This window comes from Podarcis erhardii (genome assembly GCF_964252035.2).
Source record: "Podarcis erhardii genome assembly, chromosome: 9".
Taxonomy (NCBI): domain Eukaryota; kingdom Metazoa; phylum Chordata; class Lepidosauria; order Squamata; family Lacertidae; genus Podarcis; species Podarcis erhardii.
Window position 1 is genome coordinate 20,864,159 of NC_138512.1, and position 144,179 is coordinate 21,008,337.

Here is a 144,179-nt window from a genome sequence, read left to right on the forward strand (position 1 = left end):
CAAATAGCCATAAGCAGAACATCTTGCAATTGTGCTACCCACCAAGAGACAGGGAAAAACCTCTCAACCATTGCAATTCTTTCTTTCTTTCTTTCTTTCTTTCTTTCTTTCTTTCTTTCTTTCTTTCTTTCTTTTTGTTAAATGCTTTTTATTAACTTATTATTACAGCACATACACAGCACTTAAAAAACAAACTACAAAAGAAAACACAAACTAAATGATAAACATATATCCATAAATCTGCAAGTATCTGCACACGGACTTATGTCACGCAATTGTTAGTTCTTATTCTATTCTAATAGACTTCCTCCTCAACGCGGGTCTGATTTTAAACTTGATAAGCTGTTTCTTTCTCATTTTGACTTTTCTACCCTTCTCCAGATGTTGTATTTGTTTTGTTTTGCAAAAATTATTCAAAGCAAGACCAGGTTTTAATTTGAGGGCACTGTTTTTTTAAAAAAATAATCTCTGTACTTTCCCCACTCTTTTTGAAATTTTTGTTTAGACTATCCCCTAATTGCAACCATCATTTTTGCCAACTCAAGGTAATCAAAAAATCTCTCTTGCCACTCTTTTTTTGTTGGTACTGTTTCACTTTTCCAGTTTTTTGCAATTAGTATTCTTGCTGCGGATGTTGCATAAAGGAATATTCTCTTATTTTCATTTGCAATGTCTGAATCTATTATGCTCAGTAGAAATGCTTCTTTTTTTACAAATGTTTGTTTAAATATTTTTTCAACTCCTCATATACTCAACCATTGCAACTTTCAGTTTTCTGGACGGGAAATTTTCAAGCCTCGGTACCCATCTCAAAAAGGGGAGGAATTTGCTTCATGGTAAGATACAGTGGTATCTGATTAATAAGGCAGACCTGCCCATAAGTACATTTCTTGGGCTTCTCGATGGAGGATAAATATTAAGGCCTCAACCTTGGTAACCAACAGGCTGCATTCAGTTATTTAACAATTGTGCTATCAGACAATGAAAGTGATTTTTTTTTTCAAGTCTTGTACTGTAATAATAATAACAACAGCAATAACAATTTTATTATTTGTACCCGTTCATCTGACTGGGTTGCCCCAGCCCCTCTGAGTGGCTTCCAGCATATACAAAAACTTAATAAAACATTCAACATTAAAAACTTCCTTATTGAAAATATTATGTTTTGCTTCAGGCTCCATTAATTGCCATCCAAGCAGGCAATTAGCAAGCTATTTAAGCCTGGATTCAAAACAATCTTTAATTAATAGTAATGTGCTAATACTTGTGCAAATAAACAAATCCTACAGTCTTGAATTCTCAAAATAAATATATGCCAGCACCTCTCCATTCAAACTAATGATTCACTAAGGTAAGACTATAGGACAATAGTCAGGACAATAGATATCAGGACCTTTTTGGATGTACAGTATGGAGATCTTAAAGCACAGTGCTTTTTGTTTGGTACAATGTTTGGAATCTTAGTAACCCCTAGAATGCAAGTAGTCCATGAATGTAACTAGTCCATGGCATATTCCTTGCTCAAAAGAGAATGTTGAATCCTATCTCTCTAGGGCAGCTTCCCCCAACCTTGTGCCCTTGAGATGCTTTGGGCTACAAATCTAATCAGTCCCATCCAGCATCGCTTAGACAGCAACACTATTCCGAAATGTTGCAGGAGGGGAGTTTTGTGAGTTGTTATTTTTCCCACTACTAATTTTAGAAAAATTATAATTGTGCCATGTTTCATCTACCTTGCTTGCATGGACGGTGGCTGGAGGATTTGGGTGTGTGTAATGATATATCATAGGGACGCGGGTGGCGCTGTGGTCTAAACCACTGAGCCTCTTGGGCTTGCCAATCAGAAGATTGGCGCTTCGAATCTCCATGACGGGGTGAGCTCCCATTGCTCTGTCCTAGCTCCTGCCAACCTAGCAGTTCGAAAGCATCCAAGTGCAAGTAGATAAATAGAAGGTAAGGAAGGTAAACGGCGTTTCCGTGCGCTGCTCTGGTTCGCCAGAAGTGGCTTAGTCATGCTGGACACATGACCCAGAAAAACTGTCTGTGGACAAACCCCAGCTCCCTCGGCCTGTAAAGCGAGATGAGCGCTGCAACCCCAGAGTCGTCTGCTTCTGGACCTAACTGTCAGGAGTCCTTTACCTTTACCTTTTAATGATATATCATAATATTTAAGATATGGAGATGTATATAACTGATGCACACACATTCCAGCACATTCCAGCACAGTATGTCTTACTGAACTCAGTGGGGCTTATTTCTGAGCAGACGTGTATAGGATTGCACTGTCATTATGCAAGCTGTTGGACTTCCAAATAGTGTGTCTTATCTATGTTATTGTCAGAGCTGCCTCTAGGTCCCAGCTCACAGAGGACCAACGCCAGGCTGATATTATGTACAAAAGTCTTTATTGAAGTTTAATTTCCATTTCAAAGCCAGAGCGTGCAGCCCTACGTCTAGACTCTAGATCGGCGAAGTCCCGTCTGAGTCTCCGCCCCTTCCACACCAGTTTAAGATCCTAGCCCTGCTCCACCTCCTGCGCTGCTCTCTTCTCCTCTGGGTCCTCCTGCCCTCTGGGGCATTGCCCTTTCTGGACTCTTCTGACGCTGAGTCGCTTAGCTCCTCCCCCTGCCTCTGGCGTGCTTTAGGACCCGGTTCCCAATCCTCACTCTCTGCTGTCCCGCGCTCCTGTACATTTGAACTTGCTTCTCGCGCCAACCCAGTGACCTTTCTCCTAACCGTTACACTACTTCTATCACTGCTTCCCTCTTCCATGACACTGGCCGGATCTGACCTCCCTTCCGTTGTCCGACTCTCCGAGGGAGGCGTGGTAGACTCTGCCTCGTCTCCTCTCCCTGGTGGGGAAAGCACTGGCCCCGATGCCTGGGACTCTTCCCCCCCACTCTGCTCTGGTGGGGAAGCTGGTCCTGATTTCCAACTACTGCTCTGGGAGTCCCTGCTGCCCCCTTGCTCCTGGGGCGTTCCCCTTGGGACCCCCCTGCCCCTGGCCACTGGCGCTCCCTTCTGTGAATCTTCCGATTCGCTGGAGAGGCTCATGGAATCCCTCGGACCACTGTCCCCTCCTACGCTCCCTTCGGATTCCTCCCCCTCGCTCTCCATCTCCCATCTTCCCTGTGCCTCAGCTCCTGAGCCCCTGACAGTTATATTAGCTGGAAAACCCTTTTTTTAAACATGACACTTGTTTTTTCTGAAATTGAAACTCTGCTTTTAATAAAATGGCTAATATTTTTAAAGCCTAAAGCTTCAACCAATGGGTTTTAAAAATACAGTTTTTTACATGGTATTCAAGGTTCAGTAAAGATTCCATAACTTTCAACCGAAAGGAGAGTCAGAAAAGGTAGCAATGATGCTCCAGAAAAATAATGTTGACAATTCCTGGCTTTCCTAAGAAGGAAATCATTGAGATATGTGGGAAGGTAGCATGAAGGTTGCACTGCGATGTGTACCGAGAGAAGGAAGGGGAAGGAGACTTCAATTCTGTTTAAATGCCACCGTTTTATTAAAATACTCTGCAAAGACCCTGAAATGCCACAACCAATGTATAGCATTCTTCTCTCTGTTTGTAAGCTAGCTACCCACAAGTCAAAAACTGAAGTATCAAGGAGAAGAGATGCACAGCTGGGTCTCTCACTGCTGGAGGGCTAAAGTACACACCTGCCTAGCGAAAGAAAGAAAGAAAGAAAGAAAGAAAGAAAGAAAGAAAGAAAGAAAGAAAGAGAAATTTGTTTGGGTGTAATACACATCAGTACAACCTGTCAAACACAGACTAACTGCCGTGTATATAAAGTAAAGGTAAAGGGACCCCTGGCCATTAGGTCCAGTCGTGACCGACTCTGGGGTTGCGGCACTCATCTCGCTTTATTGGTCGAGGGAGCCAGCATACAGCTTCCGGGTCATGTGGCCAGCATGACTAAGCCACTTCTGGAGAACCAGAGCAAAGCACGGAAAAGCCGTTTACCTTCCCGCCAGAGCGGTACCTATTTATCTACTTGCACTTTGACGTGCTTTCGAACTGCTAGGTTGGCAGGAGCAGGGACCGAGCAACGGGAGCTCACTCCGCCACGGGGATTCGAACCGCCGACCTTCTGATCGGCAAGCCCTAGGCTCTGTGGTTTAACCCACAGCACAGCACCACCTGCGTCCCCTGCCATGTATATAGACTCTTACCAAACATTCAATGAACTTCTTCCCACCCGTTTCTTAGGTGGAGAATCAGGTGGGATTTTTCTTAAGTAGTCCATAGGAATGTGGGGAGAGATCCTCCTACAACAAATCCAGAGGTGATCTCTTCAGGATAGGGTGGGCTGGTGGGGAAAAAAAATGTCAGCAGGAGGCTGACCCTTAGGTCAGGGCTCCTGTCCCTTAAGCAATTGCATAGAACTGGGAATGTCAGCAAGTCTTGCATAACAAGCTATACCTGGCTAACATTTTCTCTTCCACAGAGCCATTAAATGTTCAGGATTCTCTCTTTTTGACCTGGTCACTCACCTTCAGGATCTGACAGCATAAGCTCCTTGACTTGGGCTTCTTACCTCCATTGAGGCCATAGTTTCTATCCATCTCCACCTCATTCCCAACCTAGGTGAGCAGGCACAGCGCCCTCAGAAGTTGCTGAAGGGCAAAGAGAGAGCAAATAAATAATTATATGCTCAAAGCTCAGACGAGGAGGGAAAGTAAAGATAAGCATTTGCTATATTTAAACAGATTACGCCTTCTAAGAAGAATTCCCAGTAGACAGACTCGAGGCACCGAGCTACCAAAGTAATCTCTCATTTCGGCTTAAGGTGGCCGACCTTAAACCACATGCTTCACGTTTGTCCTACTGAAGGTTTTATAAGCTAGGGAGTAATCAACCTAGTGGCCTCTAGGTGGAAGACTACAACTCCCATCGTCCCCAGCCAGCATGGCCAATGGCCAAGGATGACAGGCATTGTCGTCCAAAATGTTTGAAGAGCACTATGTTAGCTGCTGCTGGTCTAAGCAGCCAGAAGACTGCAAGCAAAGGTATGTAAGAATCCTTCTGAACTGCAACATGCACCTGAAAATTTCAAAGCAACCTCCTGTGATCAAACACCAAATTTAAACAGGAGCAGTGTAGGTTTTCAAAGGATGGGTGCCCAGCAGCAAGTATCACACACATACCAAGTGCAACAGCACCCTTAAATAAATATGTGTAAATGCAAATGGAACCATTATACTGTGGTACCTCGGGTTAAGTACTTAATTTGTCCCGGAGGTCCGTTCTTAACCTGAAACTGTTCTTAACCTGAAGACCACTTTAGCTAATGGGGCCTCCTGCTGCTGCTGTGCTGCCGGAGCACAATTTCTGTTCTCATCCTGAAGCAAAGTTCTTAACCCAAGGCACTATTTCTGGGTTAGCGGAGTCTGTAACCTGAAGTGTATATAACCCGAGGTACCACTGTACAGTACACTTATCAGAGATCTGGAATTGGCTAGATTTTTCTGTCAAATGTACACAGTAGCAAAGCTGGGGTCCTTTTTTGAAATGCGCGAAATGGCCTAGAGTCCACTGGTGTCACATGAGAGTAAAACCAAAATCAGTATTCCTTTGAATGGTAGTTGTTAAGTTGTGGGTGAACATATCAGACAACACAGCGATTCTTCAAACAGCTCTTGTTTTATTCACAGGCCAGGACAGAACTGAACTGAAGGGTTCAGTCAGCCTGCTTATATAGAGCTCCAGTACAATGTAACTGTAACAATTTTCTAAAACTATCCAATCACTGAACGTCACTTTCGATCCCTTATTTGCATAACTATCTACAGTATCCCCCTGCTGGCCCAGGGTGAGAACTTCAGTACATAACGGTAGTCAGTATGTTTGAGGGGAGGGGCAAGCAGCAGCAGGTGACAGTTGCCTTCATGCCCCACATATGGGCTTCTCAGAACATCTGATCTTTGGAAACCCCAAATTATTTCTGCGCCAGCTTCCAACTTCCATCCACCCAACTCATCCAGAGGTTTCACATACACTTAACCCCATTCGTACCTTGCCCAAGGCCAGGGCATTCACTTGGCATAGGATGAGATTACTCAAAATCTACCCAGATCACAATATACCAGTTTTAATTCAGCAAACAAGCCAGGCGTATTAACAACCCACAAAGACCACAGATACGCAGTCAGTGAAACAAGCAAAACAAAATTGTTGGTTTTATTTCCAACACTTGACCTAGTAGTTGATGAAATAAGCAGTTTGGTTAAATCCTACCTGCAGAGAATCCATAACAAAAGGCACTAGCTGTCTCAGAAATGTAGAAATAAAATCAATCTACCAAGGTGTAGCATAGATTCCATAGTTTGTGAGCTCCAACTGAAGAAGCCTTTTACATGACTGAGACATTCATAACATCTTGCCTTTGAAACCTGTTCTAGGGGATTCCACACAGAGGTGGAACCAAGGTCAGTCCACCATAGCAACATGTTAGGTGCATAGTTTTAGTTAGCTTTTATTGTTCCCCCTGGTCTTGTAATTTATTATTGTTTTTATGTGATTTATTTAACTTGTATTCTGTACCCTGTCATAGGATTGACTGTGGTGAAGCGCAGGCAATAAACACTCTGAATGCATAGAAACATACCCTCTTGGCCCTTAGGGAAGAGGATGGGAAGGAAGCTTGGGGGCTCTATTTAAACAAAGTCTCATACAGGCTTATACATTTTATGCAATTTCTACAATTTAATAGCTCCCTAACTCTCAGTGACAGTAGCAAACAGATGAGTTGCCTAAAACAGTCCTTCAAGCCTGGTAGTTTATCATGTCAGAAAGTCCTTAAAAAAAAAAATGTTTAGGGGTACTCTCATTTTGACTCAAGAAAATCACCATTTTATAGCTGAAATTGGGAAAAATAAATACAGTAAAGGGACAAAAGTACAAAAATTCACAAAATGTTTAGGGGTATGCGTACCCCTGCGTACCCCCAGGGGAAAAAAGCACTGGTGTCAGATAAACCTAAGAACTACTGATTAAGAATTGTAATTGGTTACTGAAAAAATAAATAAATCTATAGCCATGAGTTTGAGAGGGCTGCTTTTGGGGTGTGTGTGTGTGTGTGTGTGTGTGTGTGTGTGGTATAAATGCTGATCAAACAGGGCATTAAGCTAAATCCTACTGGGCTGTGGGGAATCCATAGCAGAAGGCACTAGCCAAATCAGATATTTTTTAAATAGCTTATTTTCACCTTGACATACATGCTCTGCTTGGGGGGGGGGGTCACCTAGGCAAACATTTAGCTAATTAATTGGTGGGTGCCTACTGATCACTTTAGCATAAAGTGTCCACTGTTTTTCTTCCATTCTATTTGCTGCAACCCTATGCCTACTTACCTGAAAGTAAGTCCTATTTAGTTTCATACTTACTTCATATATATGTGTGTATATGTGTGTTTTACACAAAATGTGACATTATTCAATTCACTTTCAGTATAATAATTCATTACATTTTGACTCCCCATCCTTACATCCATGATGTTCCTGTTGTATTCCTTTATCTGCTTTCATATCTGCTGTTTATTTTCCGTTGTAGTATAACTTATATTACAATCATTTATTTCCTCTCCTTCCCTTGCCTATTATTCAAATCCTGCTCACGATTTCATTGGACTAGTTCTCAAATAGTCCCAAAAGAAACTCCACTCTTCGACAAAGTTTTCACCTTAAAACAAGACTTACTTCTGAGTAGGCACTCATAGGCTTGCGCTGCAAAGAACCTAGAAGTAAATTATCCATGACTCATTTAACATATGGATGTTATATAATTTATTTCTGAAATAGTAATCTATTTAGATTGCTTGCTTGGCTTTTTCTTGAAGGCTCAATGCAGTCTAGCAAAAACTAACTGTTGCAACTAAGTCCCGCTGCAAGAATGGAATACATCACGGAGCCTGAGTCCCAACAAATTCCATGAGACTTGCTCTCAATTACATGTGAATGAGATTAACTCAAGTTCTGCTGATTTCTCTCTGCTATGTGACCAGAGTTTGCTGGAATGTGACACCCAAACAGGTAGGGATTCATAAAACCACCCTGGGTTGGATCCAGATTTTGTCACGGTTAGAATACACCCACTGCAATCAACAGGCATCAAGAGAATCATGATGAACTCTAGATCCACCTCATTAACATTTCCAAATGACCAAGCTATTATAGGATAATTGAAATGCTCTCCAGAACCTTTGAGGGTGCCAGATAAGCCTAATGCAGGCATGGCCAAACTTGGCCCTCCAGATGTTTTGGGACTACAACTCCCAACATTCCTAGCTAACAGGACCAGTGGTCAGGGATGATGGGAAGTGTAATTCCAAAACAGCTGGAGGGCCAAGTTTGGCCATGCCTGGCCTTGTTGTTGTGTTGTCGTTTAGTTGTGTCCGACTCTTCGTGACCCCATGGACCAGAACACGCCAAGCACTCCTGTCTTTCACTGCCTCCTGCAGTTTGGTCAAACTCATACCGGTAGCTTCGAGAACACTGCCCAACCATCTCGTCCTCTGTCGTCCCCTTCTCCTTGTGCCCTCCATCTTTCCCAACATCAGGGTCTTTCCCAAGGAGTCTTCTCTTCTCATGAGGTGGCCAAAGCATTGGAGCCTCAGCTTCAGGATCTGTCCTTCCAGTGAGCACTCAGGGCTGATTTCCTTGAGAATGGATAGGTTTGATCTTCTTGCAGTCCATGGGACTCTCAGGAGTCTCCTCCAGCACCATAATTCAAAAGCATCAATTCTTCGGCGATCAGCCTTCTTTATGGTCCAGCTCTCACTTCCATACATCACTACTTGGAAAATGGGTGCCAATTTAAAAAATGCAGTTGACTATAGGAATAAGTGTGGGTTGGTATATGAATGAGAGAGGCCCTCAAGTTTGCAAGCATCAAGCTATTCTGGCTTTCGTGTCAGGCAAGCCTTTGGAGTTTGTCATGTCTCTACAGATTCCACTGATAGCCGCTTGGGAGGAAGCCGCCTGCTTTAGTTCGCTGGCTGTTAATTAGCAGCACGGAGTGTTCACTTTCTATCAGACGTGACTCCCCAGTGCTTCTTAAATATTGCATGGAGTTTGAAATCATATGGAACTAAAGAGAGAGCAATTATTTCTAAGTCTGCTGGATTTACCTCCCTGCCCCCACTCCACCCCAGGCCTTCCTCATAGTAACAACAAAAACATTTTCAATTGCTTAAGTTGCAGCTTTACGTGCTTTCAGTTCTGTATCTTTGTAGAAGCTGCAAAGAGCTAAAACTGGCATAGGGGAGCCCATCTCTCTATCTGGCCATGATTCCTTCCCAGGCCATCCCCTTCATTGGCCTTCCTCTGCACCATCCTCCAGTGCTTTTGCCTGGATGAGATGCCCCTCGAATTATGGGAATCTCTCTTGTTTGCCTGGGTGGAGAGGTATGCCCAAGTGTGTAGACCTCTTGACTGGAGATGGAGGAGAAATTCAGTTCAGGGAACCATTTGAAGCCAAATCTGTCAAAAACCACATTTTAAAAAAATAATATGTGAGCTGAAAGACAAAATTCACGCTGATCCAAATTTTGCACTGCGGTTCTCTAACCACGTTTTACAAAAATGCATATAATAGGTGACGTTTGTAAATCGCTTTGCAGGTTGCTGATGCTTTTACAATCAAGGAATGTATTGATTTTATGAAATAAAATTAAAGTGAGTAAGTGCGCATAAAAAGAAGATATGCATGAAAACGACATGCAAAAATGCATTATTTTAGGGGGAGGGTGTGTACATTACTCAAAACGGCATATAAAATGTGTTTATTAAAAGATATTCACACTAAAATGTGAAGAATTTTCTTTTTTAAAAAAGAACATGGGGAACTTAATTTTTTATTTATTTTAATTTTAAACCCTTTATTGAAATTCATGGAGATTGGTCAGCATAATGATCAAGGTACATCCGAATTGTTGTAAGTCTTAGAATTTCATCTACTGTCTGACTGGCTGCACCAATCTACCTTTTAAAAAATAAATGGATTCGCATGGCACAAAGAATCACAACCCACCCTGGTCTTTCTGGCCATGCTTTCTATGGTGGAAAGCACATTTACACAGACTGGAGCACTAAGCACGTCCTACAATTCTCAGATTCAATAACTACAAGTGCCGCCCTGATCCGTAGACACGAGCAGCAATCTTGTGTGCATTGCTAGCTTAAATGTAGATGTGCATAGGCAGATGCACATCTTGATTCTCATCCAGACCTCATCGAAATGCCTGGATGCATATGCTGATGTGCACTTGGATCCTGTGCCACATGCTGTCGCCTTTGACTCATTGCCCAGGATGACTGTGGCTGGATCAGAGCCTGGATATCTTGCTATTATCTTGGAAGCAATAGCCATAAGACAGTCCTACAGATGCTAAGTTGAAACTGGGTTCTTGCGCACGCCCTAACACCTTAAAGTATGGGCTGCAAATTAGGAGGTTTGATTTGGAAAGAAAGATATAAAAGTAGGTCCTATGTAGGGGATGGGCAAATCTGTCCCACACTGATGATAGATAGATAGATAGATAGATAGATAGATAGATAGATAGATAATACTTTATTCGGCCATAAGCCCACAAGGTAAAACAAATCAATAAACAAAATAGCATTTTACATTCTAAAATATCAACTAAAATATTTCAACGCATAATCTCCTTCACATTACTTACAATCTCTAGATGTACTGTATTATCTATCTATCTATCTATCTATCTATCTATCTATCTATCTATCTATCTATCTCTCTATCTATCTAAAAAAAAGTAGGTCCTATGTAGGGGATGGGCAAATCTGTCCCACACTGGTTTTCCACTTGGGCATCCTGGTTCATCCCCGTGTGGATTGTTAGGATAATTCCATATGAATATTTTAAAAAACAAACCCTGTACTGTGCACGAGAACAGTTGTGAACACACAAAAACAAAGACTTGGAAGTTGAGGTAAGGCCTACCTCTCTCTTTTCTCTGGTATAAGCAGTGCTGGATTTACGTATAAGCTAAACAAGCTATAGCTTAGGGCCCCACTCTCTTGGGGGCCCCAAAAAAATTTAAAGGAAAAAGAAACACCTGGATGTGCATTTCCAAAATATAAGATAAAAAACAAATAAAATAAAACCTACATACAGCAACAGTATTTTGTGTTGTGTAGGCTCCTATGGTGTAAATAATGGGCCCTGCTGTGGACATAGTGTATTTTGATTTCAGTAAGGCAGGCGTAGACAAACTCAGCCCTCCAGAGGTTTTAGGGCTACAACTCCCATCATCCCTAGCTAACAGGACCAGTGGTGAGGGGTGAGGGGAGTTGTAGTCCCAAAACATCTGGAGGGCCGAGTTTGCTTATGCCTGCAGTAAGGCTTTGACAAAGTCCCCCATGATATTATCGTGAGGAAGCTGCTAAAATGTAGGTTGAATTAGGTGGATTTGTAGCTGGTTGACTGACCGACCCAAAGACTACTCATCAATGGTTCCTCGTCATCCTGGAAAAAAGTGACAAGTTGGGTGCCACAGGGTTTTGTCCTGGGCCCGTTGTTATTTAATGTCTTTATAAATGGCTTGGAAGAAGAAATTGAGGGGGTGCTCATCATATTTGCAGATGACACAAAACTGGGAGGGGTAGGTAATGCCACAGAAGGCAGAATCAGAGTTCAAAATGACCTTAACAGATTGGAGAACTGGGCACAAGCTAACAAAATGAATTTCGATAGGAACAAATGTAAGGTTCTGCACTTAGGCAGGAAGAACAAGATTCAGAAATATAGGATGGGGAAGGGGGCACCTGGTTTCCTAGCGGTACATGTGAAAAGGATCTAGGAATCTTGGTGGACCACAAGCTTAACATGAGTCAATAGTGTGGTGCACTGGCAAAAAAGGCTAATGCAATTCTAGGCTGCATCAACAGAAGTATAGTGTCCAGATTAAGGGAAGTAATAGTACCACTCTATTCTGCCTTAGAGAGGTACCATTACTTCCCTTGGTGCTTCTGTTGGTGCTAGTTTTCTCCTGCTCTGGAGGGTAGGACTCGAACCAATGGCTTCAAGTTGCAAGAAAGGAGATTCCAACTAAATATTTGGAAAGACTTTCTGACAGTAAGAGCTGTTCAGCAGTGGAACAGATTCCCGCGAGAGGTGGTGGACTCTCCTTCCCTGGAGGTTTCTGAACAGAGGTTGGGTGGCCATCTGTCATGGATGCTTGAGCTGAGATTCCTGCATTGCAGGAAGTAGGACTAGATGACCCTTGGGGTCCCTTCCAGCTCTAAGAGTCTACGAAAACACCCCTAAGTCATTATTTTCCTCAATTCTAAATGGAGTTGCTTTGAGGGGAAGTACCGTATTTTTCACTCTATAAGACGCACCAGACCACAAGTTTTTGGAGGAGGAAAACAAGAAAAAAAATATTCTGAATCTCAGAAGCCAGAACAGCAAGAGGGATCACTGCAAAGTGAAAGCAGCAATCCCTCTTGCTGTTCTGGTTTCTGGGATAGCTGCGCAGCCTGCATTCGCTCCATAAGACGCACACACAGTTCCCCTTACCTTTTAGGAGGGAAAAAGTGAGTCTTATAGAGCAAAAAATACAGTATGTAATGCAGAATTTCCTACGAAATGGCAGAATAGTTATGGTTTGTAGCTAATGTGTGTACACCGCTTCCTAAGCCAGCGATGGAAGCACACTGGATGCAGAGTAAACAGGAGTGTGTACGCAGCCTCAGTAACTAGGGATGGAGGGGAAATTCGATTCAGTGTGCATTTAAAGCGAAATCTTTCAAATCCACACTGTCTCAGAGATTATGTGAATTGAAACATACCTACGCTTCGTCATTCACACTTAACTCAATTTTGTAGGGCAGTTCCCCAGCCAATGTTTACAAAAATTCGAATATTAAGGGAAAGGTTGCATAAAAGGAAGCTATTACTGAAAATAACATGTCATAAATGCATCATATTAGGGGAAATTGAGAGACAATGGAGTGCTGTGCTAGAATACGGATAAATTTTCATTAGGGTTTTAATTGGTTTTGTGGGGTTCTTTTGCTGAAAAATGTAGAGAACTGAATTTAAGATTGTAAAGAGAGAGAGACATAAACTGAGAGAACTGGACAGATATTTCTATCCTTACCAGTTCATGGGACAGCAGCAGGAGTCAGTTACAGTGGTACCTCGGGTTAGGTACTTAATTCGTTCTGGAGGTCCATTCTTAACCTAAAATTGTTCTTAACCTGAAGCACCACTTTAGCTAATGGGGCCTCCCGCTGCCGCCGCACCACCGGAGCACGATTTCTGTTCTCATCCTGAAGCAAAGTTCTTAACCTGAAGCACTATTTCTGGGTTAGCAGAGTCTGTAACCTGAAGCGTATGTAACCTGAAGCGTATGTAACCCGAGGTACCACTGTATCATGCTTATGTCGTCAGCTTCCTATAAGCATCTGGTTGTTCAGTATGAGAAACAGGATTCTGGGGGCAGGTGGCTCATTGTCTGACCCAGAAGGGCTTGTCTTCTGTTCTTAAGATCGCAAGTCATCCTTAGATGACACTAGAAGATTTATCAGCTGTAACTATTTATACTGAGTATATTCTGCTTTGACTAGGAAGCAACACGCATACCCCACATTTGGATCTCTCATTCTGGCCCCATTATTAAATTCTCCCTGGAAACACCGGGAGAACAATTTTAAAAGGAGTCCTTTGCAAACCCAGTTCCACAAAGGAGCTTTAAAGGTGGAAAGCATTAAGATCTATGTCTTCAGAAATTTCCCATGTCACATTATACTCCCTGGATCAGATTAAAAAGCATAGGAGTAAGAAGTCATCACTAAGGGAGTTTGTTCTGCTGAAACCTACAAATCCCTAAGGTACTGTAAAAAATTGCAATAGTAATACTATGGGAATGGCTAAGAAACTCAGGCTAGCACAGTGAAGTGCTATTAAGATGAATGTGCTAATGGAGAAGTCTGGTCGCTTAAATAATTTAATTTGCTAAATCAATCTGGATTTAGTTTAGAACTTAGTTACTCATTAAATTTTGCTTTTTCTGCAGCAGTGTTCTTTTCCTTGCAGATATTGGGCTTTAATAACCCTACTTCTATCTTCTTAAAAGGTTTAGACTGTTGTGCACTACTGATATGCTGCAGTAGGTGCTTTTCAATGCTTGCTTTATCTGCAAGATTAAATCAGTTCACTGTGGCTTCACAATTCAGATGGGCAGAGCAAGCCCAATGAGGGGCCAGGGAGGATCGCAGCAGATACCACCATATTCTAAAACCCTGCTAGGGTGGAAAAGCGTGTTGTCCCTTCCTGGAGTTTCTCGTGATTTTATTTTTTTTTTTTTAATAATATTTATTAAATTTTCCAATAAAACATACAAATACAAAACAACTACAATAAAGACAAACACAAACAACAACAAAAAACAACAAGAATAATTTCAAAACCTTATTTCTTAACCTTATTTCCCCGACTTCCTCATACCTCACCATTTTGTATTCTAGTTTCATTATTCCATCAGCAAGTCCCTTCCCTTATTTCACCATATAATTTTACTAGTTCCATTTCTTTTCTTACGCTAATGTCTCTGAAAACCAATATATTTTTTAAATCCTTGTCAAACTAACATTCTTCAATCTTATAGTATTTATTTAAATAGTCCTTGAATTTCTTCCAATCTTCTTCCACTGTCTCCTTCTCCTGGTCTCGGATTCTGCCCGTCATCTCTGCGAGTCCCATGTAGTCCGTCATCTTCATCTGCCATTCTTCCAGAGTGGGTAGATCTGGCGTCTTCCAATACTTTGCGATAAGGATTCTTGCTGCTGTTGTAGCATACAAAAACAACATTCTGTCCTTTTTTAACACCACATGGCTTACCATACCCAGGAGGAAGGCCTCTGGTTTCTTCAGGAAAGTGTATTTAAACATCTTTTTCATTTCATTATATATCATTTCCCAGAAAGCCTTAATCCTTGGGCATGTCCACCAAAGGTGAAAAAAAGTACCTTCATTCTCTTTACATTTCCAACATTTGTTATCTGACAAGTGGTTAATTTTTGCAAGCTTGACTGGGGTCATGTACCACCTATATATCATTTTCATAATATTTTCTCTCAAGGCATTACATGCCGTAAATTTGATGCCTGTGGTCCACAACCTTTCCCAGTCAGCAAACATAATATTGTGACCTATATCTTGCGCCCACTTGATCATAGCTGATTTAACAATTTCATCTTCCGTATTCCATTTCAACAGCAAGTTGTACATTTTAGATAAATTCTTAGTATTGGATTCTAACAGTTCTGTCTCCAGTTTAGATTTCTCCACCTGGAAGCCAATTTTCTTATCCATCTTATAAGCCTCCATTATTTGAAAATAATGAAGCCAATCTCTGACTTTATCCTTTAATTTCTCAAAACTCTTCAATTTAACATTGCTACCCTCCTGTTCTAAAATTTCCCAGTACCTCGGCCATGTGGACTCCATATTGAGTTTTTTCAAAGCTTTTGCCTCCATTGGCGAAAGCCATCTTGGAGTTTTATTCTCCAATAGATCTTTATATCTGATCCACACATTAAACAATGCTTTCCTGACAATATGACTTTTAAAACCTTTATGAGCCTTAACTTTGTCGTACCACAAATATGCATGCCACCCAAAAAAGTTGTTAAAACCTTCCAAATCTAAAATGTCTGTGTTTGTGAGAAGCAGCCAATCCTTCAGCCAGCAGAAAGCTGCTGACTCATAATATAGCTTTAAGTCTGGCAGGGCAAATCCCCCCCTTTCCTTTGCATCAGTTAAGATCTTAAATTTTATTCTGGGCTTTTTGCCCTGCCAGACAAATTTGGAAATGTCTCGCTGCCATCTCTTAAAACACTCTGTCTTGTCAACGATTTGCAATGTTTGAAACAGAAATAACATTCTAGGCAATACATTCATCTTAATTGCTGCTATTCGGCCGGACAAAGAAAGTTTCATGTTAGCCCAAATTTCTAAATCTTTTTTCACTTGATTCCAACATTTCTCATAGTTGTCTTTAAATAAGTTCACATTTTTAGCCGTCATATTAATCCCCAGATATTTGACATTCTTAACCACAGTTAGACCTGTTTCCTCCTGAAACTTTTCCTTCTCTCTTACTGAGTTTCCTCGTGATTTTATGTCACAGTAATTTAATATTTAAATGGATGCCTCCATAAACTATAAGTCTCTGAAATGGAGGGACGGAAAATCTGGCAATTAAATTTCAAGGAAGGAAGAAGTTGCATGCATTTACAGGAAAATTGGCTGTCGTTCAGAACCAGCGATGTTGTCTAGTAAATCACCACCAGAGACTTTATTTTGAACTATGGGCAGACAAGGGAGATGAATCAGTGAGCGATGTGCTCACAGTTTCCCATCATGCAGGAATTTGCGGTTTCTATGCATCCCTTGGACACATCAAACAAAGAAGCGGAGATTCCCTATTTTTACACACTTTTATCTTTGCACAGCTTTAAAAAAATTGTTTGCAGTCCAGTGCATCCATGAATAGCCATAATGACAACAACAGCATAACACCTCGGGTACAATGAGCCTTTTCAGATGTCACATTCCTGACTTAATAAACCATAGTTTATTAATAAACCATAGTTTATTAATAAACCATAGTTTATTGAGCTGGGAGTGGACAGCAAGCTTCTGGGACTTGCTCCTCACCTCTCTTCCTCCTCCATTTGTGGTGAGCTTTAGTTCTTCAGTTTTGGTTTGTGCAAACCAGAGTTCCCGATTGCATCCAAAATGGTACTCTGGTTGAATGCCAAGTTAACTAATGAGGGTCATATTGTGGTTCAAGTTACTGGACAATAAATTGACATTAAAACAGAGTTACTAATTCTGGATGTAATGTGGATATCTGGTTCACTTTAAACAGAGCAGGATTGAAGCATCAAAGGTAGGGTATGAGGGTTGTTGTTTTTAAACAAAACATAAAACTTCTCTTGTCCCTTTATGTTTGGTTTTGTCTTGGACTATGATTCATATGCTATCATATTAGCATGGGAGATTCTTTCCGCTGTTTACAGACTAGCATATGAGCTGCAGCCACAAATAACTCAGAGTGTGTTTCCAAACTCGGCCATTAAAATTCTGCTCTGGAGTTCTTCCTCGGCACAGATCTTTTCTCAAGTTCAGCCCCTTTGCCACATCTGTTCAGCACCAGTTCATTCTTTTGTCCACCACTGCATTCCTCCAACAACAGTCCAGGAATAATTTTAAATAAAGTAAGAAAGCATAAGAAAACACAAAGCCTTGTCCTTCCCCCTCCTTTCCCAGCTGTTGTAAGGGTTCTCAAGCTTCAAAGAACACATTCAGATACCTTCAAAGAGCCAATCCCTGTCCTTTAGGCAGCTGGCTGATTGCAGCCCATTAGCATATGTTGATCCAGAAATGCCTCTTGATTGATGTCACTTGTCCGAATTATGGAGGAACCAACCACAAATCATGCCAGAGACAGAGGTTCCTCCGTGGCAGGGACACACTCCCAGGTCACACCTGTTCTGCCTTTCAAGTTGACAGACACTGGCTTGAGCAGCACAGCGGGATCCAGTGAGCTCCCTAGACCCCACTGGGGAACATTGCCAGGATTTCTGCCTCATAAATCCTGGTGTTCCCCTGCCTGAACCTCCTCGTTGCCCTCCCACCACCATTGACTCATGATGTAGCCAGAAACCCCTTCTTTTCCCTTTCTTGATCAGTGTTGTCAAAGTTGACCACACAAGCCATTGGTTTGACAGATTTCCACATAATAAACTCTGTGTTCTCTCTCACACACACAATCTGTACTTCTCCGCAAAGATTTGTGGATCAGGGCCAAAGACGGTGTTTCTTGATTCAGCACCTGCAGTACCATCTGGCATTCTTGTCTTCTGGTCAAGATGTCAAAAATACTGGCTAAAAGAAGTTAATGTACTTGTCAAAGTCAATTTGGGTTTTTTTGCTTTGTCCCTTTGAATCTGTTTACTGAAGATTTGTCTTCCATGGTGTCAAGATTATTTAGATACCGTATGCCAATGATGTCTGCTGCACACACACACAATTCGAAACGTTTGAACTCATTTCGAAAATGGCAAAACTGCATAAGAATGGAATTTTTAAAATGACTTTAAAAACTTCAGATCAGTAGAATTAGAAGTTAACTTTCAGTTCTAACTTTCAAGCCTACAAGAACATTTTCACTGATGTTATGTAAACTAAGGCAGATCATAAGATCAAAATTAGAAGCTACACATTAGAAGGCTTAGCTGGTGTGATGAACAAACTCACCGTATATTAGCACAAGGTTCTTGGATCATACTGCGCTCCTGTGTAGATGAATGGATCTGCTCCTAAAACAAAGTGACACTTAGTGAGTTTTTGTAGAGTAAGTCAGCTTGGCATCAAATAGTTATCTGTCCTCTCCAATATTCAGCCTCTCTGAACATAAGATGCCATATTGTACACATAGAAGGTATTTAAAACTTCCAGAAGAGACCTACAATTGCTGCTTTTTAAAAGGCTATAGTGAAGGCCCTTTCCCTTCAACCCTTCAATTTTTCTACTTTATTGGATATTCTCATGACACACAATGGCAAGAAGGATGGGGTCATGTTGCCATAAATTATGATACTTAAAATTATAACCTATTAAGGGATTGTCCTGCTTTCAATCACACATCCCGGCACATACAATGGGATTCCAATGCAAATTACTGTTATTTAAAAGAATTTACTCAAGAGTTAGTTCACATGTTAAACTGAAGAGTAGATGATATTATAGTTCATAGACATTTTAAGGAAAGTATAAGAGAGAGAGATGGGGAGGTCAATCCTATCATTAAAGTCAGTGTAAATGCTTCCTACTAAGCATGTTGAAGATTGCTGTCCAAGGTAACAATGGACCTGTTAATAAAGCTTCACTGATATATATTGCTAAACACATAGATTAAAATGACAAATTCATGACTGGCTATCCTAATGTAGCTTTTTTTTTTAAAGGAGGAGGAGGCCAATTTTCTGAAACTGCAATTCATTGTTTCTGTATAGATCCCAGCAAAACATCTGTAAATCTACTAGGTGAAAAAAAAAATGTAAATTAGGATTTTCCACCTAAAAGATTTTTCTATATGAAATTGGTGATTTCATGACTAAATAAATTAAAATAGGATAACATTTAACTAGAAGAGTGTGACAGTTTTGTGCTTGGAGATAAAAAATGAACATGTTTGCTCTTTACTGGGTTTCAGTTAAGGTGGTAAAAGGGGTGGGAAGAGATGCCACATTCTAACTATCACAAGCTGACTCCTGCCTGCTCACTCATCACTATCTATTTGGGATGAGCCTAGATCTCCAATGTGCCTCACTGAAGGAGTAACAAACTGTACTAGCCAACAAACTGAACTCCATGTGTTTTGAAGAGGGATATTTCTGACCATTTGTCTTGTCTCCAGAAAGAACGAGTCACTATTAAACAAGTGATCCACAACTGGCCCTGATCCACAATTGAAATATTTTCAAATAAATATTTCACTGGCTATTTCATTAGGCAGTAAGTGTTAGGATTGAGCATAAGCACAAAGGTTGTTAATATGTCAGTTCAAACAAGGAAAGGCCTATCTTCTTACAAATGTACATAATAAAACTTGTTTCTGGATAATTGTGACCGGACCTATTAGCCCTATTCTACTTCTTCAAAGCCCAAGCAAGTTGGTTCTGCATAAAGATCTACAAATAATGCATTTTCTTGGAGCTAACCCTGCGATTAAGAGTCTGATGCTGTACCAACTGAGCTATTCCAGTCAGATAATTTAATGATCCCAGCATTCCTAAATATCACTTTGAAAAACCACTGATTGGTTAAATACAGGTGTAATGGTTATAGGGGTTGCTCGTGCGTAAGTTGCCGCCACTCTTGGCTAGGTTACCTGGTTGAACCCTTTCTGTCTGGACAGCCCTTCACTTCGTGGCTGTCTCAGTCGCTGGCAGAATCCATCAGTGGGCGTTTCTTGAACTTCTTCCAGCAAAGAAGTTCGTTGACGCCAAGTCTCCTCCTACTCTCCCTGCGCGGAAGTCTTCTGCGCAGGGAGGGTGTGGGCAGCAGAGTACCCGTGCTCTCCCCACTGGTCTCTGGGGAAGAGTCCTGGAGCCTTCTCTCCGATTCCCCCATCTGCCCCCCTTCACCCCTGGTGTTACGCTGATTTCCTTCCCCAGCGGATGAACTTCCTCTCTCCCTGCTGGGCCCCTCTCCAGCATCGCTCTGGAGCCTTGCCTCTCCCTCCGGCTCCGATGGCAGTTCCCTGACAACAGGGTAATGAGATTTTTAAAAATATGTATATAAAAAAACCTTATTGTCCTATAAAGTTGGTCTTAAATAAATTACTGGACAATCATATTGTTAGTAGCTGCACATAAAGCATTACACTGGATTATTGAACTGTACTTGAACAAATGAAGAGGAAGAAGAGGAAAGTTTAGCTTAAAGGGCATAGAAAACAGACTATGAAAGTCTAATTTTTCATTTCTGCTGTTGTATCAGGGTGAAAAATAAGCGAAACAATTGCATTCTACCAAATAGTCAATATGTCTGCTATAAAAGAAATTGTATAAAGCTCTTATTTCCTACAGTTAAATGCCATTTTAATTAAGATGTCATTGATTAGCTGCCTCGATTGCTTACATTACTCATTAACATGATTACCAGCAGCACGACTACGGCAACACTTAAATGAAGGAGGTAATCCTTAGCGTAGAAGTGCTTCTTTTCTTTTTGTTTTCAAGAAGCACTCGAGGCCAAACTTTTAATAACAATGAATTACACCTTTCCTGCTTGCTCCATGTGCCTGAACACCAGAAGCCAATGACGTGTGCAGAAAGATGTTCCCTCCATGAGTAGAGTTCATGTCTGCAGGAGTGGAGTGAGGCTGTATCTCTTGCCTCTGACAACTTGCTCCAAGCAGTCTGCACCCCTATACCTGCATGCTCAGAGCAGGGGTTTGCAAAGGGGTGGCTCTGTGTGGGCAGCTGCTCACACCACTAGTAGCAGTCCATTGCAGACTCTCAACACACAGGTGTCGAGAACGGGGTCTGTAATGGATATGGCAATGTGGATGGGACCAGGAGGTTCTGCCCTACCACACTCTTCTCAATTCAGCACATGCATGAACAGTGCCTTCTCTTTTTTTTTTTTTAAGGGTATAAGACAGGGGTCAGCAACCTAAGGCCCATGGGCCACAAGCGGCCCACAGGGGTCATTTTACTGGCCGACAAGCTGCCCCTGAACCATAGAGATCTAGACTCATCCTAAATAGATAGTGATGAGTGAGCAGGCAGTAGTCAGCTTGTGATAGTTAGAATTTGGCATATCTTTCCACACCTTTTACCACCTTAACTGAAACCCAGTAAAGAGCAAACATGTTTCTTTTTTATCTCCAATTTCAAATTCTATGCTAAACCGACACAGTGGGGACTCACTGAGCAGCGCTGGAAATCGCATCTGTGCATGTGCAGACACCGGAAATCACATCTGCGCAGACGTCAGAAATTGTGGGCGTGCCTGCTCATGCGCGCCAATGATCCAACCCACGGAGGAGGCTCTGCAGCAGTGAACCGGTCCAGGCAAGCTAAGCCTTGCTGACCCCTGGTATAAGCAATCACTGGGAAAGAATAAAATATCTAAGACCACAAGATGGCATTTTCACTATTTAATTGTGCAGACCCTCTGCACGCTCTGTTTACATTATGCCATGGAGCCCTGATTTCAATGCCTTCTGCTATATATGCCCTTGCTTACACTCAGATCTTCGACATCTGAAACCTGGCTCTGGGTGCTGTTGTCAGCTGATGCTCGGCAAGCATCCGCTGGGAGCAGGGCCTCCTTGGTAGTGGCACCTACTTTGTGGCTTCCCCAGAGGAGTCTCTGCCAGGTCCCAATACAAGCAGGCTTTCGCAAAAAAGCTTTCAAGTGATGTGGCTTTGTTCTTTTAGACTTGACAGATATCCAGCTCCAGTGCTTTTGTTTTATTGCAATCCCTTGTTTATATGCTGCTTCTGCTGGGTTATTTTTCTTCTTATTATTTTTTACCTTTGCTCCATTATAGTTTGCAATCTTAAATTTCTGGGATGTTTTCTTGATTTTATTGTATTCGCTGGTTTGCAGTTTATTTTGATAAAGGAAAGTGGGGTCTAAAATACTTAAATCCCACCAAGGTGCAGCAGAGGGAAAGAGAGATGGGAAGCAGGGCCATTCCATTGACTTTGAGAGACTAGCTGCATTTGGCTCTTCCTTTCCACCTTTTTGTCACCTAGAGGCAGTGCTCTCCCCTCATGCTTCAGCAGAGAGGAAGAAATGGGGGAAATGGCCACTTCAATCAGTTCTGTTGAAAAGCCCGCTCCTTTTGTCTCCTCTCCCCGAACTGTTTATAAGCTATAAAAAACATAACTGTATTTGCCCATTTGCCCTCTTACCCCCAAATCCCCTTTTCCTTTTGTGTGGACAGGCAGAGTCCCCCAAACCCTGGGCAGCCCCCGTGTGGAATAATGACTCAAGACAACGTGCTATGGGAATAAAATTGGCCACAACTTTATTATTTTCAGATGTGGGTAGACCTTGGCTCAGGCATTGGGCTTTTATCCCTCCCAGTCGCCAGCCGGGGATCTGGGGAACATCAGGGCTATCCAGTGTGTGAAGGGATGGGCTGGCTCTGGAGAACATATGTTCAAGCAGAGAGAGCCCGCCCCCGTTACGTCCGCGTCGCAGGGGAGAGCAATGACGACCTCTAGGCGTACGGCCAAAGCCTCCCCTCAAAAACCCCTTTAATGGGGAATCCTGGTATTGCCGCCACAAAGAGGAAGGGGGCATGGGTCACTGCCGCACGCCCCCCCCCAATTCAGGGCAGATAGACTAAAGGATTCCGCCCAAGGCCTGATACCGCCAAAGTTGTGACGTTTTGCTATGGGAAAGGCAAACCTACCAATGCAGGGGAATTCATTTCCGGCCCTTCAACAGCGACCTTGACGTAGCAGCACCTGCGTACCTGTGGAGAAAAGGTTAACCTGCAAAAGAAGTCTTAGCTGAGGGTGGGTGGGGTGGGAGAAGCTCTGGAGCCAACTGAAAATTCCCAGGTAAGATCCTCCCCCTATTGTGTGGGCAGGTAGTCCCTCCCCCTACCTGGCCTGATCATCTTGGCAACGCCTCCCCAGGCGGGATTGGGCAACTGCCTGAGGTAGGCGGAGACCTCCAGGTATTCCACCTGGGGGGAGCTGAAGCCAAGCCTGTGCTAATGGAGGAGTTTGGATTTGGTGCTGAATAGGGTCCAGCGGGCTGCACGCGACCACACAGAGGGCGCCCCCCATTTAATGTGGGAGCAGTCATTGTGTCTTTTTTTTTTTTAAGTCCGGGGGCAGGGACTGCTTTGTTGTTGTTGTTTAATTGATATGCTCCAATAATAACCTTTTTGGTTGAAATACTTTAAAAAATAAAAAAGTAAAACGAATAGGTGAATAAAACAATCATTTAGATTATTGTGATATCTAGGGATGCAATGACAAACCACACACAAATAAAAAGGTAGGCAGCCTGATGAAGTGCTCCAGAAAACTCAAACCTTTGCTCGCTGTTTTGATGAGTCTTAATAGAGGGAATGCCCTACTGTGGGTTTTGGATTTACTGAATTAGGAGCAGAAGACCAGCATGCACAAACCACTCTTCCAAAAGCATGGAAAATGCCTGGCCAGAAGGATTGCTCCCCAAAGGTGGTCTTAAACAGTCTGAAGGGCTAATAAGAGGTATGTCATTTAGGATAAGTTGGGGTGATCATCCCCTGCTATGTTTCAGACAAAACATGATTTTTACTCAATAGAATCTTTCTCTGGCTATTATGAGGTGCAAAAGTAAACCTTAAGTTGCACAGCTCTCTCTCTCTCTCTCTCTCTCTCTCTCTCTCTCTCTGTGTGTGTGTGTGTGTGTGTGCCAGCATTCAAACCATGGTGTGAATCCCAGTCTTCTCACCACTGAAATCTAAGCCCTAGCAATAAGACTACAGTGTGTAGAAAAATCTGCACATTAAAAAAGGGAAGATCTGAGTATCTGTACAAGAATAACAACATCAGAAGCATTCTTGACTCACACTGATTTTAAGCACATTTAAGATTCAGGACAAGACTTCTACAAAAGTTGTTGAAGACTGTATTTAGGCCCCTTTTATGACTCATCAGCCAAACAAAGTGGTTTCTGGCATAAGTGTTGCTGTTGGTTGACTCAAGATGCAATTTCCACCTGGCAGTTACATTCTGGAATTTTTATTTTTTTTACATTTAAGGTTTCTCTCCAAAGAAGAAAGGAACTGTGTCATAATTTTAAAAATGGTACCCTCTGAGAAGTTCCAAGACATGTCTGTATTAGGCAAGCAGGGATTCTGTTGCTTCTCTTTTCTATCTATTCTCACAAATAACAGATTTCTACTGCATCTGAAATTTGCTTTGTGAATACACCATCCCCAAAAGAGCACTGTGTGAAACAAATTTAAGATACATGCTGCAGATACTTATGTGTGCATAGTGATCACAGTGAAGAACCACATGCAAGTTTCACAGAGTTTCCTGCATCAGAATGATTTTTGCTGTAGGAGAATGATAATGTCATTACAGGAACAATAAAAAATCCATTTCACCCACCTGACATGTTATGCATTCTTGAAACTGTAACTATGCTATCTTTAAAATACATTTATGGAAGGCTTTCTAAACTTTTGTTATACAAAAGTAATAAGAAGCCAGTCTTGTTGCCTACTTTTGATAAAGCTTGCTGCTAGCAAAAACAACTATTTTTACAGACTCAAACAATCTTTGTTAAGTGTAACCATTTGCAGATGTTTAGTAACTAGAGAAGTACAAAATGATACTTTTAGAAATGCTTATTTTGAGAGACTACATTAAATAAGTGTACTAAACAAAGTTTCGCCTGTCAAAATATACAATTTGAAATGCATATATATATATATATATATATATATATATATATATATGAGCTAATAACTGCATTGAAACATTTGGGAAACACAATAGCCATTGGACAATTTCCAAATCAGTAATGGATAGCGTTGTGCTGTGACGGCACTCACCTGACCTCTTAACAGCTTATATACTTATAAACCTATCTGTATACTGCAGTATCATAAAAATATATCACAGGGATTTTCAGCAACAGTAAAACAGCAACAGTAAAACCATAAAGTTACAAACAAGTTAAAAGCAATACAATAAAACATCAGTAAGCAATTGTAGAGGAATGCTCTTAATTGCCTGCATAAGCCTTTCATTTTATTTGTTATATTTCTACGCTGCTTTTCACTCACAAAAATCACAAAGCAACTCACAAACAACATAGTAGAACATCTCAAATACAACATGAATCATGAATAGTAATTAACAAACCATCAGTAAAACAACCATATTCCATGAAACACTATTTAAAATAACTTTTAAAAAGCTAAACAGCACAACCACAACAAAAGTCCTGTTATAAGATTATCAAAGCATTACAGCCAGTGCTATTTTTCTAGAAAAAGAGGCGTGAGAGCTCACAATGAACATCTCCCTTGTTCTCTTATACCAGCAATGTTGCCCATCTGAGAGGGGATGGAGCAATCCACAAAAACAAACTAAGCAATGTTCCACTCAGTTCATCAAGACATTGACACATAATGCCCATGACAGCAACTCCGTTCTGAAGGCTCTTAGGGCTGGAGGGTGGGGCAAGACAGGTGGAAAAAGCCATTGCCCAATCGCCAGCTCCAGGTCTCTCTCCTCCGACAGTTCTTCCTGGAAACAGGAAACAGGTCCCCCGTGAAGGCTGGAGGAATAGAAGAGTTTTCAGCTGGCATTTAAAAGTTGGCACAGAAGGCGCCCGCTGAATCTCTATTAGCAGGGTGTTCCACAGGACTGGGCTGATGACACTAAAGACTCGGTTTCTGGTTGCTGTCAAATGAGCCTCACCAACTCATGGAATGACCAGAGATGCTTCCACAGATGATCTCAGTGCCTGAGCTGGGATATAAGGGTTCAGGTGACCTCTGAGGTATCCTGGACCCAAGTTGTTCAGGGCTTTGTAAATGAATGCAAGAACCTTGAACCTGGTTCGGTAGCAGATAGGCAGCCAGTGCAGCTGTTTTAACAATGATGTCACGTAGAGACTGCAGATCAGTCTCTATCACAATTCACAAAGAGCAAATTCTTCAGCATCCCTACTGGGAAGACCAAGCCACCTGGGAATGAGGCCTGGGGTCCATTTCTTTCTCAGTCTGTTGATTGTTGCCACAACATGTCCTCCCAAAATGATTGTAAAAGCCATGGAAGTTTTTGTGTATATTGCAACTGAAATGTGATTGACAATGAAGTTTCCGAAACAGTGTCTGAACACAGGATTAAGAGAAATGGCTCGAAAAACAATGTAGCTCCTTTGAAGGTTGAGAGAGAGAACTTTACTAAAGAGATTAAATGAGAAGGAATATCTCAGCAGGACAGCCAATGAGAATACCTTCATTCATGTGCTCATTCTGAGACCAGCTAGATAGATGCTCTTGGTGGTGAAATTTCCTTCCCACTCTTTGGACTTGAAAGTCTATTTGCAAGCTCACCCTAAACAGACAGCAAAGGATGTGTCACTCTGCTTCATACAAGAAGGTTGGTGAACTGCAGTCATCTTTGTGTTGTGACTAATCGAGCTACCAGCAAAAGCACAACTCTGTGGCCCATGCAGAACTTCCTGGATGCAAGGATTAGGCACCCTGCAAACTGAACCGTTTCCGGTTACTATAAACGTGTTGTGGTGGCTCCTGCTCCTGCCAGATTTTCTCCATCCCCATAGCAACAGCCGAGCCTCAAAAAGCTTCAGCGGTATGCTGCTCATTAACATTGCTTCAGAGATTGGGTTGGGTACCAATCTGCCCATCACTGGTGCATTCGGTTGTGAGCGTGTGAGATTAAAGCCAGGGAAGGTGGATTAGCTGGCATAACCCATTTAAAGCGGAAATTCAAGTGTCTTTTATGGGAAGTGTATATTACACAAATCTAAAGGGGTAAAGTGCTTAGAGCCTGCCAGAAATAATAAACTCTAAAAGGTGGCCTCCAGCATTAAGATAATATATCTACTGTGCCCTGGTGAGTGGCTAGGTTTGCTACTGGGCCAAAATAACACATGCTGTCCTCCCTCCAATGGCTTGCTGCCAAATTTTATTGACACAATATTACACTTTTTGCATTTGTAGGTTGTTAAGAAGGAGGACTCAATGATACCTCCTGAATACCAAATGCGAGGCTCTTGTTACTGATCCCTGCTACTGCAATGTCAATACAGTAAAGGTAAACAGTTACGGTAAGTCCAGTCAAAGGTGACTATGGGGTGCGGTGCTCATTTCGCTTCAGACCGAGGGAGCTGGCGTTTTTCTATAGACAGCTTTCCGGGTCATGTGCCCAGCATAACTAAACTGTTTCTGGCACAATGAGACACTGTGATGAGCAGCAGAGTGCATGGAAACACCATTTACCTTCCGCCATAGCGGTACCAATTTATCTACTTGCACTGGTGTGCTTTCGAACTGCTAGGTTGGCAGAAGCAATGGGAGCTCACCCCGTCACACAGATTCGAATCACCGACCTTCCAGTCAGCAAGCCCAAGAGGCCCAGTGGCTTAGACCACAGCGCCACCCACTCCCTTTTAATGTCAGTATGCTATTATAGTTTGTGATATTTCACTGCATCAGTATTAAACACCCGTCCTAATCATGTTACATCTGAGGACAGAGCTTCAACATTGCTAGAGAGAAGCATTTGAGTCAGCTTGCCTGTGTGGCAAGAGCTGCCAGGTCTCAAACAGGAAAACATGCAGATCTGTGCAGATGGAGCATCTTCCTGGACAGCTTACCTGGGGTAGCCCACCCAGGTTGTCCATTGGACCCTCCTGTACATGAAGTACTATGAAAGGAGGTCCTGCTTAAGTTAGGTCGTGCCTGCACAACAATGTCTTCCTGGCTCAAGTGCATTCCTGTGTGTTATTTTGATTGCTGATCGGCCCTGACTCTTGCTTTGTCTTCAGCCCTGAGTTGCTCCCCAGATCCAATTCCTTGCTTCACCTCCTGGCTCCTGATTCCTCTCAGATAACTGTCGACAACCCATCCCTGACACCATGACAGTGATGGAACATGTAAGCGTTCACATTATTCTGAGCTCTTATCCCAGTAGAACTTAAAAAGAAGCCATCTCCCAATTCTCCATGAAACTAATTTACTTGTAAATTAACATAGATCTAGTCATATAGATGTATTCCAGCCTGTATGCATGCAGTAGTGCATTAAAATGGCTCTTGTGAATTCATCCTACCAATACGTACATGAAGGATTGCAGCATGCACTTTACAGCACTGTTCCATTCTGTAATAATGTTCGCTGGAGCTCTTTAGGGGTCCATTTCATCACATCTTAGCATCCTCTATCATTGTACCTTGGAGATATGCCATCAATGGGCACCCAAGACTCTTTACCAGAAATTTGAGTATATTATATGCTGTGTAGGAAGGGGAATCTTTGCTCATAGATGTTCATCTGCAGGTATGACCTCACCATGTACTACTGAAAGTAAATATGAGAACAGACACTTGGTGCAGCAGTAGCAAATACCCCACTGCCACCGTTTGTCAAATACTCACAATCCCTTTTGCCTTGTAATATTGCAGCAGGCACTGTGGAGCTTAACATTTAGCCACTGCATACACAGTTCAGCTGAAAAACCCTAAAGGGAACAGGTAAGTATTGTAGGCACGGCAGTTAGTACCTCAAAGAGACGGAGACCCAGAAGCACACTGCAAGTGAGAGGGGCTGAGGCAAAGCACCACTCCCATTTACGGCTGTTCCCTTCCCTCTTTTTTTGTAAATTCACCCCTCGCATCTGTTTAGCTAAAAGGCAACCCATTGCAGCTGTTAACTGGTGTTCATAACTATCCTTGTCTCCCAGCTTTCCACAGGCAGCGGTCCAGTAGATACAGCAGCAACCTTGTTGGTACCATAAAGACCAGAAGTCAGGCCCACAGACTGACCACCACTGCCACCTACAATTCAGAGAGATTGCCCGCTGTACTGTCCTTGTCCCTTGGCAAACCTAATGGAGCAAGAAAGGGACATAACACCCACACGCCGTACTCTGCCAAGTGCTTCCAAGGGCACAGGCACCCTTCCAAGACTGTAGAGTTGGTAACCTCATCTGCACATTTTTTTTTCTGGATCCGCCTGCTCTCCGATTCTGTTCAAATTGGCCTTGTTTTCCATTGCAGCTGAGTCTTTATGCAAATATGTGGGCCTGAGATAATGAGCCCTACACCCCGTTGTTCACCAGAGCTGCCTTCAGGATATGTCCTACACTGGAAAGAGGGTCCAAAGCGGGAAACGGCTCCACTCACCACCATCAAAGGATCGGTCCCTCATCTACACTCTCTAGCACAAGAAGAGCAGGCTCTATAGTGCAAAAGACCTACGGGGAATCACAATAAGCTGGGGTAGGAAGGTGAAGTAGAGTGATGGGTTTGTGCCTCCATCACTATGCCAAATATTTCCCATTTAGCCCCATGCAAAGCATGCGCTGAATGTCTTGCTAGAACCATGGACCAAACCTTTTGTTTTATAAAGAAACTATTTTGTTCCTCTCCTTCCTAGACTTTGCACAGAAGTCTTCAGGTGTGTCCTAGCCAAACCTTTTAAAAAACCTATTTGGTTTCAGTTGAAGTGATAGACATAGGAGCCAACTCCTAGTGGCCGAGGTTCTTTTGCCCCCCCCCCCAAAAAAAATATTTGAGGGGGCCAGGCCTTCTCAAAATGTGATGGGCATCTTGTGATCAGTTTTGAAGGCTTGCCTCCCCCCAATATTTTATTCAAATTGGCACCCTTGAGATGGAGGATCAGGTATAGTGAATAGTGGCAGTATTAATACTGAATACAACCATGTGAACTTGCATATCTAGGGTGTAGAATAAAGAATTAGAATACAGATATGGGGGGGGGGGGTAAGTAACTGAAATAAAGCCTGAGTAGCTACATGTTTGCATCTGCAGTTCACTTTCTTCTCCTTTCGTTAAAATGTGTGTTTTCTTCTTTGATTAAAAAAATGTGTTTTCCTACAACCACTGTGCTTGGAAACTTTAAAGGGGGAAAATGGCGGGGGTGGGGGAGACAGAGAAATGAATCTGTTGTGTGGTGGAAAGAAATCTCTTGATCAAGCAAGGAACGCAGGATTAGCTGCATACTAATTTGCTTCAGCCGAGACCCCTTTTCGGAGCTTGGCAACGCAGATCCAGAGAGGGAAACTCTCCCGCCACTTTTCCTGAGGGGAGGTTTCCCCCTCGCTCTTTCCTGCGAGAGTTTTGCTGGAAAGAGAATATCCCTAGGAAGCACACACCCACACCCCACCAATTCTAAAAAGTTGGAGGAGGAAGCAACGCCCCAGTTGACACGAATAGCCTCCAACTTTCCTCCACAGGCAGCAAGCCCCGAGCCCTTCCCAGCAGCAGCCCCGCTCCCTATTATTGCAGCAGCCCGCCAATTTCTCCTCTCTCCCCTCAGCCCCGCTTTCGAACGGAAAGCCAACCCCGCCCCCGGGCCGGCTTGATTGGCTCGCTCGATCATTTACGGCGCGGGCTGAGGCGCCGATTGGCCAGTCACGCCTTGACGGCTCCTCCGCTCCCGGACCCGCGGCTACCTGTTTGCTGAGGGGTTTCTCGCGCTCTCCTTAACTGCTGCCGCCGCCGCCGCCGCTACTACAACTATTATCGCGAAAACAGCAGCGGCTGCAGCAGCAGCAGCCGGAGGGCAAGTAGCGGCGGCGGCGCTGGTGTTGCTGCTGCTGCTGCCATTTGCGAAGTGGAGACGGGAGTCTGCGGACCCGGCGCGCCAGCAGCAGCAGCAGCAGCAGCAGCAGCAGTGGCAGCTGGAGCCCGAGCGCCGAGCGCGCATGGAGCCGGAGTTGGGTGCCTGCTTCCCTTCGCGTCCGTGGAGCCCCCGCGGCGGCGCGAGGCTCCTGCTGCTGCTCTTGACGGTCCGCCTGGGCAGCTGGTGAGTAGCCGAGGCTCCTCCGCACGTGCCCGCCCGGTCCTGCCTGTGGCCACTTCGCTGCACTTAACCTAAGGTTACCAGATTTTTATTTTTTTTTCCCCAGGGACATTTTTCAACTTCAGTGGATTTTGTATGGGGACTGGTTTGCAAATCCGGGGACTGTATGCATGCATGCATACAGTCTGGCAAAACTTAATTTAACCCTGCATTCGATCGGCGCATCTGGAAAGCAAAGGGAGCTCTGTGCTTTTTCCTGCTTAGGGGGTTCGGTCCTTTGGATGGCATCATCATCATCATCATCATCCTCATCCTCCTCCTCCTCCTCACGCTGCCATCACTTTCTGTTCTGGTCCAGGGGCGAGCGCCCGCGTTGCTGGAAGGGAGCTGTTGCAACTCGCCACCTAGACAAAAACCGCTGCTCTCCTCTGCTCGTTTTCCGAGTGTGAACTTCTTCTCTGCGAAGCTTGATCCAGTCCGGGTCGATTCTGAAGCAAGTCCCTAGGGAATTAGAAAGTGTAGAGTTGGAAGGGACCCTAAGGGTCATCCAGTCCAGCCCCCTGCAGTGCGGGAATTCTCCCCACAGACGTCCCTGGGTCGAACCCACCAACCTTCTGGTTAACAGTTAGGCACACTGACCCATTGTGCTACAGGTTGCTGAGATTTATTCTTTAAAAGGAGGTGTGTGATTTGGGGTTATTGGGAGCTGCAAAGCCCTAAGTGTGTCTGCTTAGAAACAGTAAATCTTAGAATTGCACTGTTGGAAGGGATCCGGTGGGTCATCGAGTCCAACTCCCCTTGTAATGTAGGGATTTTTTGCCCAACATGGGGCTCAAACCAATGATCTAAGAGTCTCATGCTCTACCGACTGAGCTTTCCCAGGTCACTTCTAAGGAAACCAAGGTAGGGTGGCAGACTTGAGCCCCTAGCCTTGGTGAGTTTTAGTAGAAAGTTTTTTTTCTTTTGGAGTGGGGAACAGCCACGTGTTGACTAACAGCCCGGTTCCCTCTGAAGTAAATTCCCCTAAGCAAATTCCCCTTAGGTTAAGGTTCTTCTGGTAAGCATGTATATTAGGATGGGGCTAAATGGGAATTATTTTGGGGTAGGAATGCACGGGGAATCATGTTGCAGTGCTGAAAGCCTAAGCACATTCAGCTGGAAGTTAAAGCCTTTTGAAAACAGCACTTTCTCAGGAAGCATGCATGCAAAGCAACATGCAAACTTACTTATTGGGGAATATGTCATACAGAATCTAATGGGACTTCCTTCTGAGTAACCCTGTTTAGCATTAGGCTGAGAGCCTGAAGCACTCGGAAATAAGTTCCACTGAGATCAGCAGGACTTGCTTTCAACTAACTGGGGCGGGGGGGAGTATAACCCCTGTGTCACTCTTCCGTGCCTTCCAGATGTTTGGACTACAGTTCACATGGGGGTGGGGGTAGTTCTGGGAGTTTTCTGCAGGAAAGGATCTTCTGGGTTTTGTCCTGAAAAGTGGCTGGTTTTGCCAGAGGGCTGTGGAAGGCACTGTAACTGGGAGCAGAAGTTTTATGCTCTTTCTTTCTGTAGCATCGAGTCATTCAAAATTCTGCACTGCACCGCACCGCTGGCACTTCTGGGTGAAAAGCAACTGGTCTTCTGTGTGTACGGACTGTCTTAATGTGATCTCTCAAAACTACAGAAAATGGTTGTTCGAAAGAGTGTTTACTTGCTTGGCTAAACCTGATCTTTAATGGTCCGGGAAAACTACAGCCACAGCTTTTTACCCTCCTTTCCCCTTGATTCTTTCACTATGTCTTTAGCAATGGGATACATTTTGGATAGGAAGCCTTGGAAATATTGTGCCTTGTGAGTACACATGGAACAGCTGTGGTGCTCCTTCAGAGATTTTGGAAGCCTGATGGATTGGTAATGTAAAAGGATTGCCAGGCTGACCCTAAAGAAGCAGCACTTCGTGGAGGAAGGGCAAGCATGCTGCTTCTAAGATTTTTTTAGGGGAAGAAAAGGAAATCAGCTGTCCCTTTTCAATCCCTTGAATAATTCATAGATACTGTAATGGGCATTGTGCCATCAGTTTGCATTTCTCATAAAGATATTAAATTGCAATGCATAAAGATATTAAATTGCAATCCATTGCTATTTTTTTAATGACGTAGGCCAAATCGTTAAGCAGGGTGGGGGAATATTCCGGATATGCAGTATCCAGGGTGGGGGGGGTAATATAAAAAAGTGTTAAAAAGTATTTGAATTCATCCACACTGCGCTATCATTCATGCATCTGTGTCAAGTGTGTGAATCTTAAGAGTGTGCCTCAGCTTCATCACCAGGATGCTGTAGGAAATTGGCCAGAAACATCTCTGATTATCTATTATTATTATTATTATTATTATTATTATTATTATTATTATTATAGCATATGCTGTAGTTTGAGCCCTCTCAAAGGCTGGTGGGAGGGGGAGACTTGTCAGGTTATGGTAACGTTTCAAAGGCACTGATGAAAATGACACCAGCACAGCTAAGACTTCTTGTGAATGAATCTTAATGAAACGAGTTGCTCCTCAGAAAAAAATAATAATATTCAAGTGGGTACATTCTGTTTGCAGAGGGGAGAGAGAACAATCACCTGTGATCATTTAGCTAGTTGACAGACTGAGGGAAAAGGCAGGGACTGGGGAGGGAAGTAGTTTGGAAATGGGGCAGAGCAGGAAATGAACTATTACTGCATTCCTTAGCGAAGAGACAAAAGTTAGAGGAGTATTCTGTAACTGCACTAAGAACGTTTGATTTTTTGCAGTTTGTGTGCAATTATCCTCAAATTACAAAACTATTAAATGGGAAATGGGGAGGGGGGGACTGCTTGACTTGTCGTTTTGATTCCAGGCAGCACTTCCTCAGCTGAATGCTCAGTGTAAACACCAACACCTGCATCAACTGGTTTTCTTTAAAGGCACACCTCCCCCCACCCCCGGCCCCATTCACAGGATAATGGATAAAATGGCTGTAAGTGAAGTGAGTGGTTTTCAGAGCTAGACTTTGCCTCCTAGAATTGTTAAAGCTCTAGTGGTTTTGTTCATAGCTCTACAATGCCTGGGCAGTAGGTCAGCCTCCCCCAACCTGGCATTCTCCAGATGTTTGGACTATGGCTTACACCAGCCCCAGCAGGGCTGATGTGAGGTGTAGTCCAAACATCCGTCTGAATGTATGCACATGTTTTCTGAAAGAAGCACCTGGTTTTTAGGAATAGACTACCGTAATTCTCGGGGGGACGCTTGCCAATTGCATGGTCGGCGGTTCGAATCCCTGCGGCGGGGTGAGCTCCCGTCTTTTGGTCCCAGCTCCTGCCCACCTAGCAGTTCGAAAGCACTCTTAAGTGCAAGTAGATAAATAGGTACCGCTTTATAGCGGGAAGGTAAACAGCGTTTCCGTGTGCTGCACTGGTGCTGGCTCACCAGAGCAGCTTCGTCACGCTGGCCATGTGACCCGGAAGTGTCTCCGGACAGCGCTGGCCCCCTGCCTCTTAAGTGAGATGGGCGCACAACCCTAGAGTCGGACATGACTGACTGGCCCGTACGGGCAGGGGTACCTTTACCTTTACCGTAATTCTCTGAGTACAATGGCACCAAAGTAAAATTTGGGACCACAAAAGTGATGCCTGGCTCCCTTTACAGTGGTGCCTCGGGTTACATGCACTTCAGGTTACAGACTCCGCTAACCCAGAAAGAGTGCTTCAGGTTAAGAACTTTGCTTCAGGATGAGAACAGAAATTGTGCTCCAGCAGCAGCAGGAGGCCCCATTAGCTAAAGTGGTGCTTCAGGTTAAGATCAGTTTCAGGTTAAGTACGGACCTCTGGAATGAATTAAGTACTTAACCCGAGGTACCACTGTATTCTGAATCCTGTCCTGTATTTGCTGAGATATGAAGAATACCGGAGGTAGGAATTCAGGTGGATCCACTCCCCCCCAGTCATGCATGGCACATCTAGCTTCACATGGCTCCATTTACATAGGGTAAGAGAGACAAAATAAGGCTACAAGTAACTTGAAAGCCTTTCTATCTGTGCTACACATATGAAGCCCTCCTCTTGATGCTGTTCAGTAAGGCCAAACATGGTGCTCTCAATAGGCCCACAAGTACCCAGAAGCAGCTTATTTATACCTTTAGCCTTAGTCATAACCAAGACTGCAGTTAGGTTGTATACTAAAGTCACCCTCATCCTGTTTTAAAAGCAATGATATGCTATGGGACAAACAGCTACGATTGTTATTGCTATAGTGTGGACAAAGACATTGCAATGGAATCTGTAGTCATACTCTTCTGGGTAGACCAAATAAGTCAGTTGCACATTTATGCAAATCAGATGTCCTGCTGATTAATGAATTTGTGTTGTTGCAGACATAAATGAATAGTCTTGTGCAAAATGCCAAAGTCAGTGAGATTCTCTAGGAGCTAGATAGAAGAAGCCTGGTCTTCTGACTGCTGAACCAAGCCCAGTTGTTTGTTTGTTTGTTTGTTTGTTTAGGAGCCAGTGCATACTGAATATCTACATTTTTGCATTCCTGGTCTTTTTTTTTTTTAAAAAAAATAATATTTATTAGTTTTCCAACAATTTAAACACTACAAACAACAAAGAAAGAAAAAAAAGAACAATACAATACAATACAAAAACACTACATAACACAAACACGTTAAACTAACAAAACAAAACAAAAACAGTTTAAAACACATCAAACAATTTCAATATGTTGTCTTTCATTCACTTATTTCAGCGACCTCCTCACACCTCCCTTTTTGTATTCCACTTCTGTTAATTGTTTCAGCAATTCCTTTCCATCTTCCTCTGTTTTCTATCCTATAATTATCTTAACACATTCTAACCTTATTTTTTCCTTTAATACTCTATTAATCTATTTATATTTGATTCCTTATAACATTTTTACTAAAGCCATATAACTTCAATCTAACATTTTTCTAACATTCATTAATTTTACAGTATTTCTGTAAATAGTCTTTAAACTTTTTCCAGTCTTCTTCCACCGACTCTTCTCCCTGGTCTCGGATTCTGCCAGTCATTTCCGCCAGTTCCATATAGTCCATCAACTTCATCTGCCATTCTTCCCGGGTGGGTAAATCTTCTGTCTTCCAATACTTCGCAATGAGTATTCTTGCTGCTGTTGTTGCATACATAAAAAAAGTTCTATCCTTCTTTGGCACCAATTGGCTGACCATGCCCAGGAGAAAGGCCTCTGGTTTCTTCAGGAAGGTATATTTGCATACCTTTTTCATTTCGTTATAAATCATCTCCCAGAATGTCTTAATCTTTGGGCATACCCACCAAAGGAGAAAGAATGTACCTTCAGTCTCATTACATTTCCAGCATTTATTATTGGGCAAATAGTAAATTTTTGCAAGCTTGACTGGTGTCATGTACCACCTATAAATCATTTTCATTAAATTTTCTCTTAGGGCATTACATGCCGTAAATTTCATACCTGTGGTCCATAACTGTTCCCAGTCAGCCATCATTATGTTACGTCCAACATCTTGTGCCCATTTAATCATAGCTGATTTCACCATTTCATCTTGAGTGTTCCATTTCAACAGCAAGTTATACATTCTTGACAAATTCTTGATTTTTGAATCTAACAATTCTGTTTCCAATTTTGATTTTTCCACCTGGAAACCAACTTTTTTGTCCAAATTGTATGCCTCCATTATTTGATAATAATGGAGCCAATCTTGCACTTTATTTTTCAATTTTTCAAAACTCTGCAATTTTGTTCTGTCTCCATCTTGTTCCAAAATTTCCCAATATTTCGGCCATTTGGCCTCCATATTGAGTTTTTTCTGTGCCTTCGCTTCCATTGGTGACAACCATCTTGGGGTTTTCTTTTCTAACAAATCCTTATATCTTATCCAAACAATTTGCATTCCTGGTCTTGAGTCAGTCCCAGTTCAGTGAGCAGGCTACCCTATAAATAATCTAGACTACTAGTTACTTTGATAGATTGCTCTTGTCAAATTTTCCATCCATCTTGTTCAGCTAGGAAGACATCTTTAGTGACCTAGATCAAGAATGGGGAACTGAACTAAGGATCACACAGTCCCTTGTAGGTAACTGAGAGAGTGAGTGCATGCTAGCAGTGGGTGGGACCAGAGCCCAAACAGGGCAGTGGCAGTCTTTATCTCTCCTCCTGCTTGCAGCAGGTTGCTTAGGAGGGGCAGGTTGTTATTGCAAGAAGTCTGAACTCACTGCTTGCAGAGGACTTTTGAAAATGGGCTGAGGGTGCTTATGGCCGAAGGTCCCTGCAACCCAATTTTCTGTGCAAAAGCAGTAACAGCACAGAATCCAGTAGCTTTCATATCGCAAGAAGAATCTGACTGTACATTTAAGAATCTAGCAGCCAAAGTCTTGGCTTCTTCTTGAATGAGCAGCAGAGAGATAAATTTTCTGTGCCACCAGCACACTTGGCTTCTTTAATGGAAATGTTGAATAAAAATAGTGTACGCCTGCACACACAATCAAAAATCTTTATATGACTAAGGAGGACTCCCCCTCCCCTCTCCCAACTTTATGAAACATGCCACTATGGTGTATGAACAGCCATCTTCCATGAAAAGGATGAGAGAAAATGAATTTCAAGCAGCAGATGTTGGCCACATTACATAGTGTTGTTGGAAGGAACACAAATAACTATGGTAATGAAGGTGGAGGGGAGAAATGGAATAGGTTGCAATAGAAACAAATGACTAAAAACGGAATATAAAAATGTTTGTAGACCAGGCCTCTGTATATTATAGATGTGTGTTATACGAAGCAAAAAGCTGGGAAATTGTTTGCATCCTCAGACAACTACTTCGAATGTTTCACTCCTAAATGGAAATAACCGTAGGGAATTGTAACAAAATAACAAAAATTCCTTCCAGTAGCACCTTAGAGACCAACTAAGTTTGTTATTGGTATGAGCTTTCGTGTGCATGCACAAAAGCTCATACCAATAACAAACTTAGTTGGTCTCTAAGGTGCTACTGGAAGGAATTTTTGTTATTTTGTTTCGACTATGACAGACCAACATGGCTACCTACCTGTAACTAGAATGTAGGGAATTGTGTGAAACCATGACATACCATATTTTAAAGGAATATGCACATGAAATGTGGACTCATCACCATAGACGTGGGTTTCACGTGATTTCCTGCACAGATGTCTTTTCCTTATAGGAAATGGGTGAAAATCTCAGAAACTCTAATTCTGGAATCATTGTGATACGGATTCAATATGACTCTTCCTTCATTGCACCATTCTTACTTAGGGGTCTTTGATCGTTTCTGGGCTAATTTCCTCCTCTGATGGGCTACTTACATGCTCCACTTTCCACACCCTCATGAGCTACAGACTGGCTGCATTCACACGGCAGTGTATTCCATTTCCTCAACATTTCCCTAAGTGTTAATTTCCACCTTACATTTGAGCCTTTGCACAACAGCAGTGCCACTTCTGGAAATACAGCAGAATACAGCACAAGTTTAGTTCACATTTCCATGTTATTTGCAAACATATTCTTTTTCTGGAAGTAAATAACATAGGAATGAATGCTAAACTTCCAATGAATTCTGTTATACTGCATTTCTGGAAGTGGTGTTGATGTCGTGTGAAGTCTCAAATATAATGTGGAAAGTATAACAGTTAGGGAAATGGAATATGGATTAAATAGCCGTGTGAATGCAGCCTGTGAGTCCTCCCCATTCTAAGAATCTCACTCTGTCACAAGTGACATCTATTTTTGTCTCTCACTTTAAATACAAAGCTACAGGTGTTCATGCTTTGGCTGAACCCAGTAATGGTGGCTATCTGGACAAATGCTCCGTCTGGCTGACGGAGGCAAGCTTGCTATGAATAAGTGGAGCAGATCAATAGCTAGAACCAGATCAATTGAATTCCAGTTGCATTTGATGTATCGTCAGAGAATCATCAGCAAGAATCAGACCTATGAATCTTAACTTACAAATGTGTTTGCACTTCCACATTATGTGTAGGCTACTATCTAACAAATATATTTAATCTAATCCTGACCAAGTAGTCTGGTGGAGTGGAGGTAATGAATGACAGTGTCGATCACGCTGAAGGGAAGAGAAATTTCCAGTGAGAGATGATGGGTCTCCAAAAAAAATGGCTGTGGTCCAACAGGGTCCTAGGAAATCTAATTTGCTTGCTTCTCAGATGCATGAGTTGGATTGGTTCCCAGCAAAATTGTTCATATGTATGAAGGTGTGGTGCCAGAATAAGCGATGCAGGTAACATTTTACACCTTGCAATAACATTCCAATATGCGTTATTTTGACACAGGGTGTATAGCTGGGGCCATGAACAGTGGACAAACACACACACAATCACATGGTAAAGAACCTTATGTGCACCAGCTCTGCCTTATAAACCTCAGAGTACTAATTATATGGTGCTACTGTATATTTGCCCATAAAGCAGGCATAGGCAAACTTGGTCCTCCAGATGTTGTGAACTACAATTCCCATCATCCCTGACCACTGGTCCTGTTAGCTAGGAATGATGGGAGTTGTAGTCCCAAAAACATCTGGAGGGCTGAGTTTGCCTATGCCTGCCATAAAGCATTTTTGGGTGCTTCTTGCATGACAACTAATTCTAGCACACCTGGTCTCACATGACAAATAACATCAGAACATGTGGGAAAATACAGATTATAGAAATTATAGCAGTGACCTATTAGCCAAACAGGACACCAGACTATTCTACGTGCTGTATGAATTCATTCATTCATAAAGTTTTGCTACAAGTGTTAAAGAACTATGTGATGAGCAGAGAGTGGAAGCAGGAATTACTATTTGGCTTGTCTTCAGGAGGATATCTTATCTACCACTCCATACTAAGACTATCCTTTGCTCCTGCTGGCATTTTGGAGCTGAGCTGCCTTTGCTCTTGCTGACAAGCCTTTTTGTTATTTCCATTAGTAGTCAGAATGAGGCTGAATGAATTGTTACTGGGGCAACGCCTCCACCTGTTTCGTTTTGTAGGCGGAGGCATCAGGCTGTGCACTGCAGGGGTATGCCAGAGCAACACTGACTAAACATTGACTATAACAATGTAGCTCAGGTGTATTCTGTGTGGCGTTATATTGAAACATTGCATTTTTGTTAATGTGCGCATCTTCAGCTGACTTGGGCCCCAGGTTATGCGATGTAACACGATGCTGTGACGTCATGTTATGTCAGCAGCGGCGCTTCCAAGGCCTTGCGAGGTCTCAGAGCTCAGGTCCTTGTCAGACCTTGGACGCAACTTCTGATATAAACCGGACGTCGTGTTTGGAGGCCTGGTATGGCCTCAGACATTGCCTCTGAGGCCTCGCAGGGTCTCGGAGGTCACATCTGAGGCCTTGCGAGACCTCTGATGCAACTTCCAGTTTATACTGGAAGTCATGTTTGGAGACCTGGCACAGCCTCAAACATCTCCAGGGAAGTTATTTCAGGGTAGTGTCAAAACCAGAAGTTGCGTCGGAGCTCTGAGGTGTGGGTGCCCTGGCACCCAGGGGCCCCTAGCGTTGGCGCCTATGGCTTATAGTACCACTCATTTGTATCTTTAATTTGAACCAATATGAAATTTGTTTGTAATACTTGATGGGATTGACAGAAACTTATTTATTTTTGTTAAGTTTGATTAATTGGGTGTGATTGGATTGCTCTTATCACCCAGGTGTCCCAGATGTAGGAAATGGCATTTCTGTGCGCTCTGGCAATTGCCACGGTGTCTTCTTGCACCAGAAGTGGTTTAGTCATGCTGGCCACATGACCCAGAAGGCTGTCTGTGCACAAACGCCGGCTCCCTTGGCCTGAAAGTGAGATGAGTGCCACAACCCCATAGTCACCTTTGACTGGACTATGGGTCCTTTACCTTTCCCTTTCCCGGACGTAGGGCCATTTAGTGTCATCTGTCATTGCAACACAGGGAGCTACAGTAGTCATGATGGTGGGAATAAGAAGCCCTGCTAAAAGGGCACAATGATCAATATACTATTGGTGTTCCCATAGAAATTCCACCATAAATACAAAGCCAATCTGAGGTTCCTTATGCAGGACATTCTGAAGGGAGCCAAAGTAGTTTTTTGACAGAACTGGCAAACTTCAAATATCAATTTGTGGTATTCCCATTTGGAATAAAGGAGGGAAGTCATTTGCTTAGGGCATTATTAAAACTGATCAGAAAAACCTGCATTTGAAACAGGTTTCTGTTGTTGTTTCTAGTAGGAAATTGCTTTCCTTTCCATTCTGAAAGTTCAGTGTAACTTAGGAGTTTGAAAACTCCTAACTTAACAGATGCAATTCCAATAAAAGATGATCAACTCACCTTCTCTTATTATCTGGGAGCATTCTTCATAAAAACGTCCCAGCTCTGGTCTAACCTAATTCTTGTCTTTGTTCTTATAACTGTTCTCCCAAACAATTTATTCTTTGGGGTTTATTCTGCACCAGGTAAACTAAGAGTAGCAATGCATCTAGACTTTTTTGTCTTCTTTCAGTTTAGGTAACTCACCAACATAATAAGTACGGAATTTGTGAAAGTTGTTTCTGATGAGACCGTTTGCATTCTGTGAATATTTCTGATGTGCTGGAAATAATTTCACTTTAAAAACAGGAACTCTTCTTTCAAGTGAGCCGCTTGCTGGGAGTTTAGTTAATTATACTGAGCTTATCATGTGGAGAAGAAAATGTTTAATGTCATTTGGAGATGTGCTTCACAGCTGTAGTGATTCAGAAGAGACTTGATCTTCTTGGCACCTGCCTGTATCCATCAAGCCACCACAAGTTTGATGGCCTGTTAAAAGGAAATAAAAAAAGAGGATCAGATCCATTTTTTTCAGTGCAAATGGAAGAAAAATGAGTGTGACCTCAGGCTCAGGATTGAGATATTGGCTGCCCTCTACCTATTGGGGGCCTGCATCTTCCATCAAAGGGACTGAAAGATGGTACATCTCAGGCAAATGGAAGCTCTGTCCGCACATCCAAAGGAAGCAGACTCCCAAGTCCCCATGGGTGCTGGCCGTTTCCCCATCACCACCTCTCCTGACCTTTCATGCATTGAATATGAATTGAGATTCCAACAAAGATTCTTCCTGCTCAATAAGATACCCTGATTGCACAGAGGTGACATGGTTGGGGGCAGCATGTATTTCTGTGCAGTTTGAGCCCTCATAGGTTCTTCAGCGCAACCAAAAAGGACATGTACATGAAATTACCCGCTTCAGACAAGTAATCCACATTGTGGGTCCACTGCCAAGTGCTGATTCTGGTCTTCACCATGCAGAAGATGTTACTGTGGACAATCAGTGTTTGAATGAGATCTAATGCTTCCAGGCATCTGGATTTGTTTGTTTAAATCAGTACTGAGCGTTGCAGAGTCTGCATAATTTAATTGACATAAAATCTTAACTGGTACCCCCCCATCCCCATTTGTATTTACTCCAGCCAACATTGCCAATTGGCAGAGGAAATAACGAGTTGTAGTTCATAAACATCCGGAGGACATCTGGCCCCCTAAGAAATTTTGCTAGACTTACCACATTTGCTTTCCTTAAAATTCCTTGAATATTTCTCCTGAGCAGAAACCTCCAAATCTGCCTTGCAGTTTCACTCCAGATAAAATTCAGTAGCAACTCTAGTCTCAGGTCTCATTGATTCTGCCCACTGCCCAAGGAGTGTCTTCACAATGACTCCTAACAAGGGAACCAGTGCTGGTGAGAAGCAGTGGTGCTCTCAGGGCAAGACAAAAATCCAGGACCTGACCCAGTGGAATGAGCAGGAGGACCACCAAACAAAGTAAGGCTGGCTTATTATGTTTTGAATCAGTGCATATTTCCATCTGAAATGGAGACCGATATAAGAGCAGTGTGTGAAATTCCCTGACTGCAACCATTGGTGAGAGGTGGATGACCGCCCCCCCCCCCAAGTTGACTGGCACCATGCATTAAAGCTGTGTCTGTGTTACAGGCAGTGATGTGTAGACCCCTGCCCAACTGAGAAATTTGATAGTTCACTCAAAACTCCCCCCCCCCTTCAAAATTACTCCGATGTTTCTTCTAAGAGGAAACTTGCACATCAGCCTTGAAATTTCTCTATGGGCAATATGTATGCAGTGGCAGCTTGAGTCTCAGATTTGTGGGTTGTCATCTTCATCTCTTGGGTGAGAACACTGAACATTGCAACTATTTTAGCCTTGCTAGCAGGACATGGGGATATTAATTTTCTATAGGGAAGGCTTGTAATTACACTCCTATGGAGGAGGGTAATAATTCTTGAGTGCGACAAGCAAAAACTCTTGCAAGGAAGGCATTCTGCAAAAGCTATAGGAGGCTAGTCGATGTGATTTGCCTAGGCATGAAACATCCCACGTTGTAGCACAAGTATTCTGGATAATTTGTCTTGGTATTAAAAGGGAAGAATCATAGCTTGTCATTAAGAAGAGAAAAGCAAACCCTCGGTGGGATTTTTTAATGTGGTGTTAAGACATTGTATTAACTAGCTGAGTTTAACTGAGATAGCAGTCCTAGATAGTGTGAAAATGCTTTGTTTCATAGAACCCCCAAAAGCAGTTGTGTGAGATGAAATGCATAAAAACATTTTATGGTGCCCAGGGGAAGACATCTACATTTACAATTACCTCCTGTCTTCACATTCACAATGGCACTCCAACTGCCACTGTTGCAGGAGAAGGCAACTGAAAGCCAGGAAGCTGGAAGTCATGGCATCTATGGACCTGTTTCAGCTAATATATGGTCTGACAAGTGTGACAAGTCATAACCTCAATCTGGTGCTTCCTATGGGATAGGATGAGAGTGATCTGAGGTGACGCCATTCCTCCGATGTTGTTCCCTTGTGAACAGGTTAACCAAAGATCTGGTCAAGTCTGCATCCACAGTGATAACCAACTTCATGGGGGTTACCTCCATCCTGTAGGTCAATCTTAGGTCACCAGGGTGTCTGGTTTGGCCTGCAAGGCCATTTTCCCCAAACCACACCAGGGCACCCATCAGCTGCCATCACTGGTACAAGCAATGCTTGTGAAGAGGACAAAGGACTCAAACAATACAGTGATCCACCTGCCTTAAAGAGTGTGGAGCATCTTCAAAGAGCACTTGTGCCAAGGGCTTTAAGGCAGTCCCTGTGCAGAGTCCTTGCAGAGGCTCAGACAGGAGTGCATGGTCTGTATTAAAGTGCTTGGCAAAAGTGCTATTTGAAGCAGGCTCTTCTCCCTTTAAACACTGCCAAGTGATGGAGGGGGCACTGCTTCAAAGAGTGCTTTTGCAAAAGCCTGTCAGGCAGCACCCAACCCCCACTCTACATAAGATAATGTGGGGGCTATCTTAAAGCCCTTTGCAAACAGCAAAAGGTCTTTGAGGCTGTTGCTGGTTCTCAAGCACCTGACACCCAGCTGGCTATCTGATATTCCACACAAGGGATTTTGAGAGGTTCACGTGGCCACCCATCTATCAAATCCCCCCCTCTGGCGAGGCTGATCCTGATAAGGATCTGACCCATGGTGCCAAAAACGGTTCCCTGCCCTTGGTTTATGAGGATGTTTTAGTCTCAAAGAAGATGCTTCTAGTGCAATAGGAATGACAAATAATTGTGTTCATTCTTTCCATGCCTTAAATCACAGGAGTTGTTGCCCAATTAAATGTTTGATCAGACAAGAACATCAGCATACTGCCCTGGGTCTTGTGACTCATAAGCTCCAGTTCTGTGAAGAAATAAAAAAATAAGGAATAAAATGCCATCTCAGCCATATGATTTGTTTATTGAAACCGGGAGGTCACGTTCAGCTGCTGCCTTTTAAAATTCATGGTCATTAACTTAATTTGGGCACTCAGATTTACAGAGCTCAGATAACCCAACTTTGGTGTTGGATCTCACTTACACTGTGGATAGCAGCAAAAGACCATTGCTCTCTTATTTTGTGCTATCCACTGCATAATCTGACAGGTGTTAATTACAATTTAAAACTCAGCTGATTGGTCTGCTCCATACTGAAAATAGAACAAAGATCTCCAATATTCATGTTTAAAGATGAACGTGCTGCCTGCTAGTGAAAATACCTAGTCATTAGTCATTTTGTGCTTGGGGATTTATTAGTCATGGTGCTGTTTCTAATTAGTTGGAAATAATAATTAGGACAGTTCTCCCCCCTTGCCTAGTACAACTTCCACTTGAGTATGAAATATTGTCTGTTTTTATCATAAGACTGTGGCTGGAACTAGATATTGTCACAAACACACAGCTGGTGCCGAAAACCATAACAGCTCCATGCTTTGTTTTTCCCCTTTCTCTCTCATATTGCGTAGTTGGGAAAATCAATACGCAGTGTGATGTCATCAGACTGTGATTTCTGCCAATGAAAGCAGGAGGAGAGAAATCACAGCCTGATTACATCGCATCCTGTGTTGAGCAGTCCTAGTGGTATGGGGAACAGAGAAAAAGGAGACCTGGAGCAGTTATTTCCACTGCCTTGTGCAAAAAGCATGAATTCTAGAGTGGAGGGATCAAACGAGCTAATCCAAACCTTCCATCACCAATGAGATTTTGCTGCCTCCACTAACCAACCTTTTGGCCCCTGAAACTTGTTTACTGGCCCATCCTACACTCTGCACTGTACAATATGTTCATTCAACTCTGTGCTGTATAGGCATGGGATAAATAACAAAATAGGGATGCGGGTGGCGCTGTGGGTTAAACCACAGAGCCTGGGACTTGCCGATCAGAAGGTCGGCAGTTCGAATCCCCATGACGGGGTGAGCTCCCGTTGCTCGGTCCCTGCTCCTGCCAACCTAGCAGTTCCAAAGCATGTCAAAGTGCAAGTAGATCAATAGGTACCGCTCCAGCAGGAAGGTAAACGGCGTTTCCGTGCACTGCTCTGGTTCACCAGAAGTGGCTTAGTCATGCTGGCCACATGACCTGGAAGCTGTATGCCGGCTCCCTCGGCCAATAGAGCGAGATGAGTGCCGCAACCCCAGAGTCAGTCACGACTGGACCTAATGGTCAGGGGTCCCTTTACCTTTACCTAAATAACAAAATATAAGAGCATATTTCTCTTTCTCTCTCTCTCTCTCTCTCTCTCTCTCTCTCTCTTTCTCTCTCTCTCTCTCACACACACACACACACATACACACGTAGTTGGCATCCATATGTCCCAGGAGACAATGAGAAAACATTTTAAAGGGGAAGAAAACTAATTTTAAAACACTTTGAACAATTACTTGTAAACAATAGAGGGAATTAAAACGAGATAGGGAATCATCCTACTCAGCCTAGTTCAAACTGTTTCTCTACATAAGCTAATGCTTGGCAGCTAATCCATACCAGCTTTATTTTAATAAATTAATTCTACTCTCCCACCTCAAGCTTTTGGCCAGCCAGAAGAATACTGCTTCTGTTTCACTTTCTCATAATTTCTTTGGGTTTCCTCACCCCCCCCCCTTCAGCCTTTCATTTTTTTAAAAAAATAATATTTATTAAAAAATTTAAGGGTTACAAAAAGCAAAAGTAAAAACACCATATTAAACAAAAACAAAACAACACATCACAATAAGGAAAAAAGAAAAAAAACCCCACAACTAATCTTCCCATAACTTATCTTTCATTTGCTTGTTTCCTTGACCTCCTCACACCTCCCTTTTTTGTATTCTAATTCGGTTAACTATTTCAGCAAATCCTTTCCATCTTTTCCAATTTTTGTTCTGTAATTTATCTCAATATGATGTAACTTTACTTTCCCTCCTTTCACCAATTAACAGTCTTTTTTTTCCTAAACCCTTATAACATTTCTGCTAAAACCACATAACTTCATTCCAACATCCTTCTAACATTCATTAATTTTACAATGTTTCTGTAAATAGTCTTTAAATAGCCTTTCAATTTCATTCCCACCCTTAAGTATCAGGTTCTTGGACTGAACCTTTGGCCCTGCTGTGAGTAGTAGCCTGCGAGGAAAAGCAACCGTTCTACAGCCTAGAACAAAAAACCCCCCAAATGACATAACAGTTAGATTCCTTCACATCTTGTGCTTGTGATAGTGTCTCATTCCAGGCTCAGACAGTGCCAAACCAGTCTGTATCAAAGTCTTCTTATATAGGCGTTTTGCAATTTACTTAACTTGTGCTGTCTCCCTCAGCATGGAGTTAATGCAGCTTAAAAGTCCAGCTTCTTGCTACCAAAAGTTAATATAAAATGGCTCATTAAGAAGGAGCATCACTGACAATGTAACCTGAGAGCAAACTGTAATAAAGATATCCCAGAGGGCAACGTGTGGTTAATAGTCTGGCTAGGAGCGAAACCACTATAAACGTGTATTTCTTTGGGGAGAATAATAAGCAGTAAACTTCTTTAATTTATGCCATGAATTTGTAAACATTTGACTGCTTCAAGTACCTGTGGCAAGAGTCAACGTTTATATGGATTAAGGGGGGGGGTATTTGTTTATTCAGGCATAAAAATTCTCAAAATGAATACTTACCAATTGCTCAAGCCCAGATTTGGATAGTGGAATTACAGTGGTACCTCAGGTTAAGTACTTAATTCGTTCCGGAGGTCCGTACTTAACCTGAAACTGTTCTTAACCTGAAGCACCACTTTAGCTAATGGGGCCTCCTGCTGCTGCCGTGCTGCTGGAGCACAATTTCTGTTCTCATCCTGAAGCAAAGTTCTTAACCCGAGGTACTATTTCTGGATTAGCAGAGTCTGTAACCTGAAGCATATGTAACCTGAAGCGTATGTAACCCGAGGTACCACTGTACTAGCATTTAACTCTAGTTTGGGCATCCAGCTTGTGTATGTGTGTGTGTGCATGTGAAAAAAACTGAGGACCCTGACATGTGGAGTTGTTTCCTAAAGCAGTTGGAAGATGAGACCATCACAGAAGTTTATTAGAATAACATGTAGATGAGGATTAGGGCATGAAGGCTTTCTATTAATTCTCCTCCTAACCTCGGTATACTGTAGTTTGCTTCACTGAACTCGGTTATCAATTATTCATTTGCTACTTTTTTCCATATCTGATTAGCATGCCTTGAATTATTCTGAGGAGAGGGAAAAGCATATTTGAAAACCTCTTTGTTCACTAACTCAGCATAATAGGACACTAAGTTAAAAGGAAACAAAATCTCAAATGTGAAGCACACAATTGGCTTCTAGAAAATGCTACCCATGGATAACATGCCCAGTTCATGTGACCAACTAAGCACAGTGAAGGGTGAGAGGGGGGTTCCAACCCGGACGTCCAGTACAGTAGAACCAGTGTGGTATAGTAGTTAAGAGTGGTAGATTCGTAATCTGGTGAACTGGGTTCGCTTCCCCGCTCCTCCACATGCAGCTGCTGGGTGACCTTGGGCTAGTCACACTTCTCTGAAGTCTCTCAGCCCCACTCACTCACAGAGTGTTTGTTGTGGGGGAGGAAGGGAAAGGAGAATGTTAGCCGCTTTGAGACTCCTCAGGGTAGTGATAAAGCGGGATATCAAATCTAAACTCTTCTTCTACTACTACAGTGGTACCTTAGGTTAAGTACTTAATTCATTCCGGAGGTCCGTTCTTAACCTGAAACTATTCTTAACCTGAAGCACCCCCACTTTAGCTAATGGGGCCTCCTGCTGCTGTCGTGCCACCGGAGCCTATTTCTGTTCTTATCCTGAAGCAAAGTTCTTAACCTGAAGCACTGTTTCTGGGTTAGCGGAGTCTGTAACCTGAAGGGTGTGTAACCTGAAGCGTATGTAACCCGAGGTACCACTGTACTTACAAATGCCTCAGGTTACAAACTCCACTAACCTGGAAGAGTTACCTCAAGTTAAGAACTTTGCCCCAGGATGAGAATGGAAGTCGTGTGCCAGCGGCGCAACGGCAGCAATAGGCCCCATTAGCGAAAGCACACCTCAGGTTAAGAACAGTTTCAGGTTAAGAACGCACCTCCGGAACGAATTAAGTTTGTAACTGTAATTTGTCTGGCAAAGCAGTGTTCCCAGTTATGCTGACAGAGACTGCACACTGCTTGTATGTGCTTAGGCCTTTACAGGTGAGCCAATGAATGTGCGCAGGCAATGCTGTCATTGTGATCCAACTTCCTTGTCCTCTGTGCATTCACTGTTCAGTGGTACCTTAGTACTCAAACGCCTTGGTTTCCAAACGCTGAAAACCCGGAAGTAAGTGTTCTGGTTTTTGAATGTTTTTCGGAAGCTGAATGTCCGATGTAACTGTCAGCTATTGTTTCCGGGGTGCCTGCACCAATCAGAAGCTGAGCCTTGATTTTCGAACATTTTGGAAGTCAAACATACTTCCGGAATGGAAGTTACTAAATTGGAAGGGACTCCAAAAACGTGATTTAGTCTAAACTACGATTCCATTAAAAATACAGTGGGCAATAGCCGTGGCTATCTCTAGATAGATGTGAGGATCGTGGGGTCTCAAAAAACTGTGGTTGCTGGCTGTGAAACTCACTACATCTCTGCGGCAGCTTGCAGCAGGAGGCCTGATCCCTGCTGTGCTGCACTGGCATAAACTGCGAGTATCTAACGGATGGGAAAACAGGGATCAGCCTGGCAGGGATCAGGTGACACAAGGAACAAATAAGGTCCCCTCTGGCCCTATGAAGCTGACTCCTCAGTCTGACTAATGTGTCTCAGGTGCAGACTAAACTGCTCTCACATCACAGTATATCCCTGATTACCAGCCTGTTCACTGTCTACCAAACCATTAGCTCACTTTCAGGCCACCCGCACTGTCAGTATAGACTGAGGCTGCATATCTCAGATTATCAGATGCTGGCCACAAACCACTGAGCATGGCTACTAGAGGTGTGCAGAAGATTCCTGAAAATCCAGGATAACAAGCCAAGGTGGACTGCCTCAGCTTAATTTGGGGCTGTGGGTTAAACCACAGAGCCTAGGACTTGCCGATCAGAAGGTCGGTGGTTCAAATCCCTGCGACGGGGTGAGCTCCCGTTGCTCAGTCCCTGCTCCTGCCAACCTAGCAGTTCCAAAGCACATCAAAGTGCAAGTAGATAAATAGGTACCACACCAGCAGGAAGGTAAACGTCGTTTCCATGTGCTGCTCTGGTTTGCCAGAAGCGGCTTAGTCATGCTGGCCACATGACCCAATAAAGCGAGATGAGCGCCACAGTGTCAGCCACGGCTGGACCTAATGGTCAGGGGTTGCTTTACCTTTACAAGGCAAGCACAAGTCAAAACAAGAAACCCCTGTGAGCTTTGTGGCCACCCGCAATCCAGACACTTTTGTAAAAGGCTGCAGACAAGCATTTGTAAAACACAAATCTTGGTTCTTAAGCTTAACCATTAAAGCTTCCACGTGGGGGAATAGCAACTTTGCCAAATGGAAGCACCCATCTTTAGCATAAGGAAAACACCAGGGTCAGAAGACAGGTATAGTTTGCAATCAAAGGGAATGGTATTCCCAGCCATGCTTCTGCAGTCCTTTAACTGGAGATACCAGGGATTGAACTCAGGCTTGCTGTATATGAAGCATGTGCACTGCTTAGGGGTGTAGGAAGGGGGTATGTGTGTGGGGGGGTGTCATCCCCAGGTGTCATCCTTGAGGGGGGGTGACAAAATGTCACACCGTGGGGGGCTGCACTTACCGCGGGGCCTGGCCTGCAGCGTGCCTGAGCCACATGTCTCTCCTGGGAGTGACGCAGTGGCTCAGGGCTCCGCTCTACCTGAAATGGCAGTGTGGGGCTTGTATCCACCAGATGAACTCCGTGGGCAGCTCATCATGCCACCCCCCTGGGCAGATTGCTGTGCTGCCCCCCTTTTGGTGGATCTCCGTGTCGCCCCTATGTGGATCTCAATGGCGCCCCCATGCACAGATTACTGCAGTTCCCCCTTGTAGCACCCCCATGCTCTGGTCACTGCGGCACCCCCGAGGGCGGCTTGCCATGCCCCCGCCACTCGAGGTGCCAGAGCAGCTAGCTATGCCCCTGGCTCTGCTAATGAACTATGGCCACATAGTGCTGCTGGTTTTATTATTGATAATAATATGTTGGATATTTATTGGAAAAAGGATAGGGAGATGTGACTGAGCCCTTGCTCTTCTCACCTCAGATATGATACTGGTTTCAAATGATTAAGTGATCTAGGTTAATACAGTATTTTGTGTTCCCTGGAAAGCACATCACATGCAATCAATATTGCTAGCTTCATCTTTAGTTTAAGCCTCCCACTCCAGGTGCCAGAGCAACTAGCTACGCCCCTGGCTCTGCTAATGAACTATGGCCACAACCCACAAAGCACTGCAGTGGCAGCACTGTGTGTGTGTTGTCCCCTACAGGAAGGAGAGTGGGCCAGCTTTGCTGATTGGCTCCTCCTGGCACGACTCATTCCCCATCCCGCCCTTCACTTGCCAGAGCAGGAATCTACAAGATACTCCTGCATTTGGGGTTTTTGGGCCATTTAAAATCGAGGGTCTGTTTCTACCGGCGTTCAAAACGTTAAGCATAAATTGGCACTCGCTGAAGCATCCTCGAGGCATAGACGTGAGCAGCAGACAATGAAGGCCTGTTTCTAAATGACTAGTTGGAGGATTAGCTCCCCGCCACCCCCGCCCCAGTAATGCAGAATGCTGATTTTGTGGCTATAGTGATGAGATTTACTAATATGCATTTGTCATTAATTCAATCATACTCATTATCTCGTTCGTTCAAAGGAACAGCAGAGAGACTCTCAAAAGCCTTGTGGGTGGTTCAAAATCCCCCTGGCGAACCTGCATCTAAGAGTGCCCTACTTTTGCTCAAGATATGGCACAGGCACCCTCCTCATTTAGACTTCACATACTTTTATTATTATTATTAATTTGCAGTCTACACAGCAGTCATATTCTGAAGCTGAACTTTCCCGGCAATGATTATCCCTTATTCATTCAATTACAAAGAGTTTTATGTGGGCAGCTCACCATTCCCTGTGTTCCAGAAATGGAACTGCAGACAGGATCACATCTTTAAATGAGGAGTCTCACCATGGAAAGGGAGAACAGACCTGGCCTTCAGTCCTAACCACCTTTACCTGGGAGTAAATCCCACTGAATCCAATAGGAGTTACTTTGGAGCAGCTCTTAGAGCAGCCACCCAACATATACTGCTTTACATGGCTTTGTGTAAATAAATGTTTACCATTCATCCCCATGGGGGATGGATAAATCACTAAGGAACAGGTGATGAGGGTTAGAAAAAGAAGAAAATTATCTGCTCACCATCTCATTGATTACTGGGGATATTGCCATTGTAAAGGGTGGAGCAAAGGACATGATCAGGCATGCTAGTACTTTTGTGTGGGGTGAATGGGGTCTGGAGAAGTCAGAAGTCTGTATTCCAGCCTTCTCTTTCTCAACAAATTAGCAACAGCTGCAGCACACACTATAACAATAATAAATATAAGGTGTACAAGTATGTAAAGCATCACATCCCCATCTCAGTAATCCGTGCGATCACTTTGCAATTTATATTTATACATGCCTACATGATTCTCAGTGCTATGTAGCATCACTCAGATAGTTAGAAGGCAAGTTGTTTTCACACTTTCAAAAACAGAACTGCCAGCAACACATTTGGTCATTACACTGTCTATCTCCTATTATTTTTATTTTACTTAAAAGCAGCTTAATAGTTCAGAAAACTATTTGAACATCTTATTTTCCATTAGTTTGGTAGTGTTGCTTTGCTATGTAAAGTCATATTCACGTCTCCCTGCAGTTTCCTCCAACCCTCCTCTTTTGCCCATTGACAGAGTGGGATATGATGGGATGTAGTGGGAAATGAGGAAGGAAAGATAGTGGGGTATTGGGGATGGGAGAGGGTGGGATAAGGGATAATAACAGATTGCAAAGATGTGGTGCTAAATAGAAATTGCATTCAACAATGCAGTTTGCTTATGCATCAAACAAAAAGAATAAACACTGAAAATCAAAAACATTCAAGATGTAGGATTGACTTTACAGAATATTTCTACAGTATTGCCTCTCTTTGCATCCACTCTTCATACAATGTTCAGGTTAGTTTTCTAGCTCTCTGTTAATCCTTTAAAAAGACATGGAAACTTAATTTATTTTGTGGAAGTGCAATTCTACCCAAATAAAAACCATTGTATGAATAAAAGACTACTCCCACAGTTAGTGAATCCATAATGCTATTCCTTTTGGAAAGTCAAACACCCTGATCCAGCCATCAGTTCAAGAAATGAATGAATGAATGAATCTTTATTTGCGTCGGCCATCGGCCATAGCAATAAAACAACAATACGATATACAAAGAATAGAAATAAAAAGTCAATTATATAAAATACATTTTAAGGTTTTTGAATCAATAGTCAAATAGTGGATCTTATTCTGATTGCCCCAGCTAAAAACCTTGCAACCTTTGCTGTCACCTGCTCATCTTGACCAGCCAAGAGAAAGGAAACTGTGGCAGTGGCTGGGTGACCCAGAATGGACAATAAAAGAGGGGTGATAACCTCAGGTCTTTATAAAGAGTGCAAGCCAGAAGGACATGCGCCACCAATCTGGTACTGCCATCTCCACAGGGACACAAACGTTTTTCGTGTGGAATCTGTTGGAATTGTCCCTCAAGAACAGCCGAGGGCAATACAGTCAATCTTGTGAGAGTAAAAGTGCGTCCATATTTTAGGCGCCATCATTCCAAGATATGGGAACCTGCACAGAACTGCCTTAGAATAATAGAATTTTTGAATTGGAAGGGACTTCGAAGGTCACCTATTTATTTGTTTAATTTATTTATATGCTACTTTATACTTAAGACATTCTTTAAAGGATCCAACCCTCTACTCAATGAAGGATCTACAATGCAGGATGCAATTGCGGTACAGTGGCTCTGATCTCTTCTTGGGTCACTCATTTCGGTGGAAGAAGCAGATCCAGGCAATCATTTCTTTGTGTATGGAGATCCATATTATCCATTGGTAAAGGTTGAACCATTTTGTAACAGACTTACACACACAGAGAGAGATTTCTGGATTGGGCAGTACTCTGTTGAAATTAAGAAGCAGCAATAATATATGTTTACAAAATATTAGGATTCCCCCCCCCCTCAGAAATAACTGTGCTTAACTTAGGTTTATAAGGGTTTTCTCTCCATTCTATATGTGCATTCTGCGCATTAATTAATGCTCACTATTGTCTGTCTGTCAAGATATGCTCATCACTGCTATGGTTACCACTTTTAGTTTGGGTGCACTTTGTTTGACTTCAAGCCTCCAGCAATTGCTTGAAAATGTATTGGAATGAGTAATGGAGATTGCAAACTTTAGCACTGGAGGAATATTTAAAGTCCGCACTCATTTGATTCAAATAGAGAGAAAATTACTTCTAGGCATTCTTTGACCTTTGAGGGGATCATCTGAATGAATTTGCAGACACGCTCAAGCTGTTGCCCATTTTTTCCCCCTTGCGTGTATTTGCAAAACAGCAATTTATACTTTATCCAACTGAAGGGTAAGTAATAAATGGACATGCAATTGTTTTCACTCTGCAGCTCCTTCCTTTTTTCCATCTTGATAAGAGTATGCAGATAATAATTCAACAGAATTATATTGAGTCTAGCAGTAATGTACTTGTGAACAACTAATTTACTTGCTAACTGTCCTCATGTGGGGACATCATAATAATGTCCAAGATTCAAAGATAAGCATGTGCATGCCAAGAGGGGTGTTTGATTTGTTTTCATTGAATGCTAAACTAATCCCCACCACCACCAATATTGTTGTTGTTTAGTCGTTTAGTTGTGTCCGACTCTTCGTGGCCCCATGGACCAGAGCACGCCAGGCACTCCTGTCTTCCACTGCCTCCCGCAGTTTGGTCAGGCTCATGCTGGTAGCTTCGAGAACACTATCCAGCCATCTTGTCCTCTGTCATCCCCTTCTCCTTGTGCCCTCCATCTTTCCCAACATCAGGGTCTTTTCCAGAGAGTCTTCTCTTCTCATGAGGTGGCCAAAGTATTGGAGCCTCAGCTTCCTTCCAGTGAGCACTCAGGGCTGATTTCCTTAAGAATGGATAGGTTTGATCTTCTTGCAGTCCATGGGACTCTCAAGAGTCTCCTCCAGCACCATATTTCAAAAGCATCAATTCTTTGGCGATCAGCCTTCTTGATGGTCCAGCTCTCACTTCCATACATCACTACTGGGAAAACCATAGCTTTAACTATACGGACCTTTGTTGGCAAGGTGATGTCTCTGCTTTTTAAGATGCTGTCTAGGTTTGTCATTGCTTTTCTCCCAAGAAGCAGGCGTCTTTTAATTTCGTGGCTGCTGTCACCATCTGCAGTGATCATGGAGCCCAAGAAAGTAAAATCTCACCACCCATATAGCCAACTACTTTTGAATGCCACCCCCATTTCAAAAGCAGTTTACCATTTGGAGTAAGAGGACAGCTGTTTTAGAAACACAAATCCACAGCCCTGTTGGAAGTGTGGAACTATCCGCCTGGGTCTATGGACCCTCACCTATGAATCCATTAAAATACTTTTTGGAAGTGAGAACTAGGCAGACTTGAACACGCAGCTGATATAACTTTGTACTTTCCATATGGAAGCTTCTGGCTTGATAACGATTGCCATTGCCAGCCTGGAGAGCCATTCAGGTGATGATTTGGATCTCTGAGGGAAGAATGCGAGATAATCCTTCTAACATGATTGAATGTCCTAGAGCAATTTGAGCAAAGTGCTCAGCATGCCACAACTTAAAGTAGGATGCTGGAAGGCTGTGGGGCTGTAGTGCAAGAAAAAAAGATGTGGCCATATGATGGAAACGGGCAAAATTAAATGTAGGATTTCATTCCACGAACAAAAGTGTATGCTGCCTATTATGGTACTTTAGTATAGGAAAACCTGGAATAACTTAATAACGAAATAGATTACTCAGCAGTCTGGAAAGAACAAATTTCACCCGTTGATTATTTTTTTTTTACATACATAAAAGCTACAATTATCCTTCTGATTACCTTGCAACAATCTAAATTTGTTAATAGCATTATATATACATTATCTTCATTTTTTAAACAATTTCTACCTTGCTTTAGTCTGTGTGATATCAAGTTTGTATTTAAAAGTGTAAAAATCTATAAGGTGTAAATATTAGAAATTTGGGGATTTTTTTTTCAAAAGAAAGGTATATCGCTGCATAGCAGGTGCCAGATGCACCTCAATGAAGAACAGCATCTTTTACCCCTCCTATGCATATATAAAAAATGAGAATACAACTGTGTAAGAACTGATACCTGGATTTGTTTGTTTTCCTCTTTCCTCCCCATCCCACTTCCCTTTTTGTATTGCATATATAAGAATAGAACACTATTTTAAATTGTAAACCACCTTGGATGAATTAGCAGAAACATGGATCATAAATGTAGTACCGGTACATACCTTAAAAGTAAGGATGTGTATTTGATTCAAAAGAATCCAGAGCCCAAGCAGGGCACCTCAGAAAGAGTTGTGGCTTGTCTGGGATAAAGTGGGATCAGCAGAAGGTGGCCGGAGTTGAAGGAAAGATTTTATCATATATAGACTAATACCAGGGTGGGATGATGGGGGAAAGGAGAACTCCATTGCGATTGACAGGCAAGTTTGTATTCCGGGTGAATTATGAATTATTATACCTGGAAACCAAATCCCTTTTGGCTCGTCTCATTCACAAATCAACTTGAAAAGGTATCTAGCGCAAAAGCCCCTGAGTCTCTTTAACTGCAGTTCAGTGGATTTCTTAGCTATGAGTACCTCTGTCTTGCCTGAACTTTTCAGACTCATTGCTCACAGAATGCTGGTGGAGATTACCCACCCCAAAACAACAATGGCTGCCCTAGCAGAAAAATACTTCCGCTATCCATTGGAAATTTGGCATGGTCTATGTCCTCAGAAGGGGTGACCTTGCCTACAAATTTCATTCAATTCTGCTTCAGAATAAAACAAATATTGTTAACATTTCCTTAAAAATAATAATTTAAATTTGAAACTACACAACACAAAACCCCCTGAACATATTTGCCTAGAATTTGGCAGGTTGTATGTACTCTTGAGGGACTAGCTTGCTTGCAAATTTTACTTACTTGTGTCAAAAGAAAATAGTTACAGATTTTTAATAAAATTCTTTTTAAAAAATTCTCAGAAGTTTTAAAGGAAAACATGCATGAGTAAGCCCCATATAAATTATATTGGGAGTTGCTGTTACAGACCTGTGGTACTATCCCCCTCTAGTTCTGCTAATTTCACTAAAATGCACAATGTTTAATTATACAACTTCACTGTGATCAAGTTGACTGATTTTTAGGAAAATGAAGATAGTTGGGCTAGGAATGAACAGTTAAATGTATTTTTGAACACATTTTTTTTGTTTCATTGTGACCCTAACTGCTGCTATTTTAATGCTTTTGCATATTTATTTTATGCAACACTGTTGAATATTTCATTCTTCACACTGCTAAGTTCCATTATTTTCTCTCTCCCAACCTTTCATTGAACTACCATTAGCATGGATAAAGCAGATGATGAAGATGACGAAGACCTAACTGTGAACAAAACATGGGTGCTTGCTCCAAAGATTCACGAAGGAGATGTCACTCATATACTGAACTCTTTACTCCAGGGCTATGATAATAAACTCCGACCAGATATTGGAGGTAAGTGGTATTAAAATTTCAGTTTTAAAAGAATATATATTGAATACATCTTGGCAACAGCTGTTTTTGTTCTTGACATATCTTGGCAGCATACTGGATCAGGCCTCTAATTCTGGGATAATTGTGCTCCGAGCCCCAAAACGCATCCCCCATGGAAATACAGTGGAGACAGAATTTAGTTTAAATGTTAATGGGCAAATTTTGGCCACAACTTTATTAAATACACAAATGTGACTGGTATTGACTTAGGCATTGGTATCAAAACTATAATTGGTTCCTGCCCACCCTAGCAGGAAGCCTGGAAGGGTAAACTACCAGCAGGGGGAGCTCCATCGGTTTATATTGACTGGTGCTCACCCCTGGGGTTCCCGGGGGTCCTGGCATGGCCCTAGCCCCTCTCCAGGCTTCAGACGAGATCCGGACCCCCGGATTCCTTTAACGGAATACCCTATTAATTGGAGGGGCAGATGATGGCCGCACCTCCCCTCCCCACATTCCCCTAAACCAATGCCTAACCGTCAAACCTTACAAAGTTGTGACGATTGCTAAGAGGTAGGCAAAAACCAAATGGCCACAGCCAATCTGCCACATTGGACAAAATTCCTACCCGGCTCCCATTCCAAAACAGGCGACCAACCGAAGTCCAAAGCAAGGCCAAACATGACCTAATTAACGGGTGGGTGGGCGGGTGTTTGGCAGCGCGAAGCAAAAGGAGGTCCCAACGTTGCGCTGCCAAATAAATATCCCCAACCCCCAACCTTCCCAGGCTGCTGATTGGCTAAAGGCCATTGGCTTAACTGTGGCACCACCGGCTTGGAGTGGGGCAAGCCCCGCCCACAAGCCAACTGGGGGAAGAGTTCCAGGGCCGAGCACAACATGGGCCCTCTGTTAGGAGAATCTAACTTATCACAAAGTGTCTGTTTAATGTAATGCATGTAACACCTGCTAGTGGAACACTCATTATCCAAAATTTCAGTTATCCAAACAAAAACAATTATACCCAAACCTCACTACAACAACTGAGGGTTCAGATATCTGAACAGCTGGGATTTGCCCACTTCCTTACTTGTTTGTGCTTTGCTGGTCAGCGGCCGCCATATTGGGCCGAAACCATGGAGGGAGAAGGAGAGTTTGGACAAATCGGTGTTTCCTTGTTTGCCTTTTGCTGTTTGACTGCAGCAGTTTCTGGCAGAAACCAGGGCCGGGAGGGAGATGCAACAAATTAGAAATGTTCCCATAGGAAATAGTGGAAACCCTCAGCGCATTATGTGAACACTTGCCTAATGAGCAATTTCTTGGGAATGCATTGCGTTTGGAAAGTCGGACTTGTGTGTCTCAGTGGCGTAGCGTGGGGGGTGCAGGGGGGGCCGGCCGCACCGGGCGCAACATCTGGGGGTTAGGGTTAGGGGGCGCAAATCCACGGGTTAGGGGGTGCAAATCCATGGGTTAGGGGGCGCAAATTACTTGCCTTGCCCCGGGTGCTGACAACCCACGCTACGCCACTGGTGTGTCTATTAAAAGCAGAGATTCAATATACTGATTTTATTGTAAAGTTATTCCTGGCTTCTCTACAACCCCCATAGTCCAGATAAAAAGACAAACAAATCACTAAACTCTTCCGTGCTGAAAGTTCCTCTTTTGATTGCACTTCTTTAATTGCTTAATGGATCATAGTCACATTTCTATCCTATCTTGCACAAAGGGAAAGCAACCTGAAGCCACACACCTACCCCCCCCAATTGCAGCAATGAACTCTGTTTACATATGATACCTGAAAAATAATTAAGGTCTGCTTTCAAAGTGAGGAACCACCTTTCTTATGGCACAAGGAGATAGGCTCAAATGACAACTGTTGCTCATTAGCTATTGAGGTTATCTGGAGATGACATTGATTACATTGCTACCCACCCCATTTTGTTAGATTTGGGGTGGGCTGTGAAATGTGTATTATAGTTTTTAAAGTTTACGTGTATGACCCAGGTGGCTCCCGGGCAGAGAGAAATTCACAATTAAATGAATTATTGCTCAGGCAGACAAGGACAGGGGAGTGGGCCGGTGAAGATATTTTCTTTAAAGTTAAGTTTGAAAATACTCTGCAACATAACAATTAAGTTCTGAGTCACTGTTCTTTCATATAAGTGATTGATTTTGTGCCCGGTGTAGTGTATTGATCAAGAGTCTAGCTGAAAAGATATTAATAAACCTGAGTTGTGCTTTGGTTGGGATACAATTACGAGGGCTGAAGAAACTAATGGATTTTCTAAGCCTATCTTTGCTAAGAACATGTTGAGAGGAAAGAATTGGTTTTATGTTTTCAATGTATTAATTTGCAGGTTGCATAATTAGTGGTGCATTTGATTGGTTTTACCCATTTGTCACTTTTATGCATTAATCATAATTTGGAGTATGAATGCTTGCCATCCGCTCCCCGTGCCCCAGCTTTAATAGCTTTAAAAAAAACTATCTTTCCCTCCAGTGTTTTAATATGATCCATGTTAATAAACAATATTTTACGTCAACTAAGGTTGCAATCCTACAGTACTTGCCTAGGAATAAGACCCATTCAATTCAGTGAGACTTCTGTGTGCATTGGGTCTGAACATAAATAGAGGAGCAAAGTTTTACATGAGGTGTTCCACCAAGCATGATGCTTATATTAAGAACATTTTTTAGTTGATAAATTACAGGTGTTTGGCCTGATCTACCCCCTCCCAAATGTGCAGAGCAGTAGGCAAGCAACTCTGTGTTTTCAGGAGGAGATGTTGACTGGCACTGAATAGTGCCAATCCTTTCTCTTTTTCCTCTGCCAACCTTCTGCAGGGATGCTGCTGATATGCCAGCAAGACCTCTGCCTAGCTGGCTACATTATATAGCAGGGAACCCTTCCATGCACCACATGTGGGCATTCAACAGCTGTTTTCTCTATGTGCTCCTCTAATGTTCCATGTTGGAGTACATAGGGAACTCCCTTATACCATCAGACTATTGGTCCATGTAGCCTTTTACACCCTTGTGCAAATTAATTGAAACAAACAATGTAGTTTATTGTACAAAACTCACATATACATGTACAAAACTCACATATACCGTACGTACATTAGTAACAGTTATGACCTCCGCTATTTTTAAGCAGTATTTGAAAACGGTTTGGCATGGAGTCTACTAGTTTCGAACAGTCACTGTTGATTTTCGGATCCCTGTACCACACTTGAACCAGCGCCTGAATGAGCTTCTCCATAGTCGTACAGACTACAGCACGGAGGCGACTTTTGCATATAGCCCACAAATTCTCAATGGGATTTACGTCCAGGGAATTCCCTGGCCAGTCAAGTACCTGTATTTGCTGCTCTGTCATGAATTTCTTCACCACTTTCGATGTGTGACAGGGGGCTAGGTCCTAGTGCAATATCCCAGTACCATCAGGATACCTCTTTTCCAGCTCTGGAATAACTCTCTTTCATAGAACCTCACTGTATTGTGGCGAGCGCATCATTCCTTCTACTGGCTGCAGGCTTCTGACACCATAATGATCAACTGACTTTTTGTGTTTGTTCTGAGTACAGGATTACGAGTCAGTTAGAAAACATGCTTTGTTTCAATTAATTTGCACAAGGGTGTATTGTGTATTCTGAGTGACACCTGTTTCTCAGGGTCCTAGGTGCATCATCATTTACCTGTTCCATTGTAACCTGGAGTTATGGGGTACTGAACCTGAGACCTTGGGCTTGCAGAGCTTGAGTTCCCATAGAATAGTTTGCTGTGGGCCTGGAGAGCAGTGGTCAACTGGATGCCAGCATGAGGTGTGGAATGGTACCCCATTGTTAAAAATGGCCAGGCATGTTGCAGTGTGCCCAGCATAGTAGCCTAGCATACCACCTGAAGGCCAATACCAGGCTGTGTACAATGCCCGTGAAGCTGTGTGTCCATAGAAAGGGATACATTAGGAAGACTAATGGTGTGGTCTTCTATTGATTCACAAAAAAATTGCATTACTAGACAGCAAAGGAAGCACTGCATTTCACATGGAATTATGCTTACTGTTTTGTTTAGTGAGAACTACAGTAATTGAAACTGATGTCTATGTTAACAGCATTGGTCCGGTCGATCCAATTAATATGGTAAGTTTATGGTTATAATAGAACTTACAAGGTAAGATTATTTTTTTATATCCATCTGCTTTCCAGTGCCTCTCACACTATCAAGAGATAAGGTAACCTTGTGCTTTTGAAAAGCGACTGTTATTTTGACTGAGATAGCTGAGACATCAAGTATTCTCTAAGAAGCTATTTTGTTATCAAGGAAAATCTAACTGAATTAAGAGTCATAGAAGACAAAGGCAACATTTGAAATAGAACTACGCTAACCTTATTCAAATGACTCCCTTTTACTTCGTATCCTCCTGACAATCTGGAAATGACTGCTTGGCAGATCAAAACTAAATTAGGCTAAAATGGAATATGATCTAAGTATATTTAAATACCAACAGATACTGTTTAGGTACTTATGCTGTTAAAATATGCAAGGTAGGAAAACTTGCATGCTGCTGAAGATTTAGTAAGGTAGCTTTTGACTTCCAATTTGGGACTGAGGCAGTTTTGATTGTAGGAGGGTGACCAACATTCTGATCATACTGTGATCATACTGTGTTTTAGAACCTTGATTTGCTAGGATTCTAAAATATGCAAAAGAACACCCTCTAATTTGTGGAGGGTGATCAGAAGGGTCACTGTGACCCCACTTTACATGTTTGTTTAACACTAATATAGAATGTGTAAAGAGGGCTTTCATCTTCGTGAATTCTGATAGACTGTCCTGAGATTCACGACTTCTGGACTAAAACGACATTGCTATCAATCAGATTTTTCACTTCTCTGAATGTTGTAGTGCAGTTGTTGCTGTTGTTGCTGCTGTTGTTGCTGTTGTTGCAGTTGTTGTTTTAAGAAAATCAAAATGTATTTTAAAATGTGTATTTTGAGATATAATACTTTCAGATATGTTATTTAGATGTGAATTTTCATGAAGATTTTTTTTAAATTGAAGATTAATGCAAAAATGGAACACAAGTCATCAAATGGTGGCATTGTCCATCCCTAGTAATGATCTCCTCTGAGCACAGCTCTGGACAGCTCTGTGTTCTCGTTCTCTCTCTCTCTCTCTCTCTCTCTCTCTCTCTCTCTCTCTCTCTCTCTCTCTGTGTGTGTGTGTGTGTGTGTGTGTACCTTTTCAGAGCTTCTGATCTTGTAGCTACACTGACTCCCATGGCCATAGGAAGAAAACCTATGGATCATGCATAATGCCTTCGACAACCCTAAATAATTATTTAAGGTAAAACCTTCAATACTGAATAGCAACCATGGCTCAGAAAGCTGTGTTTGTAGTAAACCACCCTGAGAGGAGCTATTCAGATTGAGAGAGTTTAGAAATTTTAAAATAAAGAAAGAAAAGTAAGTGTTCAGCGGGGTGGGGTGGGGGAAAGAAACCCTGACACAAACTGGATTGATTTTTGTCAAGGTGTTAAGTGTCTGCCTATTTCTCTTTGCTTCAACAATCTATATGCAGCAAACTTTTACGAGAATTCATTGAGTTTGTTTCCATGTTTTTGGCTGCATAGTTATTCAGCAAGGTGATTGTGTTAGCATTCAGGGATTGATGTCAAACACCGTAGTTCACAGCTTACATTTTCAAAACATTCAAAATAGATGATAATTTCCAGGTAAGAGTTTTGTTTGCTAAAATATTTTGATAACTTTGCATAACACTTAGCTGTAAGTGGGAATAGTTAGTGCTAAAAGATTAATTACTTCAATAAATTACCATAAGACCTTGAAATAATTTTTAGATTCATTTCTGGGCTTTTGCCAACTTTTGCAGTTGGCTTGTTTTGAAAAGCTACCCCAAATATTTACCCCCAAAGCCTTCCAAGCTCTCTTTCACACCATTTTTCCAGGTCAGTTATGGTCAAAATTTTGTTCTGGATTCATCGTTACGCAATATATTTTCCCTCTTGAATCATTTATTTTATGTTGTTGTTTCTTATTGTTGTCTTTTCCACAGTATAATATTGTATCCTAATTCAGAGGCATCTCATTTTTAGGATTTAAAGGGGAAATGTTGTGGAAGACAGAGTCCAGGGAAAGGGACAAATATGGTGGGTGGTAGAGTGACCACCAGGGGGGCGCGGGTGGTGCTGTGGTCTAAACCACAAAGCCTAGGGCTTGCTGATCAGAAGGTCGCCGGTTCAAATCCCTGCGACGGGGTGAGTTCCCGTTGCTCGGTCCCCGCTCCTGCCCACCTAGCAGTTCGAAAGCATGTCAAAGTGCAAGTAGATAAATAGGTACTGCTCCGGTGGGAAGGTAAGCGGTGTTTCCATGCGCTGCTCTGGTTGTCCAGAAGCGGCTTAGTCATGCTGGCCACATGACCCGGAAGCTGTACGCCGGCTCCCTTGGCCAATAAAGCGAGATGAGCGCCGCAACCCCAGAGTCGGTCACGACTGGACCTAATGGTCAGGGGTCCCTTTACTTTACTTAGCGTGACCACTAGATGCCTTTTTTAAATCAGGTATTTCTTTTTCAGCATTCATGATACTTATCCCAGGGTGGCTTACAGTGCAATTTAAAACAAAACAGTAAGATGTACAACAAACCAATTAGAGTTCCCAGAGGAAAGGCATAAATGAAGAGGCCCAGGCCAGAGAGCACATACGGTTCAGCTCCTGATAACAGCAGATTGAGAGGACTCTGTTGCTATATATTTGATACCATTTTTAGATTGGGCACCTTAGCAAAAAGACAGTATACAAATGCAATCTATCAATCAAAGAAATCAATAACACAATTAGAACACTACTCAGTGGGCTGCCCATCTAACATTGGTCCGAGTACGAGTAGACCCACTGAAATTAATGAACGTGACAAACATGACAGTGGGTCATGGGAATTAATGGGAGATTAATTGGCAGCTGGGATGGCGTTATATGCGCAAACCATCTTGTGAGCAACCTGGAGGCTGAATTCTGCCAAACTGCCTTCAGAGGCAGCCCCACGTATAACCTAGAGGTTACCAGAGCACAGATGACAGAAGTTCCATTGAATTCAATGAAATTTATTTCCAGATAAGGGTATACAGGATTGCACCCTATAGCAAATCCCTGTGCAGAATTATGTACTGTAAGAAAGTTTACCACAAATCCCTCAAACATTTTAGTTTGTCATAAATGTGTGAGTCTTCAGGCAATTAGCACCTTTAAAAGATAAAGGGTAAAGGGACCCCTGACTATTAGGTCCAGTCGTGACCGACTCTGGGGTTGCGGCACTCATCTCGCTTTATTGGCCGAGGGAGTCGGCGTACAGCTTCCGGGTCATGTGGCCAGCAGGACTAAGCCGCTTCTGGCGAACCAGAGCAGCGCACGGAAACACCGTTTACCTTCCCGCCAGAGCGGTACCTATTTATCTACTTGCACTTTGACATGCTTTCGAACTGCTGGGTTGGCAGGAGCTGGGACCGAGCAACGGAAGCTCACCCTGTGGCGGGGATTTCAACCGCCGACCTTCCGATCAGCAAGTCCTAGGCTCTGTGGTTTAACCCACAGCGCCACCCGCGTCCCTAATCAGCACCTTTATATTTTACCAAAAGCAAAAGGTGCAGTATCTAGGGAAGAGATAGCCCTCCAGATATTATGAATCACAATTCCCAGTAGCCCCAGCCAAGATGGCCAATTGTCAGGGATAATAGGAGTTGCAGTCTAACAACAAGCTGAAGGGCGCTACAGTGTTGGCTGCCCCTGACCTAAAGTAACATGACTACTCAGAAGCATGGAGTGGGGGTCATGCTTTTAGTTCTACCCTGATGTCACTTCTTTGTATTTCAACAATCATGTCATGTGTGGATGTCTCTAAAGAAAGCCCAAAGCAAGTCTTTCTCCTTAAGAGTAAAGGCTCCATGCGATCAGGACACCTGAGGAGGACTGGTGGGAGTTGCAGCCCAAAATATTTGGAGGATACGAGGTTTGAGGAAGGCTCATCTACACAATCATGTACTACCTGTGAATAGGGCTTTAGCGTTGTATCTTTTTCATTAAAAAAAAACTCCAGTACCTTGCAAAACTGATGTTTTTGTGAACTCTTTTAATAAAATGACAGGGTAGTATAGCATCTTTATCCTGTAGGTGACTGAGGTGCCACTGAAGGTCATTGTAATTTATGTCTAATGAGGTCTGCCCGTGATAATCACAACGTGGGATACTTGTAGGTCTTGGTTTCTTATCACTTCCTAAATTAGACACCTCTTCACAGAAATACCCTTAATTTAAACTTGGTATAAAATCATGCTTCATTGGTAGCATCTATCTTGAATTCCTTGTGAGTTGCTTCAGGATGCTTGCTCCAGAACTGGAATTCTGGGGGCTTTGGCATGGGATCTCCAGTGGGGACCCCCCCTCTCCTTAACCTGGAAACTTTTTCATGCTCCCACTGTCCTCTTTGAGGGCGGTCTTAGTGAGAGTGGCAGTGCCTGATGTTGCTATTTTGTTGCCCCTAGAGCTGGCTCTACGTAGAGAGAAGTAAAGTCTAGACCAGGCATGGCCAAACTTGGCCCTTCAGATGTTTTGGGACTACAACTCCCATCATCTCTAGCTAACAGGGCCAGTGGTCAGGGATGATGGGAGTTGTACAGTGGTACCTCGGGTTAAGTACTTAATTTGTTCCAGAGGTCTGTTCTTAACCTGAAACTGTTCTTAACCTGAAGCACCACTTTAGCTAATGGGGCCTCCTGCTGCTGCCACGCTGCTGGAGCACGATTTCTGTTCTCATCCTGAAGCAAAGTTCTTAACCTGAAGCACTATTTCTGGGTTAGCGGAGTCTGTAACCTGAAGCGTATGTAACCTGAAGCGTATGTAACCTGAGGTACCACTGTAGTCCCAAAACATCTGGAGGGCCAAGTTTGGCCGTGCCTGGTCTAGGGACAGGAAAATAATTTGGTCTTCTTTTTGCAGTGGCTCATCCCGGCCTGGTGTTTCAAAACTTGCTTCTGGATCGGACCACAAGTCCCATTCCAGTCATGCACTTCTTTGGGTTTTACTATTCTTTTTCACTGTGCAAAAAGTGTGCACAAAAAGACCTATTTTATGTAAAAGCTGTGTGAAGAAATGCATATGGAAAGTGTATATTTTATTTAAAAACTGTGGGTTTTACATAAAACATTGATAACAAAATTCTTGCAGTGGCACACAACAGGACGGAATGGAATGGAACGGAACAGAGTTATGGCTGAGTGCCAGCAAGATTAAAGGAAACAGTATTAGCTACTAAGCCCATCCCTAGTAAAGACTTCAACACGTCTAAGTGACTGTGCTCTGTGTGGATCAAGGAGGTGGGCTTCAGACACAATAAATTCTAGTGCTGTCACTCAACAAAGTTTGTTTACTTGATGTTTACAGCACAGCCTGCCTCCTAAATCATGCTTATGTGCTCAAGGTTGGAAATGCAAGAATGGAAAAACAATGAAGAAAACAATCAGTCCATTCCAGCATGTGTGGCTTGTTTACTTTACATAATGTCCTTCATTATGCTGCGAGGTAGTGGGAGAGAAATGTTTGTTTGTGTGAAGATTTCAAGAGTTGCAATGTGTGCCTGTGTATTGTACATAGATACACCTACAACAAGTTTGTCCAATCCACTTCTAAGGCCATTGAAAAACCTGTCACATCTTAGCCCTCTTCAGGCATTCCAGCGAAGGCCATGCAAACACTTGAGGCAGTGAGGAAGAGTTTGCTAGCTCCATCTCTTTCTTCTCTGTCCCCATCTCCTTTCAACTTGTGGAAGGTGAAGGCTTTTCTGTGCTCATGGAGACTTCCTGTTTTAGGACCCTGGAAAACTGACTGGACAGCTGGTCATTACAGATAAGGGCTGCATCTGGCCTCCCACCACAGAGACTTTGTAAGCCCTCCAGGGCAACAGCAAAACCTGCCACCTCCTTCTGCTCCCCCCTGCAGGCACATTACCCTGGCAGCTTCAACATCCACCTGTTACCATAGTCACTCACCCTGAATGTAGGCTTGCTCCATCTGTCTGATGAAGTGGCTCAGCAGGCAAGGAGCTGTATGCATGTGGCAATAGAAAGGGCTTAGGCACATACCTACAGGACCTACCCCCAACCTCTGGTGGTGGTGCTGACCAGCTCCCCTTCCACCCTGATGCTGTGCATCAGGCAAGTTCAAAGGTGACAACAAAGAGTCAGGTGAGGCAGTCAGTGATGGCTCTGCTAAACTTGGGTTTGTGAGAGGGGATGGAAATCTGCTCCCGTAACCTATGTTCTGCCATAGTGAAATGGGTAGGGAAAACATTGGTGCATTGTGGGTTATTTATTTGAAAAGTTCCCCTTGAAGTCAGAAAGTATGAAATTTCTTGCACTAAGTCTGCATCTGTTCTACAGTTTTGTCACTGACCAATGTGTTGTTTGGATTTGATATCCCGCTTTATCACTACCCTGAGGAGTCTCAAAGCGGCTAACAGTCTCCTTTCCCTTCCTCCCCCACAACAAACACTCTGTGAGGTGAGTGAGGCTGAGAGACTTCAGAGAAGTGTGACTAGCCCAAGGTAACCCAGCAGATGCATGTGGAGGAGCAGGGAAGCGAACCCGGTTCCCCAGATTACGAGTCCACCGCTCTTAACCACCACTCCATGCTGGCTCCCTTGTCATGGACAGAAGTGGCATAGTTTGTGTATGATTCTCCACTGTGCTGCTCCAAATTCTATCCTCCTCAGCTTGGTCCCAATTTAGCATTCCTGCTTGCCTGTCTGTGCCAGCAGAACTGCTCCGCAATGTGTTCCAGCATCATATCTGAGGTTCCCTACCATTGTATCCATCATGGCGACATATCGCACCCCTCAACCTGCAGACCTACAGTGTAGCTCGTGCCCCAAAATATTAAAAAATAACATATTTTGTTTCTGTGTGGCTGTTGCTGCAGCCGCCTTCTCGCAGAAGCAAACCACTTTTCCAGAGTAATATAAAAATAAACACAACAGCATTTGTTATATAAATGTTCATAACTGCCTGTTCAACACATTTGACACGACTCATAATAATAAAGCATTGAAGCGATACAGCTTGTATTTTCTACCTGGCAACTTCAGGACATATTCCAGGTTCAGCTGAACCAGAAAGTAGGTGCATTAGCTGTATGTGGAGGATAGAAAACAAAATAAAGTCCTGTCTCACACCTGCCCACCTGCCTGTTGTTGTTTAGTCGTTTAGTCGTGTCCGACTCTTCGTGACCCCATGGACCAGAGCACACCAGGCACTCCTGTCTCCCACTGCCTCCCACAATTTGGTCAAACTCATGCTGGTAGCTTCGAGAACACTGTCCAACCATTTCGTCCTCTGTCGTCCCCTTCTCCTTGTGCCCTCCATCTTTCCCAACATCAGGGTATTTTCCAGGGAGTCTTCTCTTCTCATGAGGTGGCCAAAGTATTGGAGCCTCAGCTTCAGGATCTGTCCTTCCAGGGAGCACTCAGGGCTGATTTCCTTCAGAATGGAGAGGTTTGATCTTCTTGCAGTCCATGGGACTCTCAAGAGTCTCCTCCAGCACCATAATTCAAAAGCATCAATTCTTCAACAATCAGCCTTCTTTATGGTCCAGTTCTCACTTCCACAAAGACAACAGGCCCACCTGCCTAGGGCTATATTAATGCCCAAGCACTGAAGGACCATGGCAGGTACCTCTCATATTCCCATGAGGTACCTCTCATATTCCTCTCATATTTCATGTGTACCTCTCATATTCCCTTCTAGCAATCTTCCAGATGTTGATGAGTAACTTGCATGATGCAGACGCACAGAAGACTGTGGGAGATGCTCACAGCTGTTTCATTCTTGGTGTGGCCATGTGTGCATGCGTAGGTGACGTGAAGAAGAATGGGGAAAACAAGGATCAGTTCAGACCCATGGGAATCTGTCCAGGGAAGATGAACCCACCCACTCACATACTGCATGGCTGCCATAGTGCATTTGGTATCACTTCCCTGGGAACTCAAAATGCTTTTTATTTGTATTGTATAAAGGGCATGGTGGCATTTATCAGAGTAAACATCATAAGATGATACAATGTTTGCTTATTCTGGGCAGCAGAGCAATTTATTCAGATGAATACGTTACCTTTGTTGTGAGATTAAAATTAATAGAAACTCAATTACTGACCAGTAGAGGCTCTGCAAGATGAAGTGGCCAATTTGTAAAGTCTAATGCTCCATTAAGAAATAGAGAAAGATATTGGGAGGAAATGCATGCCTTGGTCAGGAGGAGTAATTTCCCTCCTACTGATAAGCATGGCAGTCTTTTTAATGTGATGGATCTGAATGCTGTTGGGAGAAGAATAAATAGAATGAGGTTGTCTGGATGTCTTATTACAGTTTATGTGGGAGATGAAAAACAATGTCTGGATATGAAATCAAAAGAGAATGTTATACGAGTAAGAATTTCTGCCCAGAGTCTGATGAATCAGTACCCACACCTGCAATTATGGTATGGCACACAGAGCACTGGTGCAGATGGTTGCTGCCAAACCGCAGGGAAAGAGAGGCAAACTAGAAAAAGTGAACACTCTCTGCCCATTTATGTGCTAACAGCTTTGTAAACCTCTACTGTATGGAATGATGGCTCTTGCAGATGCACATAGAATGTTCCAACCCATTTCATTTGATGGACTGATTTCTCATCTGCGTCACTTTCATATGTCATTCGCTCACATCTGCACTGGCTCCCGGTGGAGTACAGGGTCAGATTTAAGGTGCTGCCTTTGACCTTTAAAGCCCTTCACGGCCTAGGACCCTCGTACCTACGGGACCGCCTCTCCTGGTATGCCCCACGGAGAGCCTCAAGGTCCATAAATAACAACACCCTAGTGGTCCCGGGCCCTAAGGAAGTTAGATTGGCTTCGACCAGAGCCAGGGCCTTTTCAACACTGGCTCCGGCCTGGTGGAACGCTCTGCCTCATGAGACCAGGGCCCTGCAGGATCTGATTTCTTTCCGCAGGGCCTGTAAGACAGAGTTGTTGCACCTGGCCTTTGGAGCCAATTTGATTCCCTCCCTCCCTCCCTCCCTCCCTCCCTCCCCCCTTTCTTTCTTTCTTTCTTTCTTTCTTTCTTTTTTCTTTTCCTTCTCCTCCTGCGATGAGGCTACATTTTAATATTTTAATGTTCCATTATTTTAATGTTGTATTTTATTTTTGTTTTTAAGTTTGTAATCATTCATCTTGTTTTTATTATTGCTTGTAAGCCTTGGCTGGGGAGGGCGGGGTATAAATAAATTATTATTATTATTATTATACTACAGTGGTACCTCGGGTTAAGTACTTAATTCGTTCCGGAGGTCCGGACTTAACCTGAAACTGTTCTTAACCTGAAGCACCACTTTAGCTAATGGGGCCTCCTGCTGCGGCCGCACTGCCGTAGCACAATTTCTGTTCTCAACCTGAAGCAAAGTTCTTAACCTGAAGCACTATTTCTGGGTTAGCGGAGTATGTAACTTGAAGCGTATGTAACCTGAAGCGTATGTAACCTGAGGTACCACTGTATTAGGAAACGTACCCTTAACAACACATATTTGTGAATTGCCCTGACGAACATGTAAAAGCCAGTTATTAAATTATTTTATACAATTGACGGTCAGTCAGTCATGGGGAGTAGTGTAGACTCAGAGATGTTGTGTTTACTGTGTGTCTTTAGACCCACAGAAAAGCACACTGCAACCCAAGGAGCCATTGAAATATACCACCTTTCCTGCCAGTGTGGCATTTTGCTATTTCTTATTATTCAAGTGTCTTGCCTTTCATTTCAACTATTGTCATGAAGCTAAGCCAAAAACCCAAGTGGTACATGTGATACTTCATTCCTTTTCCCCTCATCACTGGCTTTGTAGCATACACAACCATTGGTTGGCATTCTGTGGCCACTGAGTGTGCACAGCCATTGCTGGGCTGTTTTCGGGGTTCCCCCTCTCAGTTTTTTGCTAACTGGTTTTGTGCTTCTGAATACTTTGGGGCTTCCCTGCTGCAGTGGCGTAGCGTGGGGGGTGCAGGGGGGGCCGGCCGCACCGGGCTCAACATCTGGGGTTAGGGCAAATCCACGGGTTAGGGGGCGCAAATCCACGGGTTAGGGGGCGCAAATTACTTGCCTTGCCCGGGTGCTGACAACCCACGCTACGCCACTGCCCTGCTGACATCTCCTTGCTCATAGGAGGAACTTCAGCAAAAGCAGTTCTATCCATTGTCAGGCACATAGAAAACTTATTTGAATCAAAGCTCAGGAACTGGGCTAAGATACGGGCCATGGAAGTAATAATTACATTGAAAAAGGCTGCAGAACAATGGAAAAAGTCGCGTGAAAGTCTCAGGAATTGGAACGCAGAAATAAAGGTGATTTGGCAGTCAAAGCAGACTTCTCAGTGAAATCTAAATGACTGATGTTCCTCCTTTGATCTGCTCCTACTGTATTAAAAATATTAATCCAACTTCTTGAAAGAGGAACAATGTGACCATGTCACACCACAGGAATTCATCAGTTTACAGACATAGAATGCAGGCAGGGTTACTGGAATTAGATGCCTAAAGTTAGAAGCGAGATCTGTAATTGAATGAAGCTGATTTTCAAGAGTTTGGCACCCAGCCGCTTTCACTAAAAAAAATAAAAAATGTTGGCAACTGTGATTAGAGAGGCTCCACAGTGTGTGCTACTTAGCTCAGTTTCCTCATGTAGAAACCAGATTACCTAATTAGAACTAAATTCAGAGGGTGAACTCCTACGTTTGTGGCATACAGACAGCTCAATGTTTGCTGTTGACGCCAGCCATCTCAGGGCCTCTTCACACCTTACAGGTTTGAGGTGTACACCAAGAATCTTTAAGGTGTACCCCTGAATCTGCAAAGTGTAAATGAAATATACCTATATTTGCAAACGTGCTTTGCAAACCAGGGAGCTCTGATTGACTGCAGCTCCTTCTTAAGAGTTTGTTGCAGATGCTTATAGGAGGTCATTGGGCCTTACATTTTATTTCCTGTTTATCTCATATTGTACTGCATGTGTGGTAGCGAAGCCTCACCGCTAGAAGTTCACGCGTTGGCCTGGGATGAAGGAGCCAGACATGGAATTGCATGTAAATAACTCCACGGGCTTCTCTGTTCATGGAAGCTGATCATCCGAGGTTCTAAATCACACACAGGCTCCCTTCTGCAGACATAACCCCTCAGATGTGTGAGAAGGGTGATGGATCCAAGCAATGGGAATGTGATGGAAAGTGGCAGTGAGCTTTCTCCTGCTATTATTATTATTATTATTATGACGCGGGTGGCGCTGTGGGTTAAACCACAGAGCCTAGGGCTTGCTGCTCAGAAGGTTGGCAGTTCGAATCCCCACGACGGGGTGAGCTCCCGTTGCTCAGTCCCTGCTCCTGCCAACCTAGCAGTTCAAAAGCACGTCAAAGTGCAAGTAGATAAATAGGTACCGCTCCGGCGGGAAGGTAAACGGCGTTTCCGTGCGCTGCTGTCGTTTGCCAGAAGCGGCTTAGTCATGCTGGCCACATGACCGGGACGCTGTATGCTGGCTCCCTTGGCCAGTAAAGTGCGATGAGCGCCGCAACCCCAGAGTCATCCGCGACTGGACCTAATGGTCAGGGGTCCCTTTATCTTTACCTATACCCAGAGGTCTCAGGGCAGTTCACATAAAAAGATCCCAGTATATAAAAGAAAAACAAAACAAAAACCCAGCAATACATGCCCCCCAAAAGAACCACATTTTTAAAAGGTGTGGGATGTTGATCAGGTCAACCAAAGGCCTGGTGAAAAAGGAACATTTTTGCCTGGCACCTAAAGGTGTGTAATGAAGGCGTCAGGCAAACTTCCCTGGGGAGAGCATTCCACAGGCGAGGAGCCACTGCAGAGAAAGCCCATTCTCGTGTTGCCACCCTCTGGACCTCTCAAGGAGGAGGCACATGAAGAAGGGCCTCAGAAGATGATCTCAGGGTCCGGGTAGGTTCGTACAGAAAGAGGCAGTCCTTGAGGTATTGCGGTCCTTAGCCTGCTATCTCCCTCCTGTGCTTCAAATGGCATAGAGGGGCGAAAACCAGAAAACCCAAACCCTATGTGTCTTTGCTCAGAAGTAGGGATAGACAAATCTTACCAATTTCAGTTTCTCATTTTCCCCATCTGAAAATATTTTTTCCACATTTCCACAGCAATTCATGTTGTTGTTTTTTTTAAAAGACCTCATTGATATTTATCAGCAGTTTAGTGTGAATTTATCCTAAAATGCACAATGGTGCCTACTTGAGAGGTGCAAGAATTGAGTTCCAGTGAGTTCCGGCTGAAAAAAGCCCTGCTTGTATGTAGGACACTTTAGTTGGATACTACCCATAGGATCTGAACCTAAACCATGGGTAGGCAAACTAAGGCCCGGGGGCCGGATCCAGCCCAATCGCCTTCTAAATCCTGCCCACGGACAGTCCGGGAATCAGCGTGTTTTTACATGAGTAGTATGTGTCCTTTTACTTAAAATGCATCTTTGGGTTATTTGTGGGGCATAGGAATTCTTTCATATTTCTTTTTCAAAATATAGTCTGGCCCCCCACAAGGTCTGCGGGACAGTCGACCAGCCCCCTGCTGAAAAAGTTTGCTGACCCCTGTCCTAGACTGATTCCAGTGTTTTTACTACCCAATTTGATACCTTATGCTGAAATTATTCTCTCTCTCCTTTTCCAGGAGTACACCATTGATATCATTTTTGCCCAGACTTGGTATGACAGTCGCTTGAAATTTAACAGCACCATGAAAGTACTTATGCTAAATAGCAATATGGTTGGAAAAATTTGGATTCCAGACACTTTCTTCCGGAACTCAAGAAAATCAGATGCCCATTGGATCACAACTCCAAATCGCCTGCTTCGCATTTGGAGTGATGGACGTGTTTTATATACCCTAAGGTAGAGTTGTTAACCACCCACTGAGAATTTTCGGTTCTCTCCACTGTTGTTTCCTGTTAATTGCTAATTTTGCATATCGCTCTGGAAAATTTAAAGTTACAGGATTTGCAAATATTGAAAATAATTTTTTTGGGTGTGGGGTGAGGAATTCAAATCTGCTATTATTTTTGTTAATGCACAACATTCAGCTTGGAAAGTCTATCTTTCATGAAGAAGCACATAAACTGCTTTTGGAAAACCGAAGAATTTTAATTTTGCCTTCTGAAAATTAGCTGCCGCTAATAATAATAATAATAATAATAATAATAATAATAATAATAATAATAAATTAAAAAACTGCAAGTATTTGGCAATTATTTTTAATTATTTCCATGCAATTTTACACACATCTTACTTATCAAACAAAACTTAATTATATTAATTTAACCAAAATATCTTTTGAATTCCCAAATCATGTCTACAGAGCAAGCTTCTGTAGCTGCAAATACAGAAAAGGAGCCCTGAGGGACAAGAACCCATAGCTCTCCCACCAGACTTCAGCCCAGGCCAATATGGCTGATAGCCACAGATGATGGGATTTGTAGTCCAGCAGTGGGACAGAGGCTCCCCTCCCCTGGGTTTTAGGGTTTTCAGTCCTGATCGACAAAACTGCACCTAACATGCAGCTTTCATTAACTCAGCAGACAAGCTGGTAAATTGAGTTCTTAAATTGAGCACGTAGCCCCATGGTTTCCAACTGCCTTTTTGTGCACAGGGGACTTGCCCAAGGTGAGAGCATTCTGGAAAACAAAGCAAAGTTCAGATGTGAGCGAGTGTAGTAGCAGTAAAAGGATCTGACAACCCTTTGGGCTGTTTGGCTCCCCAAGAATCTCTGGCACCCTCCCTTTCTCTATGGCATTCTGTCCATGGAAGGCTGGAGGGGAGAGATGGCAATTCTCAAACCTGCTTCTTTTGTTGTCAGGCTGATAATTTGCTTATTTTGCTCCCCTAAGGCCAGCCAGTTGCTGTATCTTGTGCTGCCAAACTGAGAGACATTCCTGTTCTAATGTTTCATTGGTATAAAAGAGTGTACTTTGCAAAACACAGACTGGGAGTTAAGGGAGAAATAAGGAGAGTTGCTGACTGGGCCGCTACAAAAAACAAACACACACAGACAATTTTAAACTCCGAATTTAAAGGCCTTCCCTGAGGGGTTGGAATGGGTTTTTTAGATGGTAATGCATTAGCAGCTAGTTGCTATGAGAAGAGTGGGTTGCACTCACCACAGCCATAGCCATTCTCTCTCCATCTGAGAGTAATGTAACCCATTTCCCCCACAAAAAATATAAATAACAGTGCCTCTGTCTGTCACCGCTCATTTACCCCGTGTCCCTTCTGGCCAGAAAAAAACTGATCTGTTGCATGTGCATTCCCTGTGGTTTGTCCTCACCATTCTTTCCTTGTGTGGGTTTCCGTGGGTTTCTGTGAGGTGAGGTCCGAGTCCAGTCCGAGGTCGAGGGTGCAGTATTGAGGCCGTCCGTCAAAGCTGAAGCTAGGCAGGGAGTCCAAGGCAGGGAGTGGGCGAGGTCAGGAGATCCGGCAGGACAGGGTTCAGGCAGGAACTGGCTACCAACAACGTTGCTCCCGCAACTTGGGACTGGGGCTGGCTGGCTTTTATCTGCCCCGAGGCATAGGGCGGCCCAAATCCACAGGTGACTCGCCTCTCCTGGCCTGGAGGCGAGCACTCCTCCTGCGGGAACTTAGTTCCCTCTGCCTCTCTGCCCTGAGCCTCTGCAGCCCAGGAGAGGCTGGAGGGTTACCGGACCCAGAGGCAACCTCAGCTTCTTCTGACGGGGCTGAGAGTGGAGCACCTGCAGGCAATGGGTCCTCCATCATCTCAGGAGCCAGAGCAGACTCAGCTTATGCCTGCACCTGAGGATCCAGCACAGGTGAGGACCCTTCAGGCTCATGCCCCAGCCCTGGCTCAGCTGGTTCTGGAGGCGGGGAATCCTGTGCAGGCTGGGAACCCTCAGGTTCAGCCTCCGAGTCCGAATCCCAGGCCATCACACCTTGCGATTGGTAAGACCAACTAGGCACCTCAGAGCCCAGTTGTTTACATGCCCATGGAGTGTCATGACTGGCACCCTCAACCAATCCGCATTCAGTGACATTTTAAATTCTCTGGCCATGGGCCTGTTGCACACCTGCATGGTTTGACCGACTTGCGGGACTCACTTTCGTGCAGGTCTGTGGCGCATTTCTGTGCAGAGACAACAGGCTCTAGGGAGCCATTGCGAGATCCCTCAAAGGCAGTGGCAGAGGGTTCACTGCTGGCGCCCAGGGCGGGGGCATGCATGCCAGGGTGCGTGTGGCGTGCCTTCAAAGTGTCCCCCACCCCCAGTAGCTAAATGGGGTCACACTGAGCCGCCTGCTGAAAGGGGAAGAAACCCCTTCTCCATTCACTGCTTGGACTTGTGCTGCGTACACACTAGGCCTTTAAAGCACCTTCAAGGCACATTCTTCTCCTCAAAGAATTCTGGGCACTGCAGTTTGTTAAGGGTTGCTAGGAATTGTAACTCTGTGACAGTGCCTACAGTACCCTATATTATGGTTACCAGAATTTTTGCAATGAATCCGGGGACACTCCCCCCTCTTTTTTTTGAAGCTTAATAGCGACAGGGAGTCAGTAGTGGGGATAGTGAGGCAAAAGACCCTGGGCCCAAGCACACACGCATATTGTATAAAGGTGCAAAGCCCTTCTTTCGCACCCTGTGAAACATAAAGAGCTTTTTTAAAAAACTGGGCAACGGCGCGCCGTGCGACCATGACTCCCGAGCCTTCCCCAATCTCCTTCCCCCTTTGTTTTGACAGATCAGGGGAGACTCAGGAGTCACAGGCGGGTGACTGTGGCACAGGAAAAATGGCGGGCACCACGGCAGTGAGCAGCTCCTGAAGCCAGCCAGAGCCAACTGCCCTACCAGGCTGGCTCCAGGCTGCTGAGGCTGCCACTGCCATGTTTCCCAGGGACAGATTTGCGAATCTGGGTACATTCCGGGGACAGCATTTGTTCGGGGACAGATTTGCAAATCCAGGGACTGTCCCCAGGAATCGGGGACGTCTGGTAACCCTATCCTGTATTCTCGGGGGAGCAGGGAGAGATGTGTTTCAAATGTGCTACAAAGGTATACTGGGGATGTGGGTGGCGCTGTGGGTTAAACCACAGAGTCTAGGACTTGTCTATCAGAAGGTAGGCGGTTTGAATCTCCGTGATGGGGTGAGCTCCCGTTGCCCGGTCCCTTCTCCTGCCAACCTAGCAGTTCAAAAGCACGTCAAAGTGCAAGTAGATAAATAGGTACCACTCCGGCGGGAAGGTAAACAGCGTTTCCGTGTGCTGCTCTGGTTCTCCAGAAGCAGCTTAGTCATGCTGGCCACATGACCCGGAAGCTGTACGCCGGCTCCCTCAGCTAATAAAGTGGGATGAGCACCACAACCCCAGAGTTGGCCACGATTGGACCTAATGGTCAGGGGTCCTTTACCTTTACCTTTACATAAAGGTCTACTGTGTAGACAGCCTTCAGTTGCTGGGCTTGCAAACTCTGCATTCTTTTGGAGAAGGCCCCCCATTGCACCTTGCAGTCAGGGCAACACATCTTCCAGGTAAAGGATGTGCAGTGGTGGCAGTAGACCTGGGACATAGGTGACAATCCCATAGCTGGCTGCTGCTCCTGATCCCAGACACTCACTTACCAATGGGAGGAGACACCTTGTACCTTCTCTGCTTTGTGGTGGCTTCCTTTCTCATCACGCAGCACAGAAACACTGCTGTCTGCTCTTCGGCAAAGAGAGCCACCCAGCAAGGCTATTATCTATCACAGCTAATGTTTACTGGTGTAAGTCCATTTAAAACCTGTGAAACACTCAATTAATTATGTGTGCTGTGTCCATTCCCAATGCAGTAAAGTGTTGCAGCCTGGGAAACGACTTCTGGGACTGCTCATAACATGAAAATAGTGCCTCTTTAGGGTGGGAAGGTTTTGCCACTGAAGAGAAATGACTTTGACATCTTAGTTAAAGTGCCCAATTGTTTCCAGTTCGTTCTCTCATGCTTTTCTCCCCTTTCTAACCAGGTTGACGATTAATGCCGAATGTTATCTCCAGCTTCATAACTTTCCCATGGATGAGCATTCCTGCCCCCTGGAGTTTTCAAGCTGTAGGTGGTAAAGCATTTCATACAATTCTTCTCATTTTAAATAGAGGCCCCGTTGATTAACAGGCTGTTCAGAGGGCTTTGTTGCACTTTGCACCAACTTAGGTTTGAAGTGTCACGAGCAGTTTTGGTATTGCTTATCACTTCTTTCCAGTTTAGGTGAAGCGACTCGCCTATGGGGAAATGGCATTGCACCTCAAGGCCACCAACAAGGATGGAAACCTATTATACACATCCAGAGCTTTGATACACATGAGCCATAATCCCTGCTAAGGAAGTTTGTCAGGTTCAGGTTCTAATGTAGAAGAAATAAAGATTATTATACCTGGCTCCAGGGTCTCCAGGAGATGCTAAGGATTGAAACCTTCTGCATGCGAAGCAGCTGTTCCAGCACTGAGTTTCTGCCCTTTTGCAGTCATAGCTGTTCCCGCTGATCCTAAATTTATCTAAGAATTTCTAGCTTCAGCGGTTTTCAGAATTATACCCAGTGTTATAAAAGGCAACAAGTTTATAAAACTAATCTGCTCACAAGGACATAACACTGTCATGGGCAGAATGAAAAAAACAACAACCCAAAGTACATCTAAACAGTTTCTTGCCAGTTCTTAAACTTAATTGGGGATAAAATGTAACTACTACGTATGTCTTTAAACTGTGATTTATTGCTGTCCTTTATTTTAGTCCTCCAGATGGGAACTGCTTTCAGAATTCGTTCCCTTCAAAGACGCAGGGCTTATTCACACTTACTGTCCTCCACTCCATGTTCAAGCACCGCCCCCCACCCCCCGGTGTAAATCAATACTTCCTTGTAGTATGCATAATTCTGATTTTCTTTTTTTATCGCTTGCATTCTTTATGCTGGTTTTACTAACTTCGGTAAATCATATTCAACAGCCCCTTTCAGCTCCCGGGATTTCAGCAGGCATTGCCTGTAACACTTCCAAGAATATATTTACAGCTCTAATAATGGAATCAAGGTACACACACGGCCCTGAAATCTACTCAAATCTACTGCAAAGGGTGGTTAACTTCTTAATTGAAAGCTGTCTTCCTGTTGCCATCACTCTTAGCAATAACTTGGAAAAGCCTCCGTATTTACCTCCACAAGCTGTTTACCCATTAGTGGAACTGGACTATTCTCTGAAAGTTGTTCTGTAGTTATATACAACATGCTAAAACATTCTGTATCAGCATTCCACCACCCCTCACTGCTACAGGGTGCTTGATTTTTTGTACAAATGTTGTGCTACTATCTTCTAGATGGATATCCGAGGAATGAAATTATATACAAATGGAAAAAGTCCTCTGTGGAAGTGGCAGATCCCAAATACTGGAGATTGTATCAATTTGCATTTGTAGGCTTACGTAATACAACAGATATCTCCCATACACAGTCCGGTAAGGAAACAACCACATTTATTTAAACTAGATATTTCTGGACTATGGATGCAAGTAGGCATTGTTTTCTGTTTGCCCCTGTTTTCATCACATGCAACACTGTTTCTGTTCCACTACAGCTCATCTTCTGTTAAAAACAGTACTATTTATCTCGATGTCTGCTGCAACGAAATCACATAACTTACACAATTGATGTAACTGATTATATAAATTGAGTTGTGATGTTATTCCACTTCAGTGTAAAGGAAACAAAAATGCTAAGGGCGAAGGAGGAAGTATTGTTTGCAGACTGAAAACAACAACTAATACCAATTGTATTCACGGGATTGATTTCCATTCTGGATGTGGAATGAATAAGCTGACTTGGGCAGTTTCTCCTCCTGTGTCCTTATTTGTCAGAATTCTCTGACATTCCTATTCTAGACTCATTTTTTGGTGGAAGATTTGTGTGTGTGTGTGTGTTTCCTACCTGTAACAACCTCAGAGTAATGTTTCAGACTCTGCTATTCTCACTCATATAGTTGAATGAAAATGAACCTTACTCAGTGTCTCCCCCCCCACCTCAGACCAAAGCAGCTCCGGTCATCATAGGGAGTGCACTTCCCTCATACCTGTGTCTAGTTCCCACACTGCATAGTGTTTTCCCCTAAGCAGTCCCTCCAGAGTCTTCCCATTGTGTGCCTCCAGCCTTCCTCCATGGTGCTCTCTGCTGTGTTTGAGAAAGTAGCAAGAACCTGGGAGCAGTGTGCCATGCGCCACACCCCACTCACCCACTGCAGGCACCTCCGTGCAGTTTGGGTGCATCTGTGTCTTATTGGGTCAACAGGGAGGAAGGATCCCACCACATGGCACACCAAGTACACACCCTTTCACAGTGGGTTTGATATTATACTAACTAGGTAAAGGTAAAGGGACCCCTGACCATTAGGTCCAGTCGTGACCGACTCTGGGGTTGCGGTGCTCATCTCGCTTTTTTGGTCGAGGGAGCCAGCATACAGCTTCCAGGTCATGTGGCCAGCATGACTAAGCCGCTTCTGGCGAACCAGAACAGCGCACGGAAACACTGTTTACCTTCCTGCCAAAGTGGTACCTATTTATCTACTTGCACTTTGATGTGCTTTTGAACTGCTAGGTTGGCAGGAACAGGGACCGAGCAATGGGAGCTCACCCCATCACGGGGATTCGAACCGCTGACCTTCTGATCGGCATGCCCTAGGCTCAGTGGTTTAGACCACAGCGCCACCCGCGTCCCTTGTACTATACTAACTAGAGAAACTGTATTTCTCTATTATACTAACTAGAGAAATACAATTACTGTCACCTTCTTTGTTAGAAGCCAAATAGGCAAAGATTTAGTAATTTATTTTTAATAACCTATGGTTTTATTGAGTTTCCATGATACAGAAAACAATGAACAGAACCCCCTTCATTCCTAAGAACAACAAGAAAATAATTACAGTTTCCCTTCACCTCCCAGCTGCTCACTTTGACCTGCTGTGGCAATTAGAGCAAACATACAGTTCTCAACTTCTTTGGCTTCTCCTGGTCCACAGGATCTGTGTCCACTGGTCTTCCATAAAACATTGAGGATATTTGATCAGGGAGCACTTCACCAGCAGCAAATTCCCATCCACATTATAAGGTGTTCTTTTTGTGGGAGAGGTGAGGAGAAAACAGGAGATCACTTGCAGGATATAATTGACCGAATTTCTTTTCTTTTCCTTGCAGGGGATTACGTTGTCATGACGATTTTCTTTGTTCTGAGTAGGCGTATGGGGTATTTTACCATTCAGACGTACATTCCTTGCATATTGACAGTCGTCCTTTCCTGGGTCTCATTCTGGATTAATAAAGATGCAGTGCCCGCAAGGACATCATTAGGTAGCTACTCTCTTTGCAAACCCATCTTCATGTACGCTCCTGTATGTGGTGGCATGCATAAAAAAAAGTTTTAAAAAAATTATACCCTCTGTGGCATAGAAAATTTCAGGAACAAGAAAACTTTTCCAGTCTGCCCCTCCAACCCCCACCCCTTTGCTTGCCTTTTAAGAGAACCTGAACTCTTGGCTCAGCTCTAGTAAAGGTAAAGGTAAAGGGACCCCTGACCGTTAGGTCCAGTCATGGACGACTCTGGGGTTGCGGCACTCATCTCACTTTAAAGGCTGAGGGAGCCTGCATGTGGCCAGCATGACTAAGCCCCTTCTGGCGAACCAGAGCAGCGCACAGAAACGCCGTTTACCTTCCCGTCGGAGTGGTACCTATTTATCTACTTGCACTTTGATGTGCTTTCGAACTGCTAGGTTGGCAGGAGCAGGGACCGAGCAACGGGAGCTCACCCCGTTGCGGGGATTCGAAGCGCCGACCTTCTGATCGGCAAGCCCTAGGCTCTGTGGTTTAGACTACAGTGCCACCCGCATCCCTCTCAGCTCTAGTACAGACACACAAAGACTTCCCACAAAGGCATCCATCTGGTCTCATTTTAAAACATGAACCATGCTGGCCATATGAGTAAGGCATATCTTGGAACATTTGGTGACAACTATATACCTCTAGGTACCAAATTCTGTATTCTGTCCCCTGCTTTCACCCCATTTGAGCTTTGGACTTCCAAATTAAATAACTGAACGCAATAGTGATTTTAATTGTTAAATAGGTTGCTTTGTTGAGAAAACACCATGTGAACAGGGTCAACAGTCCTTTGTGATGTTTGAGAAAATGGTAAATGGAGGAATAGGCACACAATGAAGGTGAAATCTATATTTAGCTGCATTTTGTTTTTCAGCCACAAAGCCTTCTATAGTAAAGCATGATCAAGCCTGTTATTAAAATACCCTTAAAACAACAAATGTGAAGAATGACCCAAAACCTATGCAGCAACTTTTTCTATAATGAACGAAACAGAAAAAATGGTGGGGTGAAAGTGTCTTAAGAGATATATGCAACCTTAAAAAATAAATATCAGTGCTGCTTTGATTCTGAGAAGTACACAGAGCCTAAGTGTGTGTGTGTGTGTGTGTGTGTGTGTGTGTGAGAAAGGATGCCTGCAGTAACAATGCTTTCTTTTGCTTGCTTCTATTTTTATCCTGCATTCCAGCCAGCAGCTTTGCAAAGTGACTGACCAAAATAATCCAGTTAAAACACTAAAAATATGTAACCAAAACCAGAATTGGGTCTATCTTTTCATGAGTTTGCTTCCTTATAGAACCAAATTGTTATTGCCTTTGGTATCTACTTCACACAAATGTTTCCATAGTTTAATCCTCTCTGGAATATTAACACCTAACAGCATACAGGCATACCTTGATTCTCGAACTTAATCTATTCTGGAAGTCCATTCAATTCCCGAAACCATTCGAAAACCAAGGTGCGGCTTCCGATTGGCTGCAGGAGCTCAAGTGGAAGCTGTGTTGGATGTTCGGCTTCCGAAAAATGTTCAAAAACTGGAATACTTACTTCCGGGTTGGTGGCATTCGGGAGCTGAATTTTTTGTCAATTAAGCCATTCGAGAACCAAGATGTTACTGTAATCCTATGTGTGTCTATCGACACGGGTGGCGCTGCAGTCTAAACCACAGAGCCTAGGACTTGCCGATCAGAAGGTCGGCGCTTCGAATCCCCACGGCAGGGTGAGCTCCCGTTGCTCGGTCCCAGCTCCTGCCAACCCAGCAGTTCGAAAGCACGTCAAAGTGCGAGTAGATAAATAGGGACCGCTCCGGCGGGAAGGTAAACGGCGTTTTCGTGCGCTGCTCTGGTTTGCCAGAAGCGGCTTAGTCATGCTGGCCACCATGACCCAGAAGCTGTATGCCGGCTCCCTTGGCCAATAAAGCGAGATGAGCGCCACAACCCCAGAGTGGGTCACGACTGGACCTTTACCTTTACTGCGTGTGTCTACTTAGAAGTAAGCCCGACTGAGTTCCTAAGAACCTTAAGAAGAGCCCCGCTAGCTCAAACCAAAGGTTTATCTAGTCCAACACTCACAGTGGGGGGTATTCCCAGGTCAAGGGGGTAAAGGGTTACAGCCTAAGCATTGTTGCAAGTTCTCTTGGTGAAACCATTTCTGTTATTACATTTATTTTTTAACAGGCATCACCACTGTGTTGACCATGACCACGCTGAGTACAATTGCAAGGAAGTCCCTTCCCAAGGTTTCCTACATAACAGCAATGGACCTTTTTGTCTCTGTGTGTTTCATTTTTGTCTTTGCTGCCCTGGTGGAGTATGGCACCTTGCATTATTTCACCAACAACAAAAAGGGAGCCAAAGAGAAAGAGAAGAAATCAAAAAACAAGTCCTCAGTAAGTGTAAATAGCTAGAGAATTCTAGCATTTGTTATCTCCTCGGTCCTAACGTTTGATTATGAAGGAAATGTTTCGGGAGCAAGCTTGCAGACCTGACATTTTAGCAAACAACAATGCTGTGCTTTAACGTTAACAGACAGGATCCTTGGGAATGCTTAGATAATGGTGTTGTAGTCTAACCTGAATTCAACCTTCGTGTTTAATTTGATACAATCCTTGGGCATAGCTGTCAACTTTCAGATTTGAAAATAAGGGATCAGCAGTCTCGAAAATAAGGGATCAGCAGCCTCACTTGTCCCGGGGACAGTCTACAAGATATCTAACAATCCGGGATAGCAGCAGGAAGCAGCGGGAAAAGGCACTGGAATGAGGGAATTTCCCACAAAAAAAGGGAAGGTTGACAGCTATGTCCTTGGGTTGTATGATGCTGGATAATATCATAGCCAGAAATTCCATTCCGTGACCAAGCAGAAGGGAAGAGGTTAGCAGGAATAAAGGACAGGTACTTGTCCTCCCAGTTATCATATTGCATGGGGAGTAGGAAAAATCGAGCTCAGATATACTCTAAGGCAGGGATGGGGAAACCTGTGACCGTCCAGGTATTATTGGACTCCAAATCCCATAATTCTGGCTGGGGTTCACAGGAGTGAAACACAACAACAACCAAAGGGCTGCATGTTCCCCAACCATGCTCTAATGGGATCTCTTCACATCCCAGGATGGATTGTGCCAAGCACTCTGTACCATAAAGCTGAGTGAAAGTGGACTCCCAGATTCTACATCCTTAATTGCAAGGACGGGGGTGGTTGGGGCCAAGCCCATTACTTTCTTCTGTAACATTAAAACAGTTTTTAAAAACTTTATTATTGATATCAAAATTTACAAAGGAAAACCCAAATTAATCTCGTTTACAAATTCAATACTGACAATAACTGTATTTAAAATATCACCCATTCTTACAAAATTCAGAACAATTCATTTTAGCCCATTTCCCTCCCTCCTTTCTATTTTTTTTTTTAACTTGGTAAGGTTTTAATCCAAACCCCAGTTGCTGCCTAGCAGTTTCCATTTCTGCAACCCTGCCAAGCACGCCAGACAGGAAGGAAGGAAGACAGAGGTGGCGAAGGCCAATCACGAGTAGAGGCAGTGCAGTCATGTGACGGCAGTGGAGTTGGCTCAGGACCCACCAGCTCCTAGGCTGACTCAACCCCTCCGTTTGTTTGTTTTATCCTGACAAGCAATCACCTCAGCATTAGTCCCCATAGCAGTGACAGCACCATCTACCGGGTATACATTTTGTTTCTTAGGTTAGCAAAACACCTCCATCTGTTCATGCAATTTTGTTTGCAACAACAAAAACAACAAACTCAAATTATCTGTGAATCAGCAGTTTGCTTAGTTACGGGAAAGATAGCCATAGCATGGGTCTGTCTCTGTTTATGTCTTTGTAATTATATCAAAATAATATGTGTTCTACAGTGAGTCAAATAGCAAAGATGATGGAAAAACGCTCACCCACTGGCAGAGGAAGAGGGGAGCAGGGGAGCACACTGGCCCTGGCATCCCGATCCCGATGGGGTGCCATCGTGGCTGCCCCCCCCCCCGTGGGTGGTGTGCCATGTCCCCGGGATGCACGCCAGCCATGCCCCCACTTGCTCTCTGCCCCTGGTGCCAGAGCATGAAGCTCTGCCACTGCGCTCACTGGACTCTTTTTCTGACTCCAAGGTGACTATCAGCCCAGTGGATGGTGCAAAAAGGACTGTGCTGTTAGGCCAACCGTATTCATGTCTGTCCATTTCCCACCCTGGAAAAAACTGCCCTGGGGGAGGAATTCAGTGTGAGTATAGCAGAACAATATTCCTGCTCCATGATTGCAGTCACATGACGGTATATGTTTTGACTCCACAGAGTGGGAAGTGATGGAGACAGGATGTTTGTGTTACTGTGTTCCATGAAGTGGGACTATTGTCCTTTGCTCTTTTTCTCTTTGCTGCCTGATGCTAGAGAGAGAGGGAGCCATGTTGCAGTGCTCCGTGTGTGTTTATATGTAAATAAAGTAGATTAGCCAAAATGCTGAGTTGCTGAGGTCTGTTACGCAACTGCGCAAACTCTGCGGATCCCTAAGTGTGCCGATGTCTGTTGGCATCTGTCGCCGTGATGTTCGGGCTGAAGAAAGCTTTTGAAGCTCCCGAACGAAAGACAGGAGGGAGAGAACATGCCAGTCAGGCATGTATCTCTGCCAGGGTCCTACTCAAGTGTAGGCCGAGATCCTGACAGTTTACTGTGGTATCAGTACATGAGCTGGTATTTGGTCACTGCAAATGCAAGTGGAAAAGTTGTTCCACCAGGCTATGATCAGAGGTGCCTGCTCTGTTTTGTGTGGTCCTATATGGTGCCCATTTTCTATATAGGCTGTGCGCACACTCCTGTTTACTCCGGTGTGCTCCCCAGGGCTGGCACAAGACATTTTGCCGCCTGAGGCAAATGGCACCCTTCCTCTAGGTACAAACAGAAGCCAACTGGACTTCTAGTTGACTCTTACTCCAATACTGGCGAAAGGACAGTGTCTTCCACTGCAGTTGAGGACAGGAGGCTAGTGTAGGGGGTATAGGGCAGACCACATAGCACTCCCACCTCCGTCCAGTCCCCACACCTCAGCATCTGCTGCCTGAGGCAGCTGCTTCACTCTGCTTCATCATAGGGCCAGCCCCATTGCTCCCAACACTGACTTGGGAAGCTGTGTATAAGTGGCATTAGTCACAATCCACATCCATCCTGTCGTTTCTTGTGAACTACTGCATTTTAATGCTTTCCCACTCAAAAACCGGCCTTGACCCAAATGGAGAACTGCTCATTGGCTAAAGCCATCACCATCCCATCTCCACCCACTGATGCAGATACATAGTGGACAACTTACAATCATTTCCAACCATGCTCATGTGTACAATAAGGTGCAAATGTAGTTTCAAACACAGTGAAGAAAAAGGACCTCGCCGTATGTTAAGCTGTGAATGTGTACAGAGACATCTTTTTCAAAATCTGGTTGGTACCTGGCTGGGTCTGGGGAGAGCCCTCTGTGTTAAGGGGTACAAACTAGAACAGGTGTTGGAGCTCGTAGTTTGGGTAAATATAAAAGCAGAGCCCAGAGACAGTTTTGGAGAGATGTCTTCAGTTCTTTGCTAAGAATGCAATGACAGCTGATTGCTTAATATTGTGCTACATACATTTTGCATATAGCACAGAATTTTGAAGCTGGCTTTCAGTTTTTGCATGCCGTGCAACCTTGCTTAGTGAGATAGAAATCTCAGGTAAATGTATATCAATACTTGGCAGTCACACACTTGCACATAATTATGTTCACTTCCACCATTGATTTCCGTGGTACTAAATTTCCCATAAGGTTGCCACTAGGAGTCAAAACATAATAAGCACTCTAGATTTTTCCTTTTCTTTGTCTATATGCACTTCAGCTAGAGAGTAATGAAGAACCCATGCTTCTTCCAGTCCTCTAATCATTTTGATATTGTTTGAAATTTGTCACAGGGTACCTGGGTGATGTTCTGTAGTCATTTTGTTATGTTTGGAGAGAGCTCCTTTTTTTATACCACTGTCTCAATCACTCTAAATAACAATTACCATTCGTCTCTTCAATTATTTTGAACTTCAAAAGAGACCAGTGCACAGAAACATGAACATTTAATAATCCCCAGAGGGTAAACATACTAAAATATTAATATGGAGCATATCATTAAGCAATATATAAATTTAGCCCTCTCCTATAAATAAATAAGAAGTTACTTTTCGTTACTATGATGTTGAGATTTTTTAAAAAAAAATATGGAAATTCCCAAGCACCATAATAAAGGATCACTGAACTGGAATCATGAGGACTGCAAAGAGCTTTCTGAAATGGAAGAATGGCTAAGTTAAGAATTAGGACAGAAAGCATCGTCTCATATTTAATTCACTGTGCATTATATCAAACCTTAATGCTGAAACCAATCTTTACAGCAGCTTGAATTCACCACATTTTCACTTTCCAGACAGAGGGTTGTATCTAAGCTCCAGTAAACCCACTGAATTTAATGAACCTACATTGCTCATGCCCTCTAATTTTAACAGAATAATAATAATAATAATAATAATAATAATAATAATACCAGCGTCACGAAGAGTCGAACACGACTAAATGACTAAACAATAATAATAAAGCGATAAAACATCAGACATTAAAAACTTCCCTAAACAGGACTGCCTTCAGATGTCTTCTAAAAGTCAGGTAGTTGTTTATTTCCTTGACATCTGATGGGAGGGCGTTCCACAGGGCAGGCGCCACTACCAAGAAGGCCCTCTGCCTGGTTGCCTGTAACCTCACTTCTCACAGTGAGGGAACCACCAGAAGGCCCTCGGTGCTGGACCTCAGTGTCCGGGCTGAACAATGGCGGTGGAGATGCTCCTTCAGGTATACTGGACCGAGGCCATTTAGGGCTTTAAAGGTCAGCACCAACACTTTGAATTGTGCTCAGAAACATCCTGTGAGCCAATGTAGGTCTTTCAGGACTGGTGTTATATGGTCTCAGCGGCTACTCCCAGTCACCAGTCTAGCTGCCACATTACTCATTAATATGAGTAAGGCTAATGTTGAACACAACCCTGTGTGTGTATTCGTTGCTGGTAATTTTTTAATTATTGCCAAAGCAAACACCTATACTTTCATTGCTTACTTGTTATCTGGATAGCTGCCCAAAATAGCAGAATCTGACGGATGTCTACCACAGAAAAAGAAGTATCCCAGTTCTGATTTGTGCATTATTTCATGCACAGATAGCTCCCTGCACAAGCTGGAAGAGCAGCTTCCAGGTCCCCTCTGTGCCATCAGTGTAGTGGAGAATTGTTTTATGACAGTCCTTAGGTGTTTTCCTCTAATTTTTTTTTGTAATTCTGAAAACTTTTGGGTTATCCCAAGCTTACTGATATGTCCCCCTTGTTCATGGATGGTACCACTTTTGCCACATTGAGAGAGAGAACTGAGATTGCTATCAGTATATATGATAATTCCATGGAAATAATAGCATTTATACAATGAAATAATGGCAGCAATAAGAGCTCCTTTAATGCTTTTTATTAAAAAAAAAACTTGCATAAATTGTACAGGTACAGTTAACTAATATGGCCATTTGGTAGTAGAGGAATTATGCCAATCTTTGATGCCACCTTTTTCCCCACAATGCTTACGGTTCAATTAAGGAGATTAGATTCTTTCTACTGGAAAGATATTGTTTAGTAACCAATATGTCAGAAATGTGTCCCATCCAAAACTTTTTATTTCTTCACACAAAGAGGAAATTATCTGCCTGCTGTATTAAAATGTGTTTAAGCATTGCATTTTAACAACACTGCAGATGGTAATTGGCTCAGTTAGATCCTAAACGCTACCAAGAATGCTGAAAAACCAGCTTGTATGAAAATACCTATTTAAAATTTAATCATATAATTTCAGTAAATTTGAGTAGCTCTAATGGTTGCTGGACTATTTCAGCTCCATTCCTGGGTTGTGAACAGGCTTTGAAGACCTTCATTCTGAGACACGGCACTATCTCTGGAAAGTCAACATTTCACAAACTCTTCAGTCTAATAACATTGTAACTCGAGTTATTAGGCTCCATATTATTTGATTCCTAATCCTTGCATTTATATTACCCTATAATCTCATGTATACCTTGAGTTTCATGATGGAAGAAAAGTAGGATGTAAACACACTTAAATTAAACAAATACATCTTTAGCATTAACCTTCCATTATTCTAGCATTTGGTCTTTCGACATGTGTATTGGATAGTGAACTTAACCACATACTTATCTCTCTAAAAAGTCTTACCCTTGAGCCTGTTAGGACCTATTAAAACTGCACTGTTTTGCAGATCTTGTTACTTAAGATTTTTGTTGTGAGCAAGGTCCCTTGCATCCCACTTCATTCTCTACTGGAACTAATTTATATTATTTATATTTATATTTTTATATTTATATTTATATTTATATTTATTTATATTATTTATATTATTTATATTATTTATATTTATGGGTTTCCCCAGCCAGTCTGGGCGGTTTTCAACATAGCATTAATAGCAGAATAAAACTTCAAACATCAAAAACTTCCCTAAACAGGGCTGCCTTCAGATCTCTTCTAAAAGTCAGATAGTTGTTTATTTCTTTGACATCTGATGTGTCTACAGTAAAATGTGCCTACAGCAAACTATTTTAGGCATGCATAATGCTCCTTCCTGGACATTTAAATATATGAACTGTAGTGATACTGCTAAGTTCAGAAACAATGCATCATCTACATTAGGAAGATAGCACTGAAGATTTAGTCAAAACATGAAGAAGATAATGATAAATAATGGCTTGGAGGACAAATGATGAAAGCAGAGCTGCTTAATTGCTGGGAAACAAGCCCAGGTTTCCCCACTGAGTGTTCGTTTGACACATTGTTTACTGCTGTGCGCTGACATGTGTACATTTAGGTGTACACCAAACAGGGGCGGCATGTTCCATTTCACTGCTTGAGACCACACCTGCCACCACTTTCCGCCGCTACTGCCACCTTCTGCCACTCAGTCTGCTTCATCCACCACTGACAGAGAAGTGCCATCAACACTGATTTCAGGTCAGATCACACCAACTTCAGGTGAAATCTCACCTGAAACAGACATGAGCTTGCCCGAAATCGGCACCGTTGTTGGCAGTGCTTCTCCACCACTAGTGGAAGTGGCAGTGCAAGCAGGGTGCCCATGGGAGCGGCATCTCAGGGGTTTCTGCTGCCTGAGGCAGCAGGCCCACCCTGTCTAATGGCTGGGCCAACTTAGACACCAAAAAACATAATGTGTGATGTGTTAGCAGAGTCGCTTGAATAACAGGGTCCAGAGAGAAAAGAAGCTGATAATAAACTTCATAACTTTAACAACAACAACAACAACAACAACAACAATAATAATTTTATTTATATCCCAGCCTCCCCAGGCGAAGCTGGCTCAGAGCGGCTAACAACAATAAAAGTAGCACAGTTTACATAAAATCACAATCAATTAATTGAAATGCATTCCAAAATCAATTCATTCTAAAATCAATTCAAAATCAAATTAATGGCAACCATTGGGCTAGAGTTCTATGAGGATTATCGAAGGAGGGAGTCAGGCTGTGCCCTGGCCAAAGGCCTGGTGGAACAGCTCTGTCTTGCAGGACCTGCGGAAAAATGTCAAGTCCCACAGGGCCCTAGTCTCTTGTGACAGAGCGTTCCACCAGATCGGAGCCATGGCCGAAAAAGCCCTGGCTCTGGTTGAGGCTAGCCTAACCTCCCTGTGGCCCGGGATCTCCAAGATGTTTTTATTTAAAGCTGTCCCCCCATTGGGACATACCAGGAGAGGCGGATGAAGCAATGCATCATTTGAGGAGAAATAAAACAGAGGAGAAAGGAACATGACCAGGACATTGGAATAATTGACTAACCCTTGCTCTCAATGAGGAGTTTGAAGGTGAATTAAGTGGGGGTAGAGAGGTAGGGGAGTGGTGACTCCTAACAGAGAGTGGGTTTGAGAAGTTCATCTCTTCTTTTCTCCTCTCTCCATTGAACCTGACGGGCTTTTAACTAGTTCTTAAGAGCTGATCCTTAGCCTGTTATCATTTTCTTTAGACTCCTGCACTTCCTGTCCGCCCTGGATCAACGTTAATTCCAATCAACAATCTCCGTCACCTTCAAGAACATCATGGCAATTATGGATATGAGTGCCTTGAAGGGAAAGACTGCACCAGCTTCTTCTGTTGCTTTGACGACTGTCGCACAGGATCGTGGAGAGAAGGACGAATACACATCCGCGTGGCCAAAATTGACTCCTATTCCCGGATCTTCTTTCCCACGGCCTTCGCTTTGTTCAACCTTGTCTACTGGATTGGTTACCTTTACCTATAAATGCCAGATATTTGACAATCTTGAAAAAAGGGATAATTGACACTCTGAAACACACCGCAGTAAATAAGATTAAAAGGTTAAAGCCCAGCGTATCATTTCATTTTGTTTTTATGTTGACATTTCAAGATGCGGAAATGAAATTGAGAAAATGTTGACTAGAACTTTTCTATCTTGACCATTTACAAAGCTGGTTGAAAACCCGTTTGGAAAGTTAGGTTTTTTTTAATGTTTTCCATCATTTTTGCACTACAAAGATCCGTGGTTTAAAAACTAGACTAGGAATTTCCTTATAATTTGTTTAGAGAGAACAATAATTGTTTGAAGTGGATAATTTTGTTGCAGCTCTTACACCAAAGCTGACAAAGCCTTAGGAAACCGAGACCACTCTGAAGAAAGATTTAGTCAACAGCTTATGTTCACAGTGTAATTGGATTTAAGCTCATTTAAGCCCACTGACAAATAAATCACTTTAATGTGATGAAGTCAGCTCAAACCAGTTCATCCTGCTCAGACCAACTTTTGGATAGGGCTGAAAAATGACACTGAAGACCAAACTACATGTGATTCTGTGGGGGTAATTCATGATCGTATTGCCTGGTTTAATTTGTATTTAACCTTTAAAAGCAGCCCTGGAGATTGACATCATTGGAATTGGGTTGCTATTAGATGGGGAAAGGAAGGATCTGTATCTGTATTGCAGATATCCTTCAACTCCATCAGGGCCATTCAGAGTCTGAGAGAGAATCCCACTGGGAAATGCTCAGGTTTTAAATAAGATATTGGAAAATTCATTCCTGGATCTCCCACATGTAGTTTGGCCTTGCTAACTGACCAGCCCTCTCACGTTTTTAGCTCTCTGTTCTTCTGTGTAATATTGTTTCATATGGAAATATGTTGGACCAAGAACAAGATATTCATTTGCCTAAAGAGATGAGAGCATTATGGAACCAGCATGTTACATCAAATCATAATACTTCTGGGTGCTTTCTGCCCTATATTTATTTCATAAAATTTATATGCCACTTGATTGTAGGGGGGGGGGAGCTCAAAGTGGTTTATATGTCACATTTGTTACATGTTTTCCTTAAAAAAAATAGTCTACTTGTCATCACTTTTGAGAGACTCCTGCCACAGAACACAACATCCAAGAAAAGACCCCTCCTCCCAGCTGTCTTTGGTATAAACTGAAGTGCACCAGAAATCCAAGATCTGTGTTACTTTTAAGTGGTGTTGTTGCTGCTTCTCTTTGGTCACGTCACATGAGGAAGCAGAAAGCAGCAGAATAATGCCTCAAAAGGTGCACTTAAAACAAGTTTTTTCCCCCAGGCCCGATACTTTTTGTGTAAGCTCACTCGTCTTCATGGGCAACCGAAATGTGGAATCGCATCAGCTCAAGCAATTCTTTATGCTATTCGCCACATCTTCAGGAAAACTGGAATCGAGGAGATCACATAGGGTGTGATATCACAATCTTGCTTCCCATTAGCATTGTCCCTCCCAGAGGTCTGGGCAGCACTAATGTGATATATAACCCCATTGTTCGTTTCTCCCAAGTGGTGTCATCAGTTCCAGCCATGCCATAGAGCAGGACCATGCAGAGGTGGCAAATACATTTGGAAACATAAGAACCATGAGATTTGGACACACAAGACAGATGATGAAATGCTATTCTTAGGAAAAGTTATATGTCATATTATAGTGGAGTGTTGGAAAGCAATAGAAGTTACTAGATAACCCCTCATACAAATCCATAGGTGAGAGATATTGTCTCCCTCAGATGTCAACATGACTTGGCCAGCCTTGGGTGTTGTGCACCTTAGCTTGGCAATGGGAGAGTGATTCACCTTTTCATCTGTGGAAGCAAAATGTCTTAGGTCGCCCTGTCAAGGAACAATCTATATTGAAATGCAGAAAACTACAGAGATGAGATTTCTTTAAAGTCATCTCACGGGTTCCAGTCTGAGCTGAGATGTGGGCCAGAAAGTTAAAGATAAATGCAAAGAGCTCATTTAATAATTATTTAGATGTAAAGATGTTCTAGAAGAGGAGGGGCAGAAATTACCACAGGACGTCGCCATAGCTTGCCCCACACTTGTTGTGTTGTGATTGACTAGTTGCCCTGGGCTCACCATTGTATGGCAACCACCAACTACCAGATTTGTTAGGTTTTAAAACTTTTTGTAAAGGCTTTTAGAACAGTTCCTTTTAGGAAAACAGCGTATTCTCATGACGGATTTCCTGTCAGTCACTTGGAGACATGCCGTTGTCAATTGTGGTTCGGCCTGCACAACACCACTTGGCTCTGGAGAGATTAATCATGTCAGCTTCTCAGCAACTATGGGTTACAGAATGTGATACTCTTCGATCCTACAAAGGCTCCCAGTTTCAGTTTGCTCATTAATCTGAGCATTTTGGGAACTCTGTTTCTACATCTGGCTACAGACCCATTGGTGCCTTTTTGGCTTTACATCTTTTGAGCCTCCTGGCTTTTCCTTTGCCTCGTTCCATTTCCCCTCACCTTGTTTTGCCTGTGGCTTGACTAGAACTGGATCTGGTGACAGAACGAAGGTGTGTTTCATACAGGTACACTGCCTCCACCACAGCTGCCTATATCCTGAAAACAAATCTCGTCATACAGAATCTAGGTATGACAGTTGTAACTATTTGTCATGTATCTAAATGTGGGACACAAAATGGCTGACTGGCGATGGTGTAAATAAATAAAAAAATCAGATAGCCTCCAGCGTATTCTATGAAGTCACACACCTTGTCCCACAAGCGACCTTGTCAACGAGAATCACTTACTGGCATTACACTTCATGTCGTTGCCTGAGCAAACATTTCGTTTGCTGTAAAAAAAACACCCAGCCCTAAACTCAGGGACAGGCTGTGAATGTGTTTGAGAAAGCTATGACTGGTCATGGCCCAATGGCAAATGTCTACTGTGGGTTTTGAGATGTATGCTTTCCCTTCACATTTTATGTCTGCTGTGGAAGACAGGTGGACTTGAGATGCCCTAAATGGTCTTCTAAGACAATCTGGCAAACATCCATGGAATATTTGGCTGGGAAAAAGAAAACGGTTAAAATGTGCAGGAAAATAGTTTAAGTACATCTCTTTGCTTCTAGAGTCATTCAACAACTACTTCTTGGTTTAATGTTTTGTAATAAAATGGTCTGATGTGCTAGTGTTTTGTGACTAGTCCATTATCTGTCTGAAGTGACTGAAAAAATATCGATGTTCGAAATTCTCTAGCTGTATATAGGCAGAGAATTGTATGGTTTTCCTATTCTTCCTGGTGGAGAGTTCTGTGAACTCATTGTCTTCAGTATTCCTTAACCTACAGAGACTGATCTAATAAAATATACCACTTTACCTCTTCTGATTTGCTATCTATATTATAATGCGCTCAGATAATTTGTAGGAGTAGTGGTGGCGGCAAAACCACTGGCAGTAAATATCTGAAAATGCCGAGATTTTATTGGCTGCCGTTGAATTAGCTGCTCAGGTGCTGGAGAGGGAGAAGGCAAAAGGAGCCAGAAGAGAAACAGACTTCCGAGGCCTAGGAAAAGGAGCTGATGGGTATCTAAGTAACTGGGTGCAGGTCCATGGAAGTTGAAGTGGGAGCTCAAGACAGAAGAGCTGAGCAAGGAGTGGTCTACAGGAATGAAAACATGGGGAACAGCCAAAGCTTGGTGGTAGAGCATCTGCTTTGCATACAATAGGTCCCAGGTCCAATCCCTAGCTGTCAACTTTTCCCTTTTCTTGTGAGGAATCCTATTCAGAATAAGGGGATTTCCCTTAAAAAAAGGAAAACGTTGACAGCTATGGTTCAATTCCCAGCATCTTCATGTAGGACTGCCTCAGAAAACCCTGCCTCAGACTTTGTATAACACTTTCCTATGTTCCTATGGTCAGAAAGGTCCAGGAGGAGAGGTGAGCAGAACCAGATCCAGGAGTGATAGGGAGCAGAAGGCTGCAATTCATAAATCAATCAGCCAGCTCTTCTTCTCCGGGCCTTCAGCACCCGTTTAATGCAATACATCCTTAAGTATCTTCATAGAAAGCATTTACAATAGATGGATCAGCCTATTCAAATATTTAATTGGAAGTTTTGAGATAGATTTTATTTGATTTGCTCCTTTTATTAAAAACATTTTTTAAAGTCACTGTATTACTGCAAATGTTCCACTTTGGTCTCTGTAGTCTGTAATAATTGCTTCTGATAATGTAATGTATATCCTTTCTGATTAACTGGGCCATTAACTTACTGACACATAGATCTAGGGCTTAACCAAACTGTTTGAATAATGTTTTCGTTGGAAGCTGCCCAGAGTGGCTGGGGCAACCCAGTAAGATGGGGAGGGGTACAATTATTATTATTATTATTATTATTATTATTATTATTATTATTACTACTACTACTACTACTATTACTACTACTACTATTATCTTCTGATAATTTTGGAGCAACGCCTGTAAAATTATTCATTGACATTTCTCTCTGTTATATGTTTGTTTGCTACCAGTGTAGTCAAATCTGATAGGCTCCTAATTACCACAGAAATCCTTAACTAGGGATGTCCATACTTCAAACACGCCAATCCCTAAATGACCGTATCATTACATATTACAGATTGGGAGTGGGGTGGGAAGCTGAGAGAAAAGTCTATCCAGTAGGGCTACTGCTCAGGTGAAATGTGTGTCGGATACTTTCCAGCACATCCACATTACACAGCAACAGACAATAGTAATTCTTTCTTGGCTGCAAACCCTGGGAAGGATGATTCTGTGAGGAGGGCTAGAATGTAATAACTGAGGGGATGCGGGTGGCGCTGTTGTCTAAAGCACTGAGCCTCTTAGGCTTGCCAATCGGAAGGTCAGCAGTTTGAATTCCTGTGACGGGGTGAGCTCCCATTGCTCTGTCCCAGTTCCTGCCAACCTAGCAGTTCAAAAGCACGCCAACGCAAGTAGATAAATAGGTACCACTGTGGTGGGAAGGTAAATGGCATTTCCATGCACTCTGGTTTCCGTAGTGGTGTCCCATTGCATCAGAAGCAGTTTAGTCCTGCTGGCAGCATGGTCCAGAAAGCTATCTGTGGACAAACGCCGGCTCCCTCAGCCTGAAAGCGAGATGAGCGTCACAACCCCATAGTTGCCTTTGACTGGACTTAACTGTCCAGGGGTCCTTTACCTTTACCTATAATAACTCAAAGCTTTCAAGAACTTGGGACCAAGGACCACCTTACCTTGTATACCCCCTGCCCAGTCAATTTGATTCTCCAAAAGGGCAATTTTACTAGTGCTGTATGCTTCTGAGGGTTGTCTTAAATCCACAAACACCATGGCTTTAGGTGGCTGCTGAAACACATCTCTTCATCTAGGCCTTCTCTGAGGGGTGCTGGTCTACCAAGCTGCAATGCACTTTTACTTCCTTTATTAATATGATGTTATTGTTAATTTTATGCTGTTTCCTGGCTGCCATGATATTTGGTTCTTCAGTGCTGGTGGTATAGAAATGTTAAATAAATAAATGATTAAATAAACAAGCAGCCCCATCCTGCCCCACCCCCAAATTACTATTCCCAGGATTCTTCGCAGAAAGCCATAGCAACTGAAGTTGTATAACAGGGCTGGGGAACCAGGGGCCCTTCAGATGTGGCTGGGGTGGGGGGAATCCCATAGTTTCTAACCATTGGCCATGTTGGCTGGGGCTGATGGGAGTTTGAATTCATAACATCTTTAGGTCCACAGATTCCAACATGTTCTATGTAGTGCAGATCAGTCCTTGACCACTAGGTAACGTCGGCCATCATCATTTTAGCAGCACAGAGTTCAATGGTAGAATTTGGGAGGTGATATGGAGGAGCTCGGGGATGCGGGTGGCGCTGTGGGTAAAACCTCAGAGCCTAGGACTTGCCGATCAGAAGGTTGGCGGTTCAAATCCCCATGACGGGGTGAGCTCCCGTTGCTCGGTCCCAGCGCCTGCCAACCTAGCAGTTCGAAAGCACCCCTAAGTGCAAGTAGATAAATAGGGACCGCTTACTAGCGGGAAGGTAAACGCCATTTCCGTGTGCTGTGCTGGCTCGCCAGATGCAGCTTGTCATGCTGGCCACGTGACCCGGAAGTGTCTTCGGACAGCGCTAGCCCCCGGCCTCTTAAGCGAGATGGGCGCACAACCCCAGAGTTGGACACGACTGGCCCATACGGGCAGGGGTACCTTTACCTTTACCTTTACCTTTACCTTTACCTTTACCTTTACCTTTACCTTTACCTTTACCTTTACCTTTACCTTTACCTTTACCTTTACCTTTACCTTTACCTTTATGGAGGAGCTCAACCTCTTGTTGGAAGATGCAGACAAGCCAAGGCTCCTTCATCTTCATTTGGCACTTCTCTGTGATTTCTTTCCCTTCTATTTGGTTGTGAGGTGCCAGTGACTGAATTAGAGAAATTCAACCCTTGGATCAGATTTGGGAATGGGGGCAAGGGCTGCTGAAGGAAGGGGGAGTAATAGAAAGTTGTCTCCCAGCGCCCCTTCATGGAAGCCTCCACTGGATCAAAGAGCTTCTATGAATGGTTGCAATTGGGGGGGGACCAGTGGCTGAAAAGACAGCTAAATTTTGATTTGAAAAGACAGCTAAATTGATCTTTTAATCTATTCCTTGATGATACCTGATGGGTGCTTATTTTTATATGTTTTGTTACAAATATTGTGTATGTGTGTTTTAAATTTTATTTCCCCTCACTGATTATTTGCCGGGGCCGGGGTTATTGGGTTGTTCTTGTTTTTATATTGATTACTGTATGTAGTTTGTGTTTTTATCCTGTGGACTGCCCTGAGAACTGTGGCTATAAGGCGGTATATAAATTCAATTAATAATAATAATGAAATAATTGGCAGAAAAGTGGAAGAAGAACAACTGTCTCTAAATTCTGTAAAACACTGGGGTGGCATATTAAAGCAGTTCTGGCTGCTTGGCTTATAAATACACAGTGCTTCAGTCTGTTGACAAAAGTTTCCTTTGTACCTCATTTGTTTCCTGGAGAAATAATTTTGGCTCTTCCTAGTACTGTGAAAGTAGACACAAATGGGAATGCAATGAACCGTAGTTTGGCAGGTAACAAATGTATTACTTGAACCTGGAATGGCTTCCCTTTTTTTCATCTGCCTGCAAACCATTTCCCTGGGTATGAGAAACTCTCACAGAAACTTCCCCAAATCCGGCAAACAAGGAGTGAGAAGATTGAGCGGCTGGTGTTTCTGGGTTTTAAGTCTTACTGCCCCAGCAAATAAACGTTCAGGACAAATGTTCAGTGAATGTATTGTCCCACCATTATAACACCAATCAAGTGTTCCACTCTCAACATCAAAAGGTTTGTAGATATCATGGTACATCAGTAAGTGTGGGAGACGGCTTAGGTTTCGTAGCACCGTTTTATTGAGGAATACGCCAGAGGCTAGACACCTGAAATGGCATTTCCCACCATTCTTTACAAGGTTTAATGAAAAGTACCTTGTGCAATTGTTTGGTTTGGTTTTGGTTCTTGCATTTCTATCACACCTTTTTCTCCAAGAAACTCAAGGTAGCATATGTGGTTCTCCCCCTCTTCATTTAATCCACAGAACAGGCCTGTGGGTAGGTTAGGCTGAGACTAAAAGCAATAACGGTCAGCGGCGCAAGGCTGCTGACCTGACCTCCCACCACCAGAAGCACTGTGGTTTATCGGGGGGGGGTGAGGCAGGAAGGTGCAAATGCAGTGTCAGAGCTAATCTGGTGCTCCCAATGATACACTGGCATTGCGCCAAGCTTGTGCCCACTCCCTCCTGGTAAGCTGCAGTGATGCTGGTGACAGGAGGTCAGTTAAACATTGCAACTCTGCCAGCTGCTACTGACTTGAAGAAAAACAAGGAAGGAACACTAACAATATAGCATTGTGCAGGCAGCAAATCCAGGGATTGCTTGAACACTCATTTCCCTGTATGGCTTCTCCATCCTGAAGTAGAACCCAAACTGTATCTGCCTGCAGGGACTAAATGAAAATATTAAGGCTTGTCACATTGCATGTCCATTGCATGAAATTTCAAATTAAATTGTTTTTTTAAAACTTCCCTAAACAGCGCTGCCTTCAGATGTCTTCTAAAAGTCAGGTAGTTGTTTATTTCCTTGACATCTGATGCAAGGGCGTTCCACAGGATGGGCACCACCACCAAGAAGGCACTCTGCCTGGTTCCCTGTAACCTCACTTGCAGTTGGGGAACCGCCAGAAGGCCCTCGGTGCTGAACCTCAGTGTCCGGGCTGAACGATGGGGATGGAGATGCTCCTTCAGGTATACTGGATCGAGGCCGTTTAGGGCTTTACAGGTCAGCACCAACACTTTGAATTGTGCTCGGAAACATACTGGAGCCAATGTAGGGGGGAATTGAACCCTGGTCTCTCAGATCCTAGTCCAACATTCTAACCACTACACCACACTGGCTCTCACTTGTCCATCACTGGCTGTCATCATTATCATCATTGGTTGTACCATCCAGAACTGTTCATCAAAGCTCCAGATTTGTATATCCAGCTGATCCCTTTCTTTTTCTTCCCTTTCCTGGAAATCAGAGCTTGTCAGTCAGTCTGGCTGTCTGCATGAAGTTGCAAAATCCCAGGAGTTCTGTGAATGCTGTCCCATTTCTTTTACTCTGTTCAAGTTCCTTCCATTTACTCAATTTACTTGACTGGAAAAAGGAACAGGCAAAATGAGCAGCCATTTCTTGAAAAGATAAGGTAGTCTTCAGTCCTTTGTTATATGAAGCACAATGTGGATGAACGTGTGTGCTTATGTGTGTATGTGAGGGAGAGGAAAATTGATTTTTGCCTAGGGCAGCAAAATGGGGCTCATCTGAGCTGGTCGTGCCTGAAATCTTCAAACGCTATTGTTCTGTGTAAAAAGAGACCCATGACTTCAGTGTCCTGGGTTTCACACAATGCCAGTCAATACCTCTTACGGAGCTGCGCTTTGTTCTGTCTTGAGGCAAATAGCTGTGCCTGGCTTGTTGTGTCATCATAAAGCATACGGCACCATTTCACTGTCATGTTTGAGGGCTTCTTAGTTGTCGTATTACGTGATTTAAAAGGAGGCTCAAAGATGCATTGCAACCTGATGGGATTTGGGAAAGGGCCAACGCTCAATAGCAAAGCATGTGCTTTGCATATAGGAAGCCCCATGTTGAATTCCTGGCATCTCCAGGAAGGGCTGGGAGAGATCTGAAATCATGGAGAGCTGCTGCCAGACATTACTGAGCTAGGTGGACCAGTGCTCTGACTCAGTATAAGGCAACTTCCTATGCTGGAGCACAACTCCTTTCCTTCACCATTTGATTTCATCTTGCCCTTCCATCAATCCCTTGTTATGCTTCCTGTGTATGCATGCTGTGTATGCATGCTAAGACATACTGTATTTTTTGCTCCATAAGACGCACTTAGTTTTTAGAGGAGGAAAACAAGAAAAAAAATATTCTGAACGAAACAGTGGATTTATGATTTTTGTGGTTCATGCTGTGACCACAGACATGTGATCTGATGGTGAATTTGGGGTGACCCAATGCAGGATCCATGGCTTTTAGGATCCATGGGCTTTTACCTCCCCCCTCCCAGGCAGCCTCCACTAGCATCCCTTATCTCTCTTCTGATCCCACTGATCAGCTGTTTCCTTTCAACACACCCTTCCCTCTTGTTTGCCTTAGTGTAGTATCTTTTCCTTAGCTGGAGCAGATTTTTGCTCCTCCTTTTCTTCTAATTTCTCTCTTTATTGCTTTAGTCTTCCTGTCCCCCCCCCCTTTGCAAGTTTGCTGCCTTTACCTCCCCCCTCCCAGGCAGCCTCCTTTAGCGTCCCTTATCTCACTCCCCGGTTGCAAACGATCAGCGGCTTTGTTTCAACACCCACTTCCCTCTTTCAAAAACAAACAAACAAACAAAAAAATAATGATCTGCTTTTTGTCCCTGGGCAATTTGGCTCCAGGGACCAAGCATTCACTCCATAAGACGCACAAACATTTCCTCTTACTTTTTAGGAAGAAAAAAGTGCATCCTATGGAGCGAAAAATACGGTATATATGTCCCAAGAGGACTGTTAGGGTGGAAGGCAGGGTCCACAGCAGGTGAAGGCAGAGTCAATGATGACCAAATGGACCAAGTTCCAACACTTTCCAAATGGACCACCTACCATGGTCCCAAGTACTGCTGCTTGTTTGTCTTATCAAAATGCTTCATTTCCCTCAAACCCCTTTGAATATGTCACTTGAAGAGAATCTTCAAGGACATAAAGGACCCCTCACAGTTACAGCCAGTCACAGACTCTGGGGTTGCAGTGCTCATCTCTCTTTACAGGCCAAGGGAGCTGGCTTTTGTCAGTGTGCTGGACCCGGGGGGAGGTTACCATGAGGCGTGGTCAGGGGCCTGGGTCGAGGGTCTGCAGACTCCAAGGGCGAAGCGGGGGGAGGTTACCATGAGGCGTGGTCAGGGGCCTGGGTCGAGGGTCTGCAGACTCCAAGGGCGAAGCGGGGTCCAAAGCGAGGAGCCGGGCAAGGACGGGAACTCTGGAAGAACAGGTCTGGGTGCTGGCCGAAACAGGTCTTCAACGACGTTGCTCCCGCAACCTGGGACTGGGCTGACTGGCCTTTATCTCCTCTGAGGCCAGGGGCAGTCCCAGCCCCCAGGTGACCCGCCTCTTCTGGCCTTAAGGCAAGCATTCCTCCTGGGAGAAACCAGTTCCCTCCGCCTCTCTGCCCTGAGCCTCTGCAGCTCAATGTGTCCTCAATCACCTCCAGAGCGAGAGTGGATTCACCTGGTGCCTGCTCCTGAGGATCCGGCACAGGTGCAGGCGCTTCAGATGCAAGGCCCTGCCCCAGCTCAGCCGGCCCTGGAGGCGGGGACTCCTGTGCAGGCTGGGATTCCTCCGGTTCAGTCTCTGAATCGGATTCCCAGGCCATCACAGTCTGCAGACAGTTTTTCCAGGTCATGTGGCCAGCATGACTGAGCTGCTTCTGGCGAAACCAGAGTAGAGCACGGAAATGCCATTTACCTTCCTGCTGGAGCAGTACCTATTTATCTACTTGCACTTTTCAGCATGCTTTCGAACTGCTAGGTTGGCAGGAGCTGGGACCGAGCAACGGGAGCTCACCCTGTTTGAACCGCCGACCTTCTGATCAGCAAGCCCAAGAGGCTCAGTGGTTTAGACCACAGCGTCACCTGCATCCCTGTTACAGCATCATAAATGTACTTCTTTCACATGTTTTTTGCCTTCCTTCAATGATCTCACACCTATGCCCACCCTGACCCCAAATAACCCAGTGAGGTAGGATAGTGACGTTCCTATTTTCATTGCAGAAATGCTGGAGGCTATGGCAGGACATCCCTATTTTCAGCAGAGAAATGTTGGAGGTTATGTGATTTGCCCCTCACCCAGGCCATTCTGTAAGCTTCCCCTATCCAAAGCCAACCTCAGTTGCTCTACCATGTCAGCTCAGTGTGATGGAACAAGATACAAGGGGTAGACAATTCAGGAGAACACATGGCCACTCATCTACCACCATCTTGCCCTTATTAATTCTATTCATACCACATCAGTAAGCTCTTGCTGAACTGAAGCTAAGTACAGCTTATTTTCTCTCAGTCATGCCCGCTGCACAGCACTGTCAAATTGCAAGAAAACAAATACAACCCCCATGACAGATCTTTAAACATAAAGAAATAAATAAACAGAAGGCATTGGCCAATGCCTAGGGATTAATGACCAAGCGAAATAAGCTGCGGGCCATTAAATTCTCACTAGCCATTAATTTGAACTCAATATCCTGCTCTTGGACTATTATTGCTAATAGGTCTTTTAAAACATGGTAATCATGGAGACAGGATCTGGACAGGGTGTTTAAAGATGGGCCGTCGAGTTACTTGTGGCATTTACACATCATTTCCAGAAAATGAACAATCTGTTTATCCAGACACAGTGACTGCCTGCTGAATGGCCTCTCATCGTCTTATTTCCCTTTTGGAGAAGTGTGCAGCAGGTGTGCAGGATAAAAGGGGAGAAGGGGGTGTAATTAAGTGAAGTAGGCACATTCTCTTAAAATAGTCTAAAAACGGAGCACAACAAATTGTTATTGCAATGCGCCAGAGAGTCACTTAAGAAAAACAATTCAGGTCTATACCACTTCTGAGAAATACAGAATTTTCAAGCTTCATGGTGCCTTAAAGGTGGAGCAGATACAAGTCTTCTTCAGCAGATGGGGTTCACTGGTCCTTAGGAACACTGGAAACAAAAGTCATGAACTTAGAGAGTCAGACCACTGGCCCATCTCACTCAGTCTTGTCCACATTGACTAGTTCTTTGGAATTTCAGACAACTGATTTTTTTCCAGCCGTCTCTGGAGATGCCAGGAATTGAGAAGACCTTCTGCATGGGACATCACTTGGGGCATGAAAGCAGCAAATAGATGGTGGAAGGCCCTCAAATCAAGAGGTGGGGGAAGTGAGGGTTTGCCAGGGTGAGAGACTGGGGGCTCAACCACACTTCCGCTTGTGCCGTGGCTAGAAAACATGAATCTGAGCAGTTTTCCCCTTACCCTGCTATTTTCCAAGAGAAAACCCACTCTTCAATAATAGAATGGAACAAATGGCAATCTGGGGAAAACCCAAATTGCTGTTTGCTCCAATTGAGTGCCAAAGAGTTGTTTTCCCCATAGCACAGATAAGGCCTGGGAGGAAAGCAAAGCTCCCAGGTGAGCATATATCATTTTCTATGGCTGGTTTAGATTAGGAGCTACTTTAGATAGAGAGAAAATTCTGCATTTGTGCACTGTTTTTGTATTTTAGATGCCCTGCTGCTGATTTTCTCCTTTCTTGTTTTTTATGTTGCTGCTGTTATAAAAAGCTATCGTTCACGAGAAGCTGTTTTCTGTCATGTATTACCTTTAGCAGTTATAAAACTCTTTTGATTTTTTTACATGTTGTAAATTGTTGTGTGGTCTTTTCATGAAGTGTAGTATATAAATTCAAATAATATTAATCAGGGTGTGGCGTTTGCCCTCCTAGGTTTGTGACATCATACTGGGTTCATAAGGAAAGGGTTAACTAATTGTAAAATGACTAACCAATAGGAACACAAGGGGAGGAGTTACCGTTAGAGTTGTTAAGAAGTCAGTCTGGAGTCAGAGAAGAGACAGAGAGAGGATAAGTCTGTGGGTTGGGCTAGTCTGGTGTGGGAGAGTGAGAGAATCTGTTAAGAGGAGTCAGTCAAACAGTTGAGATAATCAGTCAGAAGGTATTAGGAAGGTATAGGCCGGTACAGAAACTAAAGTTAAGAAACTGACAAGAATATTATCTGAGAACCCACAAACTTGTTAATACTTATAAAATAAACTTGTTTATTTGGTTCAAGATTAACAGTTGTCTGGATTCAGTGTGTACCCGAGAGTAACGGGTTGGTGGCAGCGGGGAAGCGAGCACAGTGGTGGCACAGGAATCAATAGACTGTTAAACGTCCGGGGACCCTGTGTGATCGCCACACAGGGTCCCCCCCCCCCCCAGCCAGAACTCAGTTCTGGCACCTCTCAGATGGGCACCATTGCCATGATAAGAGAACAAGGGGGCAGTCATGGTGAGTTCTGGCACCTCTTTTTCTAGAAAAATGGCACTGATAGTAATCATCACAATGACATTCAAAACATGTGTTCTTGCACCTAACTACAACCCCTTCCTTACTGGAGAGTCTGAGGACTGAACCTGTAATCTTCAGAGTGACATGAATAACCTCCTCCCCCCTTAATTTACCTGTGTCAATACAGCTGGTGTTAGCCTTTTTTTCTATATCTGCTCATGCATGTCAGACCAGACTCAGGAGAATCCAAGAGGAAATCTGCATCATTCATACAAGCAGAGATAAAAGTTTGCCAAATGCAAAGCTGTTTTAGAAAGCTACAGAGTTTAAATCAAGCTATTAGTGCTGTGTCCTTTCAACAAAGGAAACCGATAAGACTATGCTGTGATGTTCCAGACAGTAATGTGATAAGAATCGAGTGCAGTTAAAACACCACACTTTATAAATCTCCTTGTAATGCTTCCTTTTCTGCCTGGTGTCATCCTGTGATTGGATGATTGGTCATCCTGTCATAAGTGAAAAAGAACCTAGAAAGCCTAGTCTTTTAATGTTTGTTTATGACACAGGTTATGTATTTTCCCCCTTTGAAGAAGCCGATAAGTCAACTTTGTAAAGCCAGAGATATTGCTTTCAAGTTAACATGTTGGGTGGGAAACAGGGATGGGGGGGGGGGAGGGACAAAGATTATTATTTTTCTATTTAGCTGCCTATGACATCAATCTTAATTTGATTTCGTATTAAATTAAGGTTTCAGGTTTGGTTTATGGATAGCCATGTGCTGAGATTGCAGAACATGCAGCTCTTAGGACAAAGAGCAGTCAACAGAGTCATTCTAGCAGGACTGATACAAAAATATTTCAGGCTCTGAGTTTTGAGAGAAATTGGCAGAATTTCCATGAGCAGTAACATTTCAGTGATCTTCAAGTGCTGCAGAGAGAGAGACCCTGCTTAGGGCAATGGTTTTAACTTGTTTATAAACCAGTGGTCGCTATTAAAATTTAACAGAGATCTTTAAACTTGCAACATTATTTGCCATCGTTGCAGGCAAAGCAAGACTGGTGCTGGTGTTTTCCTCTTTCCTTTTCATTTCTATGTGCATCTTTTAGATTGTAAGCTGCCTTGTTTAATTGCTGTTCTGCAAGCTGCTCTAGGAGACATTTTGGCTGATTAATGGAGTAAAAATGCTTTAAATAAATAATTGCACACGGCAAATGGTAAAAACTGTGTATAGCTCAGCTGTAATAACCCTAGGCTGCTATTCTCAAGAGGGCTTCTAATATACTGGCTAGCAACACACTGTTAGAGGCAAGATTTGTGGCTCTGTTAAGGCGAGAAGGTGGCGAAACCCTTTAAGTGATTACTGAGCTAAATAGGAAAATTGTTATACAGACAACCTTCACATTTCCCAGCAGATAGAATGAAGATGAATGGGGATGTGCTGTCATTCCACCGTTCCTAAAGAACACTAGGGGAAAATTATAAGTGGAAGCTAAATTGTCCTTATGACCACTTAGGGCAGCCATTCATAATGGCGCTGTCTTTTAAAAGTGGAGATACTGAAACGAAGGCATTTACAGTATGCTTGGTATTACTCTCAGTGCTTGGAATTATGAGGCTCATGGGAAATGTTTGAGGTAGCTAAAGACCAAAATGCTCAGTCAAACAAAAAGTTGTAAGGTGGGGGCTGCCCAGCCAATGGTCTCAGGCACATATTTTAAGGGGGCTCTGTGCATTTGGCTCCTCCTGTTGCAAGGCTGGGATCGGATCTGAACGATTCGCCGGGTGAATAATTCAGATCAGATCCCAGCCTCGCAAAGCAGCACAGGGATGGCAGGGTGGTGTGAGAAGAACACAACCGTTATGTGACCTTCAATCCCAGCCTCACCCTCACTTTGATTAATCAAGGGCCATGTCAGCTGACCGGGCTCCCCCCTTGGCTCAGGGGTCGGGGTTTCACTCTGGCAGCATCAGCAGTGAGGGCTGGGCTAGTGAGGTAGGCTCTGTTCACCCCCGTGCCTTGCACCCCCAGTGCGCGCCCATCCCGGGCGCCAGCAAACCACGCTACACCACTGAGAAGCGCAATTTAGAGGCTGCTCATTTTGCCCCAATCTAATCAGCGTTAGACTTGTCTGACAGGAGGAAGCACTTCCAAAAAGCACATGGATGGAATTCCTAAAATGGTTGCCGTGAGGTGGTGCCATCTTGCTCCACTGCTGAGCAACCAACCACTCTTGGAGGACCTTGGGCAATGTGTACGCCAGTTAAATTTGACAGAAGCTTTCCTTCTATCTATTCTTCCCATTTTGCTTCTTTGCTTCCTGAAGAAGCCCTGCCTAGACACTGCATGGAGAGCATGGGATTCCTGTTGCTTTGTTTGCCAAAACTATGAGCATTGAAGCAGTGGCATAGTGTGGAGAGGGCACAGGGTGTTGCCCCGGGTGCAAAATTGTTGGAAGCACAAATTTCAAAATCCAGCACTGTACTGCCTCTATTGAATGGAAGCTGCATGCTTCTGTTGCTAGGCTCCGTTGAAAGCAGCTTCTCCAAACGAAGGAAGTGACCTCTCTAGACAATGCAATGACTCTTTTTTTCCTTATCTCTGCAACTGCCATCTCCTGGGTGACACGATAGCTGTTAGGCAGTTGAATGCACATGCATACTCCATCCATTTCCCACCCTCTCCTTAACATGGCCCTGGGCACTAGCAACCCACGCTACACCACTGTGTTGAGGATGGAGGGCATTTGTAGGGGAGAAGTGATTTGTCAAGTGAGGTGCTTCACCCCTTCTTTTACCTATGTATACTTAACTTCCAGTTGCTGGTTCTCCCTGCAAAACCAAAACCAACCCCCCCCCCCCCAACAAAACCCTGCATCATCATCTCTGGTCCTTATTTCAGCCTTTGTCATCCCTATCTATATACGCTAAGTTTGGTTGCTTAATGGTTCAAGGTGAATTTGCAGCAAATAGAACTAAGCTGCTATGTGGATTCTTTGCTTCATAGCATTAATATGAATCTTAAACGTGTGCTTTGTTTTTAAGGAGAGCAACAGTCTATGATTTAACACACTGTCGGCTAAGTCTTTGCTATTATTTCAGAAAACCTGCAAGCATTTGAAGATTTCCATTCCCATGTTATCCACCAATAAACTCTAATATCAGCCACTTACACAAATGATATACATCATTTATACAGTGCATTAAAGGGAGACAGGCATTTTGCAGTCCCAGTCTTTTGCTAACCCAAATAACCACCTGTATTAGGCAACTCAGTCAATGTTAGCATCTACATTTGAAAATGCAGCCATGAAAAGGAAGCCATGAGGCTGCAATCTCTTCAGTGATATCCGTCTTCCTTTCTTAAAACCATCTTTTCCTAGGAGTACAAAGTTTCATGATGAGATCGGGTGCTTGCGATCTTTCTCACAATAATAACAAAATCAATCAATCAATTAATTCTAGAACGTGGAGTTCTTGGGTGAAATTGATTAGCAATAGGTTTGGGACAGATAAGGACAATAGGTTCTATTTAACACAACTTACACTTAACATGAAATTCATGACTAGAAAGATAATAATGGTCAGTGCTATTTTTCCATTTTTCTTTATTCTCTTAGGATGACAATGGCGCCTACCTAAGAGGTCCCAGAATTGAGTTCCGGTGAATTCTCCCGGGGGGGGGGGGGGCTGGAAATGGTGTTTAACTTTAATGACAGATGATTCATGAAAAATAGATCTAGCAATAGCTGCTAGTGATGAGGGCTAAATGGAAGTCCCAATATTCGGAAGCAATAAAGCTCTAATTACCAGAAGTGGAGAGTAAACAAAGGCTATCTCCATCTTGCTGTGTGTGTGTGTGTGTGTGTGTGTGAGAGAGAGAGAGAGAGAGAGAGAGAGAGAGCGCGCACTTCCCTGGGAGAGAAGAGTTCTGCACTAGATGGGACACTTCTCTGATCCAGCATATGTCTACAACTACAATTCCCAGAGATCCCTGTGAAGAGGGATTGATTGTTAAACCACTCTGAGAATTGTAGTCAGTGCTATTTTTCTAGAAAAAGAGGTGCCGGAACTCATCATGAACGCCTCCCTTGTTCTCTTATAATGGCAATGGCACCCACCTGAGAAGTGCCAGAACTGACGGAGCCCAGATTATAGCTCTGTGAGAGGAATAAAGGTAAAGGGACCCCTGACCATTAGGTCCAGTCGTGGCCGACTCTGGGGTTGCGGCGCTCAACTCGCTTTATTGGCCGAGGGAACCGGCGTTTGTCCACAGACAGCTTCGGGGTCATGTGGCCAGCATGACTAAGCCGCTTCTGGTGAACCAGTGCAGCGCACGGAAACACTGTTTACCTTCCCGTTGGAGTGGTACCTATTTATCTACTTGCACTTTGATGCGCTTTCGAACTGCTAGGTTGGCAGGAGCTGGGACCAAGCAATGGGAGCTCACCCCGTCATGGGGATTCGAACCGCTGACCTTCTGATCAGAAAGTCCTAGGCTCTGTGGTTTAACCCACAGCGCCACCCACATCCCTGTGAGAGGAATAGGGGTCTCCTAAAAAAAATCAGCATCCTCAACAAACTGCAGCTCCCAGAAATCTTTGGGGGAAAGCCTTGATTCTTTGCAGTGGTAGAAGAGTGCTTTAAATGTGTTGGGCATGAATGTGCCCTGAAGTCAGTTACTCTCTGCTTAGGCTCTTTCTCAGGCTTGTTGGGGTGGGGGAGCATTGGGAATCAGAGGAAGAATTGCCTCAGAATACCAGTCACTAGTGAACAATGAGAGGAAAAGCTATTACCCTCATGTCCTATTTGTATGCTTCTCATAAGCCGCTGGTTGACTGCTGTGGGAAACAGAACTACATGAGGCTTTGATGGGACTCCTCTTACATTCTCCTCACAAGAGATAAGGAATCGCCCAGCACTCTGCAGGGTGAAAAACTGTAATAATGAATCAATAACAACTCATTAAACAAATAATTAAATAAGCCATAAATAATGGAATCTAATGATTTTTTAATAGTGGTAGAGAAGGCTGTGGAAATAATAAAAATTAATGGTGTGATTATGTTTTAGTTAATGATTAAGATGCTATTTAGCTGCTCTTGAAGGGGGTGGGGTGGCTGGAGGAGAACCCCAAGTATCTTGGTTACTCTTTACCAAGACAAGAGCTCTCTGAATTTTGCAGTGCAGTTCCCAACCGACAGATGTGTGCAGAAATGCATACAATATGGGGAAATGTACATAAAATGCATATAGATGTCAAAATGGCATACAAAAATGCTTTACATTAGGGAAAACTGCTTGCAGAAATTAGTCAATACTGCATACAAAAAATGCTTAAGAGGAAGTCACTGAAAAATGATGCCGAATATGCAGTGTGTGTGTGTGTGTGTGTGTGTGTGTGTGGAAATTACTGCAGAAATGTGGGAAACTCAATTTAAGATTTGAAATTAAATTTTAGATTTGAAAAATGAGAAATGGAATACAAAGTCAGATTTGTCCACTTTTAGTATAGGTAATACTATGCCAAAATACTATTCCTCCCTCTGTTCCCTCTCCAATCACTGGGCTCATCAGTTTGCTATTTCCATGTTAAAGAGATACATATAACCATGAGCTTTATGGCAGCTGTATTATTAGAATGGGCCCGTTATGTTAAGGAGCCATGGCCAGCTGATTAGATAAGTGCTAATATGCAAAGCTGTTACCTAAGGATTTGCTCCAGGGTTTGGGGTTAAATGGCTAAATATGACTGCTGTGTGATTTTGTATAGTTAAACCCCCAAAGTAACAGTTCCTCTGTTTTGAATAAACTAATTTGAATGATATGAGAATCCAGGAACAAGGGACAATGATAACATATGTATAAAGAACCATCTATGTTCAGTAAAATTGTGCTGTTTGGTTAGTATAACGCTGGGTGTGATTCTCCATACTTATATATTCATACTTATATATTCCTTCTTTTTATTCACAATTATTTTATGCTATATTTTAAAATGTCTCTCTTGTGTGCGCTACAGACTAACAGGCTGCTGTTCAGAATTCCTTCCCTAAAACACTGTATACCTGATGTTATAGACTGATGACTCCAGCATTGCCAAAATGGAGCAGCTGAATCTATAAAGCTGGAACTTTGCCAGATCACTAGATATGTAATCCACTACTTGACAATTGATCTACGTACGTGTTCATGACCTCCTTTGACTTCTTCGGCTTTCCCATTACTCACTTGGACACAGATGGAATATAGACTTTTCCCAAAAAAGTGTAAGACAAGAAGCCAGAACCACACTAAATAGCCAACATAAATTCCAAAAGCTTTCTACTGGAAATAACTTATTAAATGGCAACATCAATACAAGGAGAGGGTCAACAATGCTCATAGCCATACAATATAATGACAAGCCCAAGGCAAATAGCATTACTTGTGCTCATGATTCATAAGTCCTTGGATATATAACATTTTCTTCTTGGTTCGGTGGCTTTATCTTCCTTTCTTTCGCAAGAGAATTAACAAATGGAAAGTGTTGTGAAAGCAACGGCTCTTGATTTTGTTCATAGATGTAGCTGTCATTAAAATCTGCACTGCAAGCCACTTTTTAAGGAAAGGTAGAATCTTACAGAGAAAAGGGATATCTATGGGGAGCAGAGAGACACCATAAAAGGGTTATATTTCGTCTTTTTTGCTGGCATAGTGTTTCTGTTTGTTAAGATCTAAGCCACTGTACATACCATTTTATTAGTACAAGTCACTACTATATGTCAGAACTACGTACAGCCGAGCTACTCCTCCTCGGACTGAATCTCCTCCAAAGGTGATTAACAACCTAATCCTTTGATGAGGCTCCAGGCATGTCCCCATTATGCAGAGTAACCAGACAAGAAGGACAAGAAATATATGAGCTACATTGCTACATTTTATTTTTAACTACACAGACAGAAAAGAATATACATCCTCTCTCTGTGAGAGACAGTGAACCAACTGGTACAAAGAAACAGGAAACCAGTAACATCAACATCCATCTCCCATCTCCCGTGACACTTCCAACAGTCTGGAATGTAAACAGAGTCTTGTGACTCCAAGCACTGCACAGTGGCATAAGCAGAAATCCAACACTCTGTTTTCAAGAGTGTTTGACACCCTAAGTATGGCAGGGTAAGAAAACCCATCACCAAGTTCAGCAACATTCAGCTAAGGCTAGATAGCTCAGTTGGTTAGAGCGTGGTGCTGAGAATGCAAAGTTTGCAAGTTTGATCCCCGTACAGGACAGCTGCTTATTCCTGCATTGCAGCAAGTTGGACAAGAGCCTCAGGGTCCCTTCCAACTCTACAATTCTATGATTCTGGGTCATCCAGAATCATAGATCATGAGAGAGGGTCCCATGCTCTACCAACTGAGCTATCAAGTAGCTGGCTGGTCCACCCATTGGTAGAACTGACCATGCATGGTCTGTGTATGTATCTCAATGACAGAGTAAATCTTTTTTTCTTTTCTTTTTTAGCCTATAGATTTCCATTCAAAAGTGCAGCAGATTGCTGAAAAACTGAGCAGCCTGTTAAGTGTGTGGCTGGAGTGACACCAATTAAAGTATTGTGTATTTGTTAAAGCTTACTGTTCACCTATTTGCTCTCCATAGCCCCAGGTTCTTCCTTCCTTCACAGTGCATGCAAGTAACAACCAAAACAGACCAAGAGGTGGTTTGAAGCAGAAAATAGTTATGTGATGTTAGGGATTGTTGGAAAAGACCTGCCAAGAAAAATAAAGAATTTGTTTATGTATTCAGCGATGGTGGCAAGAGTCTTGATAGCACAAGGATGGAAGAATGAGGAAACTCTGACAAAAGAACAGTGGCAACAGAAATTAATGAACTATGCAGAACTGGTGAAACTGACATGTGAATTGCGGGATAAAGACAACTGTGACTTTAAAAAAGAATGGGAACCTTTTACAGTATATTTAAAAAGACAACAAAATGAACTGGACTCCTTGGCAGGTATTGAATAAACATACACAAATTTATTGGGTTAATATGTTGGGTAGATAATATAAGGATGTATACAATTTTATAATATGCAGAGAATGAAATGAGAAATCAGAGAGAGGAGCTGAGGGAAATCTTGGGGGGGGGGGAGCGAGGGTTTGCTGGGGAGGTGGGAGGGGGGAAAATGGGAGGGGGAAAAACCAATGAAGACGATTTGTATTGTTGATTTGTTATGCTGAATTTGTTAATAAAAAAACTTTTAAAAAAAGAAAATAGTTATGTGATGCTGCAGAGGCATCCATCCATAAGATCTGATGTTTTATGTTCATTGTCTCTTCTCTCTGACATGCTAGGGGCAGAAATATGTGGCTACCTCTAAAAACGAGGGCTGTGCATTCTTTTCAGACACAAAAATGGAACATTTAACGGAACAGAACCCATTTGTCCTGAAAGAAATGGGGCGGGGGGAATTGGTATTAGCAGGGAGTCCCTTCCAGTCCATTTCAGGGGGAAATGACAGTTGTCAGGGGAGGCTGCTGTTTTATAGCAGCCATGTTTCTCCAATACCCTAGAATTAGGAGACACTCTGGGGGGAAAGACAATGGCTACCTGAAATATACTTGGAGTCGAGAGTGGATTTCATGCTCTTTATTCAGTTCATAGTGGTGAGGAGGAATGGAAATTCCCCCAGAATGTCTGCTTTATATACATTATTTACACAATGGGCCCCATGTGATTGGCTAATTCCGGGATTCACCTGTAGGCCAATCAGGTTGCGGATTCACTTCCACCTGGAGCTGGATTGGGTGGCTCCTGTGGACCAATCAAACTGCTGCATTCTGGACCCTATTGTTCTAGGACCAATCAGACTGCTGCATTCTGAATCCTATTGTTCTAGGACTAATCAGACTGCTGCATTCTGAATCCTATTGTTCTAGGACCAATCAGACTGCTGCATTCTGAATCCTATTGTTCTAGGACCAATCAGACTGCTGCATTCTGAACCCTATTGTTCTAGGACCAATCAGACTGCTGCATTCTGAATCCTATTGTTCTAGGACCAATCAGACTACTGCATTCTGAATCCTATTGTTCTAGGACCAATCAGACTGCTGCATTCTGAACCCTATTGTTCTAGGACCAATCAGACTGCTGCATTCTGAATCCTATTGTTCTAGGACCAATCAGACTACTGCCTTTTGGACCCTATTCAACTCAGTACATAACACTACCTGTAGGAGGGGCTTCAACAGTTGTTCTACTGCTGCCACTGCCCCAGGAGGAAGCAGAATATAGTAAGGAATTGGGAGGGGGACACAACCCATGAAAATGGATGTGGATACCAGGACAAATGGGACGCTAATGAAAGAAACAGGAAATGAATCAGATCTTAACAAATTGCACACAAAATGAGCAAAGCTTTCAGTAATTACTGTAAATGTAATTTTGAAATGATTTTTTTCCAGTTTTACATCAAGTCCTGAATCTGGTTTATTGGTAGTATTACTGCCTTCATTGTAACATCCTTTCAACCTATGAAGTAAATCGGTGGTGGAGAGAGTGTGATGGTTGTGTCACATGTTTTGGCAGGAACCCCATGTCTCCTGTGAAATCTATCTTTCCCCTAACTGTTCATCCACCTTACGACATTGTTTTCATTCCCATATGTTGCATACATAGCAGACATTACCTTTCAATGAGATGTTTATCCTTATTAGTTATTCTAATCAGTAAATGTTCCTGATATGTAATTAAGAGGTAAATACGGTGTCCTAGAACACATATAATCTTATGTTCTTTACTACAGGGTTGTGCGTCTTATGCCCATCCAAAGTAAAAGGCATAATGACACCTTAATGATAGCTCACACCCTACAGAATTATACCAAGGATAGCTCCAGTTCTATAGTGTTTTTTCACTGAACAAAGGAAAAGCTCTTTCTGGAATGTAAACTTACTGTCATCCCGACTGCAAAAGTTTGCAAAAGAACTAAAGTGAGCCATTTCCCCATAATGATCTGCTCACACCTTCCTTGCTTCCTACAGAGGGCAGCTAGAACTGAAATAGCATGCTATTCTATCTGAAAAATGCCTTTCTTGAGAAAACTGGTAGGTCGAGTGTCCTTTGTGTGCTGTTGCAATTGCTTACCTCACCCACTGTGATGTAGCCCCGTTGCCCAGATAACTAAGTTCTAGCTAGGCTTGGTGTCATTTGATTACAGATGACCCTGGCCCAGCACAGAAGGAGAATCTACCAAAATGACAGACATGCGAACAATCTGAAGGTCATGCCAGGCCGTGCCAGAAAACTCTCCAAACATGAACATCCTGAATGCTCTCCTTTCTATGATATTTGCATTGTTGGCTGGGCTTATCCTCGTTTTCTGCATCACCATCATGGCTTGTGTCCTGCTCTTCAGCACGAAATTAACCATCACAATGGGCAAAACTAAGATGGTCACAACATTTCAACAAATGGCTCCTGATGCGGAATTTGCAAGGCCCATCGTCACATCTGAACCAACCGTCCTAACCATTGAATTTGACGAAGCGGAGCTTTTAGCCAAACTAGTCAAAGAAATCGCTCCCAATTATGGCATGGTGGGTGGTTTTCCTTTTCTTTCCTCTTGCAAGAATGTGCCAACTGACTTTCTGGATCATACTGAAAACTTATCTAGTGTAGCAGGGGCTGTCAGATGCTCTGGGAAGCTCCCAATGTGATATTTGTCCCTAGCATCTAGATTAACTCAAATGTATACTTTAGATAGACATTTCTTCCCTACATTTGTTCATCCATATGATGGCCAAATTAAATGTAACGGGGCCACTGTTTAGGCATTCCACTCATTCACACCTAAAACAGAGATTTGTCATCTTAATTTAATGCTGAAAGAGAGTGGGAGAGGAACACAAAATCTGTCTTATACTGAGTGAGTTCACTGATCCTTCTAGTTCCGTATTATCTACACCAGCTTTTCCCAACCCAGTCTCTTCCAGATATTTTGGGCTATAATTCCCATCATCCCTGACCACTGACCATGGTAGGTGGGGCTGGTGTGAGCTGTAGTTGAAAACATCTGGAGGACACCAAGTAGGTGGAGGCTAAGCTACCTTTGAGATGCCAGGAATGTAACCTGGGATGATCAGAGCATGGAAAGTACATGCTCTACCACTGAGCTATGGAGAGGAATATGGCCACCTCACCCCTCTTGCACTATTCCTCTCCTCATTCCATTACTCCAAGAACCTTTCTCTCCTCTTAATTCCAGTGCCAAAAGTTATCCAAGAATAGAGATAAATGCTTGGAGCAATGAACCAGAAAGGATAGGAAAGGGAGGAGAGGTTTGGTGTTCTTCTCCTGTGTACTTCTGCTAGACACACACATGTCCATCCCTTTATATGTACACAGAGTATACACATGAAAAGAAGCACATGTCTGTTATTCTTTGCATCTAGTTCGATCCCATGGCAGTGCATTAAGTAAAGTAAGAAAAATACAGAACACCATTTTGGCTTCTTTTCTTTGCAGAATTAATCAGGGGGGAAATAGATAACAGTAGATTGTCATAAATCCAAATTCATGTGTTTCAGCCATTAGACCCACTCTAGAGACCATCACAAGCAGCAGAAAGCTGTATTCCCACTGCTGTGTGTGAGCAACTTCTCTTCACCCTTTGAACAGATGGTCAGCGCTGTAAACACCACTCACCTACTAGTGGGGAGAGAGCAGAAGTAACTCCACAGCTGTCATTAAAATCTTCACTTGGAGGCTGCTTCTGCACATGATGAGCTCTCTCTCACACAGTGAACAATTCCATGCTTGTCTTTCTTTCAATATACAGCGACTTAGCTAGAGAGCAAGAACTTTGCTTGCACAAAAATGGAAAGCAGAGATCATGCAGTGCCGAACTCTTGGCATTACAGGACATTGCAGTGGTACCTCTGGTTACGTATTTAATTCGTTCCGGAGGTCCGTTCTTAACCTGAAACTGTTCTTAACCTGAAGCACCACTTTAGTTAATGGGGCCTCCTGCTGCTGTTGCGCCGCCACCGTGTGATTTCTGTTCTTATCCTGAAGCAAAGTTCTTAACCCGAGGTACTATTTCTGGGTTAGCGAAGTCTGTAACCTGAAGCGTATGTAACCTGAAGCGTATGTAACCTGAGGTACCACTGTAATTTCCTGCAACCAAATACTTCAAAAATAAATGTGGAGCACACCATTCAGAAAACAGAGGAGTGTGTTCATTAAAGAGATGCATTACAGGAAAGTTCCAAACTCCACGGTAGGACAGCGTCCAACATAGTAGTGAGCATACTCTCAGGTTCTCCAGAACTCTTCAGCAGTCCGTGCTTAACTATTGCTCAGTGTCCTGTGGGCTTTTGGATGATCCTAATAAAAGTATTGCTCTACTGTTGATTTTGGATTTTTTCTGAAGGGCCAACATAGCTACCTTTCTTCTTGTGTGCCTTGCGGCACAAGACTGTCTGAGGTGCCACAGCTTGTGTAATATAGAGTGAGGAAGCATTATTATTATTATTATTATTGTTATTGTTATTGTTATTGTTATTATTAATTTATTTATTAAATTTGTATACCACCCCTCATCTGAAGATCACGGGTGGTTTGCAACCTAAAAATCCAACACAAAATACACAACACACACAAAAAAACCCAATAGCCCCACTCCCACAAACACATTTAAAAGGCCATATTTTGTTTAAACAGCCAGAAGCCTGTTTGAGAAACATTGTCACCTGACACGTAAAGATATGTAACAAAGGTGCCTGGCGAGCGTCCCTGGAGACAGCTTTCCACAAATTGGGGAGCCCTTGCAGAAAAGGCCCGTTACCGTGTTGCCACCCTCTGGACCTCTCATGGAGGAGGCACACAAAGAAGGCCTCAGGCGATGATCAAAGGGTCCAGGTCAGTTCATATGGGGAGAATGAGCTGGGCATTTACCCATTCAAGTCTCACCTTATTCAAAATTCAGTAGGAAAGACTCTGAGGCAAGTGACTATAGAATCATAGAATCATCGAGTTGGAAGAGACCACAAGGGCCATCGAGTCCAACCCCCTGCCAAGCAGGAAACACCATCAGAGCACTCCTGACATATGGTTGTCAAGCCTCTGCTTAAAGACCTCCAAAGAAGGAGACTCCACCACACTCCTTGGCAGCAAATTCCACTGTCGAACAGCTCTTACTGTCAGGAAGTTCTTCCTAATGTTTAGGTGGAATCTTGTTTCTTGTAGTTTGGAGCCATTGCTCCGTGTCCGCTTCTCTGGAGCAGCAGAAAACAACCTTTCTTCCTCCTCTATGTGACATCCTTTTATATATTTGAACATGGCTATCATATCACCCCTTAACCTCCTCTTCTCCTTGACCACCACCCCACTTCCAACTATAATATGGGTATAAATAGTACTGGTGTGTCTTAGACAATTTTGTAAGGATTTGTGGGAGCATATGAGGAGTGCTTTGAACCCTTGAAAGCCGCTGTATGAATATTTTTTATTATTTATGAACTTGTGAAACACCAAGTCAAAGAGAAACCACCAACCATATTTTCACTGCTTGCCCAGAACTGCTAAGGCAAGGTAGGTTTGTCAGGCATAGGAAGTTTTGGGTTGGGTTGTGCAACCCTGATCACACTTGTCCTATAAAACAATTTATATTTTGATTTCCCAGACAAGCAGACAGGCAACTGTTCCTGACCCATCAGACAGGTCGCTGGTTAACTTACATTCTTCATTTTCACTGAAAAAGATAATGCAGGTCGCTGTGAGGAACCAAACCTGGGCTATCGTCTCGCTGAATGTTCAACCTAGCAACAGCACTTGGAACACAGATCTCCACCTCAAGGGGGACAAAGCAGAAGTCAAAGGCACAGAGGAGCATATATTGGTGTTCATCTGCAAGCAGCTGAGTGAAAACTGCACCTTAGAGAATTATGAGTCTCAAAAGAAACCCGTCATTCAGAGCCTAGAACTCAGCGATGTCATCAAGGCCTTCTTGCGGGCTTTTCGTAATTCATATCAAGCTTCCCCTGTTCAAGAAACCGATGCTTCTGTGGATGTCAAGACTGAAGAGGAAGAAATCTTCCAGAGCAGTGAGGAGTGAACTTGTGTCTACCACTGTCACCCCAGAGACGGGCACAATCTGCCCACAATGTGCAACCTTTTACGGGATATCACCCTGGCATCTAACGTATTTTAAAGGCAAAGATAAAGCATTTGACTGGTGAGAAATCTGCACTGTTTTCCATTGTTCAGGATGTCTTCTTCATAACTACTTAATGTATATAATGTCTGAACCTTGCCGGTCTTGGGCTGCAATTCTGTATACCAATAACATCCCCTCCAACATTTCTCCAATGAAAATAGGGATGTCCTATTTAATTATAATTATAATTTTACCCCGCCCATCTGACTGCCCCAGCCCCAGCCACTCTGGGCAGCTTCCAACATATGTTAAAACATAATAAAACATTAAACACTAAAAAAACTTCCCTATACAGGATTGTCTTCAGACAGATTGGGGGTCGGGTAACTCCATACCCTCCAACATTTCTCCAATGAAAATAGGGACATCCTATTCCATACCCTCACCATTAAACATTAAAAAACTTCTCTAAACAGGTCTGCCTTCAGATGTCTTTTAAAGGTTGTATAATTACTTATCTCTTTGACTCAGGGGTTGCATAATTCCATACCCTACAACACTTCTTTGATGAAAATAGGGACGTCCTACTGTACCCTCCACCCTTTCTCTGATTAAAATAGGGACATCCTAAGGAAAATCGGGACATTCTGGGATCAAACCAGAAACCAGGGCAGCTTCCCTAAATTCAGGACTGTCCCTGGATAATAAGGACACTTGGAGGGTCTGCAATAGTTCCTGTAGTAAATTCCAGTGAGTTAATTGGACTTGCTCCTACCTAAGTGTGTGTACAGGACTGAAGCCTCAGACTCATATGATTACTGTAATTGATTAATATCTCCCTTTTTTGCAACTCTAGTCTTAAGTAACGCAGAGCAGCAAATTAATCTGAATTGGCCTAAAAAGCCCAATGGGAGAAGAGGACCCTCAGGCTGGATACGCACAAAACCATCATGAAAATCCATTCTACGTTCTTAATCTGCAAGTATAACTCTGGGAGGCAGAAATAAAACCCAATCTCTTCCCTAAGTGACTCGTGATTAAGAGCCAATAGACACACTGTCTCCTCATTAGTTGAGGTGCAGTGCGGAAGTCTTGAGGGTTGCACGGCAGTAATGAAAAGCTGGAGTTAGTCCATTGCCATCTGTCATTCTCCCCCCTGCTAACCCACTCCATTGGACGCCTAATTTCCTGTGAATAAGTGTTTCTAAAAATACAGTATCTGCCTTTAATACAACAGAAACACATTGGGAGGGCTGCAACACAAAGCTTACCCTGTGCATTTTCACCCCAACAAACTTTGCATCCCCACCAGGAAATCATACTTCACATACATTCTTGATGTAAGCAGGGACCTAGGAGAAATCAGGATAATCTTTCAGCTTGAGACATTTTGTTTTATTCTGCAACCCTCTAGAGTGTTCTCCTGTGCCATAATTATTTGGTTACTTTTTTTAGTGCACTAAAAAAAGTGTTGTCACACACACACACACACACACACACATCTTTTCTTTGGATTTCCAAAATTCTTTGGCAGTGTAGGAAAAACAAGAGAGAGTATAATGAGCATAGCTGTCAACCGTCCCTTATTTGGTGGGAAACTCCCTTATCCCAGCACCATGTCCCTCTGCTGTCCCTTATTGATGATGTCCCTTAAATTTCCCAGGTTTCAAAGGAAGCAGCTCCTCTCCCTCCCTCCCTGCCAGCCAGGGAGGAGGGAGGCTCCAACTGTGTTGCTTGGCTGCCTGGCCTGCCCCCCTCCGGCCTCCTCTCACCAGCCTTGGCCCCCAGGAGACCCTCCCCGCCGGGACTGGTGGGAGCCTCGGGCCCTTCCGCCGCCATCCTCCTCGCAGCCGCCGAACTGAGTGTCTCTGCCTGGGGCCTCCCCTCTGCCCGCTGCCACTGCCGCCGCTCCTGCTAGGCCGTACTGCTGCTGCGCCACCAAAGGACCCGGATGAGATGGGCAGCCTGACACGGCCTATGAATTGCTGAGGAGCCTTGAGCGGAGAGAGAGGGCAACCATAGAGAAAGCAGTTCAGAGAGAGGAGGAAGAGGAGGAGGAGGTGGAGGTGGAGGTGCGGGCAGGTGTCCCAAGGGGTAGCCATAGAGGGGGAAAGCGGAGGAAGGACCGCAAGCGCTTTTCCCATAGATTTGTAGTGGTAGACTAGCATAGATGGTCTGATCTGCGGGTTTACTTTGGGCACTATTTTTTCACCCCTCTCTTCCTCCCGCCCCGCCTGATGGAACTGAGAGCTGCAGATGGAGCACGAGAGAAAAGATACAGAACTGCAGCAACATCTTCATAGCTTGGACTTCGTTTTGCATGAAAAGTGGTTGCTGCTTGTAGTTATTTAATTGCAGTGTTTCATCAGCTCTTGTCTTGAGCAGCAACCTCTGGAAATGAAGGGCTAAAAACCAGCTAAAAATCTTTCCAAAATTATCTGGTCCCTTTTAACTTCTTATTTCAGCTGGTTGACTAAAATCTCTAATTTGGCTGCTGATCCCTTATTTTCGAGGCTGCTGGTCCCTTATTTTCTAATCTGTAAGTTGACAGCTATGATAATGAGCTCCAGGACTGACTAGGATTTTATTCACATTCACACCATGCAGAAAGATACAGGGTCACCTTAATCTCTGTGCCTCCACATTGCCCCCAGATTTCCCAAGCCAGTCCCTAAGGTGAATGCAGACATATGTCTCTTAACCAACACAAGGAGCAGCCAAGTATTACAGCTCTGGGAAGGCCATGCCTGCCCCCTGAAAGCTCCTGGGAAATTATGCCTGACTTCTGTTGTCTACCACTTTCTGCAGTGACTGGGAGCTGCCCATTTGCTCCTTGGAGAAGGGATGTGGCTCAGTGATAGATCACATTCTGGCAACACATATTCTGGAAACCTGAGAAACACACAGTGGTTTACCAGCTTCAGATGAAGGCTATGAGAGGGGGACTCTACCAGTCAGGACACATTAGCTAGAGAAGTGGGTATGAGAAAGCGTGTTCTCCCTCATGGAGAGCATGTGTTGCAGTGGGGTCTGCTGAGCCACCCCTCTGTTGCCAGGCAGGGTTGCTAAAGAGGGCCTAGGGCAACAATTGGATGGCTGGGTTGCTGGGCTAAAAGTTACGTGGCAATTTGGGTGGGAGGGGTAAAATGTTTTAAATACTCTGCACGCAGCCTGGAGCTTTCTCTTTGCTGCATGCAATGGATCACCCGCCCAGCTGCCCTAAATTAAGGGGTTATTTGCATTGAGCTTGCTATGCCTGTCATGGAGTCATCTGCCTTTGAGCAGGGGCCTGGTAGGAATTTTGTCCATCTGGCTTATTGGCTGGGCCATTTGGTTTTTGCCTACTGCGTAGCAAATCGTCACAACTTGTAAGGTTGCGGTTAGGCATTGGTTATAAATTGGTTGGAGGAGGGGTTAGGATAGGCTGGGCCTGCCCCTCCATGGTTGCTGCGGAAAGGGAATTCTGTTAAAGGAATCCAGGGGCTTGCCATCTTTTCGTCCGAATCCCTGGAATCGGGCTAGGGCCGGCAAGCCTTCGGGGAGCAGGCGGGTGAGAGTTGAGGGTCTGTGTCTCAGCTTCATTTCTTCCTGATATTGTTTTCCCTTACTGGCTTTCGGTGGTGCCCAGAAGTCAGTTCTGTCCCCAGGCGGGGGGACAGATAGTCTTAACCAATGCCTAAACAACCACTCACGTTTATGTATTTCAATAAAGTTGTGGCCAAAATTATGCCAAAAACATTCAACAAAATTTATGTGTGTGTTGTGAGTTATTGGGGGGTGGCCTGGGGACCTCGACACGCAAATAGATCAATTTAGGTCATGTTTTACATTTCCAGCTTATATCTTGGTCCTTCGGAAATTAAAGATTATTTTAAAGGAGTCCTTCATACAAAATTACAATTAAAGGCTAGCCTTTGGAAAGTGACTCAAATGAAGGCATTCAAAGCTTAATCTGTTACTTTGCCATTCAGGGAAAGCTTTATGCTTTCTTGGAAATGATTCAATGTCCCCCATTTCTAGGCATTCACCCCTCTTGGAGAAACACATTGGGATACTCTGGCTAAATTAATGTTATCTAAAAAGAATGCTTTTACAACTTCCCTAAGAACATTCTGCTCAAAAGCCAGGCAGTGACCGATGAGGAAACAGAGGGCCTGCTTCAGAGTCATGGCTTCAAGAGTAATTATCCAAACTACTTTTTAATCATTGTTGCTATTTCTGATGTTCAGTCTGTAATGGAAGCAGGAATTGCTGGTGCTTCCTTCTTTGTCCCATGTCCAGAATGGAAATCAATCCTGCTATTAGGATCAGCATCCACTGTTCTTGCTGCTTTCCACCCAGAAACGATGCCTGATTGATTACATGTCATCCCAGCCTCTTTGCACTGTGTTTCCTTGGCACTGAAAATAAGGGGATGGAATGACACAATGACAATGTAGCTTGGATAAATTATGTAATTATTTCATAAGTTTACCACAGTGGGCAGTGAGATGAATAGTAGTCTTAGATGGAAGATGAACTGCAGTGGAATGGAAACAGTGGTGCCTGCTCAGTCAGTAGAGCGTGAGACTCTTGTTTTCAGGGTCATAGGTGATGACTATAGGGAGGAATGGAAAACAATGTCACAATGGCCTCACCCACGCATAAGGTGGAGGTATCAGAAGCACTGAATCATATTACTGTAGACTTGGAAGGGACCCAAAGGGTCATCTAGTCCAACTCGGTGCAATGCACTAAAACCGCATAACCTGACATATTTGTGCCTGTTTCTAGCCACGGCTTCCTCTCTCTGATGCTGCTTGGCAACCATTTTCTTCTCTCTCCCTCACTGAGTGATCCCAGCCAACCAGGAATCTCAAAGGGAACATGATGATGACATCACATCAGCACAGAGCCAATCAGATTGGGCTGCATCACGATGTCACTGGGAGCGAATGAAGCCGGGTTAACCACATTTTAATTGTCACATCCTTTTGCAGCATTACCAGAAGGGGACACATTTATTAATAAGTGGGAGAATTATTCTGATTATAGTCGTTACACTTTTCACTTTTTGGTGTGGTCCTTTTTCGTTTAGTCAAGCACGGCATTGTTAAGGCTTTAAACAGAATCTGTTTCTTCCTAATAATAATAATAATAATAATAATAATAATAATAATATATTAATACCCCACCCATCTGGCTGAGTTTCCCCAGCCACTCTGGGCGGCTTCCAATTGAGTGTTAAAAACAATACAGCATTAAATATTAAAAACTTCGCTAAACAGGGCTGCCTTCAGATGTCTTTTAAAGAGAAGATAGCTGCTTATTTCCTTCACATCTGAAGGGAGGGCGTTCCACAGGGCAGGCGCCACTACCAAGAAGGCCCTCTGTCTGGTTCCCTGTAACCTCACTTCTCGCAATGAGGGAACCGCCAGAAGGCCCTAGGCGCTGGATCTCAGTGTCTGGGCTGAATGATGGGAGTGGAGACGCTCCTTCAGGTATACAGGACCGAGGCCGTTTAGGGCTTTAAAGGTCAGCACCAACACTTTGAATTGTGCTCAGAAACGTACTGGGAGCCAATGCAGATCTCTCAGGACTGGTGTTATGTGGTCCTGGTGGCCACTCCCAGTCACCAGTCTAGCTGCCGCATTCTGGATTAATTGCAGTTTCCGGGTCACCTTCAAAGGTAGCCTCACGTAGAGTGCATTGCAGTAGTCCAAGCAAGAGATAACCAGAGCATGCACCACTCTGGCAAGACAGTCTGCAGGCAGGTAGGGTCTCAGGCTGTGTACCAGGTGGAGCTAGTAGACAGCTGCCCTGGACACAGAATTAACCTGCGCCTCCATGGACAGCTGTGAGTCCAAAATGACTCCCAGGCTGCGCACCTGGTTCTTCAGGGGCACAGTTACCCCATTCAGGACCAGGGAGTCCCCCACACCCGTCTGCCCCCTGTCCCCCCAAAACAGTACTTCTGTCTTGTCAGGATTCAAACTCATTCTGTTAGTTGCCATCCATCTTCCAACCTTCCTTCCTGTGCTGTGAAACTATACATCCAACATAAGTATGTGGTGGTGGAAACCCCTTGAGAAATTATCCAAATCTTTAACAGAACTCTCCAGGCATCCCATGGCATCCCTGTTCAGGGAAGTTTTTAATATGTAACGCTGTACTGTTTTTAACACTTGATTGGGAGCCGCCCAGAGTGGCTGGGGAAACTCAGCCAGATGGGCGGGGTATAAGTAATAAATTATTATTATTATTATTATTATTATTATTATTATTATTATTAAACACTACTGATATTTTACCTGAGGACCCTCCATACTCACTTTCAAGGGAAATTCAGTGTGGCAATTCTGGCTACCTTTCCCTGTCACAAAAATTTGCCCTGACTTTACCTCAGGTAACAGGGGACTTGTCTTAAGTGAATCAGCAAATATATCCTTCAGCATTCTGTGGCATAAAAAAAGGAAACAGTCAGGGTGAAAGAACCCTGCTCCCCCCGCCTCCAGCAGTTAATTCAGTTCATTGCCAGGCATCTGCCAGGACTGATTCAGAATAACAATGCTCTCCTCTGAAAGGAACTGGGCTTGTTTTATTTATTTGGACGTACAGTACACATCTATTGAAGTCCCTTGGCACTTTAGTCTTTTCAATGCGCCAGTGCAAATGTAATTAAACTCCACATTTCTATTTAAAGCATTTGAAGTCCGTCATAAATAAAAGTTCCTATTCTCTGTGACTTTGCAGGGCTTTTCCCTCAAGGGGGTCACAAAGAAAGAAAATGGGGAGCAGGGAGACCCTTCCCCTCTTTATATGTCTGTCTATAGAAATATTTTTCTATAATTCATTCTGGAGGTCTGTTCTTAACCTGAAGCTCCACTTTAGCTAATGAGGCCTCCTGCTGCCACTGCGCCACGGCTACACGATTTCTGTTCTCATCCTGAAGCAAAGTTCTTAACCTGAGGTACTATTTCTGGGTTAGCGGAGTCTGTAACCTGAAGCGTCTGTAACCTGAAGCGTTTGTAACCCGAGGTACCACTGTATTGTCTATTCAACCCTCCCCCCCCCAAAAAAAAGGTGTCGCGGCAGTTTTCAACAATATAAATCTCAATGCAATCAAAATTAAGAACACGAAAAGTCATTTTAAAAAGTTAAAAGCCACAGTCTGCAAGGTTGAACTACGCTGAAATCCTGGTGGAATTAAAATATCTTAACTGCTTGCTCAAAAATACTGACGGACTAATCTGCTTCTTTTCAGAGGGAGTTCAAGAACCAGGGCAATGACACCCCAAAGGCCCCATCTTGGGTTCCCACCAGATGCATCTCAGCTCAACATGCTGAGCTGAAGGGGAAGTCGGACGACCAGGACAGAGTAAAAAAAACGATAAGAAGCAGCTCACTCTTCCCATTGCATCAATAAATGTAAAGGTGCAATTCAGAACTCCAGGATGCTACCCTAATTATAAGGAGTGTTGATATAGTAGATGCTTTCCTTCTCCTGGAAACGTTTGCCAGAATCTGTGACAAACAATTGCCAAGTTTGGGGAGAAGAAAAAAAAAAGTTATATAAAGCAAACTCGTAAGACAATTTTTTTTGTCTTGCTGCATTAGGAGCAGGTCACACGTCTGTAATACGATTTCCCAAATGCTTTTTTGTTTTTAATCACTTCTGCAAAAGAAAGAAAAGAAAAGAATGAAAAGACTTCTCCTCTTCTGATTAGCTTCGCTCTCCTCTCTCATTTGTTACTTTAGTAAAAAGTACTTTAGCCAGAATTAGGTCAAAGTCTGCAAATAATCCCTGGATATAGAAGAAGTTTTGTTGAGAAGTTTGGGGCTAGGCAGGCAAACATCTTGTTCAGAAATGGCACGGAAATCTATTATTATTATTATTATTATTATTATTATTATTATTATTATTATTATTATGTAGCTTTAGTTCATATTTACCTCAGAGAAAAGGGACGCGGGTGGCACTGTGGGTTAAACCACAGAGCCTAGGACTTGCTGATCAGAAGGTCGGCGCCACGGGGTGAGCTCCCGTTGCTCAGTCCCTGCTCCTGCCAACCTAGCAGTTCGAAAGCATGTCAAAGTGCAAGTAAATAAATAGGTACCACTCCGGCGGGAAGGTAAACTGCGTTTCCATGTGCTGCTCTGGTTTGCCAGAAGTGGCTTAGTCATGCTGGCCACATGACCTGGAAGCTGTATGCCGGCTCCCTCGGCCAATAAAGCGAGATGAGCGCCGCAACCCCAGAGTCGGTCACGACTGCACCTAATGGTCAGGGGTCCCTTTACCTTTACCTTTTTGCCTCAGAGAAAACATGGCTGCAGCCCACCCCCAGCACATGGAACATTATGGAGCGATCACTGTGGTAAATGGTATCTTATGAAACTATGCCTAACTCATTTATATAACAATTCACATCTTATGTTTATTCTTCTACATGACTGGACCAATGGAATATGCACTATGCAATTGATAGGGATATTAATTGTATGATTGCTGTACTGTATATACAGTATTATTGTAATTGATACTGTTGTTTAATGTTCTATTTTCAGTTTTATAATAACTTTCATTTTTAAAAAAGAAATGGCATGCAAGCAAAGATTCCCAGAGTTGACTATTCATGGCAGTTTGTTGAACTGCAGCAGCATTGACAGGGTTGGGGGAGGTAAGCAAACCAGTGTCTGAATAGCAATCAATATATATATATTGGTTGCTGGGTTTCCCTTTTGCTTTGTTTTTAACTCTTGGTACCAGTTCACTCTTTACTTGAAGAAAATGTCTTCAAGAGGTCTTATATTACAGTGAGAAAATTTCATCAGTACCTGTTTCTGTGATTAGCCAACAACTACGAGAGTGTCTGGGGCAAGCCAGCCAGCTGGGTGGAGTATTAAAAATGAAATTATTATTATAATTATTCAGAGGCAGAGCCTTTTCAGTGGTGGCCTCACATCCACAGAAATCCCTCCTTACTGAGTCTCCCTTTCTAGTTGCTTATAAATGGACTCTAAAGACTTACTTGTTTTGCTTATCCCTTGTGGACTGATTTCTTAGGTTTAAAACCCTCTTGATTCATGTATGCTGGCCTTATATCGCTGAGGCTACCTGATGCTTAGACCGCATATGTATTGTAATTGTATTGCTTTTAGCTGTAACTGGAAGCTACTTTGTTTGTCTTAAAAGGCAGAGTACAAACATTTACAATTTGCTGCTGTTGTTCCTTTTCTTTTCCATGTTATTCTGTAAAGCAATCTTCTCTGACCTGTTTGCTTCTAGCTGTCTTGGACTACAGCTCCCCTCCATCCTAGCCAGCAGGGCCAATGTTCAGAGATTATGGAAGTTGAAGGCTGCAGTAAATAATGGGCATTGGTTGTGCTGTCCTTAGTACTGGGCAAAATTCCTTCCTCACTTTTGTCAGATCTTTCTTTCCAGTGAAGGCTGAGAGTGGAAATCCATAGCTATTCTTTTTGTCAGGGAGGGGGAAGGAAACGTCTTCAGACCTTTTGTGGTGGAGGAGAATGTGGAGCTTATATGGACCACATTATGAGATGGTCCAACGACTTATTTATTTCTGTTTTCTCTTACCTTTAAAAGATATGCTCCAGCTTGGCCGAACAGTCATCATGGAGGTAGCCATCTTTTTTCTGAAGTAGGCTCTGTGGATGACCTATATGATTGGAGTATGACAAATTATGGGGTGACTTTCCAGGGACATTTGAAAACCCATTTTCAAAGTGTGCAGGAATAAAAAATCACTCAGACCCACACAGAATTTAAAGTGTAAGCACCACTGACACTGAACACTGTACACCCTAATATCTGTTCCTTCCTCCTAATCACAAGAAGGTTCCCTACCCCACTAAACCACCCAAATTGGAGAAACGTGAAAAGACAAAACATTTGGATGATACACATTCATATTATCCACCATGAAGCTATTCGGGGCTTGGTGTTCTGGCTTGATTTTTATTTTGTTTTCTCCCCAGTTGTGCAACATCTAGCATATTTTCTTCAGCTTATCAGCATTTTATTTTAGACACATCACATTTGTCCAATGCCTTTAAATATTTTACTCAGTATACAAGATTTTTGTCTCCGTTTCTGCAATTATTTTGTACAGTGCCATAAATCATTCAATAAACAAGCTGGCACTTCTATCAAGATCTACCATACTTTTCCGTGTATTGGACGACCCCATATATGAGATGCCCCCTATTTGGGGGGACTCAAATTTAGGAAAATGGGGGGGAATGTTGAGCTTTTGGGGGGTGGATTGTCTAGAGTTGTTGAGCTTTTTTAAGGGGGGAATGGCGAAAATCGCTCACCTGCATGTGGCTGTCCCCTCTCTGGCAGAAGCTGCCTATCCTTGCATCACTGCTGCAGTGTCAGCCAATCAACACCAGCCCTTGACGCAGCAACCAATAACAAGCCCAATAGCCACTGACAGCTGCGGCAGCAACCTATCAAACGTCCACCCTATGCACTATCCATGTATAAGACAACCCCCACTTTTAAACATAATTTTTAAAGAAAAAAACCTAGTCTTATACACGGAAAAGTATGATAATTTCTAAAGTGAGAAGGTTTTTGATTCAGGCTGGGCGCCAGAAGCTGGTCATAATAATAATAATAATAATAATAATAATAATAATAATAATTTATTATTTATACCCCGCCCATCTGGCTGGGCCTCCCCAGCCACTCTGGGCGGCTTCCATAGAAAGCAAAAATACAATAAAATATCACACGTTAAAAACTTCCCTGAACAGGGCTGCCTTAAGATGTCTTCTGAATGTCAGGTAGTTGTTTATCGCTTTGACATCTGCTGGAAGGGCATTCCACAGGGTGGGCGCCACTACCGAGAAGGCCCTCTGCCTGGTTCCCTGTAGCTTTACTTCTCGCAATGAGGGAACCGCCAGAAGGCCCTCAGCACTGGACCTCAGCGTCCGGGCAGAATGATGGGGGTGGAGACGCTCCTTCAGATATACTGGACCGAGGCCGTTTAGGGCTTTAAAGGTCAGCACCAACACTTTGAATTGTGCTCGGAAACGTACTGGGAGCCAATGTAGGTCTTTCAAGACCGGTGTTATATGGTCTCGGTGGCCGCCCCCAGTCACCAGTCTAGCTGCCGCATTCTGGATTAGTTGTAGTTTCTGAGTCACCTTCAAAGGTAGCCCCACGTAGAGTGCATTGCAGTAGTCCAAGCGGGAGATAACCAGAGCATGCACCACTCTGGTGAGACAGTCCGCAGGCAGATAGGGTCTCAGCCTACGTACCAGATGGAGCTGGTAAACAGCTGCCCTGGACACAGATTTGACCTGTGCCTGGTCAGTGGATCATTCTCAACATAAAGGATAGACATATTTCACAAGACTTTGTGGTACTTTGCCCTGCAAAAGGCCTTGTTCATACATCATCCCAACATGCAGTAAGGGCATGAAGGCAATGGAAGTAAGACTCTGGTTCACACCCCTTCTCCTATTGTGCAAATCAGAGCCTATGCCCATTTTCAAGATGCATACATTCCCAACCCTGGGCTAAAGGGACTGTATAGGTGCTCTCTCCCTCTGAATGATTCTACCCACTATGTGGGAAGGCGCATAAGCCCAAAGAGTGCTCCTGTGTCCCCAATGTATGTGGAACTTACACGATGAACCAGCCCAAAGTTGCAGGATATCTCTTCGGCTGTGATGGTGCAACATGTCTGCATCCAATTTTGTGTGATTTCCCACTACCTTCTGCAGCTCCTCTCCAAGTCCCATCCCAGGCTATTCTGAAGGGCAGTCCATCCTCTGATGCGACTTCCAGAGGGCACAAGATGGTGTTGGGAGTTTCCATTCCACCTTTAGTTGCAGACATGGGATTGTTACACATCACATGTCTGTTTACATTCCAGCACAGTTTGCTGGCATAAGCGGAACTTCAGCTGTATTGCTTTTGTTTTGACTCGCTCTCTGAGAAGACGGCAAGGAGAGACGACATGTTTCTTTGTCTTGATTTATGTTTAATAAATCCGTAGTTCATCGTATGTATCCACAAGCCTCAGCCTCTTCTGTTGTGCAGTTTACACTGCTAAGTATAGTGTGCTGAAGTCTGGGAGGCTTGAGTCACTGATTTATGTCAGAGCCAGAGGTCAATGGATCTTCACAGCGGCACAGCTGAGAAGGAGACGATCCAGCTGGGGCCTAGCCAGCTGGCCTTTCAATCCCCGGGTGCAGACAGATGGCTGGTAGAGGGACAGGAAAGTTTCCTTTCATGAACTCCCTTCAACTCAAATATAGTGGTACCTCTGGTTACGTAATTAATTCGTTCCGGAGGTCCATTCTTAACCTGAAACTGTTCTTAACCAGAAGCACCACTTTAGCTAATGGGGCCTCCCGTTGCTGCCGCACCACCGGCACTCGATTTCTGTTCTCATCCTGAAGCAAAGTTCTTAACCCGAGGTACTATTTATGGGTTAGTGAAGTCTGTAACCTGAAGCGTATGTAACCCGAAGCGTCTGTAAACTGAGGTATCACTGTATCTTGTTCTAGTAAGTCGTCTTCTAGTAAGAGCACGTGATTCTGTAACCAATGGACAGCTTGTTTAAGGTAGTCTCAGAGTCAGGGCTGCCATCTTGAATAAAATATTAGGTGTCCCAGGTAAGCCCCACCCCCATAATTGGTCACATGACTTGGTGCATGCACACCATTTGAATGGCCCATCAACTTTGGGGGCGCCCAGCCCCCTCAAATATTTTATTGGGGTTTGCGAAGGGACCTCAGCCCCTAGGAGTTGGCTCTTATGTTCAGAGTTGCCTCCCTGCTTGGATTCCCCAAGACGGGAGCAGTGTCTTTGTAGGGCAAGAACACTGGTTATTTCCACTCTGCTATACATTGGCGTAGAAACAGCAATGTTATTCCAGAAAATAAGCCACTCAATATGGAGAACATTTATTATGCAATAATGCATGAAAGGAACACTGCAAACTTTGACATTTTAAATTTAATAATCAAATTGAATCAAATTTACTCATTAGCTGATTAAATTATATGGTGGAGCAGAGCTTAAAAGAAAAAAAATATCAAAAACAAAACCACCGCAGTTTAGAGTAATCATTTATAAAAGATCTTCACTGTTTAGTAGCTACTGCAATGTTAGTATAAAAATCTCAAGGATTAATGTGAGTCAAGTTTCTTAAACATTTTTTTAGTGAAATGAATATCAACATATTCTCTAATTAGAGAGTTCACTGTGTTTTAATGCTCTGTTAAATGTAATTGTTGTTTAATATTGTTATGTCTTGGAATAAATGTTTTTCCCTTCAATGGTTGGTAGATAATCTATCTACATTAATCGTAGATTGGAAAAGCAATTTTGTTCATTCAAAGTTATTCAGTGCATAGCAAAAAATTATATCAGATACGTGGAATAAGCTATAGCTGCGTTCCTCAAGATCCATGCTGGCTGGGGCCGATAAGGATTGTAGATAGTACTGGCACTGATAATTTTTCCCAAAACTGTAATACTTGTCTGAGCACCGAAGTCTTTGGGGAAGCCCCTGTTTGGGGTCCCCCATGGCTCAAATGCGCAGCTCATATCCACCAGGAGTCATACTTTCAGTATTGTAGTCCCCATTTTGTGGCATTCCTTTCCAGCTGAGATCAGACAAGCCCCCTCCCCCTCCCTGTTGAATTTCTGGTGCATTGTGAGGACCTTTTAATTTCAGCAGGCATTCTAAGTCATTTCTGACACCATAGTTGGTTTAACTGATATTAACCCTGCTGTATTTGTTAAGCTCTCTGTCTACCACTTAGAGACAGTTGCATTTAAATGGCTCAAACTAAGTAATAAACTGGGATGCAGGTGGCGCTGTGGGTTAAACCACAGAACCTAGGACTTGCTGATCAGAAGGTTGGCGGTTTGAATCCCTGCGACAGGGTGAGCTCCCGGTGCTCAGTCCCAGCTCCTGCCAACCTAGCAGTTTGAAAGCATGTCAAAGTGCAAGTAAATAAATAGGTACCGCTCCAGTGGGAAGGTAAATGGAGTTTCCGTGCTCTGCTCTGATTCGCCAGAAGCGGCTTAGTCATGCTGGCCACATGACCTGGAAGCTGTACGCCGGCTCCCTCGGCCAATAAAGCGAGATGAGCGCTGCAATCCCAGGGTTGGTCACGACTGGACCTAATGGTCAGGGGTCCCTTTACCTTTACCTTTTTAAATAATAAACTGGGAAGGAGCACTACTATATATCTGATATGGTTATACTCGCCTCATAAATAAAATATTGACTGGCTGGCAAGTTTACCATGACTGAAAATGTAAAGGCTCAACAAATCAACCTTTTATTCTTCCTGGCCAAGCAGTAAGTATAAATATAAACTTCTATTAATCTACTTTCCTCAAAAAGCTTAAAGGCATTGTTATCCACAGACCTCCAACAAGCCCAATATTCAAACCAAGATGGCAGAGTGCAGGTATAGTAAATGTAGTGCTGTTCAGCAGTTGTTGGACTCCAACTCCAGTCATCCCTGGCCATTAGCTCTTCTGGCCGTGGCTGATGGGAGTTGGAGTCCATGGCACCATGTTGCAGGCGTGCCAACTTGAACAAAATATTGGGCGGGCCCAGGTAAGCCCTGCCTCACATAGTCGATCACAAGACATGGTGCATGTGCACCATTCAAGTGGCAATGCTCAACAACTTTGGGGGGGGGGGTCTGGCCCCTCAAATATTCTATAGGGGGGCCGTAGGGGCCCCAGCCCCTAGGAGTTGGCTCCTATTCCATGTTGGATATCCCAGGGGTATGGAATATTGAAGGAGAACTGGGTTCACACGGCCCAGGTTCTTGCTGTGTGACAATGGGCCAGACGTCACTCGCTTTCAGCCTACCCCATGCCACAAGGCGATGGTGGGAATAAAACTGGCAAACTACATGTGTGCTGCCCCATGTTCCTTGTGGGGAGGGGAGGAGAGAAAAGTGTATGTCATAATATGAAATTATTCTCAATAATGCCTTCAGAAAACATCCCTACTCAAAGACTACTGACAAAGACTGTATTCCTTGAACCTTGTTCCACGGCAGCAGTGCTGAAATCTGAGCATTGTGTGTCTATCAAATTCACTGAAGCATTTTGTAATTTGATTCCATGGAAGTGGAATCTATCACACCATGAATAATTAAAAGTTACAGGTGTTTGACAATGGCTGTTTGTACAATTTATTGAAGATTTTTAAAATCAGCATAGCCGAGCAGTAAATTATGTACAGTATCATTATCCACATTAGGAGGAGGTTTTTTTGTACTTAACACACACACACACACCTCAATTACTCTCTCTTTGCAGTCACCTCTGAAATGAACTGTGAGCTTCTGGTTGCCAAGGAAACTGATCTGTGGAAAGATGGAATGCCACTTTGATATCATTGTAAACCACTAAAGTGGAAATCTTTAACATTTGTCAACCTCTTAAAAGTAAGCCATTTCCTTCCAGTCAAAAAGAAAATGAACATGAAGTTATTCTGAGCAGGTACAAATGCACCACTCTAGAAACAAGCACACTTGCTGGAATAGTGGACATGTCCTGTTCTCTAAATGGTTCATGCCCAAAATAAATTGATTGTTCCTTATACAAATTAGGGCTGTCATCCCCCAACCTGTCAAGCCAGTCCTGTTGTCATAAATTAATGGCTTTAAATTGTGAATTAATAAGCATGTGCACTGAGTGATTTGGAAGGCAATGTATTTTCAGTTCAGCTATCCCCTCTGCTGCGCTCAAAAAGGCAAAATTCAGTAAGATCAGGAAAAAAGAAGAGGAAGAAAGAACCACCGTAGAAAATGCCACAATTTGCAATAAAGGATGGTTATATTTGAGGTCATCATGTGAAAGCTACATTTGTAAGAAGAAATACCAGTTAAAGTAGGGGAAAACAACTGGTAGCCATTGGGCTACCATGTTGATCTCTGCCCACAAGGGGACTGCATGAAATTAATATACACTTCTGTCATTTTCTGCCAGATACAAGCAAAATAGGCCATTAATCCCCACCCCCCCTAAGAATAGCAAGCAAGGTCCTTTTATCCATTGACTGAAAAAAATTATTATCCTGCCTTTTCATTAAAAGAATGATCAAGGCTGCTTACAAAAAGAAAGTTAACAATTAAAATGCAAACCCTCCAATAATACAAGACAAAGCAACAGTTTAAGTTATTATTATATTTAATATAATTACTCATATGGCTTCTGCTGAGGGTTTTGTTGGCAAGTCTTGAATTTTACTGTACTAGGCTTATTTTTAGTTCAGGGCAGGGAATGGGATAGGGAGGGTGTGTTTGGTATTTTTTGGTGGGGAGAGGGGCCAGGGTCATTTAGACAAGAGAAGAGTGAGTACAGGAAGCCTGCTTCTTTGTCTAGCATAGGTTTCAATGCTGCAGCAATGTTTATGTTGTGTATCTTTTTTTTAGGTTGTTCACATAAGTGGGTGTATAGCTTTAAAAAAATTAAAGTATGAATTTACAGAACCTTCCTGAGAAATTTTATCCATTCAGATTTCTTATGCGCCCTTCACCATAAGGTCCCAGGTTGGGTTGCAACAATGAAATCTACAATTATAAAAACAAGTAAAACAACTCCAAATGGAACAGAATGGTGTTGCAATACAGTAGTTTGATTGAAATATTGCATGTTTTCCTTTAAAGGGCGGGGGGAGAGACTTAAGTGATTCATCCAAGCAGAAACCCCAAATTCGCCTCCTTAATCATATTGGTGCGACTCTGATGTTTTTGGGCTGCTTATATTATACTGTAGTGTAAGTAACAAGGCTCCTTTGCTGGCAACCCTACACATGACAGACCAATCAAGGGGTTAGAAGGCCATATTGAGGCAAGTTGTGGGTCCTTCTAGTCTCATACTACTTCAGCTGCCAAAGCTTTCAAGATTCTCAGACAGTGGTTTCTGTGGCCCTTCTATTTGACATGACAAGACTTCCTTTTAATTTCTTCCATTCCACTTCTCTGTTCCCACCCACTCCTTCTGACATCTGTATATTCCTAATCAGCTCAGTTAAACCATTCTGAATTTCTGCACTGGTGCAACTCCCTCTGACTTCTTGAACCTTTGCAGTTTTGTCTGAACACTGCATCCCACAGAATTGTCAGCCCTACAGTTTATGATTCCATGAGCACGTTGGGTTATAAATTGCCAAGATAAGGAAAAACATACTATAAATTACTGCACCAGGATACAATGGTGAGCTAACAGCGGAAACATTAATTGATTAATTGATGTCATTAATTTATACATTTATTAATCAAAAGTTTAAAATGTGATTTTAATGATATTTTAATGGGACCCGTCTTTTTTGCAAACAGATGTTGAGAACTAATGGGATTGTTGTTTTATTTCTCTTGACTTCATTCAGTGCATGTATGATGTTTCTCTCTTTCCAAACAATACATTGCCTGTCTGTGCTGTTAGCGAAGAGAAACTGCATCTTCAAGAGTTTTTGATGTATCACTGACACTGGTGTATTGCCCTATCGTAGGGCCAGGGTGTGAGGTTGCCTGGTGACACACAGGACCTGAATGAGGCTTAGCTGAAGTTGGGGTCATCAAATCCTGGCCAGCAGGAACCAGGCAGGCGATTCAGATTCTAGTAATGCAAATAGTAGGGGAAAGTCAAGTTCTTCAGGACCATGGAAAGCTCCTGCAGAAAGCTTCCAGCTAAGATGAATGTTGCTTCAAAGGTGGTCTGAGCAGTGCTCATCACCTACATATGAAATCAGGTCTACTGTTTGAAGCCCAACATTTGGCTGAAAACTAAGAAGAATCTAACAGGGTGACGCTTTCATTTGTAGCTTTGCACTCTGGTGCTAACTAAATGACTTCCAGATACACCGACTACCTTCCCCACTGGAAGTTTCCAGGGGAATGAGGGGTCTTAGGCACACTGCCTTGGATTTACTTTGTATTCATGTTCTTCATTTGAGGATTTGAATTCCAAGCCCAGGTGTAAAATTAAACATCAGATCCTCTTTTTCTCTAGGTAGAGAGTTCTCTCTCTTCAACTGGATCTCAAGCTGGCAGTATTTAATCCTTGAATCATATTCCTGATAACCCACATCAATAAACGCCCTCTCTGCCTCAAAATTATTCTTGATACTAGAATAGGATACCTGTGGGACTATTTGAATCAGTTAGTTATCACAATTATGCTGTGTTCTTTTCTGGGTTATTTCGTTACTAATTATTTTTGTTTTGCTGCAATGTAGGTTCTCCAGTGAACGGGGATATAATGTTCTCGCAGTTGTCAAATACTTGTTATGGATGCTGGCATCCATATTCCATAGCTTTTGGTGAAGTTAACATCTGTCTTTTCAATACACTGCTTTTATATTTTAGAAAGTTCTTGAAGCATGAAGAACATAAAGTTCCAATGAACTAGCTTCTTCTCATTCAACTGATGTGGTGAAAAAAAGCAGATGTTTCTCAAATTGTTAGAATCTGTTGGGCTTCATTAGCTTTGAAGACGCATTTGAAGATTTTTCACGACACCCTCATTGTATATTTGATGAGATTGTATTGAATAGCAGTCTTTCAAGGATTTGCAAGAGATCATTTTCAAAACAACAAGCATATTTTAAATAAAGAACGCAGTAAAAATGTGTGTGTGCATGGGGAGAAGCGAACTCAATGGAAAGGGAGCAAAGAATGAGCAATCACTTCTACATTCAGAAGAGAACTTTTAATATGTGTTTTTTAAGCAGCAGCCCCCACCTTTGTGCCGTATGCAAGGCGAGTTGAAGGCCCACCACAAATGGGGATCTGGGATCGAGCCCAGATCCATTTGACCCATGAACAGATCTAGAAGTTGAAAAGGACCATTGCCATTAAGTTTGAATGCTTATTCGTGAAGTTTGAAAGTGGGAGGTGATTTCTTACACACATTCACTACAATGAGGGTAGCATGCAAAATCTTCATTACCCCCAAGTAAGTGAAGTCCAGTAGCCTCAGTTTAATGAAGTGGTGGTGGTAATGACAGTGGAAAGGGGTAAGGTGGCAGCAATGTAAGGCCTAAAATGAGGGACCATTCTGGGAAGTGAGGGTGTGCCATTTCCTGAAATACTTTTATGGTTTAGTTGGACAGCACTTTTGGCACTACTGGAGGTGGAGCAGTAAATCTGATGAAAGGACTATTGTTGTTGTTTAGTCGTTTAGTCATGTCTGACTCTTTGTGACCCCGTGGACTAGAGCACGCCAAGCACTCCTGTCTTCCACTGCCTCCCGCAGTTTGGTCAAACTCATGCTGGTAGCTTCGAGAACACTGTCCAACCATCTCGTCCTCTGTCATCCCCTTCTCCTTGTGCCCTCCATCTTTCCCAACATCAGGGTCTTTTCCAGGGAGTCTTCTCATGAGGTGGCCAAAGTATTAGAGTCTCAGCTTCAGGATCTGTCCTTCCAGTGAGCATTCAGGGCTGATTTCCTTCAGAATGGATAGGTTTGATCTTCTTGCAGTCCATGGGACTCTCAAGAGTCTCCTCCAGCACCATAATTCAAAAGCATCAATTCTTCAGCGATCAGCCTTCTTGATGGTCCAGCTCTCACTTCCATACATCACTACTGGGAAAACCATAGCTTTAACTATATGGACCTTTGTTGGCAAGGTGATGTCTCTGCTTTTTAAGATGCTGTCTAGGTTTGTCATTGCTTTTCTCCCAAGAAGCAGGCGTCTTTTAATTTCGTGGCTGCTGTCACCATCTGCAGTGATCATGGAGCCCAAGAAAGTAAAATCTCTCAGGAATCTTAGGTATGCCTATTTTCGAGACACATGGATAGATCGTGAATTTGGCTGGGGTGGTGGTGGATACCCTTCGAGGAAGCCTTTCTAGTACGCTTCTCCTCAGTGACCATTAAATATTGCTTCGTAGTTGCACCACAGCAGCCATTGCACTTCCTGACTCAACTTGCCCCCTCCTTTGCCACCAATTATTATCTGAGCCTGATTTTGATTGCCAAATGACACTCTGCATCCACTCTGCCACTGTCTGGGACATTGTCTGATTGGTTCCAGTTTTCAGACACCTTTACAGATGACCTGCAAAGATGGCCTGACTGCAGAACAGCTAGGCAGCCAGGCCTTCCAAAAGCTATTGGGGCGATTAAAAGAAAATCAGGAGGTCTCCTCGCACCTTAAAAGTTAGACATCTAGGAGTATCTAGGCAGGTGTTCTTCATGACATATTGTTATTTCATCTGACACTTTTGCAAGTGCACTCTTTCAAAAACTTTTAGCCTATGGCGATGTGCTAGGGAAATGAGACTTCACTCGCTAATCCAGGAGACAATAGACAACGCATGAAGAATTGAAATGACAGGGTTGATCACGTTAGTTCGTGTTCTCTCTTACGTTAGGGTAATGTCTAGCCAACGGAGGAGATGCTCTGGGAAACTTCCAAGAAGCATCACCAGAGTTGAAAAAGAATACCTCTTTACCCATTCCCCAGGTTGAGGGAATGAGTTTCTGATCCTCCTCCTACACTGCTGAGCACTGCCATCATAGGCTGCCACTCAATATAAAAATAAAAATAAAAATAAAAATAAAAATAAAAATAAAAATAAAAATAAAAATAAAAATAAAAATAAAAATAAAAATAAAAATAAAAATAAAAATAAAATAAAAATAAAAATAAAAATAAAAATAAAAATAAATTTATACCCTGCCCATCTGGCTGAGTTTCCCCAGCCACTCTGGGTGTCTCCCAATCGAGTGTTAAAAGGATACAGCATTAAATATTTAAAAATTCCCTAAACAGGGCTGCCTTCAGATGTCTTTTAAAGATAACATAGCTGCTCATTTCCTTCACATCTGAAGGGAGGGCATTCCACTGGGCGGGTGCCACTACTGAGAAGGCCCTCTGTCTGGTTCACTGTAACCTCACTTATTGCAATGAGGAAAACGCCAGAAGGCCCTCGGCGCTGGATCTCAGTGTCCGGGCTGAATGATGGGGGTGGAGACGTTCCTTCAGGTATACATTACTGAGGCCGTTTAGGGCTTTAAAGGTCAGCACCAACACATTGAATTGTGCTCGGAAACGTACTGGGAGCCAATGCAGATCTCTCAGAACCAGTGTTACATGGTCCCAGCTGCCACTCCCAGTCACCAGTCTAGCTGCCATATTCTGGATTAATTGCAGTTTCCGGCTCACCTTCAAAGGAAGCCCCACGTCGAGCACAATTCAGTAGTCCAAGCGGGAGATAACTAGAGCATGCACCACTCTGGCGAGACAGTCTGTGGGCAGGTAGGGTCTCAGCCTGTGTACCAGATGGAGCTGTAGACAGCCACTCTGGACACAGAATTAACCTGCGCCTCCATGGACAGCTGTGAGTCCAAAATGACTCCCAGGCTGCGCACCTGGTCCTTCAGGGGCACAGTTACCCCTTTCAGGACCAGGGAGTCCTCCACACCTGCCCGCCCCCTGTCCCCCAAGAACAGTACTTCTGTCTTGTCAGGATTCAACCTCAATCTGTTAGCTGACATCCATTCTCCAACTGCCTCCAGGCCACTCCCACAGGACATTCACTGCCTTCACTGGTTCTGATTGAGATCTTTTGTTACTACCACTGCTTTATTTCAAGGGGGGAAATGCTGGAACTCACCAGCAAGCATGGCCTGAGGCCCAAGCTGGGTGCATAGGGTGTGTTAGCTGCTTGATGCTCTCTCGCCCAACAACCCGCCCACACACCTGGGTGCTACCGCCCAGGTGAAGAGGCTTCCCCCGCCCAGATTTGGGAAGCAGGCAGCAGGGCTCCAAGCTCCTGTCAGAGCATTCACCCAGTGCTGGATTTATGTATAAGCTAAACAAGCTGTAGCTTAGGGCCCCCAAAAAATGTAAAGGGGGAAAAACTGGATGTACATTTCCAAAATTTAAGATAAAGTATACATACTTTTTCTTAACTGTATTTCACTATTAGTATACAGTGGTATCTCGGGTTACAGATGCTTCAGGTTACCGACGCTTCAGGTTACAGACTCCGCTAACCCAAAAATAGTACCTCAGGTTAAGAACTTTGCTTCAGGATGAGAACAGAAATTGTGTGGCAGTGGCGGCACGGTGGCAGGAGGCCCCATTAGCTAAAGTGGTACCTCAGGTTAAGAACAGTTTCAGGTTAAGAACGGACCTCCAGAATGAATTAAGTTCTTAACCCAAGGTACCACTGTACTTCTTAATTGTATTTCAGTTCAACAATTACTTTGATAAAATATATATTTTGTTATGTGGAAATGGCTTTAGATACCTATTAGGTCCATAAATTACCATATAGCATATATTCCACACATATATTCAAATCTATATCCGGCCCTGATTGCACCTCCTTCCCTAAGCTGGGTAAATGCTTCCTGGGCTTAGAGAAGGTGGTGCGATGCTCTGATGAGGTCCGAGAGTTCTCCCTGTGCCTTCCTCCATAAAAGGTGTATCATTACGTACTGCCAGAAAAAAAGCACTGGTTATTACTAGGGGCTACACACTTCTTTAGGGGCGCGGGTGGCGCTGTGGGTTAAACCACAGAGCCTAGGGCTTGCCGATCAGAAGGTTGGCGGTTCGAATCCCTGCGACGGGGTGAGCTCCCATTGCTCTGTCCCAGCTCCTGCCAACCTAGCAGTTCGAAAGCACGTCAAAGTGCAAGTAGATAAATAGATACCGCTCCAGCGGGAAGGTAAACAGCATTTCCGTGCGCTGCTTTGGTTTGCCAGAAGTGGCTTAGTTATGCTGGCCACATGACCCGGAAGCTGTCTGCGGACAAACACCGGCTCCTTTGGCCTATAGAGCGAGATGAGCGGACAACCCCAGAGTCGTCCACGACTGGACCTAACGGTCAGGGGTACCTTTACCTTTTTACACAACTCTTTGCTCCACTCACCAACCTCCCCTTTCACTTTCCCTAGCCCATTTCTGAAGTACACAAACCACCCCTCATGGCAACCTCCTGCATCTATTCCCCCCTCCCCCACACACATTGCAACTTTCTGCCCAGTTATGAAACCAGCCACCCTATGCTGCAGACCCTTTCGTGACCCTGCTTTCGCCCTCATTTCCATGCCTCCTGCTCCCTCGTTTTTTTGCAGCCCCCTTTACACCTGTGGGGGCACGACATAACGTTATAAAACTACGAGCAAGGTTTTGAAAAGGAAAATAAGGTTCAGGATTGGCAAAAAGAAAAATTATAATGCAGTAATGTTTCGCCCCACAGCGTGTTCACATCAGAAGAGGGGATGGGGATGTTTCCTTGCTCCTGAAACAACAACATCCATTCGCCTCAAACTGCAATTCATGAATCTGTCACCTGCGCATGCACACACATCTGTGTATGTACAATGGCTGCCTCAAATTCGCACCATTCTGAAATGAATGCTCTCTCCAGGGAGGTTTGGTTACTGCCTTCATTATATACCTTTAGGTGCCAGGCGAAAACATTCGTCTTTAACCCGGCTTTTGGCTGATTGACATCTGATGCGCTTTTAAAGAGGGGATTATGGAGTTCTCTTTGTTTTTGTTTTTGTTTTTATTATGTATTTTGTGTCCTTTTATGTTGTGACCTGCCCTCAGGTACATAGATATAGGACAGTACAGTGGTACCTCGGGTTACGTACTTAATTTGTTCCGGAGGTCCGTTCTTAACCTGACGCACCACTTTAGCTAATGGTGCCTCCTGCTGCTGCCGCGCCACCGGAGCACAATTTCTGTTCTCATCCTGAAGCAAAGTTCTTAACCCGAGGTACTATTTCTGATTAAGCAGAGTCTGTAACCTGAAGTGTATGTAACCTGAA

The 144,179-nt window shown here is 43.4% G+C and overlaps 2 protein-coding genes and 2 long non-coding RNA genes across 10 annotated transcripts; 2 read left to right on the forward strand and 2 right to left on the reverse strand.

The window, feature by feature from the left end:
- Nucleotides 1-782: 782 nt before the first annotated feature.
- LOC309349718 lies at nucleotides 783-30,852 on the reverse strand. 2 transcript variants are annotated; one of them, XR_014160129.1, is made up of 4 exons: nucleotides 30,754-30,852; nucleotides 18,305-18,366; nucleotides 4,507-4,629; nucleotides 783-1,012 (listed from the first exon to the last, which is right to left on the reverse strand). It is a non-coding gene; the product is annotated as an uncharacterized lncRNA (long non-coding RNA). The 2 variants fall into 2 exon arrangements; XR_014160130.1 differs by lacking the exon at nucleotides 783-1,012 and having other exon boundaries at nucleotides 4,389-4,629.
- GABRG1 (gamma-aminobutyric acid type A receptor subunit gamma1) lies at nucleotides 30,815-95,980 on the forward strand. Of its 5 annotated transcripts, none has more exons than XM_081875874.1 (9): nucleotides 30,815-31,106; nucleotides 57,643-57,791; nucleotides 61,842-61,909; nucleotides 74,539-74,759; nucleotides 78,866-78,948; nucleotides 80,206-80,343; nucleotides 82,072-82,224; nucleotides 84,426-84,637; nucleotides 92,330-95,980. In XM_081875874.1, exons 1-9 carry the CDS (start codon nucleotides 31,006-31,008, stop codon nucleotides 92,603-92,605), a joined length of 1,401 nt encoding a protein of 466 aa, XP_081732000.1. In that variant the 5' UTR covers nucleotides 30,815-31,005; the 3' UTR covers nucleotides 92,606-95,980. The 5 variants fall into 5 exon arrangements, with proteins under 5 accessions (XP_081732000.1, XP_081732001.1, XP_081732002.1 ...); XM_081875875.1 differs by lacking the exon at nucleotides 30,815-31,106 and adding an exon at nucleotides 31,119-31,179; XM_081875876.1 differs by lacking the exon at nucleotides 30,815-31,106 and adding an exon at nucleotides 31,208-31,756.
- LOC309349731 lies at nucleotides 41,821-56,764 on the reverse strand. The gene is made up of 3 exons (XR_014160144.1): nucleotides 56,542-56,764; nucleotides 43,783-44,862; nucleotides 41,821-41,940 (listed from the first exon to the last, which is right to left on the reverse strand). It is a non-coding gene; the product is annotated as an uncharacterized lncRNA (long non-coding RNA).
- A 20,444-nt stretch (nucleotides 95,981-116,424) lies between the features above and the next one.
- Nucleotides 116,425-121,417, forward strand: LOC309349671 (uncharacterized protein). Of its 2 annotated transcripts, XR_014160049.1 has the most exons (3): nucleotides 116,425-116,831; nucleotides 119,996-120,469; nucleotides 121,248-121,417. XR_014160049.1 is itself a non-coding variant. In XM_081876017.1 (2 exons), exons 1-2 carry the CDS (start codon nucleotides 116,550-116,552, stop codon nucleotides 120,347-120,349), a joined length of 636 nt encoding a protein of 211 aa, XP_081732143.1. In that variant the 5' UTR covers nucleotides 116,425-116,549; the 3' UTR covers nucleotides 120,350-120,477. The 2 variants fall into 2 exon arrangements, 1 of the variants encoding a protein (XP_081732143.1); XM_081876017.1 differs by lacking the exon at nucleotides 121,248-121,417 and having other exon boundaries at nucleotides 119,996-120,477.
- Nucleotides 121,418-144,179: the final 22,762 nt, after the last annotated feature.

Excerpts from the sequence above, each read along its gene's own strand:
- LOC309349671 (XM_081876017.1), top strand. The coding sequence starts at position 116,550 with ATGAACATCCTGAATGCTCTCCTTTCTATGATATTTGCATTGTTGGCT. Across the intron at positions 116,832-119,995 it reads TCGCTCCCAATTATGGCATG|ATAATGCAGGTCGCTGTGAG; the intron begins GTGGGTGGTTTT and ends TCACTGAAAAAG.
- GABRG1 (XM_081875873.1), top strand. The coding sequence starts at position 42,832 with ATGACTCCTAACAAGGGAACCAGTGCTGGTGAGAAGCAGTGGTGCTCT. Across the intron at positions 42,942-57,642 it reads CAGGAGGACCACCAAACAAA|CATGGATAAAGCAGATGATG; the intron begins GTAAGGCTGGCT and ends AACTACCATTAG. Across the intron at positions 80,344-82,071 it reads TATCTCCCATACACAGTCCG|GGGATTACGTTGTCATGACG; the intron begins GTAAGGAAACAA and ends TTTTCCTTGCAG.